The 144,179-nt window shown below is 38.8% G+C and overlaps 1 pseudogene; it reads right to left on the bottom strand.

Moving 5' to 3' along the window:
- Nucleotides 1–25,424: 25,424 nt before the first annotated feature.
- On the bottom strand, nucleotides 25,425–137,044 carry LOC149206644 (mitochondrial phosphate carrier protein 3, mitochondrial-like; annotated as a pseudogene).
- Nucleotides 137,045–144,179: the final 7,135 nt, after the last annotated feature.

Below are 144,179 nucleotides of genomic sequence, written 5' to 3'. Positions count from 1 at the left end.
AAGCTATTCGCTCCCCAGTGGAGTCGCCATTTTGTTATCAGGAAATCTAGTGTCTATGCAGAGCTGCTAGTCCCACTAAGACTGGTAGCTATCTTAGAAACAAACAAACTAAAACTACTTTCATTTTCCTTTATGAGAAGTAGATAAGAGGGGGAACAAAGGAGACCAACCTATGTCTTGCGCTTGGTTCCTTGCTTGATTCCTCTCCCCTATGATAGATCTTTGCCACTCGCTTCCTTGTCTACCCAGCTTCAAAGAGCACCTGTGGAATCAAAGCAACATAACACTATCCAAGAATAGAGATCTACTATCACAAACAATATAGGACCAGATATATATTGACCACACAAATGCATATATCATCAATCATACAAGAATGTGGAGGAAAACTTGAATAGCTTTATTAATATTAAGAATAGCAAAGAGGATTACAACCAATTTTTCTGACCCAACATCATCCTCTTAGCAAGAAAGCCCTTCTTCACCTCATGAAAAGCTTAGATCACCCAACACTATGATGTTACACCAAGAAACCAGTAGCACTTCCTTACAAGATACAAAATTCCAGCCTCTGGATCTCTGGGATGAGGGATCCATATATAGATGATTGCAGGGAGGTGAGTCAGCTTTTGAGATTTGATTAGTGTCCTCTCTCTGATAGTTCTTGATTCCACTTGGAGATTGATGATCTCTCACTCATCCCTGGGCGAATTCAGAGAGGCAAGTGTCATAGGAGAAGTTTCTAGAAGATTCCATGTCGAACCACCTTTGAAAATGTCTCTGCCATTTGTCCACTCTCACTCATCGCACCCTGCAGAAGAGCTATCCAGTATGCATCGCACCTTTTACTCTGGGCAAGTGGGATGCATCGCACCTTCTGCACTGGGTAGTCTGTATGGTCCAGATTTGACCAGTTCTGAGCAGTTTTTTGTGGAGAACTTCTGGGAGATGATGTAATCAGCTGACCTTGTTCCTTTAGGGTGTGAAACAACACTTTTTAGGGACTTAGGAGCCCTTGGTTTATGGACATATATGATTAGGGTTTTAGTGCCCAAAAATGTCTATAACAAGGTGCACACTTGACCCCGAGTCACTAAAGCTGGTCTTGATTAGGGGAGTAAGGGAATATCTTCTAGATACTATACACTTATTAGTAGGAGGAGATATCTACCAATTACCCTATGCAGATATCAAGATTGTCTTTAGAAACCATTCTAAGGTAGCTAGGAAAAAGGGTACAGGTAGTTAACCTTTGGTTAGTACATCCTCTTCCAACTCATCCATCAAGGGTGAAATTGGAAAAATGTTGGAAGATTTCAAAAGTGAGATGCTATAAACCCTTGCCTCACAAATGGACACTATGCACATTAAGAGAAAGTAGGAGGAAGTAGAGAGAGCCTTGGCCATTTTTTGTCCTAGATGCACCAAGAGACATCCTAGGAATGAATGTCCATTGAATTCTATTGAAATTTGCTTAGTCTGTGAAGAAAACCACTCCACAGACCAGTGCCCTTCTTTTCCTGGACTCAAAGCTATATATCAAAGAGCTCAAGGGGTCACTGAGTAGCTTTGCTACATAAACCAAGGGAGACCTCATGGGCCTAGACCATACCAACACGACATGCAAGGGTCATCCCATGCATATTACAACCCCAATCAAACCAAAACCATACCTTCTTGGGGACTCCCTACTCATCCTTCCTAGTCTACACCCCCTCCTTGGTCCTTTGCATCTCAATATCACTCCCAGCCAACTAGCCAATCATTTCAACCATATGCTCTGCTACAACCTCCGTGTAATGCATCACCATAGGGGTGGAGGTCCCAATACAATAATGCTCCAGCTTTATTGCCTCCACCACCTACCCAACCATAGCTGCTACACTCTTTTTCACCCAAGCAACCCCAGATGCCTGCCCAGCCAAATCCGAACCTGAAAAACAGACAAGCTCAACAAGTATACAGTGGAGAGACATCATATCCAGCTTATGTTGTGGAAATCCAGGAGATTAACCTAAGATCTAGGAGAGTTCTCTCAGATAACCAACCTCGACCTCCACCTAGGGAGGTTGAGGAAGAAAGAGAGGAAAGCATTATTAAAGTGAATCCATCCTTTCCTAAGAGATTAACCCAACCACTCCAACCTACCCCATAAGAGACTGAACTTCTTGGAGAATTGAAAAATCTATGACTGAACTTCTTGGAGAATTGAAAAATCTATGTGTAAATATTCCACTTCTCCAAGAAATAAAAGATGTTCCTATTTACAACAAGTTTATTAAGGAGAAGTGCTTCAAGCATCCAGGGAGGCGAAGAAGGGATGCCCCTACCATTAATTTCATTGGACAATTGTCCGACTTAATTCTGGGGCAGGTAATCCATCCAAAGTATTTGGACCCTGGAAGCCCTGTAGTAGATGTGCACATCAATGGCACCATTGTCCCACACATTTTGATCGATCTTGGGGTTGCCATTAATGTGATGACCAAGGACACCATGCTCAAGCTCAACCTCCAAGGTCCATTGAGGAAGACCACAATAGTTCTACAACTTGTAGATTGCTCCACAGTAACCCCTGAGGGGATGGTGGAGGATGTGATGGTCTCCATTGACTCTTGGGAGTACCCTGCACATTTCCTAGTTCTCCAGCGTAAGGCTAAGCTTATTGGTTACCCTCTCATCCTTGGGAGACCCTGGTTGGCCACTGTCGATGCTTACATTAGCTACAGAGTTGGGAATATGACCATCAAGAATGGGCATATGTCCAAGCAGTTAGTCCTATACTGTCCTGCTCAGCCATCTCTAGAGCATGATTTACCTCTATGGTTTTAGGAGGAGGAAGAAGATGAAGTTTATTCCACCCAACTTTAAACTTTAGAAACAACCATGCGAGGAGGACAACGGGATGAAGATGATTTGATTGAACACCTACTCCAAAGTCCAACTCCCAGTACATTGCCCTTAGAAGATGTAGTAAAGGAAACCCAGAATAATCATCCAATTGACCTATGCTTAGCTGATTCCAACCCTCTCCATGTCAAAACAATAGAACCTTGAAAATCAATCCATCTCTTTTTGCTCTCCAAGAAGAGAAGTTATGCAACATGCTAAAGGAACATCTAGATGCCTTCGCTTGGAGTTACAAAGAAATGAAGGGAGTACACCCCTTAGTGTGTACTCACCACATATACATCAAAGAGGGTTACAAGCCAGTCTGGCAGCCCCAAAGGAGGATGAATCTAGCTCTTAAAGATATAGTCAAAGAAGAACTGCAAAAACTGCTAGAAGCAGGATTCATTTACCCTATCGTTGACAGTGCGTGGTTATCTCCTTTGGTGTTAGTTCGAAAGAAAAAAGGTAAGTGGAGGATTTGTGTCGATTACAGGGAGTTGAACAAAGCCACAAAGAAGGATCGTTTCCCTCTACCCTTCATTGACCAAGTGCTAGATGGCTTGGCGGGGAAAAAGTTTTTCTCTTTCCTAGATGGATTTAGTGGGTACAACCAAATCTAGATCAACCCGAAAGACTAGGATAAAAACACCTTCACTTGTCCCTGGGGTATTTTTTCCTATAGGGTCCTTAATTTTTGCCTATGCAATGCTCCTGCCACTTTCCAAAGAGTAGTCTTGAGTATTTTCACCGAGTTTGTCCATAATGCGGTGGAAATTTATATGGATGATTTTACACCTTATGGCTGTAATTTTCAAGAGGCTTTGTCCAACCTAGGAAAAGTATTGTATAGATGCATTGAAATGAACCTGACTCTCGGTCTTGAAAAATGTGAATTCTTGATGACTGCAGGGACTGTGCCAGGTCATTCAATATCTCAGCAAGGACTGCAGGTGGACCTAAACAAAATAGCTATCATCCAAAGGGTCCCACCTCCTAAAAAGCGGAGAGATGTCAGAAGTTTCCTAGGGTTAGCTGGGTATTGCCGAAGGTTCACAAAGGACTTCAGCAAGTTGGCCTCTCCTTGATTTGGTTTGTTGGCCAAGGACTCTGAGTTTATATGGTCAAAAAGCTGTTAAGAGGCCTTAGACACCCTAAAGGACAAGTTAACCACTGCACCGATTCTCCAAGGCCCAAATTGGGCCCTTCCCTTTCATATTCATGCTGATGCCTCACACAAAGCCATAGGAGTAGTTGTAGACAGATAGACAAAAAATTTCCTTATGCTATCTACTTTATTAGTAAGAATCTGTCAAAGGCCAAACTAAATTACATAGTGACCGAAAAGGAACTCCTAGCTGTTGTTCATTCATTGAAAAAATTTAGGCATTACATTACAGGCTATTAGACATTTGTGCATACTGACCATGCTGCAATCAAATATTTAATGAATAAACCATATGTGAATGCTCAGATTATAAGATGGTTACTTTTATTACAGCAGTTTGATCTAACTATTGTTGATAAGCCTGGTAAGGAAAATGTTGTTGTAGACTTTTTGTTTAGATTAATTTTTTTTGCAGGTGAAGAAGGAATGGTTGACGACCAGTTACTGGATGAACACTTATTTTCTATTTTAGTTCTCTCTCCATGATTTGCTGATATAGAAAACTATTTGGTATCGGCATAATTCTCACCAAACTTGTCCTCCAAAGAGAAAAGCAAGATAGTAAGGAAGAGCGCCCCCTTCACTTGGATTGGGGGCAATCTCTTCAAACTTGTCCCAGATCAAATCTTGAGAAGGTGTGTCAGGGAGGAGGAAGTCTTTGACATCCTTCTGACCTGTCATGATGGGCCTTGTGGAGGTCACCTTACAGCAAAGAGGACAACATTCAAAGTGTTACAAGTAAGCTATTATTGGCCCACTATTCATCAGGACGTGAAAAGATATACAAGTCAGTGTGATCTGTGCCAAAGGATGGGAAGGCCTACTCCAAGAGATGAAATGCCTCTGCAGCCTCAAGTGACTTTCAAGCCATTTGACAAGTGGGGCATGGACTTCCTTGGGCCTATTGACCCTCCTTCCAAGCAAAAACAAAACATCATTGTGTGCACTGACTATTTGACTAAGTGGGCTGAAACCAAGGCAATTAAGGCAACAACAGAGGAGAAGGTCGCTGAGTTCCTAAGGGAGAATGTATTCTACAAATTTGGGTACACTAAAGAGTTGGTCATAGACCAAGGCAACTAGTTTACCTCCAACATGATTGAAGACTTGCTCATCCAGCACAAGATCAAGCATAGAACCTCCACTTCCTATCATCCACAAGCTAATGGGAAAGTGGAGGTGACTAGAAGAGTGCTAGAGGGCATCTTGACCAAAGTGGTAAGCAACAACAGGAAGGATTAGGAAGATAGACTAGTTGAGGCCACCTGGGCCTATAATACCACCTGGAAGACCACCACTGGATTCACACCCTATGAGCTGGTCTATGGGAAAAAGGCCTTGCTTTCCATTGAATTTGAGTATAATGCATTAAGAATGGCAGCCAAACTAGATCTAGATCTTAGAAGTGCACAAAAAGAGAGATTGATCTAGTTGAATGGGTTGGATGAGTTTAGAATGTAGGCCATCCCACATACAGAGGTAATTCTACTTCAAAGGAAGATCTGACATCATAAGAACATCAAGGAAAAGCAATTTCAAGAAGGTGATTGGGCTTTTCTATATGATTCTAGGTATAAAGACTTCAAGGGAAATTTAAGGAAAAGATGGCTAGGACCTTATGTTGTAGAAATATTCCATGATAATGGTTCAGTACAAATCAGATCCATAGATGAAGAGGCCATTCCTTTACTTGTTAATGGACACTGATTAAAAAATTACAAGGTACCTTTGTCAAAACAAGAGTTCATTGATGATATCAATAAAATAGTGATGATAGTGGAGCAAGTTTAAGCTCCCGCCTCATCAAATCATTGAGAAAAAATAAGGACTCATGTGAAAACCTCCATGAGGCACCCGAGTCCCACTATCAAGTTGAAAACCTCTTGGGGTGGCCCAATGGTGTCGATATAAAAAAATAGAGAAAAAAATGAGAATAAAAAGATACTTAGATGAAAACCTCTCTTGAGGTGCCCAGGGAAAACAACTAGGATGAAAACCTCTCAGAGGCAGCCTAGTTGTCTAAGAAAAAAAGAAAGAAGAGAAAAATTATGAAAATTTCTATTTTTGCAGGTCAGCAAGAAGGACGATCAGAGAGCAAAGGAGGATCACAAAGAGACCTATTCCACTCACATTTTATTTTTCCACTGATTTTCCTTCATCACTCTACCATTTCTCTCATTTTTTCCACTCTTTTCCTTCAGTTTACAAGGGGACTGTGTTTTCTACAAGATCCCCTGTAAACCTACAGGATCCCCTGAAAACCTACATGATGATCCTGTAGGAATCACAACGACCTAGAAATCCTACTAGAAGTGACCCTAAAGGAAAAAATGACCTGCTATGTCAATGAAATAGCATCCCCTTCATCATCATTCCATCACCATACCTTACCCACCATCATCACCCCTGCATTCACCCTTAAAAACAAAATCAGTTTCAATTTTTTTTTTACAGTCTTCAAAAAAAGGGAAACAGGGAGCAATAGAGAGCATCAACAGAGTATTCCTCATTCTCCACACTCGTAGTCTCTCTCTCCATACATGTCACCATCCTCAGAACCCCAGAAAAGAGTATGATTAAGGGTTCTGAGGGAGAAGCAACTATAGAACATCCTGTAGCAGCCTATCCCATAGAATACAAATCATATGAGAAGCAAGCTTCCATCATGATTATCCAAGGGGAGAAGGAGCTCCAAAGTAGCATCAACACCACCATATTCAACAACAGGTACCTACACAAACAAAGGGATCATCAGAAAACAACAAGAAAGGGAAGAAGAATAGCATGCAGCCAATACACACAACAAGCACCTCCGGTCTTCAACAATTGTAGCAAGGTATTGGAACCACAGGTAAGTATCCCTCTCACTCTCTCATATGCATCATGTAGTAAGAAAAATGTAAAGGTTACGAGTAAGTTGGTTTATAATTGAAAAGGTGGCCAATTAACTTGGCCACCTTCTCTTAGCCAACAAAGACAAAACAGGGTGTCCTCTCACACATGGCAGTAGTCAACTAAAAAACAGAGAAGGAGAAGGACAAAAGTAGTTAAAGCTATGGATGCATAAGGTGGGAACTGATTATGAGGAGTGGGGAGTGATGAGGTGGTAGTGGGGACCAATGGTCCAAAAATGGAAACGTACCTTGGCTTCCAGAACACCACCTCACCCCAAATGACCATAAGAGGAAATAATCATCGTCCCCATGCGTTCATGCATTCACTTCCTCAAGATTCACTCTCAAAGGCTGCTCTCATACCCAGGAAACCTAATAAAAGCAAAACTCCATCATTTTACTGCACAGGAATTCCTATAGGATTGCATAGGAATTCCTACAGGATTGTAGAGGAATTCCTACAGGATCGTTCACATAAATTCCTATAGGATACACAGAGACAATCTACAGGATATGCCGATAGGAGTTTCAGACGGGAAATCTCGAGGGTTGACAACAACAAACATTATGAAGAGGTAGGCTCTATAATTACATTTCTCTTTCCAAGTAAATTGATAAAAAATCCTCTAGTTTGAGTGAATTTGGCAGCTGTGTAAGAGAATTGTCCACATAGTCATCTCAGTTTTTTACTTCTGCATTTGAAAATTGTATCAATCATCTCATCTCCTCAAAACCACACCAACCAAGATGATAGGAGGGTTTAATAAGAGGGATCCAACAAACACTGTGAGAATCCAACAACACCCTCAGGTACTAGAAACCTTCACAAGGCATAATTAGATGGGGTTTTTCGAAAAATTAAGGGGGTATGATGATGAGGTGGCTCGGGATTTTTCTCTCTCCCTCATTCCACTCACCAGAGTCCATTCAACTATTGTGGTAAGAGGCCTCTCCATAGAACTCACCCTTGAACTCATCAAAAGAGTTACCACACTTCCCCTTGGATTACCATGGAGGAAGGAAGACAAAGAAGATAGCCAGGTTGTGAAAAGGAAATTGTTTTTAGAAGGTGAGGAACCCACTGAGGACAAAAATGGAGTAAGGAGAGAAAGTCTGCCATATCCCTAGAATGAGGTAAGATACCAGCTGATCAAATACATTTCATGTGAGGGTAGGTACAATGTGGTCTATGGCTATCATTTTAAGCTTCTTGAAGAATTGAGATTTGGAGTAGAAACACCCCCTCACCACATGCTCATCATACCATACTTCTTGCTACAATCACTAATAGACTCAAGCATCAAAGTGCAAGAGGGAAATTCCCAACAGTTAGCTCACCATGGGTTAATTAGAATCCTTATAGAAGATGACCTCCAAAACCTCAGAATTCTTATACAATTGTCAGTTTTTAGAGATATGTAGGCAGAGGAAGACATCAAAGCTCTCACATATGATGTTAGTCCTACTGTCAGTGAAGAGGAGGAGGAAGAGACTGAAGTAGAGCAAGAAGAAGATGAAACAAAAGGATATGAAGATGAGATGGATGAAGAAGAAGATGAAACATAAGAAAATGAGGAAGATGAAGAATAAGAGGAGAAAGAGAAGGAGGATGATGAAGAAACAAAGGATGATGTTAAGGAGGAAACTGATGAGCATGACGAGGATCTAGAGGAGGAAGAAGAAAGGAAAGAAATAGGTGAAGAAAGCAATGGAAAAGAGGGGGCAGAAAACAAGGAGTCACCAAGGGTGTCTCCAGAACCTAGTGAGAGAGAGGCAACAGATGCTCTCACTTCTCTTAGCACCCCCATCAAGAAAAAAGGAAAAAGATAGAGGCAGACCCCCTTATATTTCAGGACAAGGAAAAGCACAAGAATAAGGCAGGGGAAACCCCAAACACCAACCAAAATTCCCATTGTGATTGAAGACTCACCTAAACAAAAGGAGAAAATTCCTTCCCCTAAGTCTCCTATCACCTATGTGAGAAGGCCTATGACTAGATCAACCTCCTCCAAGGGAAAAGCAATCCTACAGGATACACAAAAAAATCTACAGGAAGCAGAAGCAGTCCTACAAGATACTCTGCTAAACCTACAAGAGACACAAAAATTGGAAAAGGAGGTAGGCCAACAACAAGGAACTAAAGAAGAGGACCTAGAGTCAAAAGAACCTAGCCCCCAACCTAACCTTGACTCCTACTACAGGTTTATTGAAGGAGGCAGGGTCATACCTCAAAAATTTGCTATTCCACTGTTCTTCGAGCTTGAGAAGGAGAGAGCTAGAACTCACTGATGGATGCAGATTGCCAAATCCAAGGGGGTGGAAGACATTGGGAACATGGAGGAGAAGCTCAAGGAGATGGGTAGAGAGCTAAGTAGCTTGAGAGATAGAGAGGCCATAATGAAAAATCAACTAGAAATAGAAAATGCATGGTTGAGAGGACAACTGCAAGAAAGAGAGAATCAATTGGCATGTATGGCCAGTCTCTCTTTAGAAGTAATCCAGTGTAGGATGGCAGCTAAATTTTATGCCCTATAACTCAAGGAATAGTGGCTGTAGTTCTAGATCAAGACCCTAGCATAGAGAGGCACCATGCCAATTCAGGACTACACGGAGTTCATTTATCTTTGTGATCATAGCACACTAGAAGATAGGGCCAAGATGTCTGAGTTTTATTTGCACAACATGGCCTTAACAGACATGAATGTATGGGACCCTAATGCCAAGCTAGGAGATTTACAGTTAATGGCTTTGGCATCATGGATGAACCACGAGGAATCAAGGGCTACAGAGATGAAGAAGATATTAGCAAGAGAAAAAATGAACCTCTTATGATCAGAGTTGAACAGTCAGATCCCATGACCCTCATCAGTACCCATAATTTGATTTCAAATGATCTTGAGCTTGCACCTATATATCTTACTACCCAAGAGCAAACAATTTGACATTTTGAGGACATGTTCAGGCTGTTAGGGAATGATAGTATACATGCTTGCCTTAGGAGATGGAACACATTGCCATACGACTTAAAGATAAGAGAGTACCACTCTCCTCAGATATTGAGAGAAGCACTAAACAGGACACCCATGTACAAGAAAACTATGCAAAGGTTGAAAGTCAATTGGATTAGCCTAAAACTTAGTCCACCACTACTCTTAGGAATGCTAGAAGGAAGGAAGGAAGAAGAAGAAAAGAGGTAGTGGGAGGAGGTAGAAAGGAAATTGGACTTCTATGAACAAGAAGAGGACACCACAATAGAGACATGGGATGTTAGGGAGGCCACTAGAGCTACAGAGGATATGGATATTGATTGAGTTGCTCGGAGGATGAGCAACACTTTCAGTTTGGGGGTGATGATGAGCCTCATCAATGGGTAATTATATGGGCCTTAATTCATCTCCTAGCTTAGTCAAACCAAATTTTCTCACAACTTATTACTTTTTTTTATTATATTTTGTGTATGAGATGAGTTAGAGTTGGATATTATGCGTAGTGGACTAATATGCATTGAATGTAAGATTGAAGGAGAAAATCAATGAATTTTTGCAAATACTAAGGTTAAAACTCGAATGGGACAAGGGAGAGGGATTGTAGGAGGTAAATCCTTGTCATTTACTTATCCCCCATTCGAGTATTCCTCCATCCATCACACCATCTCGGAGTGCAAGCAACCAAGCCATGAGGATTAGAAGGCAATTGAGCAAGTGAGAGAAAAAGAGCTAGTTTATCTCGAGTTTGGGAGCTGAGCCTCCCTGATTTTAAGGAAGTTGTTAGGGACTTCAGTTGTATAAGTAGAGGGGTCTAGAGCCTCATTAGGATTCAAATTTTTGTTGTAAAACTCTAACCTATTTTCGAGCTCCAGACTTGTGAAAGTTTTATTGATGTAATTTTCTGTTTTGGTAATAAGAATGAGTTTTGTTTTGAGCCAGCACTGAGTTAACTCATAGGGCTAAATCTCTTGGGTTAGGGCCCAACCCTAGGAGAAAAGGTTCCTCTTTCTTGTAGATTTATGTTTAGTTTAGTTTCATAGCTTCATTGTTAATTTGCTTTTAGATGGATTTCCATGGCAAGTAGTGTAGATTGGATTGGTTGTTTATTAGTTTGCTTCCATTTGTGCCTTACTTCAGCAGCAAGTTAGCAGGGATAAAAGGAGCACCACAAGGTTGTAAGCAGGTGTCTCAACCTCACTTCCTCCCTCTAGGATCATGACTTGAGGAAGGTACCCTTATGCAGACCCAAAAACACAAATTTCTATTTCTTTTATAAGCTTTGGTGTTTGTTGTCTTTAAATTAGCATTTGGTAAGTTTTGCAAAGTAGGACTTCATTGACATCTTTTTCATGTTCATTTTTGTAGTATATCTCATCCATGCTTTCATTCCTTTCAGCAACTTTCCTCATGCATAATGTAGGCAGTTAGTTCATTATTTCTGCTTTTCTAGTTTATGAGAATGTTTCTTGTTTACATAGCTTTTTGGAAAATATACATGTTTTGTGTAGAGAGATTACTCCAAGAGTAGAAAAAGACTTCATATCCAGCCACCACCTTCCACTTCATCCACCACAACCGTTCCTTGTTTCACCATTGCCTTCAGTAGTTTTCATCATTATTCATAGAAATTCTTCCAAGCACATTGAGCGAATCCAACCATCCTCTATCTTTTTTGTTGATTTCGAAGTGATCCTAGACCTTTCCTCGCTTCATTCCACCCATATACCGCCTTCCCTAAGCCTTCCATCACCTCCAACACCTTCCATTTTTCTCTCAGCTATATCTTGCAGTTTTACAGGGAACCCTGTAAGTTTCTAGTACATCCTATAGCTTTTCCTAAAATGGCCTGTTTTGAGGTTGAATTGAGGGAAAGCCTCTAGGAAGTCATCAAAAGCATCCCAAGGGTCTCCCACACTATCCAACCATCTCCTAAGCCTTCCAGCCATCCTCCAACATCCTTAATTTACCTACCACATCACCAAAAGAAATTAGTTTGCATACTTGATTTTGCATGAAAAGACAAAAAGACAAAAATAGATTTAGTTCAATCCCTTTACTTGCACATTAGTGATTTTTTATGCTTCTTACTTCTATACCTAGATAGTAGCATTTGGTTCATGTTAATTTAGCATTTTTGCAAAGCATAGTTTCTTAGCAATTAATTAGGAAATGGTGTGATTTAGCATTTAATTTCGGTCTTCTCCACTATTTCAATAGAGTAGCTCTCTCTTATAGTAGATTTACCTTTCTTCCATCAAGAAATCAAGTTTCTTCTGACTCCATAGAAGTCTGGCTTGAAAACCCCAGTGGTCTCTCACTAGCTGAATAGTGACAACACGCATAACCATCACTTTTACTTGTGTATACAACACTGTCGCCTCCAAGTTTGTACGAACCTCGGGTTGATAAAGTAAAGCTGGTAGCCTAGGAGTTGCAACATTCTTGCTGCAATACTGGCGCTCGTCAAATGGAATGGTAACCAATGGTGGGAATACTGAATCAATAATAGATTGAATTGACTCATGCTGATGGCGTGGTTCTAAAGCCAGGAAAAAACCAACTATAAGAAGATGATTCAAATAAGTTCATGTGCAAGGGAAACTAATAACTACCATGACAAAAAAAGGAACTATAATGTTGGGGCCCCAAAGTCATACTATGATGCACTTTGTAGTGCAGAGCTTGGGAACATCTAAGTGAAATCATAGTTTTCTATTATGTTAATGATATTATATTTAAATCCGTGCGTAAAGCCATCTCTTGTAATATCAAATATTGATTAGTGTATTTTTGTGGTTTCTAAGCTCAAATTTTATTTCGTTTATGCTTGGTCTAAGTCTTCAACAAAAGGGTAAATGACTCAAATTGTAGCAAATAAGACCGTAAATTTATATCGTCCCTATAAATGTGTTGTTTTGAAATGACTGAATAGTTTTGTCTTGAAGCTAACTGGTATTTCAGATTTTGAATTAAGGATCAAGTCTCATGCATCTAATTTTCTCCTTTCAAGTGTCACAAGAAAATGAGATAACATGAAGAACTATGACAACCATTGAATGAATGTTTAAATTCCCATGCAATGATATGCATCTCTGTGCATGGTTTTATTATAGATTTATTTGCAATGACATTAATCATGGTCTAACTGATATATGATGCATTTAAAATATTATTGTCACATACATTCCACACTCATGAAATGTTTTCAAGAAAGTACAAATATCACGCATAAATCATGTTAGAATTAAACAATGATTTCTATTGAAATAAAAATATTATTTTGAGAACTTGGGTGAAGGGAAAAACTATCAGACATTAATAAATTCTTGCTGGGTTGCATTTCCACCAATCAAGATTTGGAGCATTCATGACCGTTTGGTTTCACATAAAGAGTTGAAAATGTAAAAGGTGAGTGAGATATGAAGATCATATTATAACAGATTTAAAGGAACAATTAATAATTTCTTTAAATCAACTAAAACCTGGTGGGGTAGCTAAGCAATTAAGAATTTAACCACTATTGTTTTTTGAAATATTGCCTTTCCTTGTTAAAACCTTGTAAAACATATCAAATAAGTCATGATACTCTTCAAATAACCTTGAAATTTTCAAAACTAAGGTAAACAATTATATTGATGCCAAAATCTACTTTAGTTTAACAATTCCAACCAATTAACATAATAGATCAAGTTTACAACATAAAATTCCATGAAAATTGCATACAATTGTATTCATATGTAACAAAGTTTCAAAATATGAGGTGAGTATACAAAATTACAAGAGAAGAAGAAAAACAACCCAAGAGTTAATGTAGAGTTCCTTCTCTAAATAGCTTCAAGACCTACCAACAAATTCAATTTCTTTTTGACAAAGTTTCCCTACAACCCAAAATTTCTCCCGTTGAATTACAAAATGAGGCCTATATATAAGCACTCAAGAACCAAGACCTCACTGTAAACCACTAGTGGAATTTTAAAAACCACCAAGATTCTTTACAAAATTTCCAACTGTAATGTAACTAACTTTTTCTAGAAGCTTCTTGGAATATCACCTAGTTGTAGAGTGGGTCCTTTTAGATTTGGTTATATTAGATCTTCATTCTCTCTCTTGGATATGCACTGACCTTCTCTCTCTTTGTTAGGAACTTCCTTAGTTAGGAATTAATATGGGTGTGTTTCTAACAGTTGTTACAGGAAATTTGGCCTAAGAAAGTAGGCTACTTTTAACCCAATAGATCAAAGAATCATCTACCGATATTTGTGTGTGATCATGAATAAGATCAAATAGTCAAGCCCCAATACTTTTCTATACAAACAAATACATTCAACACTTGTACATGATAAGATCAAGTTCAAAAGCTAAAAGTTGGTATCCTTGTAGGTCACTAGATCCTCTTGGGTCTCATATAGAGGAATCCCACTTACACTTGATGATCTCATTCTGCTTGCAATAAAACAAGACCTGCACACAACACCACCAAACAAAGAAACAATGGCCTTTCTGTAGAGTGTTTGTCATCTTAAAATCAACATATGCAAGCATATAACATACTAAAAACATGGATATAGAAAAGGAACATGTATCTATTAATTGAAAATGAAACTACAACAAATGTATACCATCCAACAAATGAGACCTCCTCTCAAAATAGTGACATAACCTCCTCCTCTAAGTGTAAGAATATAAATCATATAAGTATAAGATATTAGGTACAAAATAATATGGATTTCTCAAGATTGAAAATTTCACCATCACTTACTCAAGAATCACTAGCCCAACCCTTTAGAATCATTGATATAAATAGCCTTAGAGGCTTCTCTGAGAGGATGGACTTGGACACTTGGGATGAGGTGAAGTTAGGAATATTCTCTAATACTTCACCTAAGACATCTCAAATCCATGATCCTTTACTCCAATCACATAGGTAAAGATAGAGTACTCTAGAAGTTCAACCATCATCATTTGGAAAAAACAAAGAAATAAATGAGGTTTTCACTAGGATAACAAGGGTTGCCAACAAAGACAAGTTTCTTCACCTTGATCAACACTTTATCCTAGAAAAGATGCATAAAAATAGTTGAAAACAAGGGCCAGGCACCAACAAAAATTGCACCAGTATAAAGGTTCATGAACATTGACTCTAAGAAGGAAATTAGGCTGATAACGGACACCCCCTAATGCATGAGGTGATAAGAGAATCTAATTGCCGAAATGCATTACAAAAAAATTGAAATCTCAACAAGAGGAAGGAGCTAAGATTGCAAAGCTAGATCACAGTAACTCAATTGTTACAGTCTCAACTCTGCTAATCACATCCCCAAGGTAGGCATACCCATGCTCGTTTGTAAAGAGATGCTAAACATGGATGAAAAACATACATTTCATATCAATGACATGAAATGCTAATACATGGTCATGAACAATACATAGTGGATCCATGTAATACATCATAAATATCATAGACATAAGAAAACACAGTTTGGATCTATGTCACAACATACATCTGTAGGACTATGGATACATAACAGGTAGGAGATGCCCCAAAGTAGTACTCAAAGTAGATAAATGATGCATAATTCCCATGTAGCATGGGTAACGTGCCATATAAGAGTGAGATTTCCCTAACCCAGGGTCTTCAATGTGACCCAGATGGTGTGAATATATGACATGCAAATAGATGAGTTGATGTTGAACATGGTAGGAACTGTTTGATTACTTTTCAATGAGATATACCATTAATAGACATGAGTGGACCCACCAATGATGATAAGAAACTCCAAGGCACCTAGTACAGTCCACGAAATGTGAATAGATGAGATGGTATCAAACATAAGTAGACTTGACCGATCAAGATTCAATTATGTAAATCCACTACTGATCATGAGGAAGACTGCCACTGAGGTTTGCAAGCTCCAAGGTACTACTGGTTCCTAGATCAAGATCCTAGATAGTGAGTTAAAGACCGATAGGAGAATATTTGTCAAAGGAGGGCATTGATGCATCCCCCTTCAATCAACATGGAACAGACCTAGAAATGATGTGAATGGATGAAGTCATGAGATGATGAAGCACAACTAACATAGTGATGGTTGACTCAAAGAGGTCAATATGAAACTGCAAATGGCCGACTCAAGCTGGGATTTCCCCTGAACATTTAACAACATGACAAAAAAGTGACTTCGTATCATGAATAATGAACACCACATTATATTGTGCAACAACATAGGAGGCATTAAAGCATGCTCCATAATTATTGGAAGAGTAACCATCCATAGGAGTATGCAAAATTATATGTATGGTAAGAATCTTAGGCAAGATAAAACGCAACTGTAAGATAAGGACACAAATAGGTGCCATGTTAAAGGGTGATGTGACTGATGCTGCCATTTTTATGACTAACAGAAATAAATGTTCCTTTCCCATTTTCTCTTTTTAGCTTCCTTCATGGTTTAATGAGCACAAAAGAACAGATAAGTATTCTCAATAGGTTCCATTTTCGTAAAGTTTAACAAAGCAGAAAAAGAGATAAAAATACATTCATACCCTTCTCATGGTTTAACGAGATTTGACTATGGAAAATTTATTGATCACTAACTTTCAATTTAATTAATAAGTAGGAAAGGACATAAAGAACTCAACATTTTCATTTAGGTTTTACGAGCATGAAAATATGGCAAAAGAAGCTCAGGATTTTCATAAGTTTAACGAGTCATGAAAACAAGACCAAAATGAACTTGGCATTTTCATTGATTAACGAGGATGAAAACAAGGAAAAAAGGATCTTAGTGTCATTCAAGGTTTAATGAGCATAATAAGGACACTAAAGAATCTTTTCCTAGAGGAATGCGCCGAATAAAGGTAGCAACTAGAAACTAGTCAAAGCATAAGAAGGTAGAGAGGCTGGAAAATAAAACTACTCATCACAGGGGTCCCTTTAGGAAAGGGTAAAACAACAAGAGAAAGTGAGTGATAGGAAAAGCAAAGGATGATGATGGAATGAGGAAACCAAGGCTCATCATGTTTAAATAGGCTGATAGAATGTGGAAATCACAAGGGATGGAGTGCAGAATCCTCCTGGGGTAAGGCCAAAAAGTGACAAAAAATAATCAAATGCAACTCAGATTCAAAGTCATGGAAATTTAGAAGGAGGGATTCCAAAAAGAATAAAAAATAATCCATGGATACAAAGACATAAAAAAAGTGCTAAACTAGGGCATCCATGTACAAGCAGGCTCTACCATCAAATTATGTTGTGCATAGAAGATATGAATAATTCCATAACTTGATAGGGTCAGACCGAAGGAACTTGAAGATGGAAATGATGGCCAATAATGCAACAGAGATGGAAAGATGTGACCTACCCCTATATGCCATGTTCAAGATAAATGCACCTAAGTTCTAATGGGTGTCACAATAAAATCACCACTGGTACTATAAAAACCACCCAAAAATACTAGACCCATGGTTAAATCACATAATGAAATCAATAAAACATGACATATATTTATGGTTTTTAGAGTTTTATAAGGTTTTTGGATTTTTGGCATATATGATATTCTAGAAAAATGATCGCATCACACACCAACCAAAAAGAGATAAAAGAATCACACTCACTCATATGTACAAAATGTACAATCATAACTTAGTCTAACAGGTCATGTCAAAGTGTGCCCACTACCAGACATAGGCCAAGGATTCCCATACATGAGCTCATGGAGGACTAGAGGTACCATATGGTGCACCATAATAGGTCCATGCCATAGAAATTGGAATTACCTAATTCCTAAAGGTTGATGATGTTAGGGAACACTTAGAACTATAACATCATCAGGAATGACCCGAGGACATACAAGGTGAGTGGTTTGGTGAGCTAGTAGAGTTATTTAACAAGGACTATCAAGACATAATAGGGTACTAGACACTCATCGATGCGTGGATATGAGTTGTAAAATTCATTGGAAAGTTAGACATTAGAAACCCAAGACTTGACTCGGTCCAAGGATGGATCTTCCAAGGAGGGTCAAGGAGATGCACCTTGGGTTGATTCAAGATTCTATTTGCAAATCTACACCTTTTCAAATTCGGGAAGACTGGAGGCATGAAGAGGAATAATCTCCCTAGGATGGTAAAATGGTGAATCCATGACCTTTAAGAATACTTGTCGAGAAGGAGACTCATCGTCAAGGGAGTCACATGGAAGAGGGAGGGTTATGACATGTGTGGCCAATATATCTTGGTCATATTCCATACTAGGATGGAGTTTCTGACCAACATTAGGAGGCACTGACGAGATTTTAAAAGAGGTATTATCTTCCAAAAATGAAGAGACATGCTCACCATGTTGGTCTACATCTATAGAAGAAGGCACCTCCCAAGGGTCAGGAGACCTATGGGGTCCACATGTGACAGAAGAAACCATGTGCCATTAGATAAATTTTGAGGTCTAAAATGGGCCTCAAAACAAAAATGTACAACCAAAATAAAATTTATAAGAAACAATAAGATTCAAGATGATGATGTCAACCATGGGGGTTGATTCATGATTTTTGGAGTAAAAAAGTAAAAATGTTAAAAAATAAATAAAATAAATAAAAAAAAGTACTTTTTTCAACTTTTATTTTCAACTTTTCTTCCAATTGTTTTACTCAAATTTCAAGTGGGACCACTCCTTGGATGCATAATTTAATTCATCATCCAAGTATTACCCATGTTGCATACTTTGGACAACCTTACTACACGAAAAACGAGAAATAAATGAAAAACATGATTACAATCATGTTCTTCATGTTTTTTTTTTTTTTTTTGTAGAAGGGTCCATCAAAAGCGTGCAACATGGGTGCTCCTTGGATGAGGAATTAAGTTATGCATCCAATGAATGCTCCCACTCGAAATTTGAGTGAAACTATAGGGAGATAAGTTGAAAATACGAGTTGAAAAAGTAGTTTTTTTCCCTCTAAAATTTGATGATGTAATCTAATCTTATTTTGTTATTTATACTATTATTTTATAATATACCTTAGGAGGCCCATTTTAGACGTCAAAATTTCTCTATTGTAGGAGTAGTGGTAGAAGAAGAAGGAATATTAGGTAGGGGTTATTGAAAGACTCCCATGTCTTAAATTATGCATCTAGGGTCAAATTCTAGTTTGTAAAAACTCCCATGTCTTAAATTATGCATCTAGGGTCAAATTCGAGTTTGGAATACTCATTTGATGGAGATGCTGATTGCGTTGAATTCCTCTTTTCTATAGGACCAAAATTGACCTAAACATCATCAAATTTGGACAATAGAAAGTGTACTCATGAAGAAAATCCCACATATGCACATTTGGACAGGTTGACCCTAATGGTAATTGGTCACCCTTGAAAGCCGATAAATACAAGTGATCTCAAGCTCATTTGGACATCACCAAGCATATTCTTCTTCTCTTCTTCATTGATTGGTTTGCATAGGTCTAAGGCTAGGATGACAAAAGAAGTTAGCAAAGGTATGAAATTGTAGGGTCTGAGGCTTGCATCTATTTGTAGGGTTTTGGGTTACATTCGTTCGCTCATCATAGGAAAAATTTGACCACAGTTGCTAGCTTGTAGGCTCAAACGAGTGACTTGAAACCTTCATTCACTTGCACAAACCTTCCTCCATGCGATTGGTAAGTTTGACTAAAATTTGACCATTGACCAAAGTTGACTGCAGTTGACCATAAATAGGAAAAGTTGTCTCTGATATATTTTGATGTTGGAAACATATTTATGAATGTTATTAGGTTATTTTGCTAGATGATACTGTATTGGGATAATTGTACTCTCTGCTGAACATTTTATGACAATCTAATAAAATAAGAATTTCAAAGGGTTTTCCCCCTAGTGGGGTTTTTCCATGTTATTTTATTAAACCTGGTGTCTCTTATTGATGTGTTGAATGTCTCCTTTGTCATTGAATTTATTTTTCTATCTTCAATTACAATTGTTGATTAGAAAGGCTAATTTATATTTGAAATATATCTAATTGAAGTATTGAGTTGTGCTAAAGAAATTGATACAACATAAAACAATATGAAAAATTTAACATGGTATCAAAGCTAAGGTGAAGGACAAGCCCACAAGGAGACAAGCATTGAAGCAATAATCTTTGGGACAATTCAAGGAGCCAATATAGTCAAGTCAAGATGTCTTCCTTCTTCAAGGAAAATGAGAAGTTGGGTGACTCATCCAATTTTTCTGCATGGAAAGTCAGGTTGGAGATCATAGCTAATAACAATGATGTTTTGGAATACATTCATGGAAAAGTACCTGAGCCTTTGAAGAATTATTTTGCTACTGCCAAGAAAAAGAACAATAAAGGTGAGTTGAAAGAAAAAAAATTATAGAGGATGGTTTACAAGATAATTTACATGCATATGTTGGAAATTTGAGGAAGTCTGAGGAAATGTATGATAAGATAGATGACATGTATGAAGTAAAAAATTTGAATGAAATCATCTCCTTGAAATATTAACTCAAAGACACGAAGATGAACAAAGGAGAGTCAGTGTAATCCTATATAATGAGGATATCCCATATTAGAGATCAATTGCAAAGAGTTGGGGAATTTGAGCTTGACATGGAATTGGTGATTGAGGTCTCCCTCCTATTTGGGAAACCTTTATGACTATTATAAGCAAAAACAATTTCCTCCCATCATTTTATGAAATTGTTGGAAAGATCCCTTGAGAATATTCAAGGATGATATCAAGAGAAAGGATTCAAAAGCATGAAGAAGGAGAGCCCACTGCATTCATCACTCATGACAAGAAGAAGAAGAAAGGAAAAGAAGGTCAATCAAATTCAAGAGAGCCTCCTCCTCGACATTGAAATAGAAGGAAGGAATTATTGCACATTGAATGCTACAATTTTCAGAAGAAAGGCCACTATGCTTGAGATTTCCCCAAGAAGAAAAATGGACCATGCTACAATAACAGAAACAAAAAAAAAAATCAATGATCAAGCAAGAAGGGATGACTGAAGGAATGACCACAATGGAAGAGATGAAAGAAGAAGAGATGCTCCAAGTGATCATGGAGAATATCGTCGCCAATAAAAGAAATCAAGATTCTCTAGGTATGAAAGTAATGTAGCAAATCAATCTGAATATATTCTTATTTCTTCCCTTACTAGTTCATATCCTCTCGACTCATGGGATAGTTGGTTTGTTGATAGTGGGGCCACTAATCAGTTCTCTGGTGATAAAGAAGTTGTCTCTAATTTGGTAGAGGAGTCAAATTTGACAATTATTCTTGGAGACAACTCCACTCATCCAGTTAAAGGTTTTTGGACCGTCAAATTTCATTTCAATTATGGGGAATCTATTTTTCTCCATGATGTGATGTATGTGTCAGGATTGAAGAAGAACTTGGTATCAATATCCACTTTGGAAGATAAAGGGATGAGGGTTTCCTTCATCAAGGGAAATGTTCTTACTTGGCCTGTTGGATCACCTATGAGAAATGAATTCACATTGGGATTAAGATACGAATGACTCTATAGGGTTACTGGAAGACCTCTTCTAGCAATGGTCCATGATACTAATCATCTAAATGAGCTATGGCATCGAAGATTGGCCCATCTACATTATGATGCTCTTCCGAAATTGGAGAAATTTGTCTCATGGATTCCCACAGTTCAATCCCATATGATGGAGCATGTACAAGTTGTGTCAGTGGAAAGAAGTCAAGGGGACCATTCCCCTCTAGTGAGAACAAGACAAAGAACATCCTCCATATCATTCATTCTAATATATGTGGTCCAATGTTTATGAATTATATTGGTGGCCATATCTACTATATCAACTTCATTGATGACTTCTCAAGAAATGCATGATATATTATTTGAGGCACAAGGATGAAGCCTTCAAAATGTTCAAGGAGTTCAAATCTTTGATAAAAAATCAAACAGGGAAGAAAATCAAAATATTTAGGTCTGACAATGGTGGAGAGTACATATCAAAGGAGTTCATTGATTTTTGCAAGAAGGAAGGTATCAAGAAAGAGACAATTGTGCCCTATACTCTCGAAAAAATGGAGTCTCTAAAAGAAAGAACAATTCCATTATAGAAGCTTCACGTCCCATGCTCCATGATCAAAATTTGTCGAATTTCCTTTAGGGAGAAGAAACAAATGTTGTAATATATGTTTAAAATAGGGTGCCTCATTAATCATTAGACAAAATACCCCAAAAGACATATTCACTGGTGTCAAGCCCGATTTTGGTCATCTTCATATCTTTGGTTGCCCCATATATTTTCATGTGCTAAAGGACAAAAGAAACAAGTTGGATTCGTCGGGAAGAAAATGTATGTTTGTTGGATATTGTGAAAATTCTAAAACATTAGAATTTATTTTCCTGGTCAAAGGAAGGTTGAAATTAGAAGGGATGTTACATTCAATGAAGATTTCATCCTTAGAAAATCAAGGGACCTTCCTCCACCTCCTCCTCCTAAGAAAAATTTTGATATGGATATTTTAGATCACTATAAAAAAACAAGCAATTTGCATCAGATTTAGCGCCAGATTTCAGTGCATTTTTTTACAATTGGGATGAGCAGCCTAGCACTAAATCTGGCTCTATTGTACAATTTTTTAAGCGTCCTTTTCTACACCCGATTTTTCATCCTGTTTTACACCATATTATGCATCATTTTGTGCATCGAATTTTGCACCAAGGTTTGCATATGATTTTATCATAGATTTTGCTTCTAGTTTTGTGTCATTTTTTGCATGTATTTTTCATCGTTTTTTGTTTCCTATTTTGTGTCATTATTTGCTTCCATTTTTTGACCATCATTTGCATCAAGTTTACACCATCTTTTGCATCCAATTTGGCGTCCTTTTTTTCATACATTTTGTGTTAGTTTTTGCATCTAGTCTTACGCCAGGTTTTGCATCTAGTCTTACACTAGTTTTTGCTTCTATTTTTTTACCTATTTTGCATCTAGTTTTGCACCAACTTTGGTGTTTATCTTTGCACCATATTTTGAATTTGATTTAGCATCAAATTTTGCATCCATTTTTGTGCCTATTTTCACATCTTTTTTTGGACCATTTTTTACATCCACTTTTACATTTGATTTCTCTCCCTTTTCACATCCCATTTTGCACCATATTTTGTATTATTTCTTGCATCCAATTTTTCTTCGTTTTTAACACCATTTCTTGCATCCAATTTTACATTCTTTTGAGCATCCAAATTTGCATCTATATTTGCATCATATGTTAAGCCATGTGTTGTGTCAACCTTTGCATCCAATTTTTTGTTTAGTGTTACATTCAATTTTGAGCACTTTTTTATATCCACTTTTGCATTTGTTTTTGCACAAAGTTTTGCATCACTTTTTGCATCCAACATTACATCTCAATTTTCTTTCAATTTTGAGCTATTTTTATGCCCTTTTTTGCATTGTTTTTATGTCTTCTTATGTGTCCAATGTTGCACCATTATTTGTGTCCACCTTTTCATCTAATCTTGCCTCATTTTTGGTTTCTAAACATCAGTTTTTCCATCCAAATATCCATCTTTTTTCTGCCTCATTTTGTGTCCACATTTGCATCTCATTTTGTGTCTAAGTTTGAGTCTTAATTTGCATCTAATTATGCATCATTTTTAGCATCCAATATATAGGGATATATAGTTATCGTTACCATTCCCTATGAATATTAGGGCATGATGGAATCAAACCACCAACCACCTGCTTGTAAAGAAGGTGCTCTTCCATTGAGCTAGCACCCTTCAAAGAATTATACCTTGAAACTTTATAAATTCTAAATTCCAGAACTTTGATTAAATTATAAAACTTTGTAAAGTCTTGTAGGTTTGATTGGCTCAACTGATACAAACAACTGTCCAATAGATGCAAAACATAACTATTTTAAAACAAGGAAGCAACATTCACATGGTTAATACACTCAACGACCTAAAAAAAGCATCAAAGTCGATTGATTAAACTTGAGACTAACCAAAGTACATACCCAAAGTCCCCATGTTTTATGGCTCCTTTAATAAAAGTTTGCAAATGAAAGAAATCACTGAAGAACTTAAAAATTGTATATAGCTATACCAAAAATTGAAGAAAATAAGCATTATAATTACTATGCTAATTAAAGATCAAAATCATGTAGAGTAGGCAATTCAACAAAGCGACTGATCATGATGGAGCCAACACAAAATCCAATGCACAGTTCTCACATGGGCCCCATGAATACCTCTGGAATGTAACTCTTCTGAATCCCCCAAAAATTAATATACAACTCCAATGATATATAAAGGAAGAATGGTGAGTGGGAGGTCTTCCTTGGCTTAACATGCTCTTCAAGACCTATTGATACATTCATTGTCAATCATTTCGAACTGGGAACAAATATTTAAAATACCAATTGTCTTCAAAGTCTTATAGGTTTCTTCGATCCCCACACATCAAAGCTTATCTTGTAAAGAAAAATGGCATCAAAAAATATATGAGACCTACACATATGATAGTTGGTCATAAGACAATTCCCATCTTAGTTATGCCAATGTAGTATTTAGAGATCATTGATTTAAGTGGACCTAAGTTTGGACAACATGCTTTCCAAATTCATTTTTTTAAGAATCCCTAAGTTCAACAATGACTGGACAACATTTTTGAATTCATTTTCCCAGTGTGAGGGACATCTTCGCCCAAAAGGGGGATATCTAAGTGCCCTCCCCACTTTTCTCAGACAATGGGAACACCTGAGCACTCGTCCCAAGAATTTTTTATCTAGCCCATGAAGATAGAAGAAAACAAGTGATAGATCTTTGAGGAGTCTAGGACCTTGGTAATTAATGGTAAGATTAAATTCATAAAGTAAAAGTAGCATTCCCTTTAAGATCAAGAGAATGCCAATTTTACTTAAATTTTTAGCATTACCATTAATTGTTTCAGGATATTTGAGAGTGGTTCCAATCTCTTCAGACTTTATATGGAGAAAGTAGAATTTCATATCCCATTCAAAATTCAGCAAAGTTAACAATTTTCGAGATTTCAGGATTGGTAGAATTATAACATTTCCACTGGATTTCATAATGATGAATTTGAATTTGCATAGGAATTTATCATTATTATTTTATATTTTATAATTTTAGAGATGGGGGAAAAAGAAAACAAACAAAAGATTATAACCCCACTTTTCCTTAACATCACGGGCACTAAAGATCTAGCCATCTTAGCCCAATAGTCAACCTCAAAGTTTAGTTCTCTACTAATGTCTGAATGGGTGGAAAAAATAACATGAAACCAACCTTTTTAACAAAAAATTAACCTAAAAAAATAAGACTTGCATAAACACTTGCAAGTTGTGTGAATCAGCCTAAATTCAGAAGAAACAAAAATCTAGAGTCAATCCTCCATGGTATTTTATTCATCCATGTCTAAGTTTTGTGTTGCAGGACAAACTTTAAGCATTAAAATTTGATCTCAAGAATGCCTTCTTCAAATTAGCTCGCTTTTCTCAGTTCCTTGAGTTTCATAGTAGGGGGTGTAACTCCACCAGTGGTCGGCCTATGAAATAATAATGTGTGAATTTTAAATCACATTATAATAGCCTTCCTCTTGGAAGGAACAAAAAAGAAAAGAAAACAAAGAACAAAATGCTACTGAATAGTGATTTGTTTAATTTTCATAACCTCTTAGATCAGTATAGTGTCACTGGAAAAGTAGCAAAATAAAACAAAAATGACCACAACATGAAAATTAGACCATAAAAATGATTCAAGATTCCCAACATAAGTCAGTAGTTTTCTTGTGTCAAAATACATGAAATGCAAACCTTATTCAATCCACGGTTTTTTCATAGCATGCAAAAACATAAATAATTCAGGAGTACCCCAACATTAATTCAATAACAAGAATGGTGTATTCACTTGTAGCAAGAAAGAGAAAGAACTTACAGGCCAATGAACACCTTGAAACCATCATAGATACCCCATAATGGTGTATTCACTTGTAGAAGGAAAGAGAACTTACAGGCCAATGAACACCTTGAAAGCATCATAGATACCCCATTGTGCTCTAGTAAGTGTTCCAATCATAACAATACATAAAGGAAGACCACGAGTAAAGAGACCAACAACACCCATCTTCTTCACAACCTGATAACCACAAGAAAACATTGATTGGTTATCACACAACAACTAAGCATCCATAATAGTGATAGTACTACAAACCACCAAATATACATACTAGGAATACCCAAAAATGTAAATTAATAGCTTAATAAAATTCAAAGATGGGTTCATAGCTTACATCACCAACGATAGCACCCTTAGCATTATTTAGGAAAGAAACCAAGTTGTTTGCAGGGTGTGAAACAGTTGCACAAAAGACACCAGCAATATATCCTGCTGCAAAACTCACTAAGTTGTAGAGTTTGCTACATTGGTCCTTGGGGATGGGAACTACATGCTTGTATATCAACTCTATTATGGTTTCAAAAGATGCAAACTTCATCATGGTGTCTGCAACAACACACATAACACCACTATTAGAGTCATGAAAATACAATTGCTATACTTTAGAGAGTCAAAATGCAGTTGATGAATATTATAGAACATTAAAAAGCACAAATGTCCTTAGAAAACATTCAACTAAGCCAGATTTAAGTGTTTCCATCACCTCATATGTATTCTTAGTTAAACAAATTGGACATAGAATAGAGCAAAAAAATTAATTTAATTTAATAAAACGATGCTAGAATAGTCCCATGAAATATCCTTTAAACATGATGTCACAAGGAGGGTTCATCAGACTTGTTAGTTGAGAAATGAAAGGATTTAATCAAGAATGCTCCAAAGAGGAAGAGGAAGCAAACCACTGGTGAAAATATTGTTGAGTATATATCTACCTTGAGCAAAGGAAAGCATGAACACTAGATTTAAAACACATGTCATGGAGATGAGATAACATATATGAGCCAACATACATTAATAGTAAGTTATTTTGAGTACAACTAAAAGGAATGCTAATCAGTTGGATCATTAGAAATGGATAACCAAAGAGAAGATATAGACACTAGTCATGTACAAAAGAATGATTAATAGTAGAATTTTAGAACCATGGAGGATAAAGAAGGTATCTTTCGAAGAGAGTTATGCTTCCTTGACAGGGCAAGCTTATCCATGAAATATTGGAAAGTGGAATTTGATCCAACAAAAGAATTACCATCGTCAACTCCAATATGTTTTAGTTTATGCACACTCCAACTAGAGTATTGGTAAGTGTTTGAAGAAATATAAAACATAATAGAAGAATATATTAGATCTATGGACATAATAAGGGAGATGTATAATGGTGTATATGAAGTTATTTTCCTTAATGTCATCGATAAAAACTATGACAAAGAATAATTTTCCAATCTGTGGATCAAGAACAGGAGCAAAGAGTAGACAATGAAGGTCGTGCTCTTTAAATGCATATTTTGACATCTGATGAAACATGAATGAAAGTATCACCAGTTTAATAGAGAACATTCCAATCCTATATTCTAAGCAACAAGGAATATAAGAATGAATATGGAAACACTAGGGAGCAACGAAGAAATATAGATAAAAAGTATGATTTTAAATACTGTGGGTGAAGTAACAAATATTGATTCCAATCAAGAAGAACAACATGTTAAGAAAAAGGATTTCAATCTGAGATAAAAACTAAGCAAGGTCAAATGGAGAAAGAGGAAAGTTGATCTGAATTCGATCTTCGCAAAAATATCTTTGTAAATTTGGTAACAAGCATTTAATTGTTTTATTTTGGAAAAGTTGAGGAAATGTCCATAATTCACTTGGAAGTTGAAACAAACCATTTTAATGGTTGGCCTTGAAAGGTAGTCCATTAAAAATGAAGTTTGTGGAGAAGAAGCACATTCAATAGAGAGAAGAGATGAAAAGGAAATGGAGAATAACAAAGATGAGAGCTCAAAGAAGTAGTCTGTGTGATGATCAGATGAGAAGAGGATAAATTCTATCCTCTAGTGAGTAAAGATTGTTGTTGAGCCATAACCATCTAAAAATTTCTTGTAAGTGATTAATAATATACTATATATATGTATAGTTCACACTTTTGTAATTAATTGCCTGCTCAATAAAATATTCATTCAAGTTGGTTTTCTTCCCAGTTGGTTTTCTAGGAACATCTCTCTGAATCCATGTGTTTTAATGTTATGTACTCTATGTGAGATTATTGTTGTCATTTATGGTGTATTGTTATTGTTAGTTGCACACATGGTTATGATAAAAAATTTCATCCTATCATATAATTCCCACAAGTATTTAATGAATTTCAACAACTCATTATTTTCCTCCATCCATTATACTATATTGAAGATCAATGGCACTTATCTCAGTGTCATTCCACTTACATAAGAGGTTTCCAAATTGGTTTACTTGAGTCTAGTGGTCTATTGAGCATATTTAGCATTGTTGGTTTTTTTGTTTTTTTATTTCTGCCTAGCTTATTCCCCTCTCCTCTTAGCAATGTTTTTTTTCTGCTGGGAAAATTGAAGGTTAGAGTTGGCCATCCATGAGCTTGTATACATCCCCCAAACCAAATGTAATTTTTGAAGCTACTGCAAAATTGTACGCTTTCATATGGCAGCCATATAGATTGTATACCTCTCCAACATTGTGTCGTAAGCATCCCCTACAATATCACAATCATCCCTCTTTTGTTTCCTAGTCCATTTCCTTTATTATCAGTGCACCAATTCCTTAAACCTTTGTGTTTCACTGTAAAATACATTATAAATGCATTTTGGACAATGTTGAGGAAGCCATTTAATTTTGCTGAAGCCCATCCAATTAATGACTTCCAACCATATATTTGGGTGTCTCCTTATGTTCTTGGGCATGAAAATATAGATATGCAAACCATTAATTGCATGGTATCACTCATATTGAACTGTGAATGCACATATGTGTATTGTTGAAGACCATATAGTCATACTTCATTTTTCCACTAAAAGAGTTGAGAATGTTGTGTGAAATTAGGATTCAACTAGAATTTATTTTTCATTTTTCAAAACTAAGCATTGTAATCAGTTGATAAACAACAGTTGAACATTTTCACCCTACTATTAATTGCAAATACCTAATTTTAATTTCATTTCGTAGAGTATCAGTGTTGGTAAAATGGATAGGCCATAGGCCTACTATTTATAGATAAAATGTGTAAACAAGGTCCAAACACAAGGAGTTAAAGGATCTAATGACACTAATACCTTTCCAAGTAATTGACTTTCATATTGGTATGAAGTATCTTGGGCTCACTCCCAAACCTAATGCATGTGGATTTATGAAAAAGTTGAAAAGAAGATCACAAGATGATGTTCAAGGTGGCCGTCAAAAGGAGGCAAACATACCCTTATCCAATCTGTCTTTGAGGTCCCACCAGTGTGTTGGTACTCTTCATCATATGTCCCTGTAGGAATATGAGACAAGATAAGAAAATGTTTCAAGTATCTATGACATGTTAATATATAAAAAGATGTCATCCCCTTTGTCAAATGGAAGAGGCTTGCTAGACCTAAGAAGTTAGGTGGATGGGGGTTGACGCATATTAAACAATTTGGTAGAGCTCTCACATAAAAGAGACTTTGGATAATGCTTATAGTTGTTGCGCTCTGACAGCAATTTATGCAATCTAAATATATATCTCCCATCCTTGGATGATTGGATGATATTTCCCCACAAGTCCACAACAAACTCTTCCTCCTATGCAAGACACTGGTGTTGGCTTTCTTCCATTTGGAAAACTACTTCTGATGGAAAGTAGAAAAAGGGTGTGTTATGTTGGGTGTGGACTCCTGGGCTATTGTGAAAGACAACACAAACTCTTCGAGGAGCTATTAATATAGTTAAGACAACATGCCATCTTCTCTCTTGCAGATGTATCAAGCCCTGGACACACTTCTTTGACAACAAGGATGGGAATTTTCTTCATTTGGATCCACATCTAGCATAGAAATGGGACTCTTTTACTTTGAAATTTCAAAGAAATTTTATTAGATTGTATAAGGAAAAAGACTTTGCAGTTTAATCAAAGAATCCAATTAGCAATATATACACAGCAAAATCAGATTATATCACAAGTTTTTTTGATGAGAGACCTTAGGTTTAGTAGTGGTGGAAAGTAATATGGAAGATTAATGCCCCCTCCTAAGTCAAAAATATTATTTTTTCTTCCCTTGTCAAACAAGGCCCTCACATGGGATGTTCTCTAAATAAGGCCCTGGAAAAGATAATGTTCAAGGTGGCCATCAAAAGGAGGTAGGCATACTGATATCCAATCTGTCTTTGAAGACACAGGTCCAATGTGTTGGTACTCTGTATCATATGTCCTTGTAGGAATCTGAGACAAGAGAAGAAAATGTTTCAATTATATATGATAGGGTAATAGAGAAAAAGATGTCATCCCCTTTTTCAAATGGAAGAGGCTTGCTAGACCTAAGCAGTTAGGTGGATGGGAACTGAAGCATATTAATTAATTTGGTAGAGCTCTCATAGAAAAGATTCTCTGGAGAATTCTTATAGTTGTTGGCCTCTAGCAGCAAATTATGCAATCTAAATATACAACTCCCCTCCTTGGATGAATGGATAATATTGCCACATAATTTCACAACAATCTCTTCCTCCTATGGAAGGCACTCATGTTGGATTTCCTTCACTTGGCAAACTAATTATGATGGAAAGTAGTAAAAGGGAGTGTTATGTTGGGTATGGACACCTGGGCTATTGTGGAAGACAAAAAAAATATATCCAAGGAGCTATTAATATAGTTAAAACAACATGCCATCTTCTTTCTTTGCGATGTAGCAACCCATGGACACACTTCTTTGGCAACAAGGATGGAAGTTTTCTTCACTTGGATCCACATCTAACTTAGAAATGGGACTCTTTTACTCTGAAATTTAAAAGAAAATTTATTAGATTTTCTAAGGAAAATGACTCTGTGGTTTAGTCAAAGAATCCAGTTGGCAATATATACACAAAAAAATCAGATTATATCACAAGTTTTTTCTAGGAGTGACCTTAGGTTCAGTAGTGGAGGAAACTAATCTAGAAGATTAATGCCTCCTCGTAAGTCAAAAATCTTATTTTGGCTTCCCTTTTCAAACAAGGTCCTCACATGGGATGTTCTCCAAACAATTCCCTGTCAAAGATGATGTTAAAGGTGGCCATCAAAAGGAGGCAGGCATACTCTTATCCAATCTGTCTTTGAAGTCACACCAATGTGTTGGTACTCTTTATCATATGCCCTTGTAGGAATGTAAGACAAGAGAAAAAAATGTTTCAATTATCTATCATATGGTAATAGAGGAAAAAATTCCATCCCATTTATCAAATGACAGAGGCTTGCTAGACCTAAGTAGTTAGGTGGATGGGGATTGAAGCATATTAATCAATTTGGTAGTGCTCTCATAGAAAAGAGTCTATGGAGAATGCTTATAGTTGTTGGGCTCTAGCATAAAATTATGTACTCTAAATATATAGCTCTACCCTTGGATGAATGGATAAGATTGCCCCATAAGTCCACAACAACCTCTTACTCCTATGTAAGGCACCAAGGGAAACTGCTTCTGATGGAAATTAGTAAAAGGGAGTGTTATGTTGGGTATGGACAATTGGGTTGTTGTGAAAGAAAATATAAACTCTCCAAGGAGATATTATTATAGTTAAGACAACATGCCATCTTCTCTCTTGCAGATGTAACAACCTCTGGACACAGTTCTTTGGCAACAAGGAAAATATTTTTCTTCATTTCGATCTACATCTAGTTTAAAAATGGGACTTGTTTACTCTGAAATTTCAAATAAATTTTAATATATTTTCTAAGGACAAAGACTCTTTGGTTTAGTCAAAGAATCCAGTTGGAAATATATACACAACAAAATCAGATTATATCACAAGTTTTTTTGAGGAGGAACCTTAGATTCACTAGTGGTGGAAACTAATATTGAAGATTAATGCGCCCTCTTAAGTCAAAAATCTTATTTTGTCTTCCCTTCTCAAACAAGGCCCTCACATGGGATGTTCTCCAAATAGGGCCCTCAAAAATATGATGTTTAAGGTGGCTATCAAAAGGAGGCAGGCATGCCCTTATCGAATCTGTCTTTAAAGTCACACCAGTGTGTTGGTACTCTTTAGCATATGTGCTTGTAGGGATCTAAGAAAAGAGAAGCAAATGTTTCAATTACGTATTGGGTAACAGAGAAAAAAATTCATCCTCTTTATCAAATGGCAGAGGGTTGCTAGAGCTAAGCAGTCAGGTGGATGGGGACTGAAGCATATTAATTAATTTGGTAGAGCTCTCACAAAAAAGAGTCTTTGGAGAATTCTTACAGTTGTTGGGCTCTGACAGCAAGTTATGCAATCTAAATATATATCTCCCTTCCTTAGGTGAATGTATAGGATTCCCTCATAAGTCCACAACAAAATCTTCCTCCTATGGAAGGCACTGGTGTTAGCTTTCCTTCATGTTGGAAACTACTTCTGATGGAAAATAGTAAAGGGGAGTGTTATATTGGGTATGGACACATGGGTTGTTGTGAAAGACAACACAAAATCTCTCAGGAGATATTATTATAGGTAAGAAAAGAGGCCATATTCTCTCTTACATATGTAGCAACCCTTGGACACACTTCTTTGGCAAAAAGGATGGGATTTTTCTTCATTTGGATCCACATCTAGCTTAGAAATGGGGCTCTTTTACTCTAAAATTTCAAAGAAATTTTATTATGTTGTCTAAGGAAAAAGACTTTGTGGTTTAGTCAAAGAGTCCAGCTGGAAATATATACACAACAAAAGTAGATTATATCACAAGTTTTTTTGAGAAGCAACTTTTGGTTCACTAGTGGTGGAAACTAATCTAGAAGATTAATGTGTTGAAAATAGCAACATAAAATGTTAAAAATAGAATCTAAAAATTCCAATTTAATTTGTCATTGAATTAAATTTTGAATTAAAATTGAATTCTATTCTCATATCAACTTGTAAATAGTTAATTAAGTTTAATTAGCTTAATTAGCTTAGGAATTTCGAGTTGGAAGTGTTTCAAAAGTCATGTCTATGTTCTCCCTATATTTTAGGGGTCTAGCATGAGTTAATTGTGGGTTGTAATTAGATAACTTAGTTTACTGAGTTAACTGAAGATTCCCTCATCAGAAACTCTTGCATGTCGATTCTGAAAAAGACCTAGTTGAGACTAGAGTGCAGGGGCAACGTACTATCAGTTGTATGATTTACTGATTTGTATAGATCATGCATGCAATAAAGAACTGAACCTAGTGTGGATTGCGCAGTTTTAGATGCATTGATTTCCCATTAATATGGGCTATTAAGTCATAGTAATTTCACAATGAAATAGGGGCTTGCAGAGCTACAAAATTGGCGAAATGTTGGCCAAGAGTTTGCTTGTGAGCTAGGAGATTGATTGTACTTGTGCTGGGATTGTTCTTGTGCGAACAAGCATTGTATTATCATATTGGATTTCTGATTTAATGCAATACAGATAGTGGGGGTTTTGAGCTATGGCTTCCCCATATACTTATTGTGTTATGTGCCATTGATTTATATTCCTCTTGTCGATTATTGTTTTCATTGATGTTTATGGTCTTCTGCTGTGAAGAGTAGAAGTAGATTCTTGTCTTTTAGTTTAGTGCATTTCATGAGCTTGTGAATCTATAGGATTTTCTACATGGTATCAAAGCTGAGAATAGTATACTAGAGGAGATTTAAAAAAAAATTAGTTTTGGGTTACAGGTGAAATTCAAATTTGCAATACATACTTCAGGATTGAAAAATGGTGTTCTATGGTTTGCGGCTCGAGTATGGCTTGGATGGTAGCTCGAATTATATAGCCTAGAAGGATAGGATGGAGGTTGTGTTGGAAGACAATGGCTTGAAGGAATTCATTGATCAGGACATTCCTAAGCCAATAGAATCAGATGCTCAGAATCTGGTTGAATGGAAGAAGTGTGTGGTGCGGGTGAGGCAGATAATCCTTGACATAGTTTGAGACCACATTGTCTCAAGTCTCCATGGGAAGGAAACTCCACATTCTATGTGGAAAGCATTGAAGGACATTTTTCAGAATAGTAGTGACCACAGGAAGTTCACACTGAAAGATAAACTTCGAAAAATCAAGACGGAGGTGGGCGACTCAATTCCAAATTACTTGACCAAGTTAACTCATTGTCGGGATGAGCTTGGAAGTGTTGGAATCACTGTTGCCAAGGATGATATGCTGAGTCTTGCTCTTCTAGGTCTCCTTAAGAGTTTTCATAGTTATGAGGACTCTATCAATGGTCGAGAGAAGCTTCCCAATTGGGAACGAATGTGGTCGGATTTGATGCAGGAGGAGATCAGGAGGAACACGAGAGATGGGAATTCTTCCAAGGAAGTGGAGGAGGATTTTGCCTTAACGAGTAAGGAAAATAAGGCCAATGAAAAGAAGTCCCAAGGTGAGGAGGGTGGAAAGAAGATGGACTTGACGAAAGTCAAGTGTTTTCACTGTCACAAGTATGGGCACCATGCCAAGAAATACCCACAGAAGAAAGCAAGAAAGAAGGAGCCGACAGTAGCGGTAGTAGGTGAAGCTCTAGCTTCACAATTTGAACTTGATTTCACTCTCATTGCATGCATGGCCAACACTGTCATGGGAGGCATGTGGTATCTTGACAACAGTGCCTCATTCCATATGACAGGGAATAGAGATCTCTTTAGTGAGTTTGAGGAGAAAGACCTCAAGCAGATCACAGAGTTTGGAGATGACAAGGGTATAGAGATACCAGGAGCGGTACAATTACATTTCATACGGACTTTGGCTCCCCTCTCAATATCACAGATGTGATGTATGTTCCAAGACTAAAGAAGAATATTTTTTCAGTTGCAATATTGGAAGACCATGGCTATGATGTGGTTTTTAGTAAGGGAAAGGTTTTCCTTAGACACATCACCATGGGACATGTGAAACAGATTGGTTCATGGGTCAAGAACCTGTATGCTCTTGAGGTTCAAGATGCATGCAAAGCCTTGAGGATCAAATAAAATGTTAGAGACTTGGTGGTTGAGAGGGAGAGTAAATTACCTCTCAACATTCAGCCCTAGAAGAAGCCTCAGAAGAAACTTAAGGAAATTGTGGAGCAGCCACAATTAGATAAGTTAAGAGGAGACCAAGTGGAGAGAAGCACTCAAGCAGAGAAGAAGTAGTCTTAGAAGCAGCTTCAGGAAGTTGTGGATCAACCACAACTAGAGAAGATGAGAGGAGACCGAGTGGAGGCATCCACTCATGCAGAGACCTCCAGTAGGGGGACATTTTGAGCCAAGTGGGCAGAGGGATCACATGCAACCATACCTCATGGTGTAAGGTGGGGTGATGTGAAGTGATAGTCCAAAGAGGGCTGAAATTGGGCAGGGTCCATTGAGAGGTCTTATCTCATGGATCAGACCTTGCTATGGGAGCCCAAACTACATAGTAGCGGGAGGAATTAGTGGGATTGATGTAGTCAGAGATCAGAGTGATAGAGGCTATAGAAGTCACATATTGAAGAATGCAAAGAAGGGTTGAAAATAGTGCAAAAAGGAAGAGTCAACATAAGTGCATAGTTTTCAGTCTACAGAGGTAATAGTAGTCAGAGACATTGATGACAGATGCATCATACATTCAGGTTGGATGTTTTTTTGTTTCTAGAGTTTTTGTAGCAACAACACTAGAGAGAAGTCTGGCATAGAGATCATTCCAAAGGTTTAGGATCAGGATCAAGTTGAATTCCTTTCTTGTTGAGAGGGAGTGTTGAAAATAGAAACAAGAAATGTTAAAAATACAATCCAGAAATTCCAATTTAATTTGTTCTTGAATTAAATTGTGAATTAAAATCGAATTCTATTCTCATAGAAACTTGTAAATAGTTACTTAGGTTTAATTAACTTAATTATCTTAGGAATTTCGAGTTGGAAGTCTTTTTAAAGTCATGTATATGTTTTCCCTATATTTTAGGGGTCCAGTATGAGTTAATTGTGAGTTGTAATTAGATAACTTTGTTTGTTGAGTTATGTTCAGTTAATTTAGTTCCAAACAGTTTGAGGAACTAATAGAGAGTTAACAGTCAGTTGGTGCACTAATGCATCCACTAGTGTTACTCCTGTTAACTGAAGATTCCCTCATCAAAAACTCATGCATGTCGATTCTAAGAAAGACCCAATAGAGACTATAGTGCAGGGAAAATGTACTATCGGTTGTATGATTTACTGAGTTGTATATATCATGCATTAAATCAGGGATTGAACCTAGTGTGGATTGCACAGTTTTGGATGCACTAGTTTCCCATTAATATGGGCTATTCAACCATAGGAATTGCAGAAGGAAATAGGGGCTTGGAGAGCTGCATAATTGGCTAAGTGTTGGCCAAGAGTTTTCTTGTGAGTTAGGATATTGATTATACTTGTGCTGGGAATGTTCTTGTGAGAACACGCATTGTATTGTCATCTTGGATTTATGATTTAATGCAATATAGATAGTGGGGGTTTTGAGCTATGGCTTTCTATGAATACTCATTGTGTTATGTGTCATTGATTTATCTTCCTCTTGTTGATTATTTGTTTCATCGATATTTATGGGCTTCCGCTGTAAAGAGTAGAAGCAAATTCTTGTCTTTTTCTTTAGTACATTGCATGAGATTGCGAATCTACAATATTTTCTACATAATGTCCCCTCCTATGTCAAAAATATTATTTTGGATTCCCTTGTCAAAAAATGCCCTCACATGGGATGTTCTCCAAAGAAGGAAATGGGAAAGATGATATTCAAGGTGGCCATCAAAAGGAGGTAGGCATAAGCTTATCCAATCTTTCTTTAAAGTTGCACCAGTGTGTTGGTACTCTTTATCATATGTCCTTGTAGGAATACGAGACAAGAGAAGTAAATGTTTTAATTATCTATGATAGGTTAATAGAGAAAAATATTTCATCCCCTTTGTCAAATGGTAGAGGGTTGCTAGACCTAAGAAGTTAGGTGGATGGGGGCTGAACCATATTAATCAATTTGGTAGAGCTCTCACAGAAAAGAGTCTCTGGAAAATGCTTACAGTTTTTGGGCTGTAGAAGAAAGTTATGAAATCGAAATATATAGTTCCCCTCCTTGGATGAATGGAAAATATTGCCCCATAAGTCTAGAACAAACTCTTCCTCATATGGAAGGCACTTGGGGAAACTGCTTCTGATGGAATGTAGTAAAATGGAGTATTATGTTAGGTATGGACAATTGGGATGTTGTGAAATACAACACAGACTCTCCAAGGAACTATTTTTATAGTTAAGACAACAGGCCATCTTCTCTCTAGTAGATGTAGCAACCCATGTACACACTTCTTTGGAAATAAGGATGGGAGTTTTCTTCATTTGGATCCACATCTAGCTTAGAAATGGGACTCTTTTACTCTGAAATTTCAAAGAAATTTTATTAGATTGTGTAAGGACAAAGACTCTATGGTTTAGTCAAAGAATCTAGTCAGAAATATATACACAACAAAATTAGATTATATCATAGGTTTTTTAGGAGTGACCTTAGGTTCACTAGTGGTGGAAACTAATATTGAATATTAATGCCCCCTCCAAAGTCAAAAATCTTATTTTGGCTTCCCTTGTCAAATAAGGCCCTCATATGGGGTGTTGTCCAAAGACAGACCTAGCAAAGATGATGTTCAAGGTAGCCATCAAAAGGAGGCAAGCATACCCTTATCCAATATGTCTTTGAAGTCACACCAGTGTGATGGTACCATTTATCATATGCCCCTGTAGGAATCTGAGACAAGAGAAGAAAATATTTCAATTATCTATCATAGGGTAATAGAGAAAAATATGTCACCCCCTTTGTCAAATGGCAGAGGCTTGCTAGACCTAAGTAGTTAGGTGGATGGGGACTTAAGCATATTAATAAATTTGGTAGAGATCTCATAGAAAAGAGTCTCTGGACAATGCTTACAGTTGTTGGGCTTTGGATGCAAGTTATGCAATCTAAATATATGGCTCCCCTCCTTGGATGAATGGATAATATTTCCCACAACAAACTCTTCCTCGTATGGATGGCACTGGTGTTGGCTTTCCTTCATGTGGGAAACTTCTTCTAATGGAAAGTAGTAAAAGGGAGTGTTATGTTGGGTATGGATGGCTGGGTTGTTGTGAAAGACAACAAAAACTCTCTAAGGAGATATTATTATATTTGAGAAAATAGGCCATATTCTCTCTTGGAGATGTAGCAACCCTTGTACGCACCTCTTTGGCAACTGGGATGGCAATTTTCTTCATTTGGATCCACATCTAGATTAAAAATGGGACTCTTTTACTATGAAATTTCAAAGAAATTTTATTAGATTGTCTAAGGAAAAAGACTTTGTGGTTTAGTCAAAGAAACTAGTTGGAAATATATACACAACAAAATTAGATTATATCACAATTTTTTTAGGAGTGACCTTAGGTTCACTAGTGGTGCAAACTAATATGGAAGATTAATGGCCCCTCCTAAGTCAAAAATATTATTTGGCTTCCCTTTTGGAAAAAGGCCCTCACATGGGATGTTATCCAAAGAAGACCCTAACAAAGATGATGTTCAAGGTGGACATCAAAAGGAGGTAAGCATACCCTTATCCAATATGTATTTGAAGTTTCACCAGTGTGTTCGTAGTCTTTTTCATATGTCCCTGTAGGAATCTAATACAAGAGAAGAAAATGTTTCAATTATCTATCACAGGGTAGTGTAGAAAAAGATATCATCCCCTTTGTCAAATGGCAAAGGCTTGCTAGACCTAAGCAATTAGGTGGATAGGGATTGTAGTATATTAATCAATTTGGTAGAGCTCTCACATAAAAGAGTATCTGGAAAATTCTTACAGCTATTGGGCTCTAGTAGTAAGTTATTCAATCTAAATATATAGATCCCCTCCTTGGATGAATGGATAAGATTTCCCACAACAAACTCTTCCTCCTATGGAAGGCACCTGGGGAAATTGATTCTGATAGAAAGTAGTAAAAGGGAGTGTTATGTTGGGTATGGACAACTGGGATGTTGTGAAATACAACACAAAATCTCCAAGGATCTATTATTATAGCTAATGCAATAGGCCATCTTCTCACTCACATATGTAGCAACCCCTGGACACACTTCTTTGGCAACAAGGATGGGATTTTTCTTCATTTGGATCATCTAGTTTAGAAATGGGACTCTTTTACTATGAAATTTAAAAGAAATTTTATTAAATTGTCTAAGGACAAAAATTTTGTGGTTTAGTCAAAGAATCTAGATGGAAATATATACACAACAAAACCAAATTATATCAAAATTGTTTTTGAGGAGAGACCTTAGATTCACTAGTGATGGAAACTAATATTGAAGGTTAATGTCCCCTCCTAAGTCAAAAATCTTATTTTGGCTTCCCTTGTCAAACAAGGCCCTCACATGGGATGTTATCCAAAGAAGGCCCTGGAAAAGATCATGTTCAAGGTGGCCATCAAAATGAGGTAGGAATACCCTTATCCAATCAGTCTTTGAAGTCACACCATTGTGTCAGTACTCTTTATCATATGTCCTTGTAGGAATATGAGACAAGGGAAGCAAATGTTTCAATTATCTATCACAGGGTAATAGAGAAAAATATGTCATCCCCTTTGTCAAATGAAAGGTGCTTGCTAGAGCTAAGAAATTAGGTGGATGGGGACTGAAGCATATTAATCAATTTGGTAGAGCTCTCGTAGAAAAAAGTCTCTAGAGAATGCTTACAGTTGTTGGGCTCTGGCAGCAAGTAATGCAATCTAAATATACACCTCCCCTCCTTGGATGAATGAATAATATTTCCCCATATGTCCACAACAAAAAAAGGGAGTGTTATGTTGGGTATCGACACCTCAGCTACTGTGAAATACAACACAAACTCTCTAAGGAGATATTATTATAGTTAAGAAAAAAGGCCACATTTTCTCTTACAGATGTACCAACCCCTAGATACACTTCTTTGGCAACAAGTATGGGAGTTTTTTTCATTTGGATCCACATCTAGCTTAGAAATGGGACTCTTTTACTCTGAATTTTCAAAGAATTTTTATTTGATTGTCTAAGGACAAAGACTCCGTGGTTTAGTCAAAGAATCTAGTTGGAAATATATGCATAGAAAAATCAGATTATATCACAAGTTGTTTTGACGACGACCTCAGGTTTACTAGTGGTGGAAACGAATCTGGAAGATTAATGCCCCCTCCTAAGTCAAAAATATTATTTTTGCTTCCCTTTGCAAAAAAGTCCCTCACATGGGATGTTCTCCAAAGAAGGCCCTAGAAATGATGATGTTCAAGGTGGTTATCAAAAGGAGGTAGGCATACCCTTATCCAATTTGTCTTTGAAGTCACACCAGTGTGTTGGTACTCTTTATCATATGTCCTTGTAGGAATCTGAGACAAGAGAAGAAAAATTTTCAATTATCGATGATAGGGTAATAGAGAAAAATATGTCATCCCCTTTGTCAAATGGGAGAGGCTTACTAGACATAAGTAGCTACATGGATGGCGACTCAAGCATATTAATCAATTTGGTAGAGCTATGATAAAAAAGAGTCTCTAGATAATTCTTATAGTTGGTGGGCTCAGGAAGAAAGTTATTTAATCTAAATATATAGCTCACCTCCTTAGATGAATGGATAATATTTCCCCATAAGTCCACAAAAACTCTTCCTCCTATGGAAGGCACTTGTGTTGGCTTTACTTCATGTGGGAAACTGTTTCTGATGGAAAGTAGTAAAAGGGAATGGTATATTGGGTATGGACAGTTGGGCTATTGTGAAAGAAATCACAAACTTTCCAAGGTGCTATTATTATAGCTAATAAAACAAGACATCTTCTCTCTTGCAGATGTAGCAACCTCTAGACACACTTCTTTTGAAAAAAGGATGGGAGTTTTGAAGTTTTCTTCATTTGGGTCCACATCTAGCTTAGAAATGGGACTCTTTTACTCTAAAATTTCAAATAAATTTTATTAGATTGTCTAAGGACAAAGGCTTTGTGGTTTAGCCAAAGAATCCAGTTGGCAATATATACACAACAAAATTAGATTATATCACAAGTTTTTTCGAGGAGTGACCTTAGGTTCACTAGTGGTGGAAAATAATTTGGAAGATTAATGCCCCCTAAGTCAAAAATCTTATTTTGGCTTGCCTTTTCAAAAAGGCCCTGACATGGGATTTTCTAAGAAGAAGGCCCCGAGAAAGATGATGTTCAAGTTGGCCATCAAAAGTAGGCATACATACCCTCATCCAATCTGAATTTGAAGTCACACTAGTGTGTTGGTACTCTTTATCATATGTCCCTATAGGAATCTAAGACGAGAGAAGAAAATATTTCAATTATCTATGACATGGTAAGAGAGAAAAGTATGTCATCCCCTTTGTCAAATTGCAAAGGATTTCTACACCTAAGCAGTTAGGTGGATGGGGACTAAACCATATTAATCAATTTGGTAGAGCCCTCATAGAAAAGAGTCTCTAGAGAATGCTTAGAGTTGTTGGGTTCTGGAAGCAAGTTATGAAATCTAAATATATTTCTCCCCTCCTTGGATGAATGGATAAGATTTCCCACAACAAACTCTTCCTCCTATGGAGGACACTGGTGTTGGATTTCCTTCATGTGGGAAAATGCTTCTGATTGAAAGGAGTAAAAGGGAGTGTTATGTTGGGTATGGACACCTGGGCTATTGTGAAGGACAACACAAACTCTCCAAGGAGTTATTATTATAGTTAAGACAATATACCATATTCTCTCTTGCAGATGTATCAACCCCTGGACACACTTCTTTGGCAACAAGGATGGGGGTTTTCTTCATTTGGATCCACATCTAGCTTAGAAATGGGACTCTTTTACTCTAAAATTTCAAATAAATTTTATTAGATTGTCTAAGGAAAAAGACTCTATGGTTTAATCAAAGAATATAGTTGGCAATATATACACAACCAGATTAGATTATATCACAAGTTTGTTTGAGTAGCGAACTTAGTTTCTGTTGTGGTGAAACACAACCCCAACATTTTTCACTTAAATCTCATAATGAGGACTCTTTTTAAATGAATGATTGGTATTATTACTATTTGATTCCAAGATGAGAGATTTCCTAAATAAGTTCGACTCATTGTTATCCATCTATCTAAACTCGTTTGACCTCATTTGGATTAATAGTTTGCAAATTATGCCTATTTGAAGATTGCATATGTTTAGCTACTTTGGTGTTTTATATTGTGCATTATCCTTGTGTTTCATTAATTTATCCTTTTTATTTATTTTTGTAAATTAATTTTATTTTGTAAATAATTCATTGCTTCCATAGCCCCTAAGACCAAGAACCACACTAAGGCCTTAAGCCTTAATCATATTACAAAGTGGAAAATGGGAAAGTATTTATGTTAAATCTATCAAAAATACATTGAAATAATATATCAATGTTGCATTAATCTTGAAGTCTCAAATCATATTATAACCATGTCATATATCGCAAGTTCTGATATCACAATTTCCTTATAAGATTCTTCTGACCCTTGGACCTGTTATGACATTTAAATCCAAGTTTAAAAATATATCACGTCCATTCATAAATAAGAATTTTGTTTGGAACATATGTTTAGAAATTCCAATGTCTCGGATCCGATATGAAATTAAATCTTCATTATAAATTATCGGGTTCGCTTACCTAGGGACTTTTGTAATGACTATTGTTTGAAACTTCCGATAGTCTAGATCTGATAGGAAATTTAATTGCAATATATTATGACATCGGGTCCACTCATCTCAGAACTTTTTCCATGGTTCTTTTTCATAAATCTCCAGCCATCAAAATTCCATCTCGCTGATGTTGTGATATGTCACTAAGCTCTAACCTCCAATTGCGATATGTCATCCTGCTCCGATCTCTAAGTGTGATATCACAAAACTGCTAAAATTCCATCCTAGTGATATTGCGATAGGAATACAACTCTAAAATCTCTGATCACCAATTTGATTCAGATTTGATATGATATTAATTTCCATGCAATAAAAATTTCGCATCCGTGCATATCGAAATTTTCATTATCTGGAATCATTTGAAATCGTCGATTGAATGGATGCATTGTAAATGATAAAATTGGATTAATTAAATTTCACATCCACTCCATTGCAAATTTTGTGTTGTTTAGTTTGAATCTTGCGATGAGAAGACCTCTGATGCCACTTCGTGTTTGCCACTTGTCCACAAAGGGAGCCGCTGTTATGAACCACTGATACTAAGCCTTGATTCTTGTTGGTTTTGATTTCAATTGAAATTTCTTTTTATATTATTAATTTATTGTTTCGCCATTTTTATGGTAAAACTTTTATTTATTTTTTTGATTTATTGTAATAGAGTTCCAATTATGGAATTTATTAAATCAAATCCAGACAATCACCAATCTAAATTGTCCAGACAACAAAGAAGTATCATAAGAAAAGGAAATTGTTGGCTCATTTATTCCACGCAGGAGAATATGTTGCAGCTAAGTCGAAATAACTGGAATTTCTCTTATCTAATGATGCTAATTTGGGAAATTTGTTTCAGTGGTTCCTCTTAGCATTCTGCTAGGCCCAATCAAATCATTCCTTCTGTCTTATTCTAGTATTAACATTTCTAGTTGAGGCATTGGAGGATTTATGTTATGGATGTAATAATGTATAAATAGATATCAAGAGGCTTTGTAAAAGGGGGATTCGAATCCTGGAGAAGAGGTTAAACTTGTGACAATGATTGTAACCTGTTTGTAGAGGAACTTTATTTTATTATTCACTATTGCTCTACGGTAGAGGCTTTTATTTGTAGACAGAGATAGAATTGCAGACAACAAAGGGTTTGCACTACTGTAGTATTTTGAGTTTTGTAATTTGATACATTTTATAATAAAGATTTGTTTAAGTTATTTATGTATGGTACTATTGTTTACTTAAATCATTGAAATGAATTCTTTTCCAATTTTCTTTTAATTTCATTTCTGATGTATGAATTAATAGTTGGCCTTATGCACTATTGTTGAGTCTTAATTGTTAATTCATTTAAAAGTATGATTAGGCTATCCTACAGAATTAATCCTAGATGCAGCTTGAAAACTAAATTTTTATAAGAACAAATGCTTATTATTTTAGGATGGATAAATATCTAATGGTTTAAAGTTATAGATATTTTTCTTTCATACATGATATTTTATTTGAATTACTTCAGTATTGTGTCATGAATATTTCTCATTTTTTTGCATAATATATTAGGAGTTGGATATACTTGCATATAAGTGTCTAGTAACTATTGATTAGATACTTAGTTGTTTGTATTTTTTTCAATAAGGATTAGATCTCAAGAAATATTTCCTTGATCTAATTCCTTCATCCTAATTCTAATTCCTACTTGCTTCTTTTCCTATTTAATTAGCTTTCTCTCGATTGGGAGAAATACTTCTCTTTCCTTCAATCGAGATAGGTTAGGTTAATCATATTATATATTTAGTCTTGCATGTGTTATCATAAACCTTGCATTCTAGAAGCCCCCTTTTTAAGAGGAAAAACTTTAGAGTGGTTTGGCTGTGCTATTCAAACAACTTAAAGGTCATTCTCTTCCCTAATCAGCAAGAAGAATCGATTTGATGTCCCTACCTATTGGTAACTAAAGAATCATCTTAAACCAATAGCAATAGGTAAAAGGTAACTGGACCTAGTTTAACTAGTTGAAACCACCATTTCAATAGAAAATGAGCTGCTGTAAGGTCTAGAATGGGTGGTCCCCCTTATAGTGTTGTAGGCAGAGAATTTCGAGCTTTCAATTTTCTTGGCACTAGAAGGAGGGCCTGAAACTTTTTGTCTATTGGTGTTTTTGTATTTTAACGTTTTATTTTTATTACAATGGCTCCTCTTAAACATCCCATTTGGAGTTGTATTTTTGGGCATGCATTTGCCAATACTCCGGTAGAAATAGTAAGACACTTGTCAAAAGGTACAGTTTAATGGTAAGATGAATGCTTCTGCATTTGATCATGCTTTACAATTCATTCGAAATTTTCAAATTCTACTTTTAGTGATATTGATGAAGGTATTTTATGCGGGATTTTTACTCTTACATTCTTGGCAAAAGCCAGAAGTTGGTGTCAACTGCTTCTAGGTGCCTCAATTCATAGTTGGGATCAATTTATTACAAAGTTCCTATCTAAATTTGACAGCTATGACTATGAACAAGTATGTGACGAAATTGAAGATCTACGAAGGTTTGAAAATGAGTCTTTTACTAATTTTACCATTAAATTTTGTTTAAATTGTTTGAGATTTAAAATTGAAGACAAACCTTTGGAAGATGAATTATTATAGTGGTTTGAACATATTTACTCTCTTCCCCCCATTCGCAATCCATGTGAAATTATTGTAAGCTTTGTTCAAGCTTCTTCCAATTTTATTAGTATAATTGAGAATTCCAATATGGAGGTGCAAACTAATGATGATGAGGTGGTATCTAATATGTACGATCAATTCCTTCATTTATTGCACACTTCCTACAATGTTAATAATGATCAAGATGCACCTTCATATGTCAATGAATCTCAATCACAAGGCTTGGAAAATTTTTCTATTCAAATAAAAGATGATACTAGCAACAATCTTGGAGAAAAAGTTGCCTTGAAATCAGAAAATCACTTTCAGTTAAATTTAGAGGGTCAAATAATAAATCATCAAGTACAAGCAGAAACTCAAACTTCCAATAATATGCAACCTGCTATACAAATTTCTGAATTCTTTCATGATGATCAAATGTCAAATTGAGGGCAGCCAAACAATATTCTTCAAGAAATAACTGTTAATCAATTGAATGATAAAAAATCTAAAATTTGTAATGAAGAAAATACAAATAGAGAATATTGTAGATTCATTTCTTCAGATTCACATTTTTCCCTTTATTTGGATATTTTTGTTGATAGTAATTTACCTTCTCATTGCATTAATACTATTCTAGAAAGAAGTGAGACTGATTCAAATAAATTCCCTATTAGTTTTTATCAGGATAAAGAATTATTTATTGATAATTCTTCCAACATTGATGAACCTGAGCTTAACTTTCCTTGATGTTTTGATTTGTCATATGGGAATGAAGAAAATTTCAAATAATTTCAGGAATTTATTTATGTTAATTATTCTGACATTGATAAAATTGAAACATATTCTACTCAATCAAATTCCCATGATCAAAGATTGTTGGGCATGGAATCCCCCTACAACAGGTTTTGGGGCTCAAAGCCCAAGTTTTTGTCAAAGGTTTTGTAAGACTCCACGAATTACGGGCACGGAGCACAAAGTAGAGGTCAAGTCATAGGGCTGTCCACCCTAAAGTAATGTATGTAATGTAAAGTCATGTCGGCCTACCCATGGTCCGCAGACCATGGGATTGTTTAAATAGAGTGAGGCTCTAAGTTGTAAAGAGAGTAGTAGATAAAGTGAGTAGCGAAGGAATGGTTCGAGCCTAGAGTAAGATTCTAAGTGTCTTGGATCGTAGTAGTAGGAAGAGGCTTTGCAACTGAGTGCGCACAGGCCTATTAGAGTCCACAGCTGAGTGCATGGGGGTGTCGAGGTTATAAGCAAGATTGAAGATTAATAAAAGAGAAGTTGATTCCTAATTCAGTGTATTTGTTGTGCATTATCTTCTTTATGTTTGTATTTGTTTATGTATTGTGTGCATTGATATGATTGTTGAATATGCTGTAATAACCATAAATCTTACACACACAAGTTAAGTAATCGGTTAAGTAGTAAAGATCTTGGGTATTATATGGGTCACGCCCCGAGTAGGGTTGCGTAGAAGCTGCACCATAGGTTTCGAAGGGATCGTAAGTGTGTGTGGTGATGGTTCATACCGAGAACCTCTAGAAGCCCATTAGAAATCCCAAGGGTGTGGAAACCTGGTTCTAGCACCCTCCCATACTACTTTGGGTCAGACCTCAGTCCACGCTCCGCGGACTGTTGCCGAAAGGGTCAGTAGTTCTGGGATTTTCTTGGCTAAATCACCTCTGAACCTGGGTCAGGCCCATACAAGCCAATAGAGATCAATCATATGTGGGAAGGATGAACATTCTAACTCAGAAGTTGTTCCAACTAATTCTCATTCTCAAGTAAAAAATGATTTTCATGATTTCGACATTCAAGAGTCTTTTGAAATTTATAATTCATATGATCATCAAGATCTTACATTTGTTCATGGTTTAGAATTGTTTCCTCTTCCACAAGTCAATGCCAATAATCCTGCTTATTTTCTGGCCAATACTTGTGAGGAGGAAATTGTTTTAAATAAATTCTTGTTGTGTTGTAACATTAATTGTAACAATAGTGTAAACTACAATTTGATTTTAATATTTTCCCTTCATATATTTTCAATATTTTCAAATTTGTTTTATGTTAACATTTTTCAGTTTTAAGATGTCTTTTGCTGGCATATCGAACAACTAAGTGTTGAAAAATCACAATATGTATTGCTAGAATGTGAAGAAAAATCACAAAAAGTAGACTATAACCATCAAGAACCTTTGATATTTCAATTCTATTTGATGGTTGTATCTTTTCAATTTACTTTTGTTTCTAAAATACATTCTCAATATGAAACAACACTTGAAAATGAATTGATCCCATATGACCAACAATCTAATTTAATTAATAATCTTATGTTGAATCTATCATATTTCCATCCATATCTCATAGACCCATTTGAGATACATTTAGAAAGTTATCCGACATGGAAGATTGTTGATAATTTAACATATGCACATAAGACTGACAAATTTTTGTAGGCCATTGTATCTAAAAATGCATATCTACAATCTAGCATGTTATCTTCTCTTCTAAATCCTTTCCAATCATTAATGGAAATTCATCCATATTTCTATGATCCAATTGAAATTCAGCTAGAAGGGACATTTCAAGGGAAGGTTATTATAAATAAGTTGCTTTCTGTAAGGATGTTAGCAATAGATGTACATTTTGCATTCATATTTAGTTCTCTTATTTTAATTATATTTCTCTTTTTATTAAATGTTTTATCTGTACATACATGCAGGAAATAAAGTGCTTACATTGTTCCATTGGAAGTATGACCCTACCTAGTCATGTTTCCTTTTATTCAGTTAGAAATAGGAATAAATTAATTTAGATTAGATTTGTTTTGTTTTATTCTATTTCATATTTTAAATAAACAAGTAATGAGTCCAATTTTTTCCTTGGAATTCCTTTATCATTTCCTATCAAAGTGGATTAAAACATATCATAGATGAATCATATACACTTGTGATGTGATTGATTGCATTACTTTTGTATGATAAAATCATATATGAAGAAGTTCCAAGGAATTTCCACGGTTCACCACTTTATTCCTCGAATGTAAATTTGAAGAGAATGTCATTGAAAAGCTCATTACTTAGCATTTTAGATTCAATAAATGATGATTTTGAGTCAATAAGGTTCTAGTCAATTCAACTTCTTCTTGCTTTTAGTTCTAATTAAAAGAAGAAGTTATCCTTTATTGGAGAAGATGTTATCTCTCAGGTAAGACTAAATGAAATTATCCAATGGTAAGTTCATATGCCCACTTTCATTTATTTTCATTTACTTACTTTTAGTTTCAGTTTTGCTTTTAGTTTTTGCTAATATAAGACTCTTATTTGCAGATCTTCATGATTCATTTTCACATGTTGGGATGGGGTCCCCTAGGTCAGTTTTGGGGTTAAAATAACCCAATTTTTGATGTAATTTTTGTAAATGATGTAAAGTCTCCACGATTTGTGAATGTGGAGCGCGTAGAGGATTAGGAGTCAAAGGGGTTCTAGCCCCTTGTTTATGAAAAGTTGAGTCAGTTTTGAGATCCACCCATGGTTCACGAACCATGGGATTGTATGTAAAGGATACAAATAGGTGTGTCTTAGAGAGTTTAAGGCATGATCTAAGATGAGATGGGTCAATAGAAGAAAATTGATAGCGCAAAGAAGTGGGTCATGTAGGAGAGAAAGGCTCTGCAGCTGAGTGCGCGGACCTATGCAGCAGAGTGCGCAAGGAAGTTTTGAGTCTGTATTCTAAATTGGAAATAAATAAATAGTCATTTTTGAAGAAATATTATGTAAATATGTTTATCTTTGTTTACTTCTGTTTGCAGTATATGTTGTTGATGAATAATATGTTTATGGAATACTAGCTAATGATGCGTGGTTCTCTTTAATAAGACTTAATAATTGTACGAAATGCATGTTAAGTACCTTCGCGAAGACTGTGATGAATTATCTTATGTTTACTAAGTAACTTAAGTAGATCTGTGCGAACTGTAATCTAGGGTTGTTTTCTGGTCCGCGTAAGTGGATAAATTGACGTTTAAGGGTTCGCAAAGACCAGAAGTAGACCTTCGCGAAGGTCTAAAGGCTGTTTAAACAGAGTTTCAATACCGAGCCCTAGGGGCTTATTGATCTATGTGAAGGCGGATCTAGGGTGCTAAAAGACATCACACTGATCTCTGGATACATAAAATTGATTCCAGCATCTTCCCATATTGCTTCGGGTGAGACTGTAGCCTACGCTACACAGATTGTTGCCAAAAGGGCCAGTAGTGCAGGGTTTTGTTGGTTGACACAACTAACTCTGAACTTGGGTTAGGGCCCCCTAAGCCAACAAATGGTTCTGTTGCCGGGATGGGGATCTACTTGAAGGAGATGTGTGATGTCACATCACTGGAACTCAATGAAGAAAGAAATTGAAAAGTGCTTAGATATAAAAAATCACGAGTTCACTGTGCAAGAAAACAGGAATCCGCGCCTATCAAAGGAATAATGGTTGAATAGGTATCCGTACATGGAGATACATGAGATCTTCTTTTGCACTTTTCCCATCAAATTGTATGAGTGCTTAGCCAAATTGACAGCCAACCAAGGAAGGTGGAAGCTTGATAATCCTATACTGTGGACTCCTGAATTAGTGCGATAATTAGAATCCTCTGAGAACTAGATCGCATAGGTTATCAATCACTGGATCGATTAATTCATAGGAGGATTTGTTACAGAGTTTGTGGTTGATACCTTGGTCAGCTACACTGAAGAAGAGAGAAGGTTTTTCAAGGGACTGCGAGGTAAGTATCTAAGATCTTTGAATACCTGGATTAAAATTTTGTGTGAAAGATGGGTGATGCCATTACCTTGATGTTTGGATCTACATGAAGTGGACGATTATTTAGAGATTGAAAAAGAGCAAGGCTAGAGTATAGTCCTCTAATTGGACCTACTGTAAGTGACGACAAAGGGGGGAACAAGCTCTGTCGTGAAGCACTGTTCAACTAATCACTCAGGGGTTCCCTCGAATAAGTCATCCATCCAGTCCACCTCCACTGTTGCCACCACCATCTTCCATGGTGAATATGATGAAGCTGGTGTAGGTTTTAACCTCGTATAGAAATTACCTGCATACAAATTCTAAAACACATAAAATAAACAATGCGAGAGCATAACACATAAAACACATATACACAAAGATTTTCCCCTGGATCCCAAAACCAGGACTACCAACTTGATTTTTCATTATATTCCTTTCAATGTTACAATACATATTTATACATGCCGAAGCATCCAATACCATGGATCGAAAACCATCGAATCCAAAACCATGGACCGAAAACCATCGTGTCCAAAAACATGTGCGAAAATCATGCACAAAACCATAGGTGGTTCTGCCCAACCTAACATAGGTTCCAAAACCAAAATTTTCCGAGGCGCTGCCCCAGACCCCATAGAGTGGGGTTACCTACACCCCTCAAACTCCCTATGACCCCCCTGCTACACAATCGGTGCAAAGAAGGGGGGGCTTCGCCCCCCCTCTAAGCCCCTGATTAACTACGTGGGCTAGTTGTGGAAAGAATATAACACAACCCAACAACTGCCAATATTCAAATGAATTGGGAGTGAAGATACAATGCAGTTCTAGTTTGTGACAGATGCAGTTTGGACTATGCAACATATTACTGAAGATAATTTAAAGAAAGCACAGTTGATTACTTCTTTGCAGGATCATGCGCTGACTTGGTATATCACATTTTGTTCTGATCAACCTCTTGCATTGCTAGCAGATACTAAGGCTGCTTTAAACAAAGAGTTTAGTAAGCCTAAGTCTGACTCGTAGTTAGTATTTGGATTTAAGGAAATCATCATGACGGTTGATGAGATGTCACGGGAATTAGATCAAAGGTTGAAATGTGTGATTAAAGAAGCAAACATGCAGTTCACAGATAGTCAACATCGTGAGTGGTTTGTAGCTTCACTTCTACCCCACCTGAGGATTGCTCTGTCGCAACAGAAGATAGGAACTTAGGTAGAAGCCCTTGAAATCGCAATGAGTTTTCATGCAACACCCATTCAGGATGCAACCTTTGGGGTACAACAGATTCACTCTCAGTTATACATCCTCTTCTTAGAACTGCAAAGCTTGAAGAAAGACAAGGAGACTAAACCAGAGGTGCGCATGGAAGTATGGTGTCTGAAGTGTAAGAGTTAGGGGCACGATAAAGACAATTGTCCCATATTCACGAATTATATTATGGGGGGGACCAATCCCCTTGAAGCCAGAAGCACCAGCAGGGTCGAGCATGGGGACTACGCTATTTGTCAAGTTGCTGGAAAACAAACAACAAATAATTGTTTTTTTTTTTCAAAAGTTCTTTTAGACACCCTAGCAGTTGTTCTGTGACTTTTGTAAATATATGGGCCACAATGAGCGCCACTGTCGCAGCTATGAGATGATGATGGAAAGAACACCTACATACTGGATGCAAGCAGAAACTTGACCTCCAGATCAAGGCGCCAGAGGAGAGTGCAGAGGTTATCAAGGAAAAGGACGAGGTCGTGGAGGAGGAGGACCTAGTAGAGGTCACAGGTAGGTTATCTGCTACAACAATGGAACACCAGGGCACTAGGCACAGAAGTGTCAGAATCAGACATGCCTGTCATGTCAATATTGCAGTTAGTTTGACTATACCATAGAAGAATGCCTGGTGCTGATAGCTAAGATGCAGGAAAAGAAGGCACAACCTTAGCAACCGATGCAGAACTTGTATATGATGAGATATGAGCCCTGCGATGCGGATCAAAGTGTGAATATAGTGCAAAGGAGTGGAATATCGACTGACGATGACAAGGAAAAACAACCTAAAGAGGACAGATGGGTTGTTAAAATATGGCAAGAAGAATATTCCAATTTAATTTGTCCTTGAATTAAATTGTGAATTAAAATTGAATTTAGACTTAACAGCTACTTGGAAATAATTAATTAATTTATTTTAACTTAATTAGTTATAGAAATTCAAGTTAGAAGTCTTTCTGAAGTCATGCAAGAGTTATCCCTTAAATTAAGGAGATAAGATTGAGTTATATTTGAGTTGTAACTAGTTAATCCAATTTACCGAGTTAAGTCCATTTAAATTAGTTCCAAACTATTTGAGGAACTAATAGTGAGTTAACCGTTAGTTGATGCATTAATGCACTCAACTAGTGCTACTCCAGTTAACTAAAGATTCCCTCATTAGAAACTCATGCATGTCTATTCTGAGAAAGACCCAGTTGAGATTAATGTTCAAGGACAATGTACTATCAGTTGCATGTGTTTTCTCATGGATAAAACTCATGCATGCAGTCAAGGATTCATCCTTGAGGATTGCGCAATTCTGAAGACTTGTTTTTCCACTTGGTAATAGGCTAATCATCCACAAGGAACAATGCAAGGAAATAGGAGCTTGGAGGGCAGAGAGGAATGTTGGAGAGAAGCCAAGATTGCCTATGAGCATCTGTGAGGATTGTACTGAGAGTTGGCTAAATGTGAGAGCTAAGGCTTTGTATAATTCTTATGTATTTCCACCGTGTATGATAATACAATAGTGTGGGGTTTTTATCTGAGACTTTCCCCAAAGTATTTTCATGTGTATTGTGCGATTGATTTTTCTTCTTATGGTTATATTGTTCAGCTCGATCTTTAAGCTTCCACAAATTGATAGTAGTAGTGGGTTATAGTATTCTGCTTTGATTTATATTGCATTATTGGGTTAACTTATCACATATTTTCTACATGGTATCGGAGCTCTGAACAGTATACTGAGAAGAGAATTTGAAGTTTGAAGTTCGGGGTTGCAGGAGCAAATCAAATTCATATCATATTTCAAGGTTGGCCAATGGCGTTCTATGGCTTGAGACTCGAGTATTCCTTGGAAGGTAGCTTGAATTACATAGCATGGAAAGATAGAATGGAGGTTGTATTAGAAGACAATGGCTTGATGGAATTCATTAATCAAGAAATCCCAAAGCTAGCTTCAACTAATGCACAAGAGTTGGTTGAATGGAAGAAGTGTGTGGTGAAGGTGAGACGGATCATCCTTGAGGGAGTTCGAGACCATATTGTCTTGAGTGTCCATGGGAAGGATACTCCATTTTCAATGTGGAAGACATTGAAGGACCTCTACTATTTCCACATTGAAGGACATTCGAAGAATCAAGATGGAGAAGGGCGATAATATTTCCACATATTTGAACAAGATCACCACCTGCAGAGATGATCTTGGCAGTGTGGGAATAACTACTATTGATGATGGTATGGTGAGCCTTGCTCTCCTTGGACTTCCAAAGAGTTGGAATAGCTATCAGGACTCTGTGAATGGAAGGGAGAAATTGTCGGATTGGGAACGGCTATGGTCGGATCTTATGCAAGAGGAGATCAGGAGGAGCACATGAGATGGTTTTTCATCCAAGAATGATGATGAAGAAAATCTGGCCTTAGCAAGTAAGGCAAGGAAAGGGAAGGGGAAGGCTTCCCATTTCAAGTCGAATTCTTCTCATGGTGGGAAGAAGGGTGACATGTCTAAAGTAAGATTCTTTAATTGTCACAACATGGGACATTATGCGACTAATTTTCCATCGAAGAAGTCCAAGAGGGCATCCTCAAAAGGATCAGAAGGTGAGGCATTAGCCTCTCAGTTCGAAATGGACTTTACCCTCAGCGCATGCATGGTGTCATCGGTGATGGGTTGTGTCTGGTATCTTGATAGTGGAGCCTAATTCCACATGACCGGTGATAACAATTTATTTAGTGCCTTGGAGGATAAAGACCTCAAGATGCAGATAGAGATGGGTGACGATGGAAGGTATAGTGTTTCAGGAGTGGGCACGGTTTCTTTTTAGAGGGAGCATGGATCTCCTCTCACCTTGACAGATGTGATGTATGTGCTTGGACTGAAGAAGAACTTGGTATCGGTCACGATGTTGGAAGACAAAGGCTGTGATGTATGTGCTTGGACTGATGTTGTCTTTAGTAAAGGAAAGGTGTTCCTAAGACACATAGCCACGTGTTAGACCAAGAGGATAGGGATTTGGGTGAAGAATCTCTATAAACTAGAGCTAGATGATTGTGCAACATTGAGTACGAAAGTATAATTGGTGCAAAGCCAAGACATTGGCGAGTTGTGGAACAGGTGGTTGGGCCATTTGCATCATGGGGCTTTGAAGATAATGCAGCAGATATCTACAGGACTTCCCAAAGGTAAACTTGAGAAAGTTGACACATGAAAAGGTTGTACCTTGGGAAAGTACACGAAGTCTTCCTTTCATGATCGAGACAGTCATGCAGAGGCTATCTTAGAGTGAGTTCATACTAATTTGTGTGGACCATTCTCGACGAAATCCACAGTGAAGCAAAGGTATTATGTGATTTTCACTAATGACTATTATCGTAAATGTTGGATTTATTTCATGTAGAAGAAGGACCAAACTTTCACAAAGCTTTGTGAGTTCAAAGCTTGGTTTGAGAAAGAGTCAGGGAAGAAGATCAAGGCCTTGAGAAGTGACAACAGTGGAGAATATGTCTCTTAAGAGTTTAAGGACTTTTGTGGAGTGGAGGGAATTAAATGAGAGTTGACGTCACCTCATAACTCATAACAGAATGGGGTGGCCGAGAGGAATAACAAAATTATTGTAGGGGAAACATGAGAAATGTTGCATGACCAAGGCCTACCACTTCACTTGTGGGCTGAGGCATGCAACACAATGGTCTATTTGCAGAATAGAAGCCTGCATGACATACTTGGGATGAAGACACCAGAGGAAGCTTTCTTTGGTAAGAGACCAGATGTGGGTCACTTCAGGATCTTTGGCTCATAGGTATATTTCCATGTGACAAAGGATACACGAAAGAAGCTTGAGCCGACAACAGAGTTGGGGATATTTGTGGGGTACAATGATACACCTCACAACTATCAGGTTTACTTTCCTACCAGTTGGAGGACAATGGTTCGCATAGATCTCAAGTTTGATGAGCAGAAGGCCATGTGAGTTTCCCTTGAGAGGGAGCTCCAACTACAGGTTGTGGAGGAACTGTTGGTTCCTAAGGAGTAGGAGCCTCAGACTGATGCAGAGTAGCCACATGCAGAGGTTCTAAGGATGGAGACATCCACTCAAGTAGAGTCTTCCAAAGATGGACAAAAGCACACAAGAGAAGCTGACAGATTGTTGGAGGATGTGAGAGAGAATGTGGGAGCACCATCTTTTTAGCGCAGACAGAGGAGGTCACTTGAGAGGTACACTAGATACATGGCCCTTGCTGGGGAATGTGTTGAGACCGAGCCATCTTCCTTTGAGGAAGCAGTGTAGCAGCTAATTTGGGTTGATACTATGGTGGAGGAGTATGACTCCATAGTTCATAACAGTGTTTGGGACGTGGTTCCGAGATCGGAGAACAAGTCAATTGTTGAGTTCTTGTTTGCTTTACAAGGTAAGGTAAGCTACTGATGGTAGTGTGGAGAAGCATAAGGCAAGATTTGTTGCCCGTGGCTTTTCACAGGTCAAGGGGATTGACTATGATGAGACTTTTTCTCTTGTCACGAGGTACTCATCTATCAGATCTATGTTGGCACTATCAGCATAGATGGGTTGGAAGATCCATCAGATGGATGTGAAGGTTGCATTCCTTAATGGCTAGATTGAGGAAGAGGTGTACATAGAGCAGCCAGAAGGTTTTGAGACCTTCGATTGTGAGTCGCATTTGTGCTGACTCAAGAGAGCATTGTACGGGTTGAAGTAAGCACCTCATGCTTGGTACACCAGGATAGACAACTACTTCACCAGGTTGGGCTTCACAAAGAGTGAAGCGGATGCGAACCTATACCACATCGTGGTGAAAGGTAAGTTGTTGATCATCGTACTTTATGTTGATGATCTCATATTGACTGGTGATGATCAGTTGATCGTGTATTGCAAGGAGGACCTTGCAAGAGAATTCGAGATGAAAGACATGGGTCTCATGCATTACTTCCTTGGCATGGAAGTGTGGCAGAAGTATGGGGAGTTGTTTGTGTCTCAGGGAAAGTATGCCAACGAGACACTCAGGAGATTCCACATGGAGAAGTGTAAGCCCATGCAGGCTCCTCTGGCAGCTAACTGGAGGAAGGAGGTTGCTACTTCAAGAGAAGTGGTAGAGGCTACTATGTACAGGTAGCTTGTGGGTTCACTAATGTACTTAATGAACACATGACAAGATTTGTGCTATGCAGTGAACCAGCAGAGTCAAGCGATGGTTTAGCCTACCATGATGTTTTGGAAGGCATCAAAGCATGTATTAAGATACCTCAGAGGCACATCTTAGTATGGATTATGGTACAAACAGACAGATGGAGTGAAGCTAGAGGGCTTCACTAATGCAGATTGGGTAGGGAGTCCATTAGATCGGAAGAGCACATCTAGAGGGATTTTCAACCTTGGGTTAGCAGCAATTTCTTAGTACAATAGGAAATAGAGGTCAGTTGCACTCAGCTCGGCAGAGGCAGAATACATGGCTGCAAGTCAAGCAGCATGTGAGGTCATCTGGATGTGGAAAATCCTATTTGGTTTGTTTGATCAGAGGATGGATCCAACTGTGATCTATTGTGATAATCAGAGTTGTATCAAACTCTATGAGAATCCAGTATTTCATGATAGGTCCAAGCACATCGACATCCAGTATCATCATCCCAAAGATTGTGTAGTGAGGAGGATCATGTTGCTACAGTATATTTCGACAGAGGAGCAAGATGATGACATTTTGACAAAGGCATTGTTAAAGTGTAAATTCGAGATCCATAGAGATAGGATCGGGGTGGTAGATAATCCCTTTCTTGTTGAGAGGGAGTGTTGCAATATGGCAACAAGAATATTCCAATTTAATTTGTCCTTGAATTAAATTGTGAATTAAAATCGAATTTAGTCTTAACAGCTACTTGGAAATAATTAATTTACTTATTTTAAATTAATTAGTTGGAGAAATTCAAGTTAGAAGTCTTTCTGAAGTCATGCAAGAGTTATCCATTAAATTAAGGAGATAAGATTGAGTTATATTTGAGTTGTAATTAGTTAAGTCAATTTACTGAGTTAAGTCCAGTTAAATTAGTTCCAAACTGTTTGAGGAACTAATAGTGAGTTAACAGTGAGTTGATGCATTAATGCACTCAACTAGCGCTACTCTAGTTAACTGAAGATTCCCTCATCAGAAACTCATGTATGTATATTCTAAGAAAGACCTAGTTGAGATTAATGTTTAAGGACAATGTACTATCAGTTGCATGTTTTTTTTCTCATGGATAAAACTCATGCATGCAGTCAAGGATTCATCCTTGAGGATTGCACAGTTTTGAAGGCTTGTTTTTCCAATTGGTAATAGGCTAATCATCCACAAGGAACAACACAAGGAGATAGGAGCTTGGAGGGTAGAGACGAAGGCTAGAGAGAAGCCAAGATTGCTTGTGAGCATCTGTGAGGATTGTACTAAGAGCTAGCTAGCTGTGAGAGCTAAGGATTTATATAATTCCTATGTATTTCCATGTTGGAAATAATACTGAGAGGGGGGGGGGGTGAATCAGTATTATCAAGTTCTTTTAATAAGTCTTCCTTATTTATACTTTGAATTATTTTTGCATGTCAGTACCATAAAATAATGAGCATGAACAAAGAAAACAGATAGTCACACCAAAGAACACCAGATGTAAGGTGGAAACCCAATGTGGGTGAAAACCACCTGCTGCAATATGTCTCTATCTTCTTTCAAATTAGAAACTCCTTTTACAATGGTTTTGTACTGGTGCAGTCATTTACCAGTACGCAGGCTGCAACCTGCAGAGAGCTACAACTCTCTCTCGTTTTCCAGTCTCTCCTGGAAGGGAGCTACAACCCCCTACTTCTTTTCTTTCAAGGATCACTTTTCATAAATTTTCAAACTGGATCCATAAACATCAAGAGATCATCAAATACAAGTAAATCACCCAGTCAACTGCAGTAACCAGATCAACAATAACAGTAAACTAAACCCAGAACACCTCATCAACAGAGAAAAGTCAGCCAATAAAAGATCTTAAGACAGATACACAGTTTTTCTTTCTCTGGCCTGCGAGCGTACGCACTTCACCTTCTGCTCCCCTGCGTATACCCGCAGAGACCCTTCTGCTGCACCGCGTACCCACGCACTGTTTCTTCAATCGCGCTGCGTACTGTTACTGTAGGCACGCACCCACAGATACTATTGCGCCGCGTACTGCTACTGTAGCCACGCACCCACAGATGCTATCGCGCCGCGTACCTACGCACCTGCGGCTTCTGAAGCGCCGCGTACTTCCCTTGTGCCCACGCACCTGATCCTCTGTCGCGCTGCGTACCCACGCACTGCGCCTTCTTCTACTCTGCGTACCCATGCACTTGCACTGTTAATCACCTGCGTACCTCTGGTTAGGGCCGAATTTGGCAGTCCACCAGTGTGCTACAGATCATCAGATGCCCAGATCTGATCATGCGCTCGAGAGATCACCCTTCATAGATTCACTTTCAACTTCACTTTTATGTAGATCAAGCTTTTAAAACAATAACCCAATATTTCAGATCTTAAGATATTCAACTTGCAAAAGATACTTAGCCAAGTGATCTCCTTTGCTTTATATAGGCAAGCTCTTCCTAAAATCATGGATCAATACCATATATAACCAATACAAAGGGCCCAAAACATGAGGCTCAACAATAATAATAATATAAAGCAATACCACGGGCCAAAACCATAGAATCAAGAACGGCAGGCTAAATACCACGGGCCAAACATAGGAAACCCCACGTGAACGCTCTTCTCTGCCTTGAAGTAAGTGAACTAGGGGTATGCACCTTCTGAACAGGTGACCTGCGTGTGCGGCCGCAGTCCCTTCATGGCGTACCTGCGTGTACGCACCATTTGAACTATTCTCCTGTGTACTTCTTGATTTTCAACATTTTGAGAGCCTGATCAGAGCATTGCCACTTGAGGGTGTTGCCATCAAGTACAACATCTGTATCATAGAGCCATACCAGAATCATAATGCCAACAATCTCCCCCTTTGGACTTGATGGCAACCTCAAAATCTTCAACGTCATTCTCCCCCTTTGACATCAAGGGCAAAGGGTTATGCTCCCCCTAAGAACATGCTCCTCCTGAAAATAAACCAGATCTGCAAAGAAGAACCATAATCCACCAAACACCATAAATGACCATGAAAGAGATAGAGACATATTGCAGCAATATTCAGTCCAACATCCATGATCTCCTTCTGTACGTCCTCCATAATGCCAACAATGCATTATATGCTCCCCCTGAACCTGTGCCAACCATCAGAAGAGATTCAACAAGATGATGCATCAACAACCCCCAGCTTTTGCCTGAGGTATTCAAAGGTCTCCCTGGGCAATGGTTTGGTGAGTATATCAGCAACTTGTTCCTTAGAAGGAACATACTCCAACTTGACCTTTTGTTCAAGTACTTGTTCCCGGAGAAAATGATACTTGATCGGTATGTGCTTGGTCTTTGAATGCATGACTGGGTTCTTTGAAATGCTGATTGCACTTGTGTTATCACATAAGATGGAGATAGGTGGTGTACAAGTGATTTCAAAGTCCTGCAAGGTCTGCATCATCCAAAGGAGTTGAGTGCAGCAAGATGCAGCAGCAACATATTCTGCTTCAGCTGTAGACAAGGCAATCGAACTCTGTTTCTTGCTGAACCAAGATACTAATCTGGAACCCATAAAGAACGCACCACCACTTGTGCTCTTCTTGTCATCCACGCTCCTTGCCCAATCTGCATCTGTATAAGCATGAAGTGTGAGATCTGTATCTCTAGGATACCATAAGCCATAATTTTGAGTCCCTTGAAGATATTTAAAGATTCTCTTCACTGCCTGAAGATGAGTTTCCTTCGGATTTGCTTGAAATCTTCCAACTATTCCCACTGCATGCATGATGTCTGGTCGGGTACCTGTCAAATAAAGTAGACTTCCAATCATAGATCTATAGGTTGGTTGATGCACTGCTGCTGATTCATCATTTGCACTGAGGCTACATCCTATGACCATGGGTGTACATACTGGTTTTGCATCTTCCATGCCATATTTCTTCAAAATCTGCTTGAGATACTTGGTTTGAGACAAAAAGATCCCTCCTTCTTTTTGTTGGATTTGCAAACCAAGGAAATATGTCAGTTCTCCCAGCAAGGACATTTCGAATTCTTTCTGCATCACCAAGGCAAAGCTTTGACTCATAGCTTCTTCATTGCTGCCAAAGATAATGTCATCTACATACACAACAAGTATTAGCAATTTGTCATTTTCAACTTTTATATAAAGATTGTTGTCTGCTGATCCTTTTGAAAAACCTTGTTGATGAAGATATTTGTCCAAGCGATAGTACCAAGCCCTTGGAGCTTGTTTGAGACCATAGAGAGCCTTTTTCAATCTGCATACAAGATTTGGATCATTTCCAAGAATGAAACCATCTGGCTGCTCAATGTAAACTTCTTCTTCCAAGTCTCCATTCAGAAAGGCTGATTTCACGTCCATTTGAAATACTTTGAAGTTTTGAAAGCTTGAGAGAGCAAGGAACATTCAGATGGCCTCAAGTCTTGCAACAGGAGCAAAAGTTTCTTCAAAATCTATTCCTTCTTGCTGCGCATACCCTTTACAAACAAGTCTGGCCTTGTTTCTAATTACTTCTCCATTTTCATTCAATTTATTTTTGAAGACCCATTTTGTCCCTATAACATTCTTATCCTTTGGTCTAGGAACCAGCTCCCAAGTGTTGTTCTTTTCGATCTGCTCAAGTTCTTCATCCATTGCTTTCACCCAACATTCATCTTTGCATGCCTCTTTCACATTTTGTGGTTCAGTGGAAGATAGTAATGCCAAATAGCTTGAAGCTTCTGCAACTGTTCTTCTTGTTTGTATACCTGCTTCTTTCTGCCCCAAAATCTGAGATTCTGGATGATTCTTCTGAACATATCTGGATGGAGTCTTCTCTTCTATCCTTATCTGCTCCTCTGGTTCTTCTTGAGGTTCTTCTTCTTCATCATTCTATCTTTGAGGGTAGTCTTCATTTTCTTTGATATCTTCATGATTTACTTGCCTAGGAATGTATCCCTTCTCATCAACCACTACATCAATGCTGTCAACAATTCTTCCAAGTCTTTTATTGTAGCACTTGTATGCTTTGCTGTGTGGAGAATAACCAAGAAGAATGCCTTCATCTGCTCTAGGTTCAAGTTTGCCAAGTTGCTCATCAGTATTCTTAATATAGCATTTTCTCCCAAAGATTTTGAAGTGCTTTACCGAAGGAGTCTCACCATACCAGAGCTCATGAGGAGTTTGAGTGTTGTTCACCCGGACATTTGTTTTGTTGAGGATAACAACCGCAGCATATGCAGCTTCACCCCAGAAAGTTGTGGGAGTTCTAGACTCATCAAGCATAGCACGAGCCATTTGTTGGACTGTTCTGTTCATTCTTTCCACTACTCCATTTTGCTGAGGAGTTCTAGCTGTAGAGAATTCTCTTCTTATCCCATGTTCATCACAGAAATCGAAAAATTCATTTGAGGTAAACTCCCCACCTCTGTCGGATCTGAGGCACTTAATTTTGTATCCTGATTCATTTTCAACTAAGGCTTTAAAGGATTTGAATTTTTCGAATGCTTCATCTTTGTGTTTCATAAGTCCTAACCAGACAAACCTGGAGAAATCGTCAATGAATAATATCAAGTATTCTTCTCCTCGAGGTGTCATTTTCCTGAATGGTCCACATACATCTGTATGTACAAGCTCAAGAGGCATGCTAGCTGATCCTTCCTTCTCTGGAAAGTTAGTTCTGGTTTGCTTTCCAAACTGACATGATTTGCATATGGTGTTTTCTGGAATTTTGATATCCGGAAGACCGCGAACTGCCTGATATTTGCATGCTTTCCTTATTTGTGAAAAGCTTAGATGCCCCAACCTTCGGTGCCATAACCAGTGTTCATCATCCTTGCTTAGATAGCATTGTTGTTGCGCTTCTTCAAATATGAATAGATTATTTGGAGTTATTTTACCTTTGATCACTGTTTTACCTGTATCAAGATCACGAACAAGACATCCATTTGATCTAAATATCACCTCAGTTCCTTGATCACACATCTGGCTGACACTCAAAAGATTATGCTTCAATCCATCAACATACAAAACATTTCCAGCTTTGACCTTTTCTTTTAACTGAGCAGTGCCTTTTCCTTTTATAGTTGCAGGAGTATCATTTCCAAAAGAAACTTTCTTTCCCTTTTCTAGAGCAGAATATGATTCAAGTTTTTATTTATCACCTGTCATATGCTTCGAACATCCACTGTCAATGTACCATAGATTTTCCCGTCCCTCTGCATAAAATGCTATTCCACATCTTTCTGTTTGTGGTTCCTTTATTCTCCATGTTTTGGTGCTTGAGGCTTGTTTCTTTGTCTGCTGAAACCTTCTCCTGCATTCAGAATCTTCATGACCAAAGTTATTGCAAATAGAACATTCAACTTCATTTTCAAGAACCGAAAAGTTGTTATAGGTCCTTTTTGTAATCCCGGTCATACTTCTTTGTTTTTGAGCTTCTCTAGTCATGATTGTTTTATATGCAACACATTGAGCTGCTTTGTGACCAAAGTTATGGCAAGAAAAGCATTGTCGATTGAAGAAACTTCTGCGGTTATCCAATCTTCCGGCCAAACGATTGTAATTTCTATTGTCATTCATTCTTGAAGCAAATTGAGAGGATTTTACCTGTGGCTGGTTGTAGCTTTTGTTCATCCTTAAGACGGATTGCCCCTGATTTGCCTGATAGTTTTTGTTTGTAATTTGTCCCTGCTTTACCTGGTGATATCCATTGTGCCTTTGCTCATTCCTTCTTGCTGCATCAAGATAACTTTTTGAGGTGGATGCTTGAGAAGTTTCTCTATTATAGCCCAGACCTGTCTTGTTTAGAGGAGAGCGTTGTACATTGATGATCTCATCCAGAGTTTCAGATCCTTTGACAAACTTAAGATTAATAGCCTTTGTTTTCTCAATCTCTTTTCTAAGACCAACAATTTCACCTTCTAACTTTTCAAGATATTTTTCCTTTTCATCAATTTGAAGTTGTAGAGTATCAATGATCCTATTCTTTTCTTCTATACATGTCTTGAGTCTAGAAATTTCTTCACAAAAGCTATCCACATCTATAGCATCCATGTAATCATCATCTTCAAATGCCATTAAAGGTTTATAGTCATTACCTCGTTCATCTTCATCACTATTTGATAGACCATCACTATCTTCATGCGTGTAGTAGCTTTTCTTATTTGCAATCCGTTTCTTGTTCCATCTAGCAGGTTCCTTTCCTTTATCCTTATAAGGACATTTCGCAGCATAATGACCTACTCTTCCACAAGCAAAGCATTTAAAGGGTAACTTACCTCTGAACCTTCCAGAACCCCTTTGAAGATTTCTGACAAAATTTGATTCTTCTTCTTCTTCTTCTGGCACGTGACTTGCTTCATAATAGTCTCCTTTGCCTGAAGCCTTGAAAGCAGCTTCTCTTCTGTCAGAAGGACCTCCCTTTCTCATTTCATAAGCCGTTAGAATTCCATGTAGCTGAGACATAGTAAGAATTCGTAGATTTTCCTTTTCTTCTATTGCAGACACTTTAGATTCAAACTTGGGGGACAATGATCTTAGAACTTTTTCAACCACAATAGCCTCTTTTATTTCTTCACCCAAGTTTTTCATGCAATTAACAATCTCATCTACCCGAAGAAAATAGTTAGCCACACTTTCATCATTATACATTCTGAGATTCTCATACTGAATCCTGAGGGTTTGAAGTTTAGCACGCTTTACCTGTTCATCTCCTTCATAGCTCAAGACAATCTTGTCCCATATTTCCTTTGCGGATTTATATTGCATAACCTTTACGAATTCTGTTTAAGATAAGCATCCTAGTAGAGTATTGACTGCTTTAGCATTTGTTTCATATTTCTTCTTCTCAGCCGAATCTGTAGGAGTAGCTGAAGGAAAAGTGTAGCCTGTATCTATGATATCCCAAACTTCTGTACCAAGAGATTGAAGATAGGCAGTAACTCTTACCTTCCAATAATTGAAGTTTGTCCCATCAAAGATTGGTGGCCTGATTGAAGCTTCCCTCTCGTAGTTGCTCATGATGAATGATCTTCCTCCAAGCGATCAAGCTTCTTTGAAGGACCTGCTCTGATACCAATTGTTGGAAATAATACTGAGAGGGGGGGCGGGGGTGAATTAGTATTATCAAGTTCTTTTAATAAGTCTTCCTTATTTATACTTTGAATTATTTTTGCATGTCAGTACCATAAAATAATGAGCATGAACAAAGAAAACAGATAGTCACACCAAAGAACACCAAATGTAAGGTGGAAACCCAATGTGGGTGAAAACCACCTGCTGCAATATGTCTCTATCTTCTTTCAAATTAGAAACTCCTTTTACAATGGTTTTGTACTGGTGCAGTCATTTACCAGTACGCAGGCTGCAACCTGCAGAGAGCTACAACTCTCTCTCGTTTTCCAGTCTCTCCTGGAAGGGAGCTACAACCCCCTACTTCTTTTCTTTCAAGGATCACTTTTCATAAATTTTCAAACTGGATCCATAAACATCAAGAGATCATCAAATACAAGTAAATCACCCAGTCAACTGCAGTAACCAGATCAACAATAACAGTAAACTAAACCCAGAACACCTCATCAACAGAGAAAAGTCAGCCAATAAAAGATCTTAAGATAGATACGCAGTTTTTCTTTCTCTGGCCTGCGAGCGTACACACTTCACCTTCTGCTCCCCTGCGTATACTCGCAGAGACCCTTCTGCTGCACCGCGTACCCATGCACTGTTTCTTCAATCGCGCTGCGTACTGTTACTGTAGGCACGCACCCACATATACTATTGCACCGCGTACTGCTACTGTAGCCACACACCCACAGATGCTATCGCGCCGCGTACCTACGCACCTGCGGCTTCTGAAGCGCTGCGTACTTCCCTTGTGCCCACGCACCTAATCCTCTGTCGCGCTGCGTACCCACGTACTGCGCCTTCTTCTGCTCTGCGTACCCACGTAGTGCGCCTTCTTCTGCTCTGTGTACCCATGCACTTGCACTGTTAATCACCTACGTACCTATGGTTAGGGCCAAATTTGGCAGTCCACCAGTGTGCTACAGATCATCAGATGCCCAGATCTGATCATGCGCTCGAGAGATCACCCTTCATAGATTCGCTTTCAACTTCACTTTTATGTAGATCAAGCTTTTAAAACAATAACCCAATATTTCAGATCTTAAGATATTCAACTTGCAAAAGATACTTAGCCAAGTGATCTCCTTTGCTTTATATAGGCAAGCTCTTCCTAAAATCATGGATCAATACCATAGATAACCAATACAAGGGGCCCAAAACATGAGGCTCAACAATAATAATAATATAAAGCAATGCCACGGGCCAAAACCATAGAATCAAGAACGGTAGGCTAAATACCACGGGCCAAACATAGCAAACCCCACGTGAACACGCTTCTCTGCCTTGAAGTAAGTGAACTGGGGGTACGCACCTTCTGAACGGGTGACCTGCATGTGCGACCACAGTCCCTTCACGGCGTACTTGCGTGTATGCACCATTTGAACTATTCTCCTGTGTACTTCTTGATTTTCAACATTTTGAGAGCCTGATCAGAGCATTGCCACTTGAGGGTGTTGCCATCAGTACAACATCTGTATCATAGAGCCATACCAGAATCATAATGCCAACATTCCACCATGTATGATAATACAATAGTGTGGGGTTTTTATTTGAGATTTTCCCCAAAGTATTTTCATGTGTATTGTGCCATTTATTCTTCTTCTTATGGTTATATTTTTCAGCTCGATCTTTAAGCTTCCGCAAATTGATAGTAGAAGTAGGTTATAGTATTTTGCTTTGATTTATACTACATTATCGGGTTAGACTATCACAAATTTTCTACATGGGTCCGCAAGGTCCCAGAAAAGGAAGTTGGTTTTGATCTGGAGCCCGCAAAGGAAACATTTATGGAGGCTAAGAAAAGCTTTGCTGAGGCATCCACCTCAAGAATTTAGGACAAGATGCAAGACACTAGCATTCCTGCAGAGGTTGATCCCTCTGTGCTTACCAGGTTCTTAGAAACCTGCATGAAACTGCTGCGTGACAATAAAGATGTGAAATGCCTGCAGGAGTTAATAAACAAATGTGCCAGCAAAGAGAACACCCTTGATGGACACCGCGTAGTCAGAAAAATTGGAAAAGTCAAGGCAAGAACAGGGCATGAGATGAGGCTCACCATGTAGATAGGAGACTATGAAATGGATCAGGTCATTTTGGATCTGGGATCTGATGTGAATGTGTTGCTAAAGAAAACATGGGAAAGGATGGGGAGACCTACATTGTAGTGGTCTCTAATTCAGCTCAGAATGGTGAACCAACAGAATATCATCCCTATCAGACAATTATATGGAGCAAATGTTGATATCGAAGGTGCAAGCGCAATGGCCGACTTTGAAGTGATAGAGATGATTGATGACAATAATCCATACCCTGCGCTCTTGGGAATTGACTGGGCCATCGACATGAATGGGATCATCAACCTCAAAAAGAGTTCAATGTCATTCGAACGAAAATCGCTTTGGGTTGTACTGCCATTGGACCCTACAGAAGGAGTGCGCTACACTGAACCAATCCATGATTATGAGGAGAGTGATTATGAACTAGATCAGACCTATAAAATAACAGCATGAGATTAGGACTAGATCAATTCGATGACAGATGAGAGGATCACATGGGATCAAGAGAGTTCCTGCACCTCTGATTCAGATGAAGAGTTGGAACATTGGCAGAATTGGCTGCATGAAGTATCCATGCTGCGATGCAATATGATGATGAAATCGTTACATTGTGTTTCGTTGGAGGTAAGGAATTTACCCTATTATGATGGTTTAACTGACGTAGATAATTTTTTGGATGCATTTGAGTGTGAAGTCCCTGAGGATCACCGTTTCCAAGCATTAGATTTGCAACTACAGGCTACGATCGCACGATCGTGGGGTATGCACAAGGATAGTTTTGACGGATGGCGAGATTATAGAAGAGTGATGAGGTCATCGTTTGGGTGGCCTAACACTAGATTGGCTGAGAAATATAGTGGGAAGGATGATCCACATGATCATTTGGCGAAATGGACTAAAGCTTATGGAACAGTGCCACAACCAGAGTGGGTACACCTATTTTTCAATACTTTGGATACAATTCCCATGAACTGGTATCTAGAAACGAAGCTCTACCATGGTACTACAGAGTGGGATATATTTAGGGAAGGATTCTTATTGACCTTCAGTTTTGAAGATGGTTTTGCGAGCATCGATGAAGCCTTATAGGAGATTAAGGAAATTATCTTCATAACGTCACAAGAACCCTTGGAGTGGGTCCAACCAAGTTGGAGCACACAGCTGTGCCATGCGCTGGAATGTTATAATGTGACCACTGAAGAGGAGCATGATGATCCAAGAAATATTAATATTCTAGAGGTAGAAGGGCATTGCGAAGTCAAGGGCCTGTAAATAGAAAACCCGTATATTACCACACCGTTGAAGACAAAGCAAGTAAACATTGGTACTGAAGCAGAATCGAAGTTTGCAAAGATTGGGGATTATTGGGATGATTCCACTATCGATAAAGTTGCTGAGCTACTTCACAAGTACCAGGATCTTTTTCCAACCACGTTTTTTGGCCTGAAGGGTGTAATAGGCGACTTGTGCGTCATGGAGATTACTTTGAAGTTGGATGTGAAGCCTATTAATCAGAGGTGATATCATCTTAATCCCAAATACAAGGAAAAGGTTCATTAGGTGTTGGATAAGATGCTAGAAGCGGGCATGATAGAACCTATGGAGGAATCTGATTGGGTGAGCCCGATGGTGGTTCAGGAGAAGAAACAGAAGGGTGAAATAATGATTTGTGTAGATCTAAGGAAGCTTAATGATTCTTGTGTCTATGATTCATTCCTGACTCCGTTTTCCGATGAAGTATTAGACAAGGTTCGATGGAAGGAGGCCTACTCATTTGTTGACGGGTTTTCAGGGTACCTTTAGATCAAGATCACACCAGAGGATTGGAGAAAAACAACCTTCGTGATAGAATGGGGTTGTTTACAGTATATTGTGATGCTGTTTGGACTCAAGAATGTGCCTGCGATATTCTCTCGTGTCGTTATAGCAGTGTTTAAGGAGTTAATCCATAATCTCTTGGAAGTATACTTTGATGATTGGACAGTGTTCAATTTAGTGAAGCGCTATGTAGCAATTCTGCGCCTGATGTTGGATACGTGTTGTAGATATCAGATCACCCTAAATTTGAAGAAATTCCTATTCTGTGTTCCCTTTGGAATTTTGCTGGGTCATGTGGTGTGCAAGCAAGGGCCGATTGTGAACCATGCAAAGATCGTAGTGATAGTAAATCTAGAGGCCCCGAGGAGTGTTAAGAAGCTACACGTGATGCTGGGACATATGGGATATTACATAAAATTTATCAAAGAATTTCTTAGATTACTGTGCCTATGGAGGAACTATTAAAGAAGGATGCAACATTCTGATGGGATGAAGAATGTTAGTGTAGCTTAGATGTCTTGAAAGAAAATATGGTCACCGCGCCAATATTAGTATTCCTAGATTGGAAGAAGGAATTTCACATACATATTGATGCCTCTTGCATTGCACTGGGTGTGGTATTAACGCAAGCCAGTGAAGGAGAAATGGACCACCCTATAGCCTTCATGAGTAGGAAATTATCAGAAGCTAAGAATAATTACTCAACGACTGAGCGCAAAGGATTTGCTATGGTGTATGTGCTACAAAAGTTTAGGCACTACTTGTTAGGAGGGAATTTCAAGATGTACACAGATCATCTTTCTTTGAAGTACCTGGACAATAAGCCTGTGTTGGGGGGGAAGATCTACAAGTGGTTGCTAGTAGTCCAGGAGTATGACTTTGAAGTAATTGTGAATCTAGGAGATTGAATGCAGGGCTTGACCATCTATCACAAATTGAAATAGCAAAGGATCCAATAATTTGAAGGAAGGGTTTCCCGATGTGCAGCTCTTCACGGTGTGCATAGCAGACAATAATTTTATAGATATTATTCACTTTTTCACTGTGGGGATGGCACCGGAAGGGTATACAAGTTAGTATAAGAAGGAACTCGTAGTCCATGTGATAGAATTTTCAGTGATTGCGGGACATTTGTATAATATGGGTGCTGATGAAATATTGTGAAGATATGTGCCAGATTTTGAGAGAAATAACATTCTTGCTGAAGCTCATGGAAGGGATATGGGAGGAAATTATATAGGAAAGGTGACGACATAGAAGATTTTGCGCGTAGGTATATGGTGGCCAATGCAGCACAAGGATTCCAAGGTGTATTGTAAAGTATGCGATGTGTGTCAGAGAATAGGCCAACCATTGCGGAGGTATGAGTTTCCACTACAGCCTCAAGTATTGTCGCAACCATTTGAAAAATGGGCAATTGATTTTTTTGGGTCAATTCATCCCCCAGGAAAGAAAATTGGTGCATGCTATATCATCACTGCGACAGAATATCTAACCCGATGGGCAGAGGCACAGCCGGTTAAGGACTGTACAGGGTCTATGACAACAAAATTTTTGTTTGAATATGTCTTAACCAGATTTGGTTGCCCGAAATTTTTAATGAGTGATAGAGGTACGCACTTTCTTAATGAAACAATTAGCACGTTAATAGAGGAATGTCAAGTCTACCATTAGAAGAGTACACCATATCACGCACAGGCCAATGGAACTGTTGAAGCCTTCAACAAGATTTTGGAGAATGCACTGACGAAGATTTGCAATGCGCAGTGAAATGATTGGGATGTGCACATACCTGCAGTACTATGGGCATATAGGACTACTTGCAAGAAGCTGATAGGAAAAACATCATTCAGGTTGGTCTATGTGGTAGAAGTTGTAATGCCAATGGAGTATATTGTGCCTAGTCTGCGTATAGTAGTGCTCATAGGTATGGCAAATCATGAAGCCTTGGAGGAATGGCACGCACAGCTGATGGGTCTTGAAGAGGACTGATTCTTGGTTGGATTCCATCAGCAAGTACAGAAAGAACGTGAAAAGGCATGGCACGGTCGACACATCAAGCTTCACATGTTCAAGGTAAATGATCTCGTATTGTTATATGATAGTAATTTCCCTAAGTTTCTAGAGAAATTATAGATGCATTGGCTATGGCCATATATTATCAAAGAAATTACAGATGGAGGCGTAGTTCAGCTTGCGAAGCTGAATGGAGAACCTTTTCCGGGAAGAGTGAATAGGAGGCAATTGAATTTTTATAAAGGGGATCTTGCGCAATGACTCTATGGCAGTAAGAAAGCCTTAGTTCTCCAGGTAGTTGCAAGGGAGTATGGGACTATAAACTACATTGCCAAGGTTGGATGACTACGGAGTAGGCAGGTTGCGTAGAAAATGGTGAAGTTACAACATATGAAGCTATGCATAGGAAGTTGCGCCATGGAGAGAGGTGTCGTGCAGCACAATAGAAACGTGACTATTAAATTCATTGTTCATGACTTGATAGCCAGGGGACGGTTGAGGGGAGCGGGCTAACGGAATTTAAGGAAAAAATCTTTGAAGATCTATTGCCAAAACAACATTAATTGTCAAAATTTGGGGGGAATGGTCAGATTTGAATTCAAAAACCCCTATAAATTATGCGTGCCAGCCCAACAGAGAACACTTTGCAACCTTAAAGTTTTTTCTGAAATTTGATGTCTATCGCTTATGAGCCGAGTGTTTTGGGAGGAATTATTTGTCCACACAGATGTTTCTCTAGAATCCATGAGTTGTTTATGGAAAAGATGATTGCCACCAACCTAGCTGAAGCCTTGAGTTCAGGAGCCATTGTATCTGACGCTCTAGGCCTAGAAGTATCCAGCGTTGAAGATACACTTGCGGTGCCCATGAAGCCAAGGTCACCAAGGCAAAAACAGTCCATGGCAAAAGATAAACAACCTGATGTGACAAAAATGCAACCTACAGGAAAGGAGAAGCTAAAAAATCTAGTACAAGTGCACGCTTCACTAAGGAAGCATACTGCAACACCAACCTAGAAGAAAGATAAGCAACCATCAAAAGATAAGCTTATAGGGCAAGGTGGTCGATGTGAGGAAGGGCAGCGCACCACCTTTGTTATGAAAAGATGTGAGCTGGAACAGCAAGGTGGATCGTGGAAGAAGCAAAAAGCTTAGAAAACATAGGTTGATCCCATGGTTCTCACATAAAGTGATTTGGATGAGATCAGTGATAAAGTCAGGGATGCCGCAACATAAGTACCGCAGCATTTGGAAAAATAGTACATACAAACATTGGGAGGATTTCCTAAGGATCTCCGAGAGTTGTAGCTCCAAGCAACCAAGATCCAAGAAGATGCCAAGAAAGTGAGTGGTGCAGTAGGCAGTTCGGCACGAGGTCAAAGTACAAGCACAAAGATGGTTCTATGGCACAGGATGTGCAAGTCTTCCCCTTGCCTGTAGGTTCAGTCTATGCTGACATCAAGGAACAACACGCCCTCCTTGATAGAGTCCCAAATATGGGCCTGAACCTTGCCGCAATGCAACTTGAGTCATTGCATGCATTATTATAGGGAGTCATGGAAGAGCTTTGTATCAGGGAACAATGAGCTCTTAGTACTGTCAGCGAGATCAAAGTTAATAATCAGTAGTTGTTCATTGAAAAGACACAGGTTTTGTAGGAGAAGGAGGCACTCCAAGCTCACAGTTCACAGCTGGAGTCCGCAGTCGTAGAGGCATGTAGGATGGTGCCTAAGCTTCATATTCCTGAGGATGCACAACCAGAAGCGAAGATTAAAAAATTAGATGCTGGTTTGCGTGAATCCAAAGCTGAGGTTAACTGAGTTCAATTTGAACTCAACACGAAGATCACTAAGATGCAATTGAAGATGTACTTCATGAATCCACTGGAGGTTCAGGATCAGCACGGAGCTATGATCAAGGAAGGACTAGCCAATCTGGATGCCACAGTTGCAAACAGCACAACAGCATTTGAGCAAGCCATGGAGTTGGTCACCAATCTGCAGGAAGATCCAAACCTACAGAAACTGAATATAGATATCAGGGAGCTGCAATGGCAGTATGACGAAATTTGGGCAGTGACATGCTCAATCGAACCAGTGCAGTGCCTTGAAAAATTACAGGAGGGGAAGTAGCTCCTAGTGCAGGTAGAGGTGGCATAGAAGAAGGAGGCCTTACAAAAAGCTAGGATGCAGCCATGGTTGGAAGAAACTTATCAGATAACAACAACCATCTAGGATAAGCTAAAGGGCTTGCATCAGATGCAACAAAACATCATGCTGGCCATAGAAGGCCCAGCCACAGAGAAGTTACTTGAAGAGGTCAAGCAGGAAGCCACGAAGAGTGTTGCCAAGGTTGCAGTAGTTTAGGTAGAGTTGGGGGATCTTCACAGCAAGATCACAACACCAGCCAAGTGACTCGAGGGCATGTCACAATCTTTGTGTTGGGGGCATGTTGGGATGGGGTCCCCTGGGTCAGTTTTGGGGTTAAAATAACCCAAGCTTTGATGTAATTTTTGTAAATGATATAAAGTCTCCATGATTTGTGGAAGTGGAGTGCATAGAGGATTAGGAGTGAAAGGGGTTCTAGCCCCTTGTTTATGAAAATTTGAGTCGGTTTTGAGATCCACTCATGGTTCGTGGGCCATGGGATTGTATGTAAAAGGCTATAAATAGGTGTTTCTTAGAGAGTCTAAGGCATGATTTGAGATGAAATGGGTCAATAGAAGAAAATTGATAGTGCAAAGAAGTGAGTCAGGTAGGAGAGAAAGGCTCTACAGCTGAGTGCGTAGAGGCTTGGGTAGAGTCCGCAAAAGAGTGTGCAGACCCCTGCAACTGAGTGCGCAGGGAAGTTTTGAGTTTGTATTATAAACTAGAAATCAATAAAGAGTTATTTTTGCAGAAATACTGTGTAAATCTATTTATCTCTGTTTACTACTATTTGAGATATATGTTTTTGATGAATAATATGCTTATGGAATATTGAGCTAATGATGTGCGATTCTCTTTAATAAGACTTAATAATTGTATGCAATGCATGTTAAGTACCTTCGTGAAGACTGTGATGAATTCTGTTATGTTTACTAAGTAACTTAATTAGATCTGTACGAACTCTAATCTAGGGTTCTTTTCTGGTGCACGTAAGTGGATAAATAGACTATTAAGGGTCCGCAAAGACCAGTCAAAGACCTTCGTGAAGGTTTAAAGGATGTTTAAGCATAGTTGTAGTACGGAGCCCTAAGGGCTTATAGATCTGAGCGAAGGTGGATCTAGGGCGCTAAAAGACATCACACTGATCTCTAGATGTGGAAACTTGGTTCCATCATCCCCCCATACTGCTTTTGGTGAGACTACAACCTATGCTACACAAGTTGTTTTTGAAAGGGCCAGTAGTGTAGGGTTTTATGGTTAGCGCAACTAACTCTGAACCTGGGTCAGGACCCCCTAAGCCAATATCATGCCTCTGCCATATCATATTTGTAACTTATTCTCCTTGGTTTGGTTTCCTTTCAATTTTTTGGTGAAGCATTAATGAACTCCATTGAAAAAGCTAAATTGGGGAATTTATGAACCTTTAGTCTATCTCTTAAGCATTAATTTGATTAGGAAATGGTCAAATGCTTTCATGCAGATGTCAGTTTAAAATAAGAAAATTTGCATACAAATAGAAACTTCTCAATTAGCTTATTATTTATCATCATTGCTAATCATCTTTCAATTTCAGAAGCCTGATCACCTATAACTCGTCAAGATAAAATTTAATAGATTCCCAACAAAAGCTAAATGATCACATTATTATCTTCTTTGATTTCTTTTATTGAGACATTTGTATAAGCAATCTTGTTCAAGTTTAACTTTTATATTTGATTTTTATCTTTAGATTTTGCTAATGTCCTTTTACTTTCAGTTTTTGTTTAATTTTGGTAATTTTGCCATGATTTATGTGAAATGCCTTTTCCTCACCTAGTAATGGTTGTCATACATAGGAGATATTTTACTCTATATATTTCAATGAATTTCATTTATCATTAAAAGAATATGTTTATGAAATCACAAATCTATCTTTCTTTAAAAATATTTTTCATGGGGGAACACACATCCTTTCTAAGTGATAGAGTTTATCTGTTCAAGGAAAGAACTTAAATGAGTTCATCTCAATGAATCTCTCCCATCCCCTCTACTTTATAAAAACCTCTAATTGATAGACGCGGGGAAATAATTTGGAGTCAACATTATGAAAATAATGTATCCATTAACATATGCCTCTATTACCATCCCACCTCTTTTCACTCAAATAAATCATAAACCAAAAGCTCAAAAATTCGCTTATCAAAAGGGTGATTAAAATAGGAAGTATGGAAAATACAAGTAAACCTATTGGGACTATGAATGCTCGCTGGTAGTAGGGATAGGCTTGTATGGAATAAATGACAAATTCACCAGGGTATTGTTCAGGCTCGCTGGCAACGAAGCGATGTCAGAGACCATTCATAACAATGGATATATGTTTTATCAAAAAAATCTTATCTGTACCTTCTTCTATTTCTCATATGTGGTAAATTTAAAATTAATCTTTCCCCAAAATTTGAATTCATGATTTTTACTCAAATCTGCTTTTGAGTACTTATCTTTCAAAACTCATATTGCTTAATCTATTTACGTGGGATCCATGGAAATGTTTTAGTGTTTAGTTGGTTTTGTGAAATCAATTACTTTTAACCTTTTGGGTAAATTAAAGTTCATTATCTTTACCAGAGATAACTGGCTCTTCCCAGTGTGTCACCATTGTTGTGGTAAACTACAAACCCCCCCCCCCCAAATTTTCACTTAAATCTCATTATGGGGACCCTTTTTAACTGAATTATTGGTATTATTACTGTTTGATTCCTATATGTAGAGATTGCCTAAATAAGTTCGACCCATTCTTATCCATCTATCTAAACTTGTTTAACCTCATTTGGATTAATAGTTTGCAAATTATGCCTATTTGAAGATTGGATGTGTTTAGCTGCTTTGGCTTGTTATATTGTGCATTATCCTTGTGTTTCATTAATTTATCCTTTTTATTTGTTTTTGTAAATTATTTTTATTTTGTAAATACTTCATTGTTTCCATAGCCCCCAAGACCAAGAACCACACTAAGGCCTTAAGCCTTAATCATATTACAAAGTGGCAAATTGGAAAGTATATATGTTAGATCTATTGAAAACACATTGAAATAATATATCAGGGTTGCATTAAGCTTGAAGTATTGAATACTATTATAACAATTTCATATATTGCAAGTTTCCCTCTCGCAATTTTCCGATAAGATTCTTCCAACCCTCGGACCCAATATGACATTTAAATCCAAGTTCAAAATGATATCGCATCCATTCATAAATCGGAATTTTGGTTGGAATGTATGTTTAAAAATTTTGATGTCTCAGATCCGATATGAAATTAAATCTATAGAAATTCTGCAAATTCTCTACAAATCTCGCTCTAAGACCATGTAGAAAATTTGACTGTAGATTAACCCAATAATGCAATATAACCAAAGATACTGTAACCTACTTCTACTATAAATTTGTGGAAGGTTAAAGATTGAGCTAGATTGAGTTGAACACATATAACTAGAAGAAGAAGAATCAATGCACAATACACATGAAAATACTTTGGGGAAAGTGTCAGCTGAAAACCCCACTATCTATATTATCATACAAGGTGGAACTACATCAGAATTATACAAATCCTTAGCTCTCATAGCTAGCCAGCTCTCAGTACAATCCTCACAGATGCTCATAGGCAATCTTGGCTCTCACAAGCCTTCCTCTCTGTCCTCCAAGCTCCTATTTCCTTGTGCTGTTCCTAGTGGATTATTCTCACCTCACCAAGTGGAACACTGCTCTAACACACTGTCAGAACTACGCAATCCTTAAGGAACCTTCCCTTGACTGCATGCATTAGTTTCATTTGTAGGAAAACAAATGCAACTAATAGTACATTGTCCTGGACATTTAGCTCAACTGGGTCTTTCTCAGAATAGACATGCATGAGTTTCTGATGAGGGAATCTTTAGTTAACTGGAGTACACTAGTTAAGTGCATACATGCATCAATTAACTGTTAAATCTCTATTAGTTCCTCAAATAGTTTGGAACTAATTTAACTGGACTTAACTCAGTAAACTGAGTTAACTAATTACAACTCAAATATAACTCAATCTTATCTCCTTAATTAAGGGATAATCTCCTTAATTTAAGGGATAATGGTTGCATGACTTCAGAAAGACTTCTAACTTGAATTTCTCCAACTAATTAATCCATAATTAATCAATTAATTATTTCCAAGAAGCTGGTGAGACTAAATTCAATTTTAATTTACAATTTTAATTCAAGGACAAATTAAAATTGGAATTTCTGGATTCAATTTTTATCATTTCTTGTTGCTATTTTCAACATTCCCTCTCAACAAGAAAGGAATTCAGCTCGATCCCAATTGTGATCCTTTGGAATGTTATGCATGCAACACTTCTCTCTAGTGTTGTTTCTCCAGCAACTCTAGAGACAAAAAAAAAACATCCAACCTAAATCAGTATGATGCATCTATCGTCAAAGTCTCTGACCGTTATTCCCTTTGTCAACTAAAAAATTTGCGCTTCTACTGACTCTGCCTTTCTTCACTGTTATCAATCCTTCTCTGCGCTCTTCAGTATCTAACTACTCTAGCCTCTGTCAATTTGATCTATGACTACATCAATCCCACTGATTCCTCCCGCTACTATGTACTTTGGGCTTCCGTAGCAAGGTACGATCCATGAGATAAAACCTCTCAATGGAGCCTACCCAATTTCAGCCTTTATGGGACTATCACTTCACATCGCCCCACCTCACACCTGGGGGTATGGCTGCATGTGATCCCTCTTCCTACTTGGATCAAAATTCCCCCCTAATGGAGGTATATGCATGAGTGGATCTCTTCACTCGGTCTCCTCTCCGCTTCTCCAATTGTGGCTCCTCCACAATTGTCCAAGATTTCTTCTGGGGCTGCATGTTGAGAGGGAATTTACTCCCGCTCTCAACCACCAAGTCTCTAACACTTTCCTTGCTCCTCAAGGCTTTGCATGCATCTTGACCCTTAAGAGAATACTGGTTCTTAACTCATGAACTGATCTATTTCACTTGTCTCGTGGTGATGTGTCTAAGGAAAACCTTTCCCTTACTGAAGACAACATCGTAGCCTTTGTCCTCCAACATCACAACCGATACCAATTTCTTCTTCAATCCACACACATACTTCACATCTGTCAAGGTGGTAGGAGCTCCATGCTCCCTCTGAAAGCAATCGTGTCCACTCCTGAAACACTATACCTTCTGTCATCATCCATCTCTATGTGTATCTTGAGGTATTTCTCCTCCAAGGAACTGAACAAACTTTTATCGTTGGTCATGTGGAATGAGGCTCCACTGTCAAGATACCAAACACAACCCATCATCAATGACACCATGCATGCGATGAGGGTAACGTCCATTTCTAACTGAGAGGCTAATGCCTCACCTTCCAATCCTTCCGAGGATCCCTTCTTGGACTTCTTCGATGGGAAATTAGTCGCATAATGTCCCATCTCATGACAATTAAAGCATCTCACTTTAGACTTGTCACCCTTCTTCCCTCCATGAGAAGAATTTCATTTGGAATGGGATGCCTTCCGCTTCCATTTCCTTGCCTTACTTGCTAAGGCCATATATTCTTCATCATCATCCTTGGATGAAAAACCATCTCATGTGCTCCTCCTCATCTCCTCCTGCTTGAGATCCGACCATAGTTGTTCCCAATCTAGCAGTTTCTCCCTTCCTTTCACAGAGTCCTGGTAGTTATTCCAACTCTTTGGAAGGCCAAGGAGAGAGCGGCTCACCATATCATCTGTTATGAAACCAGCTCAATAAAAGATAGAAAAGAAAGATCAACGCCTTATAATTCAGCCTCTTCGAGGGGGCAACCTCCTTTACATTACATAAATGAACAATTCTTGGATGATACAAATGACAAAACCTCCTTTCTATATATAGGAGTCTAAGGAGTCACAATATAATCCAGCCGACCTAACAATAATAATATAAAGCCACAAAAATAATAATAGAGGGATTCTATGGGGCACAGAAATAACAATATGTGGGTAATAGGGGCACAACAATATAAATAAGGGGTATAACTACAATAGTAATGGGGTAATCACTAGTATTATAGGGACCCAACATGCCCCTCTCCTTCAAAAAAGTGTTGTCCTCAACGCTTGAGCAGTTCTGGATACTTCTGCATAAAATTCTCATCCTCCCATGTGGAATCTTCAGCGGATAAGTTCTTCCACTTGATAAGATACTCTGAAATTGATCGATTTTGTAGCTGTCGAGTTCTTGTTTCTGTGACTGCTTCCGGTTCCAATATAATTTTTCCTTCCTCGTCAAGTTCTGGCAATATTGTTTGAACTGGGAGCTTGTCGTATATAACCTTCTTTAAACATGAAACATGGAAAACTGGGTGCAATCGAGAAGCTGCAGGAAGCTCCAATTTGTATGCCATAGTACCAATCTTTTCCAACACCTTGTACGGACCATAATACTTTGGTGATAATTTATTATCCTTCTTAGCTTGCTTTAGGGACATTTTCTTATATGGTTGTAGCCATAGGAATACCCAATCACCTACATCAAAACTTCTTTCACTGCGATGTTGATCTGCCTGTTGTTTCATTCTATTTTGTGCCAACACGAGGTTATCCTTTAAGAGTTGGAGGACTTGTTGTTGATGTTCGATGTGATGTTCCACTGCTTGAACCTTAGAATTTTCTCTTAAATATGATGTGATTGATGGTGGTTGGTACCCATAAAGTGCCATAAATGGGGTCATTTTTGTTGCTGTATGGAAGGAAGTGTTATACCACCATTCAGCTAGAGGCAACCATTTGACCCATTGTGTCTGTTTATCAGATACAAAGCAACGAAGATATCCTTCCAAACATTTGTTTACTATCTCAGTTTGCCCATCAGATTGAGGATGATAAGATGAGCTATGAGCTAACTGAGTACCAAGACAAGAAAATAATTCTGTCCAAAAATTTCCAGTGAAAATGGGATCTCTGTCACTTACAATAATCTTTGGGTTTCCATGTAGCTTTTGAACTGTTTCCATAAATGCAGTAGAAACTGTACTGGCTTTAAATGGATGTGATAATGCACAAAAGTGTGCATACTTGGTAAGTCTGTCAACTACCACCATGATGACACTCTTTCCCTCAGACTTGGGTAAACCTGTGATAAAATCCATTGAAACCTCCTCCCAACGTTGGCTTGGAATGGATAAAGGTTGTAATAGACCCGGTGTCTTAATTGTTTCAACTTTATTTTGTTGGCAAACCAAACATTCCGCCACAAACTTTTGAATATCTGATTTAAGGCCATCCCAAAAAAATTCCTTCTTAACCCTGTGGTAAGTTTTTAAAAATCCTGAGTGCCCTCCTAAGGGAGAAGTGTGCAATTCCATAAGAATCTTTTGTTTTAGCTGGGAATTCTTACAGAGGTATAAGCGATCTTTGTACCATAACGAATCATTTTTCCAGCTAAATGTATCAGAAGTACTGGAATCTTGTTGTAGCTTTCGAATAAGTGCCCACACTTCTTCGTCATTCTTCCATTCCTCCTTTGCTTCGTTTATCCAATCTGGTTGGATAATAGAAATGGCACACAACAATGCTTCCATATCCTCATCCTTTCTTGAGAGTGCATCTGCCACCACATTTTGCTTCCCTTTTTTGTAGATGATTTCAAAGTCATAACCCAACATCTTTGTGACCCACTTTTGTTGCTCTTCAGAGGATAATCTTTGTTCTAAAAAGTATTTAAGGCTATCATGATCCGTTTTTACCTTGAAGTGTCTTCCCATTAGGTAGGGTCGCCATTTCTTAAGTGCATGGAGTATTGCCAACATTTCCTTCTCATAAATAGCTTTGCTTAAAAACTTTCCCTTGATTGGACGACTTTCAAAAGCAATGGGTCTTTCATCTTGCATTAGAACAGCACCAATTCCATTTCCTGAAGCATCACATTCCACAATAAAGGTTTTTGTGAAGTCCGGTGTAGCTAAGACTGGTGCTTGGCACATTGCCTCTTTAAGATGTTTAAAGGCCTTTGTTGCTTCCGGAGTCCATGAAAATGAATCTTTCTTCAATAATGTTGTTAGAGGTGCTGCTATTCTCCCATAATTCTTAACAAACTTGCGATAATACCCTGTCAACCCAAGAAATCCTCGCAGATGCTTTATGGATGTGGGGATTTTCCATTCCTTAATGGCTTTAATTTTGCTAGGGTCTACCTTAACTCCTTCATGAGATACAATATGACCCAAATATTCCACCTCCTGGACTCCAAAGAAACATTTGGATCTTTTTGCATATAATTGTTTCTCCTCCAATAGTTGTAGCACCTTGTCAACATGTTCAACATGATCCTTCCAAGACTTGCTGTAGATTAGTATATCATCAAAAAATACTAACACAAATTTTCTAAGGAATGGTTTGAAAATTGAATTCATCAAACCTTGAAATGTTGAAGGTGCATTGGTAAGGCCAAAAGGCATGACCAAAAATTCATAATGACCCTCATGAGTTCTAAATGCCGTTTTCGGAATGTCTTCAATCTTCATTCTGATTTGATGATATCCCGAACGAAGATCCAACTTGGTGAAGTAAATTGATCCATGCAATTCATCCAGTAATTCATCAATGACAGGAATGGGGAACTTATCTTTAATAGTGAGCTTGTTGAGCTCCCTATAATCTGGACACATGCGCCATGATCCATCCTTCTTGTGCACCAATACTACTGGAGCTGAGAAAGAACTTTGACTCGGTTGAATTATACCAGCCTCTAGCATTTCTGCAACCATACGTTCAATTTCACTTTTTGGACATATGGATATCTGTACGGCCTGATGTTTGGAGGAACACTTCCTGGAATCAGATGAATAGCATGATCATGATCACGCATAGGTGGGAGACCTTTGGGAGTCTCAAATACCTTGGAATGATTGTCCAGGACTTTTTGGAGATCTGGAGAAATAGATGATTCCAATGTGGAAACATCTAGCGAACATAATTGTGCAATTACACCTCTTTGCTCCTTTTTTAGAAGCTTTGTCATGCCATTAGAGCTGATTATCTTTCCTGGTTTCCCTGCAATACCCCTTAATTCAACTTCCTTTCCTTCCACAGAAAATTTCATGAAAAGTTCTTGAAAATTAAAAGCTATTGTACCCAAGGATTGTAGCCATTGGACTCCTAGTACAACATCAGCACCTCCCATTGGAATGGAAAGCATTGGGCTAGTCAATACATATTCTCCCATGGATAGCTTGATATTATGGCACTTTCCAGAACAATTTATTGTTCCTCCATTTGCAATCATCACTTGACACTCTGGTGCTGGATATAGGAAGCAATTCAATTCTTTTGCTACCCTACAATGAATAAAATTGTGGGTGCTTCCTGAATCAATCAACACTATTACCTTTTTCTTCTTGATTTGTCCTTCTATCTTGATGGTTTGAGGAGTGGTAATTCCCGCCAATGCATTACAAGATATGGTCGGATTTATTTGTTCTTCATCTAGGCTTTGTTCCTGGAATATATCCTCTTCTTTTGACCTTTCTTGCTCCTTTTCTTCTTCCTCTTCACAATCTATGTAGAATAATTTCTTCTCAGCACATTTATGACCTTTTGTGTATTTGCTATCACAATTGTAACAAAGCCCTTTTGCTCTTTTTTCTTCCAATTGTTGTGGTGTCAACCTTGTAGGTTGTGGAAGACTATGGGCAACAACACTTTCGTCTTTATAGTTGTGAATGGTATGCTTCCTAGTTGCCATAATTTTGCTTTCCATTTTTCTTGCTAACCTGAATGCCTTCTCTAATGAATCAGGTTCCCAAAGGCGCACATCATGTTGGATATTATCCTTTAAAGACCCTATGAACACATCAATCCTATGCTCCTCTGGAATATCTTTTACCCTTATGTTCAATTTTTGGAACTCCTCAATGTGCTCCATTATTGAACCCTTTTGTTTGAGACTTATCAATTGGCTAAAAAAAGTGTTGCTTTTTGTATCCTCATAATGTGCTATTAATTCTTCCATAAAAATTGCCCAAGTGATAAACTGTTTACGAGAACAAAGCCATTGATACCATACAAACTGATTTGGTTCCAAATATAAAGTTGCCATACGTACCTTTTGTGTGTTTTGCACATTATTGAGATCGAAGAATTGCTCCATCTGTAATATCCATGTGGCGGGATCCCTGCCATCAAACTTCCTCATATCGATTTTTGGAACATGGTGAGTCTTCGATCCAACATTAGAGTCTATGGAATCATGATTAACATTTCTTTTGTTCTCATCATGAGTTTCCTTTAGTACTCTTTCACCCTTAGTGACCATTTCTTGTAGCAACTTATGCATCTTATCATCCATGCCATCAATTTTAGCGTCCATGCCATTCACCTTGGCTTCCATGCCATCCATCTTAGCTTCTACACCTTTCTTTAAACTATCCATCTTAGCTTCTACATCTTTCCTTAAACCATCCATTTTAGATTCTGTTGCTTTTTGTGCAAGTGACACTCGTTGCACTTGTTCTTGTAATTTTGATATATCATATAGCATTTATTCTTCTTCTTCATGAGTCATGCTAGAGCTTTCAGGCTCCTTACTAGGTGTTTGCATTTTCTTTCCTCGGGGCATCAGTTACCGATAATAATTCACTAATATGCCCTTTGAATTCCTTCAAAATAAATTTTCAAACCAAGCTTAAGCAAAAATTAAAGAAAATCTACACACCTTTTTTCACTTTGTAGGAGCTCGATATTGCCTCCGATGTATCTCTGTACTTTCTGATTATCTAGTTCAGAATTTGTGACCTATAGTAGCCCTCTGTGTCCTCTTTCCAATGCCATAAGTCTGACCCAAATTGGATTCTCCAAGGAAGAGTTATGCGAAAACTCCCACAGTGACTTGATTATAGACTAGTTCAGTAGAGCAAACTTGTACGACATGCCACGTGTCACTGTTTCAACCTTTGACTTTGAAAGATATATAAAAGAGAACTACAGTCCGTCCTCTTTCTGTAACTTCTTACGAAATTTCAATCCGATGCTCAGAAAGAAAGTTATGACGATTTTCCCCAGGTCACCTGTTTTGAGTGTAATTCAGGTGTCTGCAAAAAGACCAACTTCCTCAGATCATATCTCCGAAAATATCACGCGAAAAATTCTGAAATTCGGACCCAAGGTTCAGCGCAATTTCTTCTCAAATGGGTTTTTTTTGCGACTTCTGAAACATCACAGAAAAAAAGTTATAGCGAAAATGCCACTATGACCTGTTTGGAGCAGCGAAACCCTAGAATCCAAAGCTCTGATACCAAATGTTATGAAACCAGCTCAAGAAAAGATAGAAAAGAAAGATCAACGCCTTATAATTCAGCCTCTTCGAGGGGGAAACCTCCTTTACATTACATAAATGAACAATTCTTGAATGATACAAATGACAAAACCTCCTTTCTATATATAGGAGTCTAAGGGGTCACAATATAATCCAGCCGACCTAACAATAATAATATAAAGCCACAAAAATAATAATAGAGGGATTCTATGGGGCACAGAAATAACAATATGTGGGTAATAGGGGCACAACAATATAAATAAGGGGTATAACTACAATAGTAATGGGGTAATCACTAGTATTATAGGGACCCAACATCATCATTCATAGTAGTTATTCCCACACTGCTAAGTTCATCTCTGTAGGTGGTGAGCTTGTTCAGATATGTGGAAATAGTATCATCCTTCTCCATCTTGATTCTTCGAAGCTTATCCTTGAACGCTAATCTCTTCTGGTCACTACTGTTCTGGTAGAGGTCCTTCAATGTCTTCCACATTGAAAATGGAGTATCCTTCCCATGGAGACTCGAGACAATATGGTCTCAAACTCCCTCAAGGATGATCCATCTCGCCTTCGCCACACACTTATTCCACTCAACCAACTCTTGTGCATTAGTTGAAGCTATCTTTGGGATTTCTTGATCAATGAAATCCTTCAAGCCATTGTCTTCTAATATAGCCTCCATGCGATCTTTCCATGCTATGTAATTCAAGCTACCTTCCAAGGCATACTCGAGTCTCAAGCCATAGAATGCCATTGGCTAGCCTTGAAGTATGATAAGAATTCAATTTTCACCTGCAACCCCAAACTTCAAACTTCAAATTCTCTTCTCCGTATATTGTTCAAAACTTCGATAAACCTGGCTCTGATACCATGTAGAAATTCTGCAAATTCTCTAGAAATCTCGCTCTAAGACCATGTAGAAAATCTAACTATAGATTAACTCGATAATGCAATATAACCAAAGAAAAATACTATAACCTATTTCTACTATCAATTTACGAAAGCTTAAATATCGAGCTAGATCAAGCTGAACATATAGAAGAAGAAAAATCAATGCACAATATGCATGAAAATACTTTGGGGAAAGCCTCAGCTAAAAACCCCACTATCTGTATTATCATACAAGGTGGAAATACATCAGAATTATACAAAGCCTTAGCTCTCACAGCTAGCCAGTTCTCAATACAATCCTCATAGATGCTCACAGGCAATCGTGGCTTCTCACAAGCCTTCCTCTCTACCCTCCAAGCTCCTATTTCCTTGTGTTGTTCCTAGTGGATGATTCTCACCTCACTAAGTGGAACACTGCTCTAACACACTATCAGAACTGCGCAATCCTTAAGGAACCTTCCCTTGACTGCATGAATTAGTTTCCTTTATAGGAAAACACATGCAACTGATAGTATACTGTCCTTGACATTTAGCTCAACTGGGTCTTTCTCAGAATAGACATGGATGAGTTTCTGATGAGGGAATCTTCAGTTAATTGGAGTACACTTGTTGAGTGAATACATGCATCAACTGACTATTAACTCTCTATTAGTTCCTCAAACAGTTTGGAACTGATTTAACTAGACTTAACTCAGTAAATTGAGTTAACTAATTACAACTCAAATATAACTCAATCCTATCTCCTTAATTGAGGGATAATCTCCTTAATTTAAGGGATAACTGTTGCATGACTTCAGAAAGACTTCTAACTTGAATTTCTCCAACTAATTAATCCATAATGAATGAATTAATTATTTCCAAGCAGTTGGTGAGACTAGATTCGATTTTAATTCACAATTTTAATTCAAGGACAAATTAAAATTGGAATTTCTAGATTCTATTTTTATCATTTCTTGTTGCTATTTTCAACAAAGTCTTCATTATAAAATTATCAGGTCTGCTCAGCTCAGGACTTTTGTAATGACTATTGGTTGAAACTTCTGATAGCCCGAATCTGATAAGAAATTTAACTGTAATATATTACAACATTGGGTCCACCCATCTCGAAACTTTTGCGATGGCTCTTATTCATAAATCTCCAACCGCTGAAATGCCATCCCGTCGATGTTGCGATATGTCACTCTGCTCCGACCTCCGATTGTGATATGTTACCCTACTCTGATCTTCGATTGTGATATCGCAAAACCGCTGAAATTCCATCCCACCGATATTGCGATAGGCATACAACTATAAAATATTTGATCGCTGATTTGATGTGGACTCGATATGACATTAATTTCCATCTAATCAAAATTACGCATCTGCACATATGGGAATTTTCATTATTTGCCATCATTTGAAATTGTCGATCAAATGGATGCGATGTAAATTATAAAATCAGATTAATTATATTTCACATCCACTCCATCACAAATTTTATGTTGTTTAGTTTGAATCTTGCGATGAGCAGACCTCCGATGGCACTCTGCGTCAATTACTTGTCCATAAAGGGGGCTACTATTATAAACCAATGACTTCAAACCTTGATTCTTATTGGTTTTGGTTTCAATTGAAATTTGTTTTTATATTATTAATTTATTGTTCCGCCATTTTTTATGGTAAAAATCTGATTTATTTTTTTGACTTGTTGCAACAAAGTTCCAATTATGGAATTTATTAAATCAAATCGGGATAATCACCAATCAAAATTGTCTAGGCAACAAGAAGTATCATAAGAAAAGGAAATTGATGGCTCATTTATTCCATGCAAGAGAATAATTTGCAGCTAAGTCGAAATAACTGGGATTTCTCTTATCTAATCATGCCAATTTGGGCATTTTGTTTCAATTGCTCCCCTTAGCATTCTGGCAAGCCCAATCAAAGGATTCCTTATGTCTTATTCTAGTATTAGCATTTCTGGTTGAGGCATTAGAGGATTTTTGTTATGGATGTAATCATGTATAAATAGCTATTGAGAGGGTTTATAAAAGGGGGATTTGAATCTTGGAGAAGAGGCTAAAATTTTGATAGCACTTGTAACCTGTTTATAGAGGGACTTTATTTTATTATGCACAACTGTTGTAGAGTAGAGGATTTTCTTTGCAGACATGGATTGAATTGTAGATAGAAGGGGGTTTGCACTACTGCAGTCTTTTGAGTTTTGTAATTTCATACATTTTATAATAAATATTTGTTTCAGTTATTTATGTATGGAACTATTGTTTACTTAAATCATTGAAATGAATTCTTTTCCAATTTTCTTTTAATTTCATTTATGATGTATGAATTAATAGTTGGCCTTATGCACTATTGTTTTTTTTTTTTTTCTGAGTAAAGACTAATTCTATTAAAATAAGAAGAGTATTGTACAATCAGGCTTGCAAGCAAGCGAAACAGAAAAGCAAGGGAGCCCAAGAAGATAGGCTCCACCTTGCTCCATGGTGAAGAACCAGGAGAGGGCTAAAGAGAACATGGAATAACAAAGAACTAGAACTGAGTAGAGAGAACTACCCTGAGGGGGCTGTTACTATTACCCAACTTTTTTTCCCTTTTTTCTTGCTAACTTTGACCCATTCAGAGGAGTTTGGCTGAGCTGAAACAAGTTGGAGACTATTCTGCCCAAGCGGCAGAAAATCCTTCTCAGAGTCTGAGGACGAAGTGAGATGAGAACGTTTTCGGGATATCTGAGAAACGGAAGGGTTTACCGGATCGTCCAAGGGAGCTTCCAGCGGAATCTCAACGTTCTACCCATCTGCAGTAATTTCCTTCTCATCTGAACTGGAAGACTCTGAGTCGTCCACAGGGGGAGGAGGCACACAGTGGTTCCAACTTTTAGACTTGGGCTTGTGCTTCAGATTCTTCTTTTTGTCGAGATACCGGGGACAGGAACTTTGGAGGTGTCCTGTCTGATGACAATGGCGGCAACGGAAGGCTGTATTCTCGTAGTCCAAGGTTTGAGTCCAATGGAAATCTCCATACTTGAGATTAATCTGATCCGGCAATCCTCTGCTAATATCTATTTCTGCACAGATTCTACCATAGGTGTAGAGCCCATTTTGCTTCCGAGAAGAATCTACAGCCAGGTAGTGTCCTAAAGTTTCTGCAATGGCTATGAAGACCGAGACGTGCCATAGATGCGCTGGAAGGTTCGGGAGCCTGACCCAAATGGGAATCTTAGTGATAACAGCTGTAGAAGGGTTGAAGTCTGGAAACCAAGGAGTAAGAAAAATCCTAGCCGAGCCCTAGAACCAACGGCCTCCCGTTAAGGCCTTCTGGTAATCTTCATTTAGGTCAAAAACCACAATGAAGAATCCTTTTGAACATAAGTATATCTGGCTTTTTTTAGTCCAGTTGGTATGAATCCATTGGTATAGATCTGATGTGCGAGGCCATAGCCCATTAAATCTACATACAAGTGCGGATTATGCAAAAAGTTGATATCGATCATCAATTCCAGGATGGGAGAGATTGATGGAAGGAATGTCCTCTGATTTGTCTACCAGAAAAGGCTTTGGAGCCTCAAATGGATGGCCTACTGTTGAAGAGGGCTGTGTATGTGTAGCATCTTTGCGGACAGCCTCTTTATAAGAGAAAAAAGGGGCAGAGGAGGTCTACCTGAAGGAACCCCCTCTCAAACGAAAAGTAGCTGCAATAGAGGCATCCCTCTGAATGCTGTAATAAGAGAGAGGAAGGGTATTCAGAAGTTGCTTACCCTTGTATATTAGTCTGAGGCAAGATGAGGGGATCCCTAGCTGACCTTCAAGATTTTGCAAGAGGTCCTGCACAAGATCTGTTGCGCGTGCCCATTGCATTGTTGTCTTGCCTGAGAGGTTGACCTGGATCTGGAAAACATGTAACTCTTTATGCAGATCTGGTTCAGATCTGGCCCTTGCTACTCGGCTCCAACGGGTCCAGGACATCTTAGACCCATGGCAAGGATAGGGAGGGTTATTCACCAGCGATTTAGGTTCTGGTTCTCCTGCAGACTCTTTTCTGTTGTCCACAAAACTCCGAGGGTAAATGTCAATGCCGCAGTCATTGATGGCGAAAATGCCAGAAAGCCTGACAATAGAACCCCGGACGCAGACCGAGGCTCCCTCCGCAATGGGTCTCATATGCATCCCAAAATTCGCATTCATATTAGTGTTCTTTTCACAATAAAAATACGGATCCGAGTTTATCTCTTCAACCGCTGCGAGGATCTTCCCCTGTTGCATGCATGCAGGGAGACGCGTCAGATCCTGGTTCACATATGTTTTCCGAGGTGATTCCCCTGTTCCGGCCTCTGAGTCGGCGCCAGATTTCGCTCCTGCTTCCTCAGTTTTATTCAAAACCTGCTTCCATATTGCGGCCTTTACAGCCTTCACCTGTACAGAATCCGTGTTTGACAATGGCGGCCGCGTCTGTGCGTCTTCAGGGATCTTCGTCGACGAGATAGGGTTTGCTGCAGCAGTGGCCATTCTTCTCCCCGATACTCTACCACCACTTCATTTCTACAATATTTTATCAATAATAATCCGCCTTATGCACTATTATTGAGTATTAGTTGTTAATTCATTTAAAATTTTGATTAGGCTATCCTATAAACTTAATCCTAGATGCAACTTGAAAACTAAATTTTTATAAGAACAAACGTTTCTTACTTTAGGATGGATAACTATCGACTGGTTTAAAGTTATAGGTATTTTTCTTTCATACATGACATTTTATTTGAATTACTTCAGTATTGTGTCATGAATATTTCTAATTTTTATGCATAATAGATTAGGAGTTGGATATACTTGGATATAAGAGTCTAGTAACTATTTATTAGATACTTAGTTGTTTGTATTTGTTTCAATAAGGATTATATCTCGAGAAATATTTGCTTGATCTAATTCCTTCATCCTAATTTTGATTCCTACTTGCTTCTTTTCTTGTTTAATTAGCTTCCTCTCGATTGGGAGATATACTTCTCTTTTCTTCAATCGATATAGGTGAGATTAATCAAATTATAGATTTAGTCTTGCACGTGTTATCATTCAGGACTGGGTGGTCCAGACTGGCTGGTCTCCATTATAGTGTTGTAGGCAGAGAATTTCGAGCCTTCAATAGGTTCACTAGTGGTGGAAACTAATCTGAAAGATTAATGCCCCCTCCTAGGTCAAAAATGTTATTTTGGCTTCCCTTGTAAAACAAGGCCCTCACATGGGATGTTCTCAAAAGAAGACCCTGAAAATATGATCTTCAAGGTGGCCATCAAAAGGAGGTAGGCATACCCTTATCCAATCTGTCTTTAAATTTGGACTAGTGTGTTGGTAGTTTTTATCATACGTCCCTGTACGAATTTAAGAAAATAGAAGAAAATGCTTCAATTATCTATCATAGGGTAATAAAGAAAAAGGTGTCATTCCCTTTGTCAAATGGTAGAGGCTTGGTAGACCTAAGCAGTTAGGTGGATGGGGACTGAAGCATATTAATCAATTTTCTAGATCTCTCATAGAAAAGAGTCTCTGGAGAACACTTACGGTTGTTGGGATCTAGAAACAAGTTATACAATCTAGATATATAACTCTCGTCCTTGGATGAATGGATAAGATTGCCCCATAATTCGAAAACAAACTGTTCCTCCTATGGAAGACACTGGTGTTGGCTTTCCTTCATCTGGGAAATTGTTTCTGATGGAAAGTAGTAAAAGGGAGTGTTATGTTGGGTATGGAGAGCTGGGCTTTGTGAACGATAGCACAAACTCTCCAAGGAGCTATTATTATAATTAAGACAACATGCGATCTTCTCTTTTGTAGATATAACAACCCCTAGACACACTTCTTTGGAAACAAGGATGGGAGTTGTCTTCATTTTGATCCACATCTAGCTTAGAAATGGGACTCTTTTACTCTGAAATTTCAAAGAAATTTTATTAGATTGTCTAAGGACAAAGACTTTGTGGTTTAGTCAAAGAATCATGTTGGAAATATATACACAACAAAATCCGATTATATCACAAGTTTTTTTCAAGAGTGACCTTAGGTTCACTCATCGTGGAAACTAATCTAAAAGATTAATGCCCCCTCCTAAGTCAAAAATCTTATTTTTTCTTCGCTTGTCAAACAAGGCCCTCACATGGCATGTTCACCAAGGATGGCCCTGACAAAGACCTAGATTTGGTCCCCTTTGCAAATTCAATGAAAAAACAATATGGCATATACTTTTTTATTCTACTTTCATAAAATAATTCTAGAAGGATCTTTGTATCTATCACAGATAGAAAAGGTAAACAGGAAGGATCCTCACTAGTTGATAGTTTCAATTGTTGAATGGAGGCCCTGTCTGTGCTAGCTCACAGATAAAGGGGTATTTGCATCAATAGAAATAATATTGTATTTGAGGGTGAGCCTTATTATCCCACTTAATTATTTCATAAAATCCATCAAGATGGCCTTGGTCTCTAATGATTAAAAAAGATAGCCTCTGGGGATTTTCAGTGGTGCTAGTGAGGAGAGTTCAATGGATTTTGGAGTTGTGGGTGCGATACATTTTTCTGATGCTCATTTTGTTACTTTCAAGTTGGGTCTTGGGAGAGATTATAATAAATAGTCAGATATCAGAGCTTTGGTGGCCCTTCTGTTGACAGTGCTGGACCCACCAACATGTCAGGGGATCTCCCCGGTAAGAAGTCCCAATTAGACATGAGACCGTTTGGTGTAGGAGTCCCAGCAGTGGGTCATATGGTAATTCCTTGATCATGGTTTCACACAGAGGCAAGTAAGATGTCCTTGTTGGTAGCAAGGGTGTGACATATGCAGTAAGTCAAGGAAGGTGCATGAGTGGTTCTAACACATAGAGAGTGAGGTGAGTGCGCCCCTTGGAAACCTGTGATAGAGAAGAGTTAAGAAGGGAACACACAAGAAAAGATGCATCACAACATGGAATGCCAGTAAGCTAGCAATCTGAAGTGATGGTTAAACCAACAACACATTTCATAAAGATTCATACATACATATACAAAAATAGCTACACATGCATGCGTAAGTAAATAGATACATATATAATTTAGAGTACTCAAGATAGCAGAAATACAATACAACATATGCGTGAAATGTGTTGGCTCTGTTATATTAATAAGTGTAATTTCCAATCATACAATACATCCAAATCCAACCACTAGTTCCGATAGCAGAACGTTACAGCGACAACCACCTGTTCGTCCAAGGAGATATACTAGCTCTATGCAGTGGAGAAGCTAAGGCTCATTATAATATTGTCCAAGCTCTCTCTTAGATAGTCTTATTGGAAGCTTGGCTGACTAAAAGCCTCTACAATGACTTATGAGGGACTATTTATAGCAAAAGGTGAGGTGGCCCTTGACATTCCCCTTTGTGACAGTTCATCTATCCTCATGATTCTTCATCTACTCTATGACTGTTACATCCAACTATCGACACTTGAACTTCCACTTAACAAGACGTTACATACAATCTGCACATGTACCCATGTGAGACAAAAGGGCTTGAGCAATCCATGTAAGACATCACTTACAATCGGACTATTATGGTGACACCAACTCTTTGACATCCTTGTGATGGTTGATGGTGGCGAACTGATGCCAATCTTGGTCGTCTGTGATGGTGTCCGTGCACTCAGTGGTGACATCTTGTTGAAGCAAACTCTTGCCTCCATTGCATCCTGGTACACTGATATGGCTCCTTTGTCCAACTCATCTGATAGTATGTGCATGGTCGTCCTAGGTGCGACCTGACCGGAAACATGTTGATGCATAGTGTCTGCGTTGATCTCCAAGGATGTGTTGGTGGCCATGCACATGAACTTGTAAAAATACATGTTCAGCTCTAGTTGGACTTACTTCTTATCTTCGCCTCGGTGAGTGTGCCAAATGGGTGGGATCACATGCATGTGCACAATGACATGCATGCTGCTAAATTCCCTTACATGAGATCAACTACACTTCTCACCTTGTTTGCTTTGTGCCAGTTGTTGGGATGGATCAATAACTTGTACTGGCACAATTTCATCCATCTGTGCATGTTGTGCCCCCTGTTGTACCTGTTCCTGTTGCAACTCATTCTATCGTCTATGCAACTCTTGTTCTTCCTTGAGTTGTTTCTTCAACACATGCAACTCCTTCTCTATTCTGTTCTCTTCCTTCACATGATATTCATGTCATGCCCTCACCTCATAGCCTCAATCTCCAAAGTTTCTTTCATCATGAGTGGATCATCTTTGAATTTGCAACTTTGCTCCGCCTCTATGCTATCAACAACCTTCCTCTTACATTCGTCATGTGCAGGTGTGCTACCTTCTGCTGCTGATGATGGTGCTTCTTGCTATGATGCCATTTCCATTGATCTAGATATTCTTGTCCATGAACAACTTGATGTCTTCGTGGATAGGTAAGTTCATAGACACTTGACGGACTACATCCCTAGTTGTATTCTTAACAATGTCTTTGACTTTGCTCTTCTGGAAGCTATTGTACTTGTGCTGCTAAGAGATAGACAAACACCTGTGATGCCTGGAGACATAGAAACAATCATGGCAAGCAATCTATCATTCGGAAACCAAAACAAACTTGAGGAATGACTTGCAACATACCTGTGTGATCAAATGTGAAGGTTGTGCAATTTCCATCGTGAGGTCGGGAGACTGACTGCAAAAACTGCGCAATGCACAGTCTATGCTGTTAGGAGGCTTACTGATCACTGGAACTACGCAATGTATAGTCCATCCTGGCCTGCTGAGTACCGAAACTATGCAATGCACACTTTTAGTCAGTAATGACATGAAAATAGCAAACTGCATTGCGCATTTTCTGGGGCTAGTCAGACATTGCCTCCAAGAATTGAGTAATGTAAGCCTGGAGGTTAGTTCTAGGTGAGGCTTGCATAATTTCTGGAGGGAAGGTGGAGCCTTCGCTTCCAGAAATGCACAGTGCTAGCCAGGGAAAGGAATGGTCCAGGCCAAGGCAGCCCAGTCTGGCTGACGGGGGATTGAAAACATGAGAAGTGTGAATGCATGGTGAGATGAGTGCAAACAAGAGTGAATAATCATACATGCAAACAACAAGTGCATGATTCAAAAAACGAGAAAGCATGCATGTGTGTGAAATGAGTTGCTACAACAACGACTTTTCATGCAAAAAAGTGTCATGCATGCAATAGCAGTGAGATGCGAACGAAAACTGAAATGGTGCTTCTACAAGCTAACATATCTCAAAATGAAATTAGGTGCTTACTTAAATCAAGAAGACAACACTCACATGAAGTGAAACACAAAAAGCAACAGAAACGTAACGTAAGACATGGAAAGCGGGCCTACCCCGAAACAATTGAGCTAAATGTGACGATGGCTCTTAGATGTAATGTAGTATGTTAGAGTTATAAGTTTGATGTGAGGAATGAGCTTTGCAGCATCTAGTTTATGAGTTTTGATAAAATTGAGGTTGTGACGTGCATGCCACAATTCTAGGAAAAGTGACACTTGGCTAAAAATAGATCCCTGAATCAAGGGACGCCTTTGCATGCTGCCTTGGGAGAAGAATTCCTAGCATGCAAATTAGCTTTTCTCGTTCCTAGAGGGAATTAGTCAACCTGAAGGTACATGCATCGGTCTACAAGCCTGGGGTAAAAATATGGCAGTTTTTGGGCTAAGTAGAGATGGTTGTCCTAGAGGGATTTTGCAATTTCTGGGAGCAATAGGTGATTGTCTCCCAGGATTGTGTAGTTTATGGGCTGGGTAGCTATCCTGGGTCAGACTGCGCAATTTTCTCAAAGAAGCGTGTCTGACAGTATTACGCAATTCCTGAGCCTAGTAGGATGCCTGGGTGGATTTGTGCAATTTTTTCTAGTTGCTGGGCTGGCTATCCCAGAGCAATTGCACAATTTTTCGGAGGAACAGGTGATTTTCTTCCAGGATTGTGCAATTTTTGGGAGGAGCAGCTGTCCCGGGATGAATTGTGCAATTTTTGGGAGGAAGTATGTCAAGGATAATTGTGCAGTTATGGAGCCCACATGGGTGTCTAGTTGGGTTTGCGCAATTTCTAGAGGGAATGTTGGTTCCCCTTCGGAATTGTGCAATTCCCAGAGGGAGCTTATCAACCAACAATTGATACTATGTCTGGAAAGTAGCCTGTGAAGGGGGTGGAACAAGCTTGAATGCATAGGTTGACGAGACTCTATGAAACAGCTAGAGCTGATGTGCTTGAAAGTGCATAACACACTGTTGAGGATGGTCAGTAGGGAGGCTCCAAAATGACGCTTAGGAAAAATTTTGGAGGGTTTTTGTAGCCACTACAACACCTTCTTAAAATTTCTTTACACAACATCTATCTTCAACCTGCACTTGAGCATGTGATTCTTCGAAAGCTAATTTTCTCAAACATCACCTTCAAGCATCTTTACAGGGACCATAGAATGGATGTAGACATCTTATCAAAACAGGGAATTCATGGAGCTGAAAGTCTTCTAGATCTACATAATCATACAGATGAAGAAGCCTTCCCTCATAATCCCAAACTCTTCATATATTATGATCTATCTATGTTTACAATTCCCACAGTTTGTCTTCTGATGACAATCTCTATCATTTTTTCCTTACATTGATTGATTTCCTAGATAATGTTTCTTATATAGGATCTTTTTCTTTCAGTTGGTCAAGAGCATTTTTTGTCAGTAAATACATTTTTTACAAGGATATTTATGGACAATATGGTCTTGGTACTCTTGTGCATGATGACCTTTTTCACCTCACTATAAAGTCACAATTTTTTCTTTGGTAAAAAATATCACATATTTTGGTAATATTTAATTAACTTGTACTGAGATCAGGTCCTTTCCTCACCTCCAAACATACAGGAAATCCATATTATCATCTTCAGTAAACCATTATATTGCAACTTTCAAATCATATCTTCTTGGATAATTTTCTGACTAGATCTCTCAAGAATTTGTATGTTCACAAAATTTGCAGCTGGTTTTTTTGTCATATTGGGGATTCTCAAGGCCCATTATGTGGACGACTTTGAATTGGTTCAATTGGGTTTTTTTGCAAAGGAAATTGCACAGTTAAATTTACCTTTCATGGGATGTTCCAGTGATAATAATTTGGACAATGATTGGTGGTGTCTCCAGTAAGACAATCACATTGGTGATAACTGTTGAACCATAAGGTAATTCATCCATGTTGCGTTAAATAATATGGACATTCAAGATTGCAAAGTAAATGAATTTGTAGTTATTTGGAGTTTAAATATCAGAAACCTACCAATCTAAGCTGGAATGCTCCAAATCCCAATACCCAAATATGAGATGTCATCTCTTCCATATTTATCTTTTTCATTCATTTGTGGTAGCATTGTGATGAGAAGTAACCTCGCCCCCCTCCCACCTCTCTCTATCTCATAGACTTAAAGGAAAATCTATATGTCACTTCAACGCACAAAATTATCTCTTTTATCCTCCTGCTACTACTCCATTAAACTGTACTATTGCATATTTTTTCCACAGTGTGAGGCCTTCCATATCTGCTAGTGATTACTCTCATCATACAAACTCCTCTTTAGGAAGTATTCTTCAATATTGAATAATAGCATAGCAATAATTAATCAATTCCCCCACCTCAACAAGTTGAAATGAACTTGTTGCAAGATACATGAGGGTGCAATGAATATTGTATATAAAGCAATTAAGTATTTCAAAATAAAAATCCACACTTAAGGGGCTACCTGCATCAACAAATCCATTTGTAGATGAAATATGATCCCAGAACTTCCTCCAATATAAATTCCCTGCAGGTAAAAATACCTAGATTCAACACAAATACCCTCCTAACAACCACTGAAAAGCATACCATGGGCACCTTGTCAACATCACCTGTTGCCTAGCTCGCTCCAGCTCTTATTCTAGTTGGTTCTACTTCACACGGCTTGTCTCAAGTTGTTGAAGTTAAAACAAGTAAGCTTTGTGGTAGACACACAAAATCTACTAGATAATGGTAGCTCAAGTGACTGTACGCAGCTTGGAAAAGAATAAAGGAATGCTGACAAAATTTGACATGGTTCTCTCAATAAAGTTCTTATAGCTTTTGGATTTTATTAAGGTTGACTAAGCGGGTCAGACGTTGTTTTCGCTTAAAATCATTTGCAGTATTAATTAATGTGTATCCTGGAAACTTATTTCAAACTGAGGCATACCTATAAAGAATATACCAATAGAAAAATATTAGCACCTAACATATGTATATACTATCATTCATAAATAAACAAAAGGCCCACTACAAAGATGTCAGTGGAGTCTAATTTTAAACTAACATCTATGATGATACAATGATACACCAAAAAACCTTGTTAGAGTGCACAAGCATAACACTAATGTACCTAGATAAAACATGTTTGGAGTAGTGGTTGGGTGGACATTTGATAACAATTACTAAAAGGTCTAGTTCTTATAAAATTATGTAATTTTCTAAGTAGATTAAAAGACACATTAAAATGAAAAATTTTGCTCCAAAGGAGTATAGATTATCATAAAATTATCTACAGAAAGCCTCAATATATGTACTTATCACTTGTATGCCAATATATTAATATATTTATAAACACAAAAAGGAGATTCGACCCCTAAGGATCATAGGTTATTATAATACTCTATAGAAAGCTTCAATATATATAATGATGATAGGAATTGTGATATTTGGTACTTACAAGGAATTTGGCATCCCCAAAGTGGACCAATACCTTTGTACAAACTACAATCATTGAGGAAAGACAATAGAGTTTCATGAGTACTACATGAAAGTTTTTTCAAAATTGACAGAAAATATGTAAGAAAGGGAGAAAAAATCACCAAAGAACTCCTTCTGATTTAACAAACTTTGGAAGCCCATCATATAATCCTATAGAAAAGACACGTTGTGTTTGTACTCAAACTTTTACAGCCTCAAAAGGACAAAGGGAAATATCAGCAATAAATTTTGCAGATGAAGATCCTTCCAAGTAGATCAACGTATTGTATTTGGAAGTATATTCAGGCCCTGCAATGTCGGAGAATTACTTCTAAAAGAACTCATAAATTCTACACTTACAAGCACCCTGAGCACTATATCCAAGAAGAGTTGGAACCCAATCTTTGAACAAACCCATTGCTCTTTGGTTTTGAAGAAAAACACCGAAACCAATGGAGATGCTCTTGTACTTCACAGGGTCAATCTAAATGTAACAACAAAAAACACAAAAGGGATGTAAAAAATTTAGTTAGGAAAGGATAAAAAAAGAACTTAGAAGTTTACAAATCATATCTTCAATATTCAAGGAAAAAAATCGGTCAAAAACTATTTCTATAATCATGTCAAATTCTTAAATAAAGCTAAGAATAATGTCCATATTTTGCAGGACACAGAAAATTCAAAGTCTCACTTGCAACAATTTTTTAGTCACAAAAAAAATTCAATTTCCAAAAAATGATGCCAAAATTACATGCATGTTATTTGATTTTCTAATTTACACCTTCATGTGTTCAAGATTAATTTATTAAGGCAAGCCGCAAGTCTTGTCGAGCATCCATGTCATCCAAGTCCTCAATGACAACCAAGAAGATTCATTATCCAAATGGGGATCCTTTGTTTTAGAAGCCTTGTTTGAAAATTAGAATGCCTATTTTCCCAACAAGTATATCATGTGCATGTTCACTAGTTCTTGAGGTAAGATTTTTTAAAGTTTTGGATATTCTCTTTCCCCACAGAAAATAGTTTACATAATAAGAACCTTGTTAGAAATTAATGGAAACACAAAAAAAAACTTCTTCAGTTGTTAAGAAATACATGCATATAGAACTAGATGAAGAAACTTTTAGACTTTGATATATCCTGTAGTTGAAAATCATATTTCAAGTGTATACAGATTCCAGAACCAATTGCAGAAACCATTTTCTCTGTTATGAAACCAACTCAAAAAAAGATAGAAAATATAGATAAATGCATTCAAAATAAGCCTCGTCGATGGGGAAACCTCCTTTACATTACACAAATGAACAATTCTTGGATGATACAAATTACAAGACCTCCTTTCTATATGTAGGAGTCTAAGGGGTCATAATATAATCAGAGCCGACATAACAATAATAATGTAAGGGTAAAATAATAACAGTAGTGGGCTTCTATGGGGCACAATAATAACAATATGGGGACTACATGGGCACAACAATATAATAAGGGGGTTGCACTAATAATAATAAGGGGTTACACTAGTAGTATAGGGAACTAACATGCCCCTCTCCTTCAAAAAGTGTTGTCCTCAATGCTTGAGTAGTTTTGGATGCTGCTGTAAAAAATTATGAACCTTCCATGTGGAATCTTTAGCGAGTAAGTTCTTCCACTTCATGAGATACTCTGAAATTGATCGATTTTGTAGCTACTGATTTCTTGGTTTTGTGACGGCGTTAGGTTCCAATATGATTTTTCCTTCCTTGTCAAGTTCTGGAAATATTGTTTGAACTGGGATCTTCTGCAACTTTTGAATGAGTTCCCACCCTGCTTTTTCATTCTTCCATTCATCCCTTGCTTTGTTTATCAAATTTGGTTGGATAATTATACCAACCTCTAGCATTTCTGCAACCATACATTTAATTTCACTCCTTTGGGAATATGGATATCTGTAAGTCCTCATGTTTAGAGGAACACTTCGTGGAATCAAATGAAGAGCATGATCATGATCAAGAATAGGTGGGAGGCCTTTGGGAGTCTCAAATACCTTGGAATGATTGTCCAAGAATTTTTGGAGATATAGAGAAATAGATGATTTCGATGTGGGAACCTCTAACGAACATAATTGTGCAATTACGCCTCATTGTTAATTCTTTAGAAGCTTTTTCATTCTATTAGTGCTGATTATCTTTCCCTGTTTCTCTGTGATACCCCTTAATTCAACTTCCTTTTCTTCTGAATAAAATTTCATGAAACGCTCTTGAAAATTAAAAGCTATTGTACCCAAGGATTCTAGCTATTGGACTCCTAGTACAACATCAACACCACCCATTGGAATGGAAAGCATTGGGCTATTCAATACATATTCTCCCATGGATAGCTTGATATTATGGAACTTTCCAGAGAAATTTATGGTTCCTCCACTTGCAACCATCACTTGGAACTCTGGTGTTGGATATAGGAATCAATTCAATTCCTTGGCTATCTTACAATGAATAAAATTATGGGTACTACCCGAATCAATCAACACTATTACCCTTTTCTTCTTGATATTCCCTTCTATGTTGAGAGTTTGAGGAGTAGTAATTCTTGTCAATGCATTACAAGATATGGTTAGTGTATATCCTCTTCTTTTGACGTTTCTTTTACCTTTTCTTGCTTCTCTTCCCCATCTATGTAAATTAATTTCTTCTCAGCACACTTATGACCTTTAGTGTATTTTCTATCACAATTGTAACAAAGCCCTTTTTCTCTTTTTTCTTCCAATTGTTTTGGCATCAACCTTGTAGGTGGTGAAAGGATAGGAGCAACAACAGTTCTATCTTTATAGTTATGAGTGGTAGGATTCCTTGTTGCCATAATTTTGCTTTCAATTTTTCTTGCCAACCTATATGCCTTCTCCAATGAATCAGGTTCCCAAAGGTGAACCTCATGTTGGATGTTATCATTTAAAGTCCCTATGAAGACTTCAATCCTATGCTTCTCTGGAATATCATTTACCCTTATATTCAATTTTTGGAAGTCCTCAATGTGCTTTGCCATTGAACCCTTTTGTTTGAGATTTATCATTTGGCTAAAGAAGGTGTTGCTCTTTGTATCCTCATAATGTGATATCATTTCCTCCATGAAAATTGACCAGGTGACAAGTTGTTTATGAGAAAAAATCCCTCTATACCATACAAACTGATTCGGTTCTAAATATAAAGATGCAATATGTACCTTTTGTGTGTTTTGCACATTATGTAGATCAAAATATTTCTCCATCTGTAGTATCCATGTTACGGGATCCTTGCCATCAAACTTCCTCATATCTACCTTTGGAATATGATGGGTCTTCAATCCAACGTTAGATTCTATGAAATCATGATTAACATTACTTTTGTTCTCATCATGAGTTTCCTCTACTACCTTTTCGCCATTAGGAGGCCTTTCTTATAGTAGCTTTGTCCCACCTTCCTTCAAACCTTCCATGTATTTCTTCAAATCTTCCATGAATTTCTTCCAATATGATTTCATATCATTGATATCAGATTCCATGGAATAGATAAACCTATTTATCTTAGCTTCGATCACATTCTTCAAATCATCCATCCAATTTTGATTACTAGGTGTTTCTATTTTCTTGATTTGAGTCATTCTTTTTAGTGCTTTTACTACCTCGATCTTGAATTTGTTGGATCTATGAAATTGTGGATATCTAAGGTCTGAAATTATGTCCTGTGGTAGCCCTTTGAGTCCTCTTTCTAACCATGTATGTCTGATCAATATTTGAATATCCAAGCATTAGTTATGTCAAATCTCCCACGATGACCTGATTATAGACTTGTTCAGAGAGCAAACTTGTACAAAGTGTCACGTGTCACTGTTTCAACCTTAGGTTCCGAAAATGATACCCAACAAACTACAGTCTATTTGGTTTCTGTCACTTTTTGCGAAACTTGAATCAGATGCTCAGAGTGAGAGTTATGATTATTTTTCCAAGGTCACCTGTTTGGGATGTAATTCCAGGGCTTGCAGAAACCCTAAATGTATTGGATCGTATCTCCAAAAATATAACAAAAAAAGATCTAAAATTTGGGCCCAAGCTTCACCAGGTTTTTGGCTCAAATGTGTTCTAATTTCAAAGTCTGAAACTTTGAAGAAAAAAAAATTAGAACGAAAATTCCATGATGGCCTATTTGATATGGAATTCTAGAGCTTAAAAAACCCTAACTTCCTCAGGTCATATCAGATCAGAAATTTGGACCCGAGGTTCAAAATGATTTCGGCTCAAATGGATTTCTATTTTCGCTTCTGAAATGTCGGAGAAAAAAAAGTTATAGTGAAAATTTCACGATGACCTGCTTGGAGCAGCGAAACCCTAGAATCCAAAGCTCTCATACCAAATGTTATGAAACCAGCTCACAAAAAGATAGAAAAGATAGATAAATGCCTTCAAAATAAGCCTCTTCAAGGGGGCTACCTCCTTTACATTATACAAATGAACAATTCTAGGATGATACAAATGACAAGACCTCCTTTCCATATATAGGAGTCTAAGGGGTCATAATATAATCAAAGCCAACATAACAATAATAATGTAAGGGAAAAATAACAAAAATAGTGGGCTTCTATGGGGCACAATAATAAAAATATGGGGACTACATGGGCACAACAATATAATAAGGGGGTTTCACTAATAAAAATAAGGAGTTACACTAGTAGTATAGGGACCTAACATTCTCACTATGACTTTAATAGATCCCCAAATTAATAGGTGCAATTTAATGTATACAAATGTATAATGTAAGTAGATTTTTGTAGTTAAAAACTACATTTAGCTTGGATGGTTATGAGGATAAGTTGTTATCCCCCACACCCCAAGCAAATTCAAATCCCACCACGTTTTCCTCCATTAGCATATTAGGACTGGAAAGGTACCAACAATATTACTCTTGCTTAAGTGCTTGGGAGTGGGATGATATGCTTGCAAAAAAAATTTCAATTAAGTCTAGCTTGGATGGTGTTGGCTTGATGGGCCCTGACCTAGGTTCAACAATAAGTAGCCAAGAAAATCCCTACACTATTGGCCCTTTCGGCATCAATCTGCAGACAATGGATTGAAGTCTCACCCGAAGCAGTATGGGGGATGTAGGAAGCAAGTTTCCACACTCTGAGATGGTTGTGATGTCAGTTATATGCCCTAACCCTTCCTTCGCGCAGACCGATAAGCCCTTTAGGGCTTATCAAAGTATTTCTCTTATTCATCCTTGAAGCCTCCATGAAAGTCTCTGATCATCCTTCGTGGACCCTAAATAGATAGATCAGGAACTTACACACCTTTGTAATTACTCTTACTTCTGTATTTACTTAGATTCTCTTAGTTTTGTACAGTCTTAATAGGTAATTATAATTATTATGCATAAAGAGATATTCTTACTTGCGTTCATATAATGAAAAGAAACATATAGATTCGCGATCAGAATAGCATTAAAACATAAATCCAGTGTTCAATCTAGCATAATCACATGCAATTAACAGAAGTAAAATACACAGGTAATTCTAGAATACTTCTCTTTATTGATAATCTAGATCTCCAGTACAGACTCTGACTACCCTGCACACACAGCTATATGGGTCCACGCACTAAGTTGCAGACTTCTACCCTAGGCCTCTACGCACTCAGCTACAAAGCCTCTTCCTACGCTAGGACTCTTTGCTCTTAGCTCCCACAGACCCATAAACTTACTCCGAACTCTACCAAAACTTATGAACCACCTTAGACTGTCTAAGACTCTCCTTTTAATACATTCCCATGGCCTGTGAACCAAGGGCATATCAAGCTGACACAAACTATCTAAACTAAGGGTGGAAACCCTTTTTGACTGTTTACATCTTCGCACTCCACGACCACAAAATGTGGAGAATTTACATATTTTTACACAAAACTTGGGCCTTTAGCCCCAAAACATGGGCCTTTAGCCCCAAAACTTGGGCTTTTAACCCCAAAATTGACCCCAGGGAACCCGTTCCCAACAAGGCCATAACACAAATCTGGTGACTCACCCTCAAGTCACTCTACTAGTGTGGAAATCTTGTCGTGAAGACCTCCCAGCTCCACCTGTACCACTGCGACTTTGGCAGTGCACTATGTTGCCGCCTGCTTCACATGCTCGACCAACTACTCCGTCGTTGGCTCTGCACTCTTTGCTTGTATTTTTTGCTGTGTCGCCTATAGAAGTGCCAATTTCCCTTCAATGGAGGCAGTGAGTACATAGGCCTCCTCTGGCCAAGGTCCTAATCTAGCCTTGAGTATTATATCCTTGCGTTGGGCTGCATCCACCTATTCTTTCAATGCCTTTGCTTCCTACAGCTTCGCTAACCTTTGTATAAAGGTGACAGTGCGCGCCGTCACTTTAACCTCATCATATCTTTGTTGCAACTCACACGCCTCTATTTCCAGCCTCTGCACATTGGGATCCTCCTGTAGGTTGATGACTACTTTGAGTGATTACTTGAAGAGTGCAGTGCACTCCTTCATGACGACATCTACAACTACCACTGCATTTTTGACAGCGCCCGCGGGCTACTCTTTAATCTCTGGTGGAGTCAAAGGTTGGGCCCTCAACTCGAGTTCTGTAGTTTTAAGGTTCAGTTCAAACTGAACCTTAGCCAACTCTATTCTCACTTCGCACACTCCAACAGTGAGATTCTGAATTTTGACATCCACCGGTGCATCTTCAGGTATATCTAGTGTCAGAACAGTCCTACATGCATCAGCCACCACCTTGGTCATGTGCTCATTCTTTTCCGTGGTGGCCTTAAGGAGATCAATGGTAGAATTTTTTTGTACATCCAACTGAGCATTGTTCATCTTCTGCTCACTGATAACGTTCAGGGCATGTTGTTCCCAAGCCTCAAGTTCCGTGATCACACCATCTTGCAAGGTGTGAAGGTCTTCACTTGGAAGAGTAGCCAAATTTAGCCCAATCCTCTTGAGGGCACTGATAGTGGCCCTGTCAGCTTTTGCTTCTATAGTCAGCAATCCATCTGGCAACACTATCGCCAAGGGATCCAACGTACGCACCACTTGCGAGTGTCTATGCAGAGCTGCTAGTCCCACTAAGGCTGGTAGCTACCTTAGAAACAAACAAACTAAAACCACTTTCGTTTTCCTTTATGAGAAGTAGATAAGAGGGGAATAAAGGAGACCAACCTTTATCTTTCACTTGGTTCCTTGCTTGATTCCTCTCCCTTCTGATAGATCTTTACCACTCGCTTCCTCGTCTACCTAGCTTCAAAGAGAACCTGTGGAATCAAAGCAGCATAACACTATCCAAGAACATCAATCTACTATCATAAACAATATAGGACCAGATATATATTGACCACACAAATGCACATATCATGAATCATACAAGAATGTGGAGGAAAACTTGAATAGCTTTATTAATAATCAAGAATAACAAAGAGGATTACAACCAATTGTTCTAACCCAATGTCATCCTCTTAGCAAGAAAGCCCTTCTTCACCTCATGAAAAGCTTAGATCACCCAACATTATGATGTTGCACCAAGAAACCAGCAGCACTTCCTTACAAGATACAAAATTCCAGCCTCTGGATCTTTGGGATGAGGGATCCATATATAGATGTTTGCAAGGGGGATGAGTCAGCTTTTGAGATTTGATTAGTGTCCTCTCTCTGATAGTTCTTGATTCCACTTGGAGATTGATGATCTCTTACTCATACCTGGGCGAATGCAGAGAGGCAAGTGTCACAGGAGAAGTTTCTGGAAGATTCCATGATCCTCCACCTCACAGATTGACCCTACCATTTGTCCACTCTCGCCCATCGCACCCCATAGAAGGGATTTTTAGTATGCATCGCACCTCCCGTGTGCATTTAGGTGGGATGTAGCACACTTTGACCATGGAGCAGGTGAGATGGTCCAATTTTGACCAGTTCTGAGTAGTTTTTCATGGAGAACTTCTGGGAGATGATGTAATCAGCTGACCTTGTTCTTTTAGGGGTTGGAACAACACTTTTAGGGAATTAAGAGCCCTTGGTTTATGGACATTTATGATTGGGGTTGCAGTTCCCAAAAATGTCTATAACAGTTGCCCCCTAAAGCATGAGGTCGTTAATCTTTTGATGTTGAGTGAAATGCTTTATCATGAGGATCCGAAGTTTTTTCGAGCTGGAAGGCGACCTGTAATAAGATACAATACAACACATTATCTTCATTATATTTTCATGATCTAGCTGAGGCGGGCATTCCCATGCTTAGCTTTATAAATTCATTTTCATGTACATAAGACAAACAATTGTCTGAGTGCAGACTGATGATTCTGGTAGAGCCATCATCCCTTGGATTAGATGATTATTTGTGCAGCAATGATGTACATTTGATGTCTTTATTTTCCTGAATATATATCGCAGCCCGGATGGATGAAACTAGATCCGGGGTCTTCAATCTCGTTCAATCTTCACTCAAAGTACAAGTCGATCCATGTGAGAGATGTTCTGGAGTCGAACATGGAAAGACATCGCCTGATTACCAGCCAATGATGTAAGCCGTTAACAGGCGTGAGAGGAATCACCGATAATGATGATAACCCTCAAGGTACGACAGTACAATTTACGTGGTGTGAATAAGAGACTTGGCGTCAAACACCATGCAAAATCTTTAGGTCGAAGGCCATTGATGTAAACCTGTCGCCGGAAGTGAGAAACTTGCCATTGAGGCATGCAAGCTTCAAAGTACTGAAAGGGTTGTTCCTAGATTGACTTCCTGGATAATGAGCTGATGTTGACAAGAGGCGATCCGTTGTAGGAGGGCCTTAATGAATCCCACATCTATGACATGGAACGGAGCAAATGATTTTAATGGAGGTGAAAACGATCTGATGATATAAGGTTCAGGGTGGCGGTCATGAAAGAATGGAGAGTAAACGTATTGCAGTGGATGAGACACAGGCGAATTCTCTGAGCGACTTCTATTGAACATACCGGCGACACTAACATGATGGATTGGTAGCGTTAACCCCAAATGTGGATGGTGTGATGGACCAATGGTGATACGACCAGTGAACGGAACAACCCAACCCAACTCGGATGCGGAGTGAAAGTGTCATGTTCAAGAGCGACTTGCTACCAATAAAGTTTCTTCAAGTTTTCTTCCCAATTTTTCCCCAGTCATTGCTGACCAGTACCTCTTTATTTTTGTCAAGCTTGAGGAGGATAACATATGCTTGTTCTATAATTTTCCCTTCGGGAAAACCCATTGCTATGTTTCAACGAGCTTAGCGATAGTGAATTTTTGGTAATTTTAACGAGCCGAACAAAACAAGCGCTCGATATTTTTATGTAATAATCCCTCAGGTCCAAAAAGAATAAAATCTAAAGGAGGGATAGCACTTCCGGTCACTTTAACGAGTTGGAGAGGCCAATTGCTCGGCAATCTTTTCATATTTTATGAGTCAGATGAAAAGAGCTTAAAGGAGACTCGTTTTTCGAGGAACGAGTGATAAATTCGGGTAGCAACTAATTCCAGGTAAGGTTTGGAATTTTCCAATCACGGTAGTGTCACAAGGATGGCTAATAGGATCACTCTTCACAGCTGTTCCTCAAAAAGGGTAAACAATCAAATGGAGGTGAATGATCGGCCAATACAGAGTGGGGGTGATGATGAGAACACGACCAAGGCTTCAAAGGCTGATGATAATGCATTCACAATGGTTATTTACCAGAAATTGGTTCATTTTTTAGTGAGCTTAAACTCTGGGGGAACGTTTTCTCATTGCTTATGTTTATTTTTTAACGAGCTTGAATTCCACATTAAAACTGCTCAATATAATGGTCATTCATTATCTTGATTTTACCATTGGCAACTTTTGTTCCTTCAAAGGTTGTACTGCTTGCTCAATTGCTTCATCAAACTAGTTAGAAACGAACAATATATGTTTGAAAAATGAGTCAAAACACTAATATTTTACTTGAATTACGTGAAAAGTAATTTAAAAGTGATTTTTTACCTCTCATTTTACCATTTCATTTGAACTTTGGTTTGTTGGAGTTTTGGAGGTGCTTTCCCCTTGATTTTCACTAGCTGATTCTGGGAGATTCTGTTGACGATTCTTGGCGCCGTCTGGACTAGGTAGGAGCTAAACCTGAGCTCTTCAGTTTCATTCTTTCCTTTTTGAATTCTGAGCATGTTTTCTGGTTTTTCTAAGCCTCTGGGGTTTGAAAAACTCGCCCTGGCTCCATCGTACCTCTTCTATATCAAAAGGTGCGATGCATGCTAGCTTGGCCATTGGCTAGTCAGCATGCATCCCACCCAAAACACTGCTGGCGGTGAGATGGGCGCAAGGAGGGAAATTTGTGCACAATTTTTCATGGAAATTTTTGCCTGTTGTTCACTAAATCAGGATCCTGACTCTTCTCTTGCTTGTTTTCATAGATTCATTGGAGAAAAATGCATGTTACATGGTGAGAACGTGAGCATGAAGAAGAGGACATGCTTGCTTTACATGATTCGGTTACGGTAAATGCACTGCGGAACTGTGGCTTGTTCAAGTTTTTCCGCATCTCTAGCATGAGGCAACAAATCAACTTGTTGCAATATTTTCTCGATGCATGGGATCCTACCAACCAGGTGTTCCAGATTAGGGGTAAATCCATCCCCTTGACTATCGTGGACATCTATTTTTTGACCAGCTTATCCAGGCGTGGTGCCCCTATCTCATTATCAGGTTCAGCCCATGGGGGTGAATCTGTGAGAGACTGCATTCATTGGTATTGCAGAGAGGGATCTCAGCCAAGTAAGGACGGCAAGATCAACATCCGAGATGTGACTGACAGGTCCTTGAGGACCATTCTGTTTACTTTTGCTAGACTAGTTGGTAGTGCGGCTCTTCATGTGGCCAACAGGTCTTATATGGAGTATGCCTTGGAATGCCTTGAACCAAAGGTGTTCAACTGGTTTTATGCAGTACTCTCTGTGATGAAAGAACAACTGACCAAGGTGAAAAATGGAAGATTGAAGAACTTTGGATATGGTTCTATTTTGATCACTTTTGCCTTGGAAAAGATCCCGCTGATGCAGCCACAGTATGTTTCACATGGTTTACCTCCACCGACTGAGCCACGAATGCAGAGATGGGTCGACCTTATGGCCAGACATGCTGGTCAGTCTCAGGTTTCCTTTTCTGATACCTTCTTCGAGTGGTTCAACCATCAGGAGATGGTTTTTTCAGAGTATCCATATGCTGGTATGGATTTCCGGGGTGATCCAGATTTGGTACTGTCGGCTGGCGAGCAGTGGGGTGTCATCGGTAAATTCTCTGACCATATCTCTATTTATCGTTTCTTTTATAATGTTCTTGTGCTTTCTTCTATTAGGACTAATCAAAACTCATGTGCTCATGCAGATGTCGGACCAGTTCGGCCAGTAGTACACCTGAGAGTGCTAGCTGCCACTCCAGCAGGAGAGGCTGTGGGAAGGGCTATCCTTCGCGACCTTGATGTGGCCAAGACTCTTTCAGCATTACAGGATCAGGTCGAAGGCCTCACTCTTGGTATTCCAGATGTGAGGACTGACAAGCTGCCTCTGAGGTTGCAGCGACATACTACCGTCGTGCCGAGTCGATGGACTAGGCTTTTACGCATGATTGCACAGGCGGTGACTTGTTATCACCAGCATCATTAGACTAGGGTGCCCCCTAGTGTTTTGAGTTTTGGGTCATCTGACCAATCTTTGATTTGGTTACAGAACATTATGTGTAAACCATAAACAGTTATATATATATATTTGATTTTCAAAGTTTTATTTTGGTTAAGTTACATGATCCTGATGCAAATATTGATGAAATGCTCCTTTTTATAAATGTTGCAAATGTCTATCTAACACATAATTTGCCAATGAATCTGTTAATGTTTTTAAGTTTATGGAAATATGCTGATATTGAATAAAATCAAATTGCCTTTTCAAATTCTTGACCCTTAGGAACATGCGATAGATAGCTGGATTTCAGACGGAGCAGATACCATTGAGTTGTAGGATGACGACTTGTGAGTCCATCCTAACAACAAGTTGGCTTATGCCATGTGAGATGGCATCATAGAGAAGTTCTATCAACACGCTATATTCAGCGATGTTATTTGTTGACCGACCAATACATACCCCTCTGAAACTTACTAACTCGCCGCTCGGATCAAAAATGGCCCAGGCTGCAGAAGATAGGTTCTGCGAACTACGACTCGCTCTGTCGGCATATCCAACAAAAGATTCCAATAGGTTCGAAATCTGCGACAAATGTAAAAAGTGGATTACTCGACCAAAACAATTACTCTTAGTGAAAACAAAAATGTAACAAAAGCATAGGGGTTACTACACTAAATCATGCGTAGTAACGTTTAAGGTACAACTCGTTATGGGGTTGCGCCAGTGGAATCCCATCATAATCCACTAACTCGTAGGCCCCTTTTGCTAATACGCATTTAACAATATAGGGGCCCATCCACAAAGACTTGAATTTTCCTGCTCCTAATTTATCGGATTCTTGGTCGTAAAGTAAGACCAAGTCACCTTCTGAGAAGACACAGGGTTTGACATTCTTGTCGAACTACGCCTTGACTCGTTTCTTATGGGATTCGTTAGCCAAAATGGCATCACAATGAGTTTCATCCAATTGGATTAGTTCCAAGAAATGAACCTCCTCTTCTGAAGTTCCGGGGAGAAGGTCGATTGCGAGTTTGAGGGACGAGATTTCACACTGAACTGGTAAGATTGCTTCTAGGCCATACACTAGTTGAAAGGGTGTAAACCCAGTTGCATTCCTTATCGACGTTCAGTATGCCCACAAGGCTGAGTACAGGATCAGGTGCCAACTCCTTTTGTGGACTCCAATCATCCTTTGCAGCATCCGCTTTAGGACTTTGTTGATTGCTTTAACTTGTCCATTGGCCTGTGGGTAATATGGAGTAGAGCCGTCGTGAGACAACCCTAATTTGGCAGCCAATTCAACCATCATGTGATTGTGAAAATGCGATCCATGATCTGTGACTATGTCCTGTGGAACGCCGAATCTGGTGACTACATGATTGAAAAAGAAAAGGGCAGTTGTTTCGCTGGTGTTGTTTAATGTAGGCATCACCTCGGCCCATTTGGTGAAATAGTCTACTGCGACTATGATATACCCATGCCCCCGGTCGAGGTGGGGTTACATGTCATAAAATCTATGCCCCATTTGGCGAATGGCCCAGCAACAACTATGGGCTGCAGTGGTACTGGTGGTCTTCTGGTTTTGCTATCGAAAATTTGACATGCATGGCAATTTCTAACTGTGGTTATGCAATCTTTGAACATTTTTGGCCAGAAGTATCTTGCTCATAAATTTTTTTGCGCCATAGCTTAACTAGATTGATGTCCCCCACACGCGCCTGAATGGCAATCATCCAGGACTTTTTCGGCCTCCTCATGGGTGAGGCACCTCCTCAGAACTGTATCAACACCACGACAGTAAAGCATATCAGTGACGATCATGTAGTCTTTTGATTGGTATCAAATACGTTTTTGTTCCGAGCGAGAGGTATTAGACCTATATTTTTGGGTTTGGAGATAGATGATTATATCTCCATACCACGGGTTGCTTGAAGATATAAGAAACAAAGATTCATCCACGATGGTTTCTTCGGATGTTTCATCGTTGGATGACGATGGGAGATCGCATAGTAATTCCGCGAATACCAGGGATTTCTTCGATTTGGATTTTACAAATTCCAGATCAAACTCTTGAAGAATTGCTATCCATTTTGAATATTCCCCCCCAACAACTGCCGCGACAATATATAAGTCATGGGGTTGCAATCTGATAAAATGGTAGTTTTTCGAAAGAGGACATAGTGTCGAAATCTCTGTATCGCTTGAACAGCTACGAGAGCCAGCTTTTCAACATAGGAATATTTTCTTTCTGTATCATTTAAGTTTCTACTCAAATAATATATAGGATGTTCAATTCCATTGTATTCTTGTACTAAAACCATTGCGGTGGTTGTATCTGCTGTAGCGAGATACAGGTTAAAGTCTTTTTGATAATCAGGAACATACATTAATGATGCTTTCATTAGGGATTCCTTTAAAACATTAAAGGAATCTTGTGCAACCTGATCCCAGACGAAGGGTACTTCTTTTTTCAATAGACACGTATAACCTTTAGCAAGTTTAGCGTAATTTGGAATGAACCTCCTCAGAAAGTTTGCTTTCCCTTGGAGTTTTTGAATCTGAAGCAAATTTGAAGGTGGAGGCAAATTTATGATTGCCTGAACCTTACATGGGTCGAGACGAATCCCATCCTTTGAGACTACAAAGCCAAGTAAACGACCAGAACTAACACAGAACACACATTTGTGTGGATTGAGTCGTATCTTGTAGTGTCGGTAACGTAGAAATATTGCTCTTAAATGCTGTAGATGATCGGTCCACTTTCACAAATGAGCCAGAAGATCATCGAGATATGGTTGAACGATGTTTTTGATGTCATGGAAGGCATAATTCATTGCCCTATGAAATGTTGCCCCTGCGTTCTTTAAACTAAAGGGTAACTTGCGATATGCAAATGTGCCCCACGGACAAATAAATGCAGTCTTTGACTAGTCCTGTGGGCGGATATTTATTTGATTATACCCAGAGAATCCATCCATAAATGAAAAGATTTCACATCCGGCGCATTCGTCAATTATCTGGTCAATAAAGGGTGTAGGGTAGTTATCTTTTGGACAAGCTTGATTTACATCCCTATAATCGACGCATACTCTAATCGTTCCTTGTTTTCTCATTACAGGAACAATGTTTGATACCCAATCGGTTAGAGGAACCGGGTAAATAAAACCAGCATGGAGAAGTTTTTCAACTTCTGCCTTGATGGCAGCGGCTTTCTTGGGGTGCACCTGCCATAGCCGTTGTCGTACTGGTTTGACATCTGGATACATCTTTATTTCATGTTCAACAATACTCGAGTCATTGCCCGACATTTCATCATATGACCAAGCAAAGACATCTCTGAATTCGCGAAAAAGAGCGTTATATATTTCCAGTTCTAAAGGTGAACAACATTTGCCAACATAAATATTCTCTACAACATCTGTTTTGGTCGAGATATTTATGGCAATAGTCTCTTCAATATTGGACAAGTTTCACTCGAAATCCACCGTGTTTACAGTATTTGGTAGGAAATAAAAAACTGAAGGATGATGAAGGTCATCAAGATTATCTTCTTGACAATTCGGAAGATGGGAACGATGGTGGTAATTTTCCCATGGTGCCCCGTCAATTATCATTGACTCAACAATTCCTTCGTCAGTGTAATGCACTTGCGACCAAGGATCTGAAGGGGTGCTATATTCCTTAGACCTATCTATCCAAACGCTTGATGAGCGTTGATTCGGGTCTGCCTCCCATGCCAAAAACATTGATTGCTACAATATTTCTATTGGGATTGGAGGCAATACCTACAGATGATCCATGTTAATATCATTTTCTGAGATATTTTGAATAGAAGATATCATATTGCAGGTTCCTACCATTGGCACTTCCGCCAGATTGATTGGAGGAGGAAGGGCAAAAGTCCCCATTAATATAGGGTCTTTTAGTAGGCCTACTCTGATATTTTGAAGTGAATGGGGGCTTCCATGGATCATCGGAATGCTTCTCGTAACTTGGGAACTATTGGGGAGAAATGTTTGTTGGTCGACGATTGTAATTCCTCCCTGAAAGGGAAATGCAATATTCTTAAAGAAGGTTGACACAACCATAGCCATAGCATATATCCAGGGCCTTCCCAGTGGGATGTTATAATTGAGGTTTCCGTCGATTACTTCAACATCTATTTCTACTGTTTCCCCCCCCAGTTCAACTTGCAAGTTACTTAAAATCCCATATGGGGTATATGTTCATCCATCAAATGCTTTTAATGTCGTTGAAGATCGTGACAAGGTTGGAGATCCTAAAGCTTTCCAGCAACTTATCGACATAATACATGTAGATTCCCCCTCATCAATAATTGTTCGATGAACAGTTTTGTTGAGGGCTTTCACCTGAGTAAGGAAACCTAGTTGAGCTAGTAACTGAGGGTCATATCCTTTATGATCAAAGGCCACAAGATTGGAATCCATTGGGTCGATCCCACCTATTGCTGCTAATAAAGCTTGCTTTTGGGAGGGGCAATTTTGCGGTACCTCAAGTGTCGACATAGCAGACAGCGATTGGGCCAAGTCCCCTACTATATTATAATGCTATGCTGCTCTAGCATGAAGATTAAATGTAGATTTGTGTACTACTCCCTTTGGCGGCTTTATCGTTAGCTCGGGAAAGATGAGTGGCACAACTTCGGTCGAAGTTGTTGTCGAACTACTAGGTTGATCATTAGCCTTGTTGTTTGACAGTTGTGGATTCCCGTAATCTTTATTCCTTATCGACATCAAAGCATCATTTTGGTGCTTCGAAACGGACAACATAAGTACTTGGTATTGGGAAGCATTGTCACTAGCAACCATATTTGTTCCTGGATTCAGAAACGGATCAGTTAATACTGCCAAGGTTTTTGTATTCTTGAAGAATTTTCTAAGCTCAGATTTATATGGACAATCTGATGTCCAATGATCCTCATCACATATAAAGCATGGATGATTTGGTTTCCTATCTCTAGAAGGGTTTGCAGAAGATTTTTTAGGTGATGATTCCTCCTGTTTCTTCTTCTTCCCTTTGTTTTTCTTCTTGCCTCCTGGTTGCTTGGTTTCTTTGCCTTTGTCTATTGAGATGACATTTACTTCCGAGGCAAGAAGTTCTTGTTTTGCATTTTGACTAGAAATCTTACGGGCCTTTTTAGATGTAGCCTTTTTTGATTTCGTGTCTGTCGTACCAATCACGCCATCGCTAGCATGAGAGTCACTATTCTATTTAGGAGGAGGAGGAATGGAAAATTCTGGTCTGGGAGCGTCAGGGATTTTATCATAGAGCGTGCCAGACTGAGTATAAATCAAGTCTAAATATTTCGCATGAGCAATAACTTGCTCTTCAGTGACGACTCCTCCCTTTGCCACATCTTCTGTAATGGAAGGTAACAATGACTTAATAAACCATTCAGCTAAAAGCTGATCAGTAACATACGTTTTTACCATTCTACGGTGACGTCGCCTCTCATGAATATGATTGGATATGTGAGTGGCCATCATTTGTTTGAAATTGGTAAGAAGTTCTGTTCCCATTTCGTACCTTATGGGTAACTGAAAATGGGTTAAAAAGGTTGTGGCTAGGGTACTGAAGTTATCAAACGAAGCTCTAGGTAATTTGATATACCATTTTACTGCCAGACCAGTTAACGTTCTTTGAAAAAGGTGAAGCCTAATCAAATCATCGTTTAGGGTGTTTAATGAACACCACAGATGAAATGTCATCACATGATTCGACAGATCTTCACCCGGATTCCCATTAAATTTAGGAATATCTGATGGAAGTTTATGCGGAATCGTTGGCCACCAAGGGGCGTAAGCAATTGGATCGTTCATTAGCCGATTTAGATCCGGTAACTCTAAAGTCGCCACGAAGGGTAACTGTTGATTCAGGTTTGGCGAAGCATACCCAGATAATATGGAATTGCCTGGGCAATTGGTCTTTGCATACCAGCATAATGCATTTGATGCTGGTAACTTTGATAAGGTTGATGGGCATAACCATTGTAGAATGGTTGATTTTGACTGTTTTGAATATACGGCTGCCCATTATTTGCAAAGATTTGTTGCTCAGATCCTTGGTAAACTTGTTGGAATTGCGGTTGTTGATATTGCACCAGCCATGGTTGTGAAGCCATGTGCTATTGTCCAATACTAGTTGTTTGACCAAGATGAGGTGTAATTGTACCCGTTTGGGCCTATGTCATTCCACTAGTTGGCGATTGTGGTTGAGTCGCAGGGACAAGAGGCTGTTGCATTACAACCTGAGAACTCTGAGGTTGGCATACAACAGGCAACGCTTGTACTTGCAACACCATCACAATAGCCGGCATAGTTGGTATATTTGACATAGGTAAACATTGTTGCATCGAATGTACAACTCTTGGTTGTTGAGGCAGTATTGGCACCCAACCGCTAGATTTAATTCCAGTATAACCTGAATTTTGTTGTGAACACTCGTATGGTTGTCCTCCCAGAGGAGACAATGAAAGGGTATATTGCCCCCCATATGGCGGTAATCTGGTACTCAAAGGAATGGTTTGTCCTTGAGGACTGGACTGCCCAAATTGACACTGTGAAGGATCAATTTGCTGAGACTCAACATAAGAGTTCCCGGATATTATTCTGGATGAAAAAATGGGAACGCACCATACTGTCGAAATAGCCCCTGGGTGGGCCCCATCTAGCGATTGAGAGCTAGTTGGGACAGATGGTATGCCGGCGAACATTGTTGGAGTGACAGCAGGAAGTTCTGTCGTTGCTGTGTCGGATGACACAGTCCTAGATGTTGACGGATGTTCAGACATTTCTAGTCTATTAAAAATATTTCCTAGCGATTCTACAGGAGCTTCCGATAACGATAGACTAATTTCTGATGAAGAAGGATACAGGGTGATCCCGACTCCAAATTGCGATGGAGTACTAGATGGAGGATCTTCCACAAACTCTTCTATAGCAATCAGACCAGGTGGAAGAGGTAGACCGTCAGGTCTGTAAAATATTTCTGGTGCCAAAGAAGGTATAGAATCTGCATCGACAGATGTTTGGGTAATAACACCTTCCGAATCAGCTGTAGATGGAGTTGGTTCAGTAATACAAGTGTTTACCTTCACACTAGGATCAGCTCTACTGTCCTTTGGTGGCTACGGAACTTCTTCTGTAAAGGTAGGGATACAAGAAATGTTTGGAGTAACCAGAGTCTTCGATGGTGTTGGAACACTTGTTCTAACTTTACCAGGGGATTTGGAACCGGTTAAACGAGTTCACTTCATCCGTAATAGTTTTGACTCTGAAGAAAAAGACGGTTGACTCGTAAGCCTCTGCGAAAGACAGGGTTTCAATTGACTTTCTTCCACGATTGCGGATTACTCGATCAACTAAAAATCAAGGGGAAATATGTTTTTGAATTAAATGAATTTTAGATGATTTGACACAACTTCTTGTTTCAATTTATAAGAGTCGAGAAAAAACAAAAGATGACTCTAGTCGCCTTCGATTTTTAATGAGCTTGAAGTGACAAGTGCTCAGATGGACCTTTTCCTTTAAGGATTCTAAAAAGGAACGAAAGAGACTACTCTGGAAATCTAGACAGAGGGATTACCAAACCAATCGCAAAACTGTAGAATACTTTTTACGGTACGGCAGTCAATCTTCCCGAATGCTGTGTTTAGTGCATTGCGATCGATAGGGTGGCAGACACGGCTTCCTATGGATAAAGGATAAAGCCTATTGTGGTCTCCCAATATATACTCGACAGTACATGGGAGCACAAGTCCATACTGGCACTTGTCATCTCAAAGTGGAGGAATCACCCAACCAGCAATGAAAACAACAGTTACCAGGCTTTACGACGCCGGGATACGTCTCTAGCCTAGACTTCTAAATGTTGTGTGTTATGGTTCCAAAGCGTTTTTAGATTCATTAAATTTATTTTACAGTTGATCTTGCTTAAGAAATTTTCCTTTCAGGTTCACCGTGTGATGTAGATATACAATTCCTAAAATGCAATCTAAGATGATAAACAATCGTTTAGTCTTCTTTTTGCAATGAAAACCCTAGCTACTAAGGAAGGAGAGACGATATTCTTTCAACATAGAGCAGGGAGCACACACTATATGCACTGTCCTAAATCAAACCAACAAGCAGTCTAAATGCGAATGCACATGCATGTATTTTTTTCAACCTTCTTAATGTGTGAATGATAAAAAGAAAGCTAAGCGCAAATCTGAATTATTTTTCAAAGCGACATTACTAACAAGTTTCTTTTCAAGACAAAATGAAGACAATGACGACACTTTTTTATTTGGAATTGAAAACTTGCTTTCGACACTTGAAAAACTATTAATTCAAATCAAATACAAGAGTAACAATGTAATCGACTATCAAGAACAATCGGATTCTCTTCTATGACTGAAAACGACACTTGCGACACTTCCAGATCAAGAAATGACAGTTCAATTACGCTACTTCTTTGTAAAAGAGAACTAAAAATGGCTCACAATACATAAAAATATTTACAGTTCTTTGCACAATGGAGGCAGAATAATGGCAAGGAAGGGGGTTTCTAACAGAGGTATATTGACTACAGACAACAAAACTCCTTAATACAGCTGAAAAGAGTGAAAAAAACCAAAGTCTGGAGGAAAAATTAGCCCTTTCTGATCAGCGCACCTGTTGCACAGGGATTCCAGTATGCATCCCACCTACAGCACACGGGAAGTGCGATGCATACTGATATCCTTGAAGAGAGGGTTTGATGGTACAGTGTGAGACTTTTGATCCAGTTCTTGATCACAGTTTGCAGCATAGTTCAGGGATTTAGGCCGAGCAAGTGATAATCAGTAAATAAATCACAGGGGTAGATCTAAGGAGGTTACTAGAGCCACCACAAGGGCAATTAGAGAACTTGTAAAGCGATTGTTCAGTTCATAAATAAAACCCGGAGATAGACTGAAGCAGCATTGATCTACTTTGCGCTTGCATAGTAAATGTAGTTCGAAGGCTAGCTGGCTTGACTTCAGGCTCCGTCTGTAAGTTTATAAAGAAAACAAATATAGACAAACAAGCAATCTATTCACTCCCCAGTGGAGTTGCCATTTTGTTATCGGGAAATCTAGTGTCTATGCAGAGCTGCTAGTCCCACTAAGGCTGGTAACTACCTTAGAAACAAACAAACTAAAACCACTTTCGTTTTCCTTTATGAGAAGTAGATAAGAGGGGAATAAAGGAGACCAACCTCTGTCTTGCGCTTGGTTCCTTACTTGATTCCTCTCCCTTCTGATAGATCTTTACCACTCGCTTCCTCGTCTACCTAGCTTCAAAGATCACCTGTGGAATCAAAGCAGCATAACACTATCCAAGAAGAGAGATCTACTATCATAAACAATATAGGACCAGATATATATTGACCACACAAATGCACATATCATCAATCATACAAGAATGTGGAGGAAAACTTGAATAGCTTTATTAATAATCAAGAATAGCAAAGAGGATTACAACCAATTGTTCTGACCCAACGTCATCCTCTCAGCAAGAAAGCCCTTCTTCACCTCATGAAAAGCTTAGATCACCCAACACTATGATGTTGCACCAAGAAACCAGTAGCACTTCCTTACAAGATATAAAATTCCAGCCTCTTGATCTCTGGGATGAGGGATCCATATATAGATATTTGCAAGGGGGATGAGTCAGCTTTTGAGATTTGATTAGTGTCCTCTCTCTGATAGTTCTTGATTCCACTTGGAGATTGATGATCTCTTACTCATCCCTGGGCGAATGCAGAGAGGCAAGTGTCACAGGAGAAGTTTCTGGAAGATTCCATGATCCTCCACCTCACAGATTGACCCTGCCATTTGTCCAATCTCACCCATCGCACCCCATAGAAGGGATTTTCAGTATGCATCGCACCTCCCATGTGCATTTAGGTGGGATGCAGTGCACTTTGACCATGGAGCAGGTGAGCCAATTTTGACCAGTTCTGAGTAGTTTTTCATGGAGAACTTTTGGGAGATGATGTAATCAACTGACCTTGTTCTTTTAGGGGTTGGAACAACACTTTTAGGGACTTAAGAGCCCTTGGTTTATGTACATTTATGATTGGGGTTGTAGTGCCCAAAAATGTCTATAACAGTGAGGCCATGCGTCACTCTCCTAGCCAGTGGTCGAGGACCATTGCGATTGTGTCTTCTGTGGCAAGGTATGGAAGTTCATACCACTTTTGATCAGGGTCCTTCTGCGCTCACATGAAGACACAGTGGAAGTATGCCTTGAACTGCACATACTCTACGAACTGGTCGAAGACAGTTGATGACAACCATGGTTTGCGGTTGATGGCAATGTTGATACTCATCTCCATCAAGATCCAAAAGGTCTTGCTATCCTTGACCCTTTCAGGGTCTGTGGTGGCCCAGAGTGAAGCAAACTTCACTACTTCCAATAAATCCTACATGATCAGAGGAAACTGACTATCCTCCTGTAACTCCCTGCGACTAGCACTATGGATATGAGCAGTGATGCACAGTGAAAAGTTTTTCCCTAATCATGTGCCTCTTTGCAGTTCACGAGGAACTTGCTATAGAGGTAGCGCACCTAGTTGAATTGTATGACTTTTGCGCAATGGGTTGCTAATGATACGACTGACACCGACACTTCATCTATGCAACACTTCCTCATAATTTTCCCAGCCAGGATCTGGGTGGCTACCTTGATTGCGGGGTCAGTTATACTGGAAATGGAGTAGCCACGTGGCTTCTTGACGGGCTTAAATTTTTCCTTCATTTGCTTAGCGACGTCACTCTCACCTATCTTTCCACCAAATTCCATGGCTAGATTTAGTCCTAAATGCGGCAGCCAAGTGATCCTATGGATCAACATGTTAGTGATCGGTATTCGTTCTTCTAACCACAGGTAGCCATCGTGCACCAAGCATTGCAACTGTTTGACCACTATCATGGTTATGGGCACATGGTTGTAATGCGAGACTCATAGCAAGTTTAGCAGTCCTGCCTTATCCACCCGTTTTATCCATTTCCTTTGCTCTAGCGTGGTCACACCAGTGTCTTTATAGAGTACAAGACGCATGAACTAATCAGTCGCTAAGTGGGGAAAGCGCTCCGTATCAGCTAAATCCCAATCCTCTAGCTTTAAAAGGGGGAGGTGCGCCAGGCATGGTCCATGAAATGTGATCTTGCCTGGAAACAACGGTGTATGCAATGTGACCTTGCTCTCATCAATGTCCTTGGGGACCTTTTCCTTGCCTCAGTGCAGAGGAATGTAGTCAGGTAGTTTAGAGATAGGGTCAGACCCTTCAACATCAACGTCCTTGGCCCGCATGACAATTTCTTCCCCACCCATATTGATTTCTTCATTGTCTTCTTCAGGTTCTAGGTCAACTACCTTGCCCTTCTCCTACGCAGTGGGCTTTTCCTTTTGTGTGTGTTTTCTGGGTGACGCTCGCACCCGATGTGTCGCTTTATACCTATATTTCTTCATTTTCAGACCCTCTTTGGTCGGCGTAGGCCTTGGCCTGGGTGACCTCGGTGATTTGGGTACCTCTGCAGGTACTTCAACTTGTTCTATCTTTGGGGTAGCTTCCTCAGCTACCATTGCTACCTCCGGGGCACTCCCTCAGATGTCATTGCCTCTCCAGCACTCACGGTTTCTGTGGGTACTGACATGATACTAGAAAAAAACTCCTACGTTTCCTTCGACAACCTCTCAAATGCTAAAATCACTATCAAAGCTTCAAAGTACTCATGCTTCATGCGCGCCTGAGAGCTCAACACCTCAATTCTCAAAATGCCAAGTGTTTTTCGTTGGGCAACCACTTATAATTTATAAGAATTTCGAATTCAAATCCTACCATTCTCCCCAATATTCATTCATAAATTCTGGATTGGAAACATATTTTCAAATATCTTTCCCTTAAATTCCAACTTAAATGCCACCCGCCTGCTCCATTTAGTCATTTTCCCACTGTCAAGTCATGAACAGTGACCATAATGGTCACTTTCCGGCTACCTTGCATGGTCCCTTCTTGAATAGCGCAGCTCCCCACGTGTTTCTACTGACACTGTGACATTCCTTTGTTCCACATAGTTGCCTAATCATGCAGCTCCACAACCCAGGTATTGTAGTTTATAGTCCTGTGCCTCCTTTCAACTACCTGGAGTGCTAAGACTATGCTTCCATCATGTAGTCATCTAGATGGATCGCCGATGTATGGCTTCAATAGGCTACTATTCACTTTCCCTGGGAATGGCTCTCCAGTCAACTTTAGCAACCAAAATGCTCCACTATCGGTAATCTCCTTAATGACATAGGGCCCCAGTGAATGCATCCGAAATTTTCTCGGAAATTTATCAAACTTGCTGTCATATAATAGAACTAAATCATTTACCTTGAAGGTGCGTAGTTTGATGTGCCGATCGTGCCATGCCTTTTCGCTCTCCTTTTGAACTTATTGATGGAATCCATCTAGAAATTTGTCCTCTTCAAGCTCTGTTAGCTGCGCAAGCCTCTCCTCTAGGGCTCCATGATTCGCCATTCCTTTGAATACCGTTAGGTACAATGTACTTCATCGGCATCATAGATTCTACACCATAAACTAGTCTGAACGGCATTTATCCAGTCAACTTGTTGCAAGTCGTTCTATAAGCCCATAGCACCGCGGTTACATGCACATCCCAATCATTTCTTTGAGCATTGAAAACATTTGTTAGCATGTTCTCCAATATTTTATTAAACGGTTCCACCATCCCATTAGCCTGCGAATGATATGGCGTGCTCTTCTGATGGTAAGCCTGAAATTCCTCCGTCATCACGCTGATCGTCTCATTAAGAAAATGCGTATTGTGACCGCTCATTACAGTTTTTGGACAACCAAACCTTATCAACACGTACTCAAAGATGAATTTTTCTATTGTCACACTTGTGTAGTCCTTCACAGGCTGCGCCTCCTCCCATCTGGTTAAGTACTCAATCGCAAGGATGATGTACCGTGCACCCATTTTCTTTCCTGGAGGCTGAATTGGTCCCACAAAGTCAATCGCCCACTTCTCAAAGGGTTGTAACGATATCTACAGATTCAACAGAATCTCATCCCTATGCGAGGGTCTACCAGTCCTTTGGCATGCATTGTATGCCCTACAATACACTTTTGAATCCTTATGCAAGGTCAGCCACCACAACCTAGTGTGTAGAATCTTTTGCACTATTGCTTTTCTTGCATAATGACCTCTTGTGGTTCCACCATGAACCTCAGCTAGGATGTTGTTTTGTTCAAAATCTGGCACATAACATCACAATATTTCATCTGATCCCATTTTGTACAAGTGCCCTGCAATGATAGAAAGGTCTGTCGTGCGCACCACCAGTTCCTTCTTCTGTTGATTTGTATATCCATTCGGAGCCACTTTTTTCACCATGAAATGTATAATATCTTCAAAGTGATTGTCCACGACATGCACTGCAAAAATTTGCACGTCAGGTAGTCCTTCCTCCAAATTAGTAGTCTCTTCTCGAGTTTCAATGCACGACATATGATCTGGTCCTGCATTCAATTGTCCTGGTTTCACAATGACTTCAAAATCATATTCTTGGAACAACAACAACCACTTGCATATCTTCCCCGCCAACACAGGTGTTGGGCACAAATCCCCCAAGGAAAATTTTTGGGCTTAAAGCCCATATTTTGGCTAAAAATTGTAAATCTGATGTAAAGACTCTGCATTTTGTGGACTCAGAGCATGAAGTTGTAAATGGGTCATAGGGTTGTCCGCCCTTAATTTTGTAATGTAATGTTAGCTTTAGAGATCTATCCATGGTCCACGGACCATGGGATTGTATAAATAGAGCGAGGCTCTAAGTTGAAAAAGAATTCATGGTAAAATATAAGGATGAAGAATTGAGTCATAGTTAAAGTGTAGAGTTGAGTCTTTGGGTTGTAGAGTAGGAGAAGGCTCTGCAACTGAGTGAGAAGAGGCCTAGTAGTCCGCAGTTGAGTGCATGGACCCCTGCAGCTAAGTGTGCAGGGTGAGTTGAGTTTGTAACCATTGAAGCATTAATAAAGTGAGGTTTTGAATCAATTCTGTGTATCTATTTTATGTGTTTATGCATTGAGTATATTGGATATGAATTGCATTGTTACTGTTATATGGTGTGCGAACATATATGACTGTGTTGATTAAATGAATGTAAGATAAGGTATCTATTTATGTGAGGTTAACTAACATTTGTAAGAAGATACGTATGATACACGGTGTAACTTGGGGAAATAGCGCAGATCGCAGCCCTAGCAGCCCAAAAGCACCTTAGTCCCTGGTTAGGGCTATGTGAAGATGATTATAACAGATCATGAAGGTATCGCAAGACAGGACAGTGCGTGAAGTGACCTGTGCAAAGGTAGGCCCAGTTGGATTAAACCAACACCTCAGACATCTTAAGGGTGTGGAAACTTGGTTCCAGCATCCCCCCATACTGCTTTATGTGAGACTTTAGTCTGCTCTCCACGGGCTGATGCCGAAAGGGCCAGTAGTGTAAGGATTTGTTTGGCTAATTAACTCTAAACCTGGTTTAGGCCCCAACAAGCCAACAAATGGTTCAGTTGTTAGGATCAGAATTTGCATAGAGATGTCTGTTGTCATATCATTGGAATCCAGCTAAGAAGGAAATTGAAGGCTAGTTGGATAGGAGAATTCATGAGTTCACGGTGCAAGAGAATAGGAATCCATGACTGAAAAAAGAAGAGTGGTTAGACTGCTACTTATACACAGAGAACCACGAAATCTTCTTTGTGTCTTTCCCTACTGAGTTGTACGAGTGGATCATGAAGCTAGAAGATAGCCAAGGAAGGTGGAAGCTCGATGGTACTATTGTGTGGACCCTAGAGGTGGTGTGCAGATTGGAAGCATCAGAGGATAAGATCGCATGCGCCATTGATCATTGGCTTGATCGGATTATAGGAGGATTCATTACTGAGTTCGCGGTAGATACTTCAGTCAACTATAGTGAGGCAGAGCGATGATTTCTCAAGGACTGTGAGGCAAATACATCAAGTCTCTGAATACTTGGATTAAAATGTTATTGTGTGAAAAGAGGGTTATGCAATTACCTTGATGTTCTGAGCTACGCGAAGTGGAAAAACCTACAGGAACGAAGAAAGTAAGGGACTAGAGAATAGCCCTTTGATTTCAACTCCATGAGGGGACAAGGAAGAGCTCGCGAAGGTCTCTCCACAAAGTGCGATCCATTTGATAAGGTAAAGAATTCCGTGAATACCACCCCCACCCACACCACCACTAGCTTCATCACCATCACCTCCATCTTCACCCATACCACCTCTACCACCAGCGCGATTCAATATGGGAAGCATAATAAAGTTTCCTATGTTCAAGGGATTGGGAAATGACTATTCGAACCAATTTTGGTTCATGGTAAGAGCTGTATCGGAAGCACAAGGAGTTACAGATGAAAACATAAAGAAATCAACATTGGTTAACACTCTGTAGGATCATGCACTAACCTAGTATATTAAGCACTCGAATGATAATTCGAATGCGGGAATCGCGGATATCCAAATTGCACTAAATAAGGAATTTATCCAGCCGAAGTCAGAAGCATAGTCAATCATTGGATTCAAAGAGATCAAAATTTTACCAAGTGAGACTCCTTGGGAGTTGAATCAGAGGTTGAAGTGTATGATTTGCGAATGAATTTGATGGATGGGTAGCACTGTGAATGGTTTGTAGCATCGCTAATGCCACATTTGACGAGTGCGCTATCACAACAGAAGCTAATGACTCAGGTAGAGACCTTAGAGATCGCGATGAGGCTACATGAAACCGCAATGCAAGATCCCAACTTAGGAGTTAAGCAGATCCACATGTAGTTGAAAAACTTATGCCTTGAAATGCAAAGTCTAGAATAGGATGGGACAACTCAACCAGAAGTGCGTGAAGAGGTGTGGTTTGTAAAATGCAAGGGTCAGGATCACGATAAGGAGCACTACCCAGTGTTGGAAAATTACCTCATGGGAGGAGGATCGATGACGTTAAGACCGGAAGTGCAAGCAGGACCTAGCGCGATGCCTGCTTTGTGGTGTGTGATTTGTCAAATAGGTGGAAAGCATGCTACAGACAACTTCCATTTGTTACAAAAGTACATGCAGAATTCGCAACAATTGTTCTGTAATTTTTGTAGATCAGTGGGATACAATGAGTGCACTTGTAGAAGCTATGAGGTAATGATGGATAGAACTCCCACTTACAAAGTTGAGGCCAAAATGTGGCCCCTAGACCAGAATGCAAGAGTGGCACGAATCGGATTTTAGGGGCGCGGATGAGGCTGAGGTGGAGGAGGACCTGGAAGAGGTCGCAGATAGCTGATATGCTATAATTGTGGAGGGCCAGGACATTATGCCCGTGATTGTACGAACCCAACGCATCCATCATGTATATATTGCACCTTATTTGATCATGATATGCAAGATTGTCCTACCCTAATAGCTAGGATACACGACAAGGGAGTGCTACCACCTCTCCTGACTCAGAAGCTGCAGATGATATGGTTTGAACCACATGAGGAAGATCGAAATGTGAACATTGTGCTTCGAAGTGGAATCATGATGGGAGATGACAAAGGAAAACTACCAAAAGATAGTACTTGGGTTTGCAAAGCTCTGGCAAAAGAAGCGGAGTTTGATTTGTAGTGCGTTCGAGAAACCTTTATGGAAGCTAAGAAGAGCTTCACTGATGCCTCCACTTCAAGAAGCAAAGATAGACCGGAGCTGGAGATGGACCCATCTATGCTTACGACATTCCTGGAAACATGCATGAAGTTACTTTGCGACAATAAGGTTGTAAAAGGATTACAGGAACTCGTTAACAGATGCACTGGGACCGCAGTAGGAGAACCGCATGTAGTCCAAAAGATTGGAAAGCATAAGACAAGGATAGGAAGAGAAATGAGACTTAGCACATAGATTGGAGAATATGAAATGGACTAAGTAATTTTGGATTTAGGATCGGATGTGAACGTTCTGCGGAAGAAGACATGGGAGAAAATGGGGAGACCTATGTTGCAGTGATCTCCTATTCAGCTATGAATGGCAAACCAATGGAAGATAATACCCATGAGGTGATGGCAGGGAATCATTGTGGATATTGAGGGAGCAAGTGCACTAACAGACTTTGAAGTGATAGAGATTGTTGATGACAAAAATCCTTACCCCGCACTCTTAGGAATTGATTGGGCCACTCACATGAACGGGGTGATTAATCTAAAGAAGCGCAAGATGATTTTTGAGAAGAAGTCACTACGTGTAGTTATACCCCTGGACCTTGCTGAAGGATCATGCTATACAGAGCCAGTGCACAAGTATGAAAGTCATGATGACTTGGACTACATCTACAAGATAACCATGCGAGAGAAACACTAAGTAAATCCCACCACGGATGGGCGAATTTCATGGGAGCGCGAGAGCTCCTATACTTAGGATTCTGATGAGGAGATAGAGCGATGGCAGAACTGGTTACACGAGGTAACCACACTTAACTGCAATATGATGACAAGATCACTACGTTGCGTATCAATAGAAGTGAGAGATATCCCTACTTATGATGGGTTAAGTGAGGTAGATTCCTTCTTGGACAAATTTGAAAGGGAGGTGATGGAAAAGCAACGTTTCTAGGCCTTGAACTGGGTACTGTGCGCTATGCCCGTAAGGTGGTGGGTTATGCACAAAGGGAGCTTTAAGGATTGGTGTGAATGTAGAAAAGTGACGTGCACATGGTTTGGGAAGACTAGAGTGTGAGTGGTAGATAAATACAATGGTCAGGATGGTCCTCGCGCACATCTAGCTAGCTGGGTGCAAGCATATGGAAAACCACCTACGCAGATGCACATGAACTCCATGCTGAGAAGTATGGTCAATAAGCACATGTAGAGAGGACAAATGCGCAAATGGCTCTGCATGTTGGATAAACAATATGTGGGGAGAATAATCATGCAGAAGGTTATCCACGTGGCAACATTTGACAAGGTATGCAATGCCGTGAACAAGGTATCCTATGCACAGTGAAGTGATTGGGACCTGTGTATACCCGCAGTATTATGGGCTTATAGGACAACATACAAGAACCTGATAGGACAAGCACTTTTTTGGTTGGTCTATGGAGTAGAATTTGTAATGCATATGAAATATATCATTCCTAGTTCGTGCATCATGGTTCTCACAGGTATGATAGACCACAAAGCCCTAGAAAAAAGGCTCGCGCAGTTGGAACAACTTGAAGAAGAATGGTTGGGACTCGTGAAGATATCTGGCAAGGTGATCAACACATGGATGAAAGAGTTTGGTTGAGGGAGAAAAGTACCACGGCGGAAGCAGAAGTCAAGAAGCTTGAGGAAGGAATAAAGAAGGACTTTCTTGGTAGAAAGACTGTGGTGATAAAGTAGGATGAGATTAATTACAATGACAAACTTGGGGACTACCACCAAGATTTTATCAGTTTGATGCATTGGATGGAACTGTGTGTTATTAAGGAGATTAGAGATGGTGGCACGGTGCAGTTAGTAAAGTTAAATGGTGAACACTAACCAGAAAAAGTAAATGGTAGTTAGTTGAAACCATATACAGCTAGCCCGGACATCTGAGTAGCCATAGGAAGCACAGTCTTAGCACTCCGGTAGCTGAAAGGAGGTGTGGGACTATAAAATACTGTTCCCAAGAGCTGCATGATGTTAGGACTGCATGCAGAAGCGACGTGTCATAGGTTCCATGACAGCGCGAGGGCAGCTGTGCTGCCGTATGGGTTGGATAGTAAGTGACTATTACAGTCACTATTCATGATGTGATGCTGGGTTTCACACCAAATGGAACGGGCGAAAAGAATTCAAGGTGAACTTTATGGGCTAGATTTGGGAAAATCTACCGCCAAGGAAGCATTAATGGACCGGATTTGGGGGCAACGGTCGAATTCAAATTCAAAGGGTGCTATAAATTACAAAGAGATGCCCAGCAAAAAAAACTTGGCCATTTGATATTTGAGTTGTTGCACACCTAGGGATTCATGAATCCATATCTGTTTGATCTTTTGAAGTCAGAGGCATTGTTTGAGCACTTACCTGAGCCGTTGAGAGATTTGTGGAACAACAATATGGTAGCATCTAAAGAAGCCATGAATATCGGAGAAATGACCACTGAAGAGGCCACACAAGCCATGATGATAGGAGATTCCCTAGAAAGTGTAGGGATAGTAACTGAAATCCCTAAATCGCCACGCACGGTGAGACGCAAGAAAGACAAGTACCCTATGGTACCGGTGCACATGTCCCCTAGAAACCCGTTGAGAACTAAACTTACCATGGAAGAAAAGGGGAAGGTGATTAATTTGGAAGCCGATGAGGAGGAGGAAGACCTTGAGGAAATATTGGTAGAAGAAGAGGATGATGAAGAGATGGAGGACATAACGTCACAATATTTCATTTGATCCCATTTTGTACAAGTGCCCTGAAATGACAGAAAAGTCTACTGCGTGCACCACTAGTTCCTTCTTCTGTTGACTTGTATATCCCTCCAGAGCCGTTTCTGTCACCAAGAAGTGTATAATATCTTCAAAGTGACTATTTACGACACACACTACAAATAGTTGTGCATTAGGTAGTCCTTCCTCCAAATTAGTAGGCTCTTCTCGAGTTTCAATGCACGACATGTGATCCAGTCCTGCATTCAATCGTCCTAGTTTCACAATGACTTCAAAATCATATTCTTGGAACAACAACAACCACTTGCATATCTTCCTCCCCAACATAGGCTTGTTGACCAGCTATTTAATGCAGAATGGTTTGTATACATCTTACAATGTATGCGCAACTGATAATGCCTGAACTTCTGGAGCACGCACACCATGGCTAATCCTTCGTGCTCTGTTGTGGAATATTTTTTCTTAGATTTGGACAACTTCCTACTTACGAATGCTATAGGATGATCCAAGTGCCCTTCACAAGCCTATGTGAGTACTACTCCCAACGCAATACATGACGTGTCCACATGCACATGAAATTCCTTCTTCCAATCCGAAAAGACTAGGATCGCTGCGGTGACCATTTTCTCCTTTAGCACATCCAAGCTCTTCTGGCATTCTTCATTCCAACAGAGTGTAACATCTTTCTTTAACAATTTTTCCATTGGCATGGTTATCTGGGCATAGCTCTTGATGAATTTCATATAGTACTTGGTATTCCGCAATGTTGCGCATAGCTGTTTCATACTCCTTGGTGCCTCCAAATTGATATGACCACGATCTTCACAGGGTATACCATCAAGCATTGTCTGCATACTAAATGATCCAACAATATCCCAAAAGGGACACGAAACAAACATTTCTTCAGATTGAGCACAATCTGGTACCTCTGACATGTATCTAGCATCAAGCGCAAGCTTGCCACATGGTGCTTTACCAATCCAAACACTATCCAATCATCAAAGTATACCTCCAGAAATTTATGAATGAAGTTCTTGAATGTCACGATGACTACACGCAAAAAGATCATTGGTGCATTCTTCAGCCCAAAAGGCATCACTGTATACTGGAAGCATCCCCATTTAGTCACAAAGGTCATCTTACTTCTATCCTCTGGCTCGATCTTGATCTGATGGTACCCAGAGAACCCATTAATGAACAAATATGCTTCTTGGCCACCAACATTATCCAGGACCTCATCGATGAATGGAGTTGGGAAGGGATCATGCACACAGGCATCATTCAACTTCCTAAGATCTACGCATATCCTTATTTCTTCCTTCTGCTTCTTTGCCTGAGCTACTATTAGGCTCCCCCAATCAGATTCTTCCATCGGTTCAATAATACCTGCCGCAAGCATCTTTTCCAACTCTAAGCAGACCCTTTCTTTATACTTCAGATTGAGGTGGTAAGGTCTTTGCTTCACAGGTTTCACATTTGGTTTTAGGGTGATCTTCATGACACCTAGGTCCCTTATTATCCATTTTAGATCTGAAAACTTTGTGGGGAACAGATCATGATATTTGCGGAGTAGTTCGATGAACTTATCTACTATCGTGTCATCCCAGTAGTCCCCAATCTTTGCAAACTTTGGCTCTGCATCCATGCCAATGTTCACCTAGCTAGTTTTGACCAGCTCTGTTATGTCATGGTTCTCTAGTTGAGGTCCCTCAACTTCATGGTGTCCTTCAGTCTCTGCGATATTAATCATCCTTGGGTCTTCATCTTCCTCTTTCGTTGTTATGTTGTAGCATTCGAGTGCATGGCTCAACTGGGTAGTCCAAGGTTGAATCAAATCTAGAGGATTCTATGGCATCCTGAAGATCATTACCTTAACCTCCTACAATGCTTCATCAATACATTCAAACCCATCCTCAAAGCTGAATTTCATCAGAAATCCTTGGCACAAAACATCCCACTCTTCAGTGTCATGGAGGAGTTCTGTCTCCAAGTACCAATTCATCAGTATAACATCCAAGGTATGACAAAACAGATGTACCCACTCTGGATGAGGCTTCACTCCATACGCTTCTGTCCATTTGGCCAAATGGTCTTGCAGATCATTTATCCCATCATATTTTTCTATTAGCCACACTTGTGGGTGGCCAAACCACACTCTCATCATTTTTCTGTTATACACGAAAATCATCAAAATTGTCCTTGTGCATGCCCCACCATCTCGTAGGCGTAGCACGCAGTACCCAGTCAAGGGCCTGGAAGCGATGCTTCTCTGGCACTTCTCTCTCAAATGCATCCAAAAAGTGGTCAACATCAGTTAAACCATCATAGTAAGGGAGATTTATTACCTCTAAGGATACACAATGCAATGACTTGGTTATCATATTACAGTGTAGTGTAGATACTTCATGCAGTTGATTCCGTCAGTGCTCTAGTTCTTCATCTGAATCTGATGTGTAGGAACTTTCATGGTCCCATGCAATATTTCCATCTTCCGTCGGATTCACCCAATCCTAAACTTGCATCGTTATCTTGTAAATCTGGTCTAAATGGTCATCACTTTCATAATCACAGACCGGTTCAGTATAGTTCGATCCTTCTGCAAGGTCTAGTGGCACCACTATGCGAAGCGATTTCTTCTAAAATATCATCTTTCTCTTCTTCAAATTGATTACACCATTCATGTCAGTGGCCCAATCAATCCCAAGAAGTGCGGGGTAGGGATTGCTGTCATCCACAATCTTTATCACTTCAAAATCAACTAGTGCACTCGTACCTTCAATATCAACCATTACCCCTTGAAACCTCCCCATTGGGATGATTTTATGTTGATTCACTATCCTTGACTGAGTCAGAGACCAGTATAGCGCAGGTCTCCCCATTTCTCTGCCATGTCTATTTTGGCAAAATGTTCGCATCGGACCCTAGGTCCAAGATAACTTGGTCCATTTTGTATTCTCCTATCTGCACGGTGAGTCTCATCTCACCTCTAGTCCTTGCCTTATGCTTACCAAGATTTCTAACTGTGCACGGTCCGTTTGTAGCATTTTCCTTGCCAACGCATGTATTGATCATCTCCTGCAGTCCCTTCATAGCCTTTCTATCATGTAGCAATTTAATGTAGGTCTCCAAGAACGTGGTAATCATGGTCGAGTCCATTTCTTCAATCAATTTCTCCTAACTTCCTGAGGGGGAAGCCTCAATGAAAATTTTCTTAGCTTCCATAAACATTTCTTTTGCGTGTTCTAGATCAAACTCAGTCTCCTTTTCTGGTGCTTTGTGGACCCACTCACCTTCTTCCGACTGCTTCCCCTTATCTTCACCAGTCGTTGCCCCACTCCGTAGCAGAATATTTACCTTAGGATCTTCCTCGTGAGGCTCATCCCTCATCATTTCGGGTTCTGAGTCAGTTGCTGAGGTTGTGGCCCCTTCTCACGTATCTTAGCCAACAATATCAGACAATCCTTAGTTGCATGATTAAATTGAGTACAATAGCAGCATGACAAACATGTCGGATTTAGGAAGTCTCATGCATAGTGTCATGGTCCCTCAAAATTGTAAAAAATAACCATCCCTTGACCTTTACCAGGTCCTACTCCACCTCGGCCTCTTCTGCGCCCCTAATACTTGCCTCATGCTCCTCTAGTGCCTTGGTTTGGAGGCTGCATTTTTGCCTACACCCTCTATGCAGGTGTCTTTTCCATTATTAATTCGTAACTATAGCAACTGCGCTCATCATGTACTACTAACTGATAGATGTTATAGAAGAGTTGTTGTAGTGTCTGTACAAATTTCTGTAGCAAATGGTGATTGTCTGTCACATGTTTCATAGCTACCTAATAGATATCACACCATAGCGCGAGCCTGGTACTTGGCTCTACTGTAGCTTTTGGCCTCAGAGGGATTGGTCCCCCTACTACAACAAAATTTGCGAAAACTGGACAGTGATCTTTGTTATGCCCTTGACTTTCACACTTTAGGCACCACACTTCTTTGCGCACCTTTGGCCAAGTTGTTCTGTCTTTTTTAGACTCTACATTTCGAGGCAAAGGTTTTGCAACTGCGTATGAATTTGTTGAACCCCTAGATTAGCATCTTGCATTGGTGTCTCATGTAATCTCATTGCGATTTCCAAAGCTTTTTCTTGGGTCCCAATCTTCTGTTGTGATAACGCAACTCTTAGATGAGGCAGGAGCGAGGCCACAAACCATTCGCGGTGCTGCCCATTAGTCATATTCATGTTAGTCTTGTAGATCATACACTTCAATCTCTGATCCAAATCCCAGGGTGTCTTACCAGGCTTCATCATGATATATTTGAATCCCACAATTGATTGTGCCTCAGACTTAGGTCTACTAAATTCCTTATTCACCACAGTTTGGATATCTGCCAATGAGGACATCGGGTTATCTGTGCAGTACTTAATGTACCATGTTAGTGCATGGTCCTGGAAAGAACTAACCAATGTTTCTTTCTTCATTTGATCATTCGTGATACCCTAAGCTTCCCATATAGCCTTCGTGACGAACCAAAACTAGTCTGGATCTTCATTTCCCACACCCTTAAACAGAGGTATCTTTACGGAGTTCACCATATTGAATGGTGGTGGAGGTGGCAGTGGTGTGGGTGAGGGTGTAAGTGGTGGAGGTGAAGATGGAGGTGGTGTGGGTGGATGAGGTATTCATGGGAACCCTTGCTTTATCAACTAAATAGACCTCTGCAAAGAAGCCTGTGTTGCTCCCTCGTCATCACTCAGAGGGGGTTCAATCAATGGGCTATATTCAGGGCCTTTTCTTCCTCTGTCCCTGAAAGTCCTTCCACTTCGCACAGCCCCAAACATCAAGGTAACTGCATAACCCTCTTTTCACACAATAGCATATTAATCCAAGTATTTAAAGACCTTAAATACTTAACTCATGGTCCTTTGAAGAAGTGTCACTCTGCTTCGTTGTAACTAACCGAAGTATCGACCGAGAAATCTGTCACAAATACTCCTATGATACGATTGAGCCAATGATCGAAAACACGTGTGATCTTATCGTTAGAGGCTTCTAATCTCCATTATAAATCCAGGGTCCAGACAACCAGACCGTCAAGCCTCCACCTCCCTTGGCCGTCTGCCAAATTCGCAATCCACTTGTATAATTCATCTAGGAAGGAACAAAAGAATATTTCGTGTATCTCTGTGTACAGATATCTATCCAACCACTATTCTTTCGTCAATCACGGATTCCTATTTTCTTGCGCCATGAATTCATGGATCTTTCTATCCAACTAGTCTTCAACCTCTTTCTTAGTTGGATTCCAATGATGCGAAATCAGACATCTCATTATGCAGATCCCGCTCTGGAAAACAGAACCATTTGTTGGCTTGATGGGCCCTGACCCAGGTTTAGCGTTAAGCAGCCAAGCAAATCCCTACACTACTAGCCCTTTCGGCATCAATCCGCTCAGTGCAGACTAAAGTCTCACCCAAAGCAGTATGGGGGGATGCAGGAACTAAGTTTCCACACCTCGAGATGGTTGTGATATCGGTTATATGCCCTAACCCTTCCTTCATGCAAACTGATAAGCCCTTTAGGTATTATCAAAGTATTTCTCTTATTTGCCCTTGAAGCCTCCATGAAAGTCTTCGATCATCCTTCGCGGACCCTAGATAGATAGATCAGGCACTTATGTGCTTCTGTAATTACTCTTACTTTTGTATTTACTCAAAGTCTCTTAGTTTCGTATAGCCTTAACAGTTAATTATAATTATCATGCATAAATAGATATTATTACTTGTGTTCATATAACAAAGAGAAACATATATATTCGTGCATCAGAATAGCATTAAAACATAAACCTAGTGTTCAACGTAACATAATCACATGCAATTAACAAAAGTAAAATACATAGGTAATTCTAGAATATTTTTATTTATTGATAATCCAAATTTCCAGTATAGACTTTGACTACCCCACGCACACCACTGTAGGGGACCACTCGTTCAGTGACAGACTTCTACCCTAGGCCTTTGCGCACTTAGTTACAGAGCCTCTTCCTACGCTAAGACTCTTCGCTCTTAGCTCTCATAGACCCATAAACTTACTCCGAAATCCACCAAAACTTATGAACTGCCTTAGACTCTCTAAGACTCTCCATTTTATACATTCCCATGGCTCCTGGACAAAGGGTGGATCTTATCAAGCCGACACAAACTATCTAAACTAAGGGCGGAAACCCTTTTTGACTTTTTACATCTTCGCACTCTGCGACCACAAAATATGGAGACATTACATCTTTTACACAAAACTTGGGCCTTTAGCCCCAAAACGTGGGCTTTTAACTCCAAAATTGACCCCAGGGGACCCGTTCTTAACAGATGGTTAAAAGGAGAAATTGCTTATGCCACTACCCCCAACCCATTCCGAAAATTCAAGTTCAATGTACAAGAAATTTCACTTTCTTATATTATTGAAGTTGGGATGAGATCTTTACTCACATTTATTAGCCAAAGGAGTTAGCTCAACCAGTTGTCACCAATGTTATTGGGCACTTTTCTAGTTTTGTAGCAGAAATTGTCCAGTTCAAATAACCCTAGGTTAGTTGTAGTGCTCTAGGTCAACACGTTTACTAGGGACACTATCCACAAATGTGGGGAATCATACCTTTAGTTTCCATAGAAGGTTTTCCTTAGGGGAAAAACTTTCTCAGAGTCATTTCTCCTAACCAGCAATGTTACATGGGACCTGCCCCCCGCCCCCACCCTTAAAAAAACCCATGTACCCTACATTCCCATGTTTCATATACTTGTGGACCCTTAGAAAATGTCCCCAAATTGTTGCGGACTTCATTAAGGATTTGGGGACTTGCTGGCCATCCCCAAGATATTCCGGGTAGATTTTATGGGCATTCTGAATGGATTTCAGATATGTTTTTGGAAATTTTCAATTGAAGTTAATGCAAATTTACTTTACTGTTAAAGCGGAATTTACTGTGTTAATGCAAATTTGGATTTGAAGCTCACTTTAGATAATCAATAATAATTATTTGTTAAAACTATATGAAAAAAACAACAATAGCAGCTCCCAACAGATCAATCAAACACAACTATTGACTAAAAAAATATGAAATACAAAAATAAGAAGAAAAAAAATCCTACAAGAGGATTTATCACAACATGGTTAAGACTTTCACCACAACTTACCAGCTATAAATAAGGGAAATGACTAAAACCAATTTAACAGATACCCAACTGCATGAAATTGATTTAATCTTCCATAAGTTGAACAAAACTGATGTGGGAAAAAGATACTTGTTTCGAAAACCAACCTGCATATTGCATTTGACGAGATCCATAGGGATTATGCTCATATGGGTGAGACCACAGCTGAGAATGCCACCCATGACGTAGGATGCATAGAAGGCCAGGGAATACATGGTGATTTTTCCTGACTCGCTAGGGACCAACACAACAAATGTCTTGGGAGCATTAGCATTGTCACTTATATTTTCTGTAGAAGTACTAGTGCTGTTCAAATTTAATAGAGGATCTATTTCTGTTTGGGAGTCTCTAATACAAACGAGCCTCCTGTAAGAGGCCTCAATGAAGAAAAGGATGGGGATCAGAGATCGTATTAGGGGAATTTTGAGGTCTAAAATGGGCCTCCTAAGAAAAATGTACATCCAAAATAAACTTTATAAGAACCAATAGGATTCAAGATGGTGATGTCAACCATGGGGGATGATTCACCATTTTTGGAGTAAAAAAGTAAAAGGATTAAAAAATAATAAAACTACTTTTTCAACTCATATTTTCAACTTATCTCCCTAAGGTTTTACTCAAAAATTCAATTCCTCATCCAAGGAGTACCCATGTTGCATGCTTTCGATGGACCCTACTACATGAAAAATGATAAATACATGAAAAGACATTATTGCAATCACATTTTTCATTTTTTGTGTAGTAGGGTCCATTGAAAGTATGCAACATGGGTACTCCTTAGATGAGAAATCAAATTCCTCATCGAATGAGTGTTTCTGCTTAGATATTTGTCTAAACGCATAGGGATATAAGTTGAAAAGACGAGTTGAAAAAGTAGTTTTCTCCATTTTCCCTCTAAAATTTGATGATGTAATGTAATCTTATTTTATTATTTCCACTATTATTTTATAATTTCCTTAGGAGGCCCATTTTAGACCTCAAAACTGCCCTAATGGAGTGTCTTTCTCTGACATTGCCATAGAAATGGATTTGATCAAGCTATGTGTAACATGACTAGTTCGAATAGATGAGAGAGAAATATGGTTGCCTCTGCACTCCCTCCCCATGCCCATTCTTAAGTGCTTTCAGGGTTTCCTCTTCCTACTTTTTATTATTAATAATATTCTTATTTTATCTTTATTTAAGAATATTGTAATATTCTCTATTGTTTGGGTTTTTCATGTGTTGTATTTAAACATTATTTCTCCTTGGTGAGGGGTTATCCACCATTCATTCATGAGGTTAATTGTTTTTGTTGCAAATCTCAATGTTCAGAATTATGTGAATTGGTTCATGAGGGGGGGAATTGTATGGTTAATGTTCTCCTTGTCGTGGTGGGACCCTATTAGCTCATAAGGGGTGAAATTCTATGGTCAATGCTCTCCTTGTTGTGGTGGGACTTCATTGGTTCATAAGGGGTGAAATTTTATGGTCAATTCTCTCCCGATTGTGGTGAGACTCTATCCATAAGATGTGTAACATGTTTAGTAGAAATTTAAAATTTAATGAGGAATAGTATCACTTTGTTTAATAATAATTAAGATTTTAAATAATATATAACCATTTTTTATTAATTGATTTGGATATTTTTTTATTAAAATTAATTAGAAATAATAAATAAATATATAATTTAGGTGTAGTCTTATAGACAAAATAACATTTTTAAGAGCATTTTTCTAGTTAATTTTAATCAAAATCTGGCACAAAATTTTAAAAACTTGAGTTTAAGTTGTTTAATTGGTAGAATTTGAGTGCTCTATGGGTTTTTTAGGGTGTTGAATCTATTTATGAATTCAAAAATGCATTATAAACAAAAAAAAAATCACAATCTTGAGATTGTATCGCCAAAGTCGGTGAAAAGGCTATTTCGTCTATAAGTTAGACTACTATAATTTGTAATTGTATTTATTTTGGGATGGCACATATGGAGGGGATTATTCATGATTTAAAAAAAAGTACATGAAATACTTTTTTCATTGGATTTTGGAGAATTCTTAAATAATTAGGCTAAGCTTATACTTCTTTTTTAAGGTTTACTTCTTGTAACTAAATTGATGACAAGGAATTTAATAGTTATCGGGCTCTCAAGTTTAATAATTAATGTAACATTATTGAATTTCTTATATATGATAATAAGATTGCCTCTTTTAAAAAATCTTGTTTTTTCAAATGGTTTGATTTCAAAATTGCCAAGATGCCTAAGGAAACAAGACCATGTTTTTTTTAGAGGTTGTTAAGAAACCAATGGGTGTTGTGCTACCATTTATCCCATAATATAGCTCATTCTTTAATCATGCAATGTATCCTCTCGTTAAATGAACCATATGTCACATTGTCAAGATTTCTGGATTACATATAAGGTTGAGGGATATGATATGAATTTTGTATCAATTTTTTGCATGCTCACGCTTAATCTTCGAATTTCCTCTAAAAATTATGTTGAGGTTTATTATTACATTGGTTGGACAATGGAATTAGCATTATATGCACACTCTTTTGGTTGGAGTAAGGACACTATTCTCGTAAGAACATTCATTTCTTTGTAGATTGTCTCCTAAAACTTTTTCTTAAGAGATTTTTATTCAAGTTATTGTAATTTGATTATTGGGCTTTGGATTTTGTGTGATGAATTTTCTTATTGGTTTCTACATTTTTTCTTGTGTCATTGGGATCAAGGGTCTTGTTTTCTCTTGGGTTTCATAGTCTCCGTGACAGTGTTTCTATGGGTAATTGTGATTCCTTTTCCAAGGATTTTGGCAATTTCTCCCTATCTCTTTGGGTCCTTTGGTGCTATTTTTCCACTCGTTGATTGGGAAAGTAATGAATTTCATCTAAAATATTGGCTCAATTCCACTTCAAATGCAATTTGGCAGCCTTATTTAGTCAAAGTTTTTCTTGGATTATAGAGAGGCCTGAGACTTTTAGAGATCCATCAGTAAAGATGGCAAGAAAATTCAGAGTAATAGTACCTCCATATTCTCAATTATTTATAAGGTTCATGATAATGAACACTAGTGTCCCTACCAAGAATTCCATATTTTTTTATTATTCTAGCACAATAGAAACAACAAATTAACTCTCTACAAGTAGAGTGCAAGATAATTAGAAATTTGGCTCTTAATTTAAGTAAAGGCTCTTAGTCAACAACCTCAATTTAGGACATCTAACAATTTGGTTAGAGAGGCCTAAAAACCAAAAGGGAGAGGAAGGATTGCTTGCCCATGGAATCAATCTTTCCAGATACAAAGTTCATTCCTTTTCAATTTTGCAATGGTTATAGTTTTGTATTCTATGAAACATGAAGAGTTTTAGGTAGGATAATTCTACTTTAATTGTTGAATAGGTGGGAGTTTCTTATTTTAAGCGTAGCAAGGAAATTAGGAGGGATTGCTACTAGATGAATTCATTCTTTAGAGATGTGGAATTCTATTAGAATTATGAGTGTAATCTTCATGCCTCAACACACTTATATGTATCATCAATGTATTTTACATCATGGCTAAGTCCATTCTTCGATCATTTATTATGATTTGTTGTAATACTAGGGAGAGGATAAGGCCAACCTATTAAAATATTTGATGCATATTTGGCCACAAAATAGGATGCAAATGTGGGTTGCAATGGTATGCACAAGATATGCCACAAATTGTGGTGCAACAAAAGTGGATGTAACAACATACACAAAAAAAAAGATGCAAACTTGAATGCAAAACAAGATGCAAAAAGGGATATAAGAGTGGATGCAAATATGGGTGCAATAGGTGAAACGAAATTGGATGCAAAAAATGGATGTAATGGAAGTAGATACAAAATGAGATGCAAAACCCAATGCATAAACTTGACACAAAAGTGGATGCAAAAATAGATGCAATATTGGATGAAAAAGAGGATGCGAACATGGATGCGAAGTTGGAAGCAAACATGGGTACAATAGTAAGTGAAAAACATGGCACAAATTATGGCACAACAAAAGTGGATGTAATGATAGATGCAAAAGAAGAAGAAAATGAATACCCACAACCTAGGCTTGTTGGGATTGTCCCTCCCTATCTGTCCAATGGGTTGAGGAGGTTTGGGGCATGTGATCCTTACCTTTTAGTAAGTATCTAACTCAAGCTTGGATTACGATGTAGGTGTTATATGTCATGACTCTTAGGGGTGATTTTTAGGAAGATTAGTAGGAAATATGATGGGTTGAGATGTGCTCCCTTATATCACCTATTGCTCGATATGGGGTCAGAGATATTTAGCTCCCCCATGAGACTCTAAGTTTAGATGTACTCCCCAATGTGGTGTTGAAAATAGCAACAAGAAATGCTAAAAATAGAAGTGCTAAAAATAGCACTGTTATAAATAGCAGTTCGGGTACCAATGTTGGACATAGCAACAAGGAATGAAAAATGGAAGTGCTAAAAATAGCATTTCTATAAATAGCATTCCGGGTTAGATTCTAATTTTAGTTAGTCCCTGAACTAAAATTGAGAAGTAAAATTCGAATTTGATCTTAGCAAATGTTTGTAAAATAATTAATTAATTCATCTTGAGTTAATTAGTTGTAGAAAATAAAACATGAAGTCTATGTGGGGACATGCAATAGTTATCCCATTAATGGAGGAATTTATCCCTTAGTTAAAGAGATAAGGATGAGTTGTGATATTGAGTTGTAATTAGTTAGCTCAGTTAACTGAGTTAAGTCTAGTTAGATTAGTTCTAACAGTTTGTGGAATTAATTGTGAGTTCAGTTAGTTAATGCATGCATGCATGTAACTGCTACACTTTAGATAACTGAATATTCTCTCATAAATAACTCATGCATGTCAGTTTAGTCAGAGACCCAGTTGAGATCAGAGGAAGGGACAATGTACTATCAATTGGAGGATTTTTCCTATATAGGAAACTCATCCATGCATAAGGAATTATCTCCTTCAGGATTGCACAGTTACTTTTGAGTTTAGTGAGTAGTGTGAGAAGTGAATTCACACAGGTGGTAGCATTGGACCCCAGGAGAATATGCACAAGGAAATAGGAGGCTTGGAGGGCAGAGGATAAGGCTTGTGAGAAGCCTTTGACTGTCTATGAATAGTAGATGGATTGTACTGAGAGCTAGATAGCTTGTGAGCTAAAGCTTTGTGTAATCCGAACATATTTCCACTTGTATGATAATACAAAGATCGGGGTTTTTAGCTGAGTCTTTCCCTGGGTTATTCTTCTTTGTTCATGTGTGATTGAATCTTCTTCTCTGTTATATGTGTACTGTTTTATCTTGCTCAAAATCGATTAAGCTTCCACAAGTTTGATTCTAGAAGTAGATTAAGTATTTTGCTTTAGTATATTGCATTATCAGGTGATCTACAGCGAGAATTTCTACATGGTATCAGAGCAAAGGTGATAAAAAAAAAAGAGTATACAAGAAGGGAGAAGTTCGAAGTTTGAGGTTCTTGAATATAGAAATCAAGTTCTTATCACATCTCAATTTCACCAATGGCATTCAAAGGTTTAAGACTCGAGTATGCCCTTGATGTTGACTCGAATTATATAGCCTGGAAGGATTGCATGGAAGTAGTATTAGAGGATAACGGTCTAAAGGACTTCATTGATCAAGAAGTCCCTAAGCCGGCAACATCTGATGCTACAGAATTGGCAAAATGGAGGAAATGTGTGGCTAGAGCAAGGAGAATCCTTCTGGAGGGAGTTCGAGACCACATAGTCTTGAGTCTCCATGGGAAGGAAACATCGTTTTCAATGTGGAAAACATTGAAAGATCTATATCAGAACAATAGCGATCAGAGGAAGTTGGTGTTGAAAGACAAGATTCGAAAAATCAAGTGTGAAAAGGGCGACACGATCTCTACATATCTGAACAAGCCCACCACCTGCAGGGATGAGCTTGGAAGTGTAGGGATCACTACTGCTAATGATGACATGGTGAGTCTTGCACTCCTCAGTCTTCCTAAGAGCTAGAATAGCTACCAAGACTTGGTAAATGGAAGAGAAAAACAGCCAGATTGGGAACGGATTTAGTCAGATTTGATGCAGGAGGAGATAAGAAGAAGCACCAAAGATGGTTCTTCATCCAAGGAGGATGAAGAAAACTGCACCTTAGCGAGTAAGGCAAAGAAAGGGAAGGAGAGGGATTCTCATCCGAAATCAAGTTCTTCCTATGGTGGGAAGAAGTTTGCCAAATCGAAAGTGCGATGCATTTGTTGTCATGAGGTGGGCTATTTTGCTACAAATTGTCCACTGAAGAAATCCAAGTTGGGATCCAAGGAAGGATCTGAAGGTGAGGCATTGGCCTCACAGTTCAATTTGGACTTCACCCTCTTCTCATGCGTGGTTTCATCCATGGTGGGATGTGGTTGGTTTCCTGACAGTGGAGCTTCTTTCCACATGACCGGCGACAAGAGTTTGTTTAGTGCCTTGGAGGAGAAAGATCTCTAGATACTCATAGCGATGGGTAATAATGAAAATTATAGTGCCTTAGGTGTAGGCACGGTTGTTTTTCAGAGGGAGCATGGAGCTCGCATTACCTTGATTGATGTCAAGAATGTACCAGGACTAAGGAAAAATTTGGTGTCAATCGCAATGCTAGAAGACAAAGGCTATGATGTATTCTTCAGTAAGGGAAAGGATTTCCTTCGACACATCACCACGAGACAGGTGAAGCAGATCGGTTCACGAGTCAAGAACCTGTATGCTCTTGAGGTTCAAGATGCATGCAAAGCCTTTAGGAGCAAGGCAACTGATGGAGACTTGGTGGCTGAGAGGGAGACTAAATTACCTCTCAACATGCATCGCCAGAAGAAGTGTCAGACAATTGTGGGGGAGCCACAATTGATGAAGTAGCTTCAGGAGGTTATGGAGCAGCCATAACTAGAGAAGCCGAGAGGAGATCAAGTAGAGACATATACTCATGTAGAGACCTCTAGTAGGGGGGAATTTTGAGCCAAGTGGGCAGAGGGATCACATGCATCCATACCTCCAGGTAGGAGGTGGGGCGATGTGGAGTGATGGTCCCAAGAAGGATGGAATAGGGGCAGGATCATTGAGGTACCCAACCTCTTTGATTAGACCTTGCTACAGGAGCCCCGACAAGGAGTAGTAGGACTGGCTGAGTGGGTAGAGGTAGATGCAGATGGAGCGGCAGAGAGAGCTACAGTGCAGGAATCCCTAGACAATGCAGAGCTAGCAAGTTACAACAATGTAGGATGGCATAGAGAGGTGTGCAATGGTGTGCGATTCATGGAGTGTTGTAGCAGCTAAGAGATCATAGAGGGAGCACTTGTTAGCGGCAGAGGAAGATTCAGCATCAAAGGATGTTTATAGCCCAACAGGGAGGTCAGTTTAGAGATTTTTTGTTTCTAGAGTTTCTAGAGCAACAACACTTGGGAGAAGTGTTGCATGCAAAACATTTCCAAGGTTCAGCATCGGGTTAGAGTTGAATGCCTTTCTTGTTGAGAGGGAGTGTTGAAAATAGCAACAAGAAATGCTAAAAATAGAAGTGCTAAAAATAGCACTGTTATAAATAATAGTTTGGGTACCAGTGTTGGACATAGCAAAAAGGAATGAAAAATGGAAGTGCTAAAAATAGCATTGCTATAAATAGCATTTCGGGTTAGGTTCCAATTTTAGTTAGCCCCTTAACTAAAATTGAGAAGTAAAATTCGAATTTAATCTTAGCAGCTGTTTGTAAAATAATTAATTAATTCATCTTGAGTTAATTAGTTGTAGAAAATCAAACATGAAGTCTATGTGGGGACATGCAATAGTTATCCCATTAATTGAGGAATTTATCCCTTAGTTAAAGAGATAAGGATGAGTTGTGATATTGAGTTGTAATTAGTTAGCTCAGTTAACTGAGTTAAGTCCAATTAGATTAGTTCTAACAATTTGTGGAATTAATTGTGAGTTCAGTTAGTTAATGCATGCATTCATGTAACTGTTGCACTTCAGATAACTGAATATTCTCTCATAAATAACTCATGCATGTCAGTTCAGTCAGAGACCCAGTTGAGATCAGAAGAAGGGACAATGTACTATCAGTTGGAGGATTTTTCTTATATAGGAAACTCATCCATGTAGAAGAAATTTTCTCCTTCAGGATTGCGCAGCTACTTC

This window comes from Pinus tabuliformis, chromosome 1_2, assembly GCF_031772625.1.
Source record: "Pinus tabuliformis cultivar Carrire ecotype Pingquan chromosome 1_2, CPIR1, whole genome shotgun sequence".
NCBI classification, from domain to species: Eukaryota; Viridiplantae; Streptophyta; class Pinopsida; order Pinales; family Pinaceae; genus Pinus; species Pinus tabuliformis.
Note: the sequence above shows the minus strand (reverse complement) of the source record. Positions and strands in the feature narration are given on the sequence as shown.